This window comes from Phoenix dactylifera, unplaced genomic scaffold, assembly GCF_009389715.1.
Source record: "Phoenix dactylifera cultivar Barhee BC4 unplaced genomic scaffold, palm_55x_up_171113_PBpolish2nd_filt_p 000621F, whole genome shotgun sequence".
Classification (NCBI taxonomy): domain Eukaryota; kingdom Viridiplantae; phylum Streptophyta; class Magnoliopsida; order Arecales; family Arecaceae; genus Phoenix; species Phoenix dactylifera.
Window position 1 is genome coordinate 120,835 of NW_024068016.1, and position 144,179 is coordinate 265,013.

At 43.2% G+C, this 144,179-nt stretch overlaps 3 protein-coding genes and 2 pseudogenes across 3 annotated transcripts; all 5 read left to right on the forward strand.

The window, feature by feature from the left end:
* The first annotated feature begins 49,184 nt into the window (after window positions 1-49,184).
* Window positions 49,185-50,809, forward strand: LOC120106757 (annotated as a pseudogene).
* A 16,657-nt stretch (window positions 50,810-67,466) lies between these two features.
* LOC120106756 (protein NRT1/ PTR FAMILY 3.1-like) lies at window positions 67,467-70,396 on the forward strand. The gene is made up of 3 exons (XM_039119807.1): window positions 67,467-67,622; window positions 68,275-69,046; window positions 69,250-70,396. Exons 1-3 carry the CDS (start codon window positions 67,556-67,558, stop codon window positions 70,151-70,153), a joined length of 1,743 nt encoding a protein of 580 aa, XP_038975735.1. The 5' UTR covers window positions 67,467-67,555; the 3' UTR covers window positions 70,154-70,396.
* A 5,574-nt stretch (window positions 70,397-75,970) lies between these two features.
* On the forward strand, window positions 75,971-105,742 carry LOC120106760 (annotated as a pseudogene).
* A 362-nt stretch (window positions 105,743-106,104) lies between these two features.
* Window positions 106,105-106,919, forward strand: LOC120106758 (acyl-CoA--sterol O-acyltransferase 1-like). Its single transcript, XM_039119808.1, has one exon. It carries the CDS (start codon window positions 106,239-106,241, stop codon window positions 106,917-106,919), a length of 681 nt encoding a protein of 226 aa, XP_038975736.1. The 5' UTR covers window positions 106,105-106,238.
* An 18-nt stretch (window positions 106,920-106,937) lies between these two features.
* On the forward strand, window positions 106,938-107,411 carry LOC120106759 (probable long-chain-alcohol O-fatty-acyltransferase 5). Its single transcript, XM_039119809.1, has one exon. The coding sequence runs from the start codon at window positions 106,938-106,940 to the stop codon at window positions 107,409-107,411; it is 474 nt and encodes a 157-aa protein (XP_038975737.1).
* The last annotated feature ends 36,768 nt before the right edge of the window (window positions 107,412-144,179 follow it).

Genomic DNA, 144,179 nt, shown 5'->3' on the forward strand with positions numbered 1-144,179 from the left:
ATCTTACCTTTTACGATCCAAGATTACCGTATTCACTGATCATGCTGCCCTTCGACACCTTCTTGCAAAGAAGGACACCAAACCCCATCTGATTCGATGGATTCTTTTACTACAAGAATTTAATCTAGAAATTCGTGACAAGAAAGGAACTGCAAATGTCGTAGCAGACCACTTATCTAGGATTCTTCTTGAACCCTCTAAGAATACCTCACCCTTACATGATGCTTTCCCGGATGAACAATTATTTGGGGTACAAGGAATGAAAATGCCATGGTTTGCAAACATAGTAAATTACCTTGCCATAGGACGAATTCCTGATGAGTGGTCAACTCAAGACAAGAACCGATTCTTTTCACAAGTAAAGTTCTATTATTGGGATGATCCCGATCTATTCAAGTATTGTCCCGATCAAGTAATCCGTCGATGTGTCTCCGAATGCGAATTTCAAAGTATTCTTTCATTCTGCCATTCACAAGCTTGTGGGGGACATTTTGGGGTAGAAAAACTGCAGCAAAAGTTTTACAGAGTGAATTTTATTGGCCCACTCTTTTCAAAGATGCCCATAACTTTTGCCAAACTTGTGAACGGTGCCAACGGATGGGTACCATCTCCCGTAGAGATATGATGCCTCTCAATCCTATTTTAATTGTAGAAATATTTGATGTCTGGGGTATTGACTTTATGGGCCCTTTCCCACCATCCTTTGGTTTCGAATATATTCTTGTAGGGGTTGATTATGTTTCAAAATGGGTAGAAGCTGTCGCCACTAAAACTAATGACCACAAGGTTGTGATTAAATTTTTACATGAAAACATTTTTTGTCGTTTTGGCACACTCCGAGCCATCATCAGTGATGGGGGATCTCATTTTTGCAACCGGTCTTTCGAGGCTTTGGCTCGCAAATATAACATCACCCACAAAGTTGCTACCCCATATCATCCCCAAACGAGTGGACAAGTCGAGGTGTCCAATAGGGAGTTAAAACACATCTTAGAGAAAACGGTACGTCTCGATAGGAAAGATTGGTCTCAAAGAATAAATGATGTACTCTGGGCCTATCGTACTGCCTACAAAACTCCTATTGGCATGTCTCCCTACCGATTAGTTTTTGGAAAAGCTTGTCACTTACCGGTAGAACTTGAACATAGAGCTTTTTGGGCTATCAAAAAGTTTAACTTAGATATGGCAGTAGCTGGTCCTCACCGAAAACTCCAACTAAGTGAACTTGAAGAATTGCGCAATGAGGCTTATGAAAATGCTAAAATTTATAAAGCAAGGACTAAGGCTTTTCATGATAAAAATATTAACTGTAAGTCCTTCGAACCTGGTCAAAAGGTTTGGCTGTTCAATTCAAAGTTGCGACTCTTCTCGGGTAAACTTCGCTCTAGGTGGGATGGACCATTCGTAGTGAAAAAGGTTTTTCCTTATGGTGCAGTAGAGATCCAACACCTCAATGGTGGACATATTTTAAAAGTCAATGGTCAAAGGTTAAAACCTTATGTGGACTGTGTTACCGATGGGTAATTGATCGAATCTCTTAATTTGACGAACCCTATTTATCAAAATAATTAAGGCTGCACAATGTCTGGCTGAAGACAATAAACTTAGCGCTTGTTGGGAGGCAATCCAATTCTCTTAGATTTCTTTAAACATTGAGGACAATGTTAGGTTTAGGTTTGGGTGTATTTTTAAGTATTTTTTTTATTTTTGTTTTGTTTGCATCTCTTGCATTCGTTTTCACTTCATAATGTCAGGTTTATCAAAAGAAAAAAAATAAAAAATAAAAATATCTTTAAAAAAAATAAAAAAAATGTGTTCATTTTCATTTTTTATATAAAATAATAATAATAATTTAAAAAAAATTAAAAAAAAGTTTTGTTTTTTTTTAAAAAAAACCTCATTTCTATACATTAATGCGAGAATGCTAAACACACAAGGTATATAAAATCTAAAAAGCCCAATGACTAGTCGGAAGTAATACAAATTTAAGTTCTTTTCATTAAGTCTCTCTTAGGGAGTTGTAAGCTAATACTTCGGAATTTCACTACACACTGGCCGACACTTCTAAGATCTAGGCTCGGCATTATATTGATAGTATAGTAGTAACCTTGGACCCTGATGAATCATACTTATCTAATCCAAAAAAAAAAAATCATCAATAATAATGGATTTAGTCTGGAACATCGAAAAGGGCTACCTATTGTCAAAGGTCAAGTGGGCTTGTGATGAGAACTCCGAGCATAAGTCCGTAGGGGAGTCTTGATGCCCGACACCTTATGCCAACTGGTGTGAGAGTTGTCGACTGATTGCTCGTTACACGGAGAAATCACCACAAGAGTAAAAGTGCACAATATATATAAAAAGAAAAAAAAAACTCTGTATTGACCTTGAAAAAGACAATAGTGTGAAAGCCGTCGTTGTAAAAATTCGAGTAAACTGGAATATTACAGATAAAGCCCGTGAGGTACTAAATGTTGGGGTATGTGGAGACCATTGGTGATGAAGAGAATTGAAGGAGAATCAATTCTGCATAATTCTGTCTGGCGGACTGTCGGAGTCGACTCGAGCTACAGTCGAGTCGACTCGGGAACAGTCGAGTCGACTCGGGAACAGTCGAGTCGACTCGGGAGGAGAAAGGCCAGAAGACCGAGAAAACCATGTTTCTGTCTCGACTGTCAGAGTCGACTCGAGATACAGTCGAGTCGACTCGAAGCATCGTCGAGTCGACTCGAGCTACAGTCGAGTCGACTCTAGATCGTGCCAGTTTTGTCCAGACGTGCCAGAGTCGACTCGAACCACAGCCGAGTCGACTCGGGCTCGCGAAAAATCGTACGGACGATTTTCTTTTGGTGTTTTTTGGTGGCGTTTCGACGGCTATGATCATCTGAAGGTCTTGAGACTATATATAGGACTCATGAGAGCCCTAGGAGTAGAGATATTCAAGGATATTTTTGAGAGAGACTCTTGTTTTTGTGCGGCTAGGATTCTAAAGAAGAAGAGGATTGGGATCCTACTTCTTGTGCAAAGGGAATTCTGTGTGAATCTCTTGTAGAGCGATCGCGTGTGATCGTTCGGGTGTGTGCTATCTCTGTAATCTGTTCATCCTAATTGAGATTTGGAGCGGTGGAGGACGTAGGCTACTTGTAGCTGAACCTCGTTACATCTTTGTGTTTGCTTTGCTATTTTCTTCCTATTTCTTCTTCTTTTGGTTTGATAATCCGCTGCGGTGCTCAAGTGTTTTACCCTATTGATACCACGGGGTAATCTTTTGCCCTTCGTAGCGGAAGCGAAGCGGTGATCCTTGAGTCCGGTGTCGAGGGAGCGAGAGAGTGCTTATCCGTTTGCTTCTCTCTTTGCTTGTCCGACGTTGGTGGTTGTACCGGTGTGAGTGGGTTCCGGTGCGGGTCGCTGCCAACAAGTGGTATCAGAGCTATTGGTATTCTGCAATGGCGAATGAAGGGAAGTTGTGAATTGAGAAGTTCAATGGCATGAACTTCAGATTTTGGAAGATGCAAATAGAGGATTATCTTTACCAGAAGGATCTCTATTTACTTCTTGGAGGTAGAGCGAAGAAACCAGAGAAGATGTCCGATGAAGACTGGGAGGTCCTCGATCGGAAGACGCTCGGCACCATTAGATTGTCACTTGCATCCCAAGTGGCATTCAACATCAAAAACGAGAAGACGACGATGGATTTGATGGCAACATTGTCGCGGATGTACGAGAAACCCTCAGCATCAAACAAGGTATTTCTCATGAAGAGGTTGTTTAATCTTCGTATGAAAAATGGCGGCAGCGTAGCAGAATACTTCAACGAGTTCAACGGACTCACGGCCCAGTTGGAGTCAGTGGAGATTAGTTTTGACGATGAGATTCGGGCATTGCTAATCCTCTCCGGACTGCCTGATAGCTGGGAGGGCCTGGTGATGGCGGTGAGCAACTCTTCGGCGACGGGGAAGTTGATCTTTGATGACGTTGTGGGAGTGCTTCTGAGTGAAGAAGCAAGAAGGAAATCTTCTGGAGCTACGGAGTCGTCTAGAAGTGCACTAAACATCTCTAACCGGGGAAGACAAAAGAAGGACGGTCGATTTCGAAGCGACTCGAAGTCGAGATCCAGCAGGTCTCGAGCACCTCAGAACAAGGGAGCGAAGTGCTGGAACTGCGGAAAGATGGGGCACTTTAGGAGGGACTGCAAATCTCCTAAAGGGAAGCAAGGCGACCACACCGAAGGAGTCAGCAAGGATCTGGCAAATCTTGCTGAAAACGGTGACATGGATGCCCTCGTTCTATCTTTATCTACCGGTGACGAGTCTTGGGTGATAGACTCGGGCGCGTCTTTCCATGCTACATCCCAACGGAAGCTTCTTGGAGGATATGAGAAGGGAGACTTCGGCAAAGTCTACTTAGGGGATGGAGAGCCTTGCACCATACAAGAAAGGAGAAGCGCGGAAGTGAAGTTGATTTCTGGATCTTCACTTGAGCTTGAGGACGTACGGCACGTGCCTCAACTGCAGAGGAATCTGATTTCTGTTGGACAGTTGGCGAGCCAGGGGTACAAGACTATTTTCACAGCTGATCAGTGGAAGATATCCAGGGGTTCGTTGATGGTGGCTAGTGGCAAGAAGGTTGGGACACTTTATATCGCCAACGGCACGGAAAACTCTATTGGAGTTGCTGCAGCAGATGTGGACGCCAAATTATGGCATTGCAGACTTGGGCACATGAGTTATCAGGGACTGGAGGTGATGCACCAGTTGGGAAAGCTGCAGGGTCTCAGGAGTGTTGAGATGGACTTCTGTGAGGATTGTATTCTCGGAAAGCAGAAGCGTGTTTCATTCAACAAAGAAGGTAAACCTCGGAAGCAAGAAAAGCTAGATCTCGTGCACACGGATGTGTGGGGGCCTGCACCGGTTTCTTCCATTGGTGGATCTCAGTACTATGTTACTTTTATTGATGATGCTACCAGGAAGCTTTGGGTGTTCTTCTTGAAGCACAAGTCAGAGGTATTTGGGGTCTTCAGGAGATGGCAGGCAATAGTAGAACTCGAGACAGGAAGGAGGTTAAAATGCCTGAGATCAGACAACGGTGGTGAGTATTGTAGCAGAGAGTTTGAGGACTACTGTGCAGAGGCTGGGATCGTCAGGCAGAGGACAGTTCCAGGGACACCACAACAAAATGGAGTTGCTGAAAGGATGAACAGAACAATTAATGAGCGTGCCAGGAGTATGAGGATACATGCTGGATTGCCACAGCAGTTTTGGGCAGAAGCAGTTAACACTGCTACCTACTTGATCAACAGAGGGCCATCAAAGAAACTTGAATTTGGAATTTCTGAGGAAGCATGGACAGCGAAGAAGATTGATTTGGCGCACTTACGAGTATTCGGTTGTACCAGTTATGTCCATGTTGATTCCAATCAAAGAAGCAAATTAGACGCCAAATCAAAGAAGTGCATTTTCGTTGGATACGGAGGTCAACAGTTTGGGTATCGTTTTTGGGATCCCGAACACAGGAAGATCATTCGTAGTAATGATGTGGTATTTAATGAGAAAATGCAGCAGAGCACTGAATCAGAAACAAAACCTGTTGAGCCGTGTTTTGTGGATCCTGAAGAGGAGTCTACAAATTCTGGTCAGAAGACTCAGTCAGAGCAAGAACCTGAAGTATTGGCACCCTCTCCACAACTAAGAAGGTCCACTCGTAGTACTCATGGGAAGCCTCCTCAAAGGTATGATGGGACTCTTAGTTATTTGCTGCTCACAGATAATGGCGAACCTGAATGCTTCACGGAGGCATTGGAGGTTGATACCAGGAAGGAGAGGGAGTTGGCCATGGATGATGAGATGGAGTCATTGGAGCAGAATCAAACGTGGGATTTGGTGGATCTGCCCAAGGGGAAGAAAGCACTGTCAAACAAATGGGTTTACAGGCTGAAGGAAGAGCAGAATGGGAAGAAACGGTACAAGGCCAGGCTGGTTGTAAAAGGATTTCAGCAGAGAGCAGGTATCGACTTCACGGAGATCTTTTCTCCTGTAGTCAAGATGAGTTCTATTCGGGCGGTGCTGAGCATGGTGGCAGTAGAGAATCTTCACTTAGAGCAGCTTGATGTGAAGACAGCTTTTCTTCACGGAGATCTCGATGAGGAGATATATATGCAGCAGCCGGAGGGATACATTGCAGCTGGCATGGGTGACTTGGTTTGCAAATTAAAGAAAAGCCTCTATGGTTTGAAACAGGCGCCCAGGCAATGGTATCTCAAGTTCGATAGTTACATGCTTGAGATAGGATACAGGAGATGTCAGGAGGATCACTGTTGCTACTTCCGGGACTTCGGTACATCTTATATTATCTTGCTATTATATGTTGATGACATGTTAGTTGCAGGAGCTAGCATGCATGAGATTGCAAAATTGAAGCTGAAGCTGTCAAGAAAATTTGCAATGAAGGATCTAGGAGCAGCGAAACAGATCCTTGGGATGCGGATCAGCAGAGATAGGTCTAAACATATCCTTAGACTATCTCTGGCGGAGTACATCAGCCGAGTACTCAAGAGATTCTGCATGGAGGGTGCCAAACCTGTTGGCACACCACTAGGTGCCCACTTAAAGCTTTCAAAAGAACAAAGTCCGAAGACGCGGGTGGAGGAGCTCAATATGTCAAAAATCCCGTATGCATCGGCGGTGGAGAGCTTGATGTACGCTATGGTCTGTACGAGACCTGACATTGCTCAAGCAGTAGGAGTTGTGAGTCGCTTTATGAGCTACCCAGGCTTGGAGCATTGGCGTGCGGTCAAATGGATACTGAGGTATCTGAGAGGCACGGAGCACATATCAATGTGCTATGGAGGTTCTGAGATCCGGTTACAGGGCTTTGTGGACTCAGACATGGCAGGGGACTTGGACGGCAGGAGGAGCACGACAAGGTACTTGTTCACCCTGGGCAGTGGAGCCGTCAGTTGGATTTCCAGGTTGCAACCAGTTGTTGCATTGTCGACTACGGAGGCGGAGTATGTGGCAGCCACAGAGGCATGCAAGGAACTAATATGGCTTCAGGGCTTGATGAAGGAGCTTGGGAAGGAGCAGAAGGATTGCATGTTATATTCAGATAGTCAAAGTGCAATTCATCTGGCAAAGAATTCAGCTTTCCATTCAAGGACGAAGCATATTGACATATGGTACCACTTTCTGAGGTCATTGCTCGAGCAGGGACTCGTCAAGTTGGAGAAGATTCATACAAGTCAGAATCCTGCAGATATGTTGACGAAGGTCGTCACGGTGGAGAAGCTGAGGAGTTGTTCAGCTTCTGCTGGTCTTCATGCTTGAAGACGTTGAGGAGGCATCGTACCTATCTCACTAGGATGATTCAGTTTCAGTGGGAGCACAGAGGAGAGCCAAGTAACAAGAGGATATACCCAAGGTCTCCAAGTGGGAGATTGTTGGGGTATGTGGAGACCATTGGTGATGAAGAGAATTGAAGGAGAATCAATTCTGCATAATTCTGTCTGGCGGACTGTCGGAGTCGACTCGAGCTACAGTCGAGTCGACTCGGGAACAATCGAGTCGACTCGGAAACAGTCGAGTCGACTCGGAAGGAGAAAGGCCAGAAGACCGAGAAAACCATGTTTTTGTCTCGACTGTCAGAGTCGACTCGAGATACAGTCGAGTCGACTCGAAGCATCATCGAGTCGACTCGAGCTACAGTCGAGTCGACTCTAGATCGTGCCAGTTTTGTCCAGACGTGCCAGAGTCGACTCGAACTACAGCCGAGTCGACTCGGGCTCGCGAAAAATCGTACGGACGATTTTCTTTTGGTGTTTTTTGGTGGCATTTCGACGGCTATGATCATCTGAAGGTCTTGAGACTATATATAGGACTCATGAGAGCCCTAGGAGTAGAGATATTCAAGGATATTTTTGAGAGAGACTCTTGTTTTTGTGCGGCTAGGGTTCTAGAGAAGAAGAGGATTGGGATCCTACTTCTTGTGCAAAGGGAATTCTGTGTGAATCTCTTGTAGAGCGATCGCGTGTGATCGTTCGGGTGTGTGCTATCTCTGTAATCTATTCATCCTAATTGAGATTTGGAGCGGTGGAGGACGTAGGCTACTTGTAGCTGAACCTCGTTACATCTTTGTGTTTGCTTTGCTATTTTCTTCCTATTTCTTCTTCTTTTGGTTTGATAATCCGCTGCGGTGCTCAAGTGTTTTACCCTATTGATACCACGGGGTAATCTTTTGCCCTTCGTAGCGGAAGCGAAGCGGTGATCCTTGAGTCCGGTGTCGAGGGAGCGAGAGAGTGCTTATCCGTTTGCTTCTCTCTTTGCTTGTCCGACGTTGGTGGTTGTACCGGTGTGAGTGGGTTCCGGTGCGGGTCGCTGCCAACACTAAAGTAAATATCCACAACTCTCGAAATCCTACAGATAAAATGATTTTGAATCAGTGAACAGGTCCTTTCGACCAATCCTTGGAAACTACTAGTCTTTGCAATATTTTGTTGATCCGAACCCTTAGCTTGTGTACGGTCCAGATTTCACCAAGCACTCCAGTATAAATAAGTCTTACAACTCCCTGACGGAAACTTAATGACTTCAACTTGAATTGCATCTTGACCTAGGATTTGGGCGGGTTTAGTAAATAAAACCGTGTGTGCTTTGAAATTTTCATCATTCATGTATCTTAAATTAGATTTTAATAAAAAAAGAGAGAGTTTTTGAAATTCTTTACTAGCATGCATTTGGAATTCGATTTTCACTTCATAGATCAATCGATCTAAAAAAAAATAAAAAAAAATGATTTACTGAAGTTTGTGGGTATCTTCACTGAAAATCCTCACGAGACTATAACTCGTCCACTAGGGTAACCTAGGAGTTTATAGCCTTGTTGCATATGGTAAATGCAATCGCGATGCCTGCGAAAGTGAATTGAGTTTTTCTTTTCTAAATTTTATTTTGCTCGAGGACTAGCAAAATATAGGTTTGGGGGTGTGATAAGTGCTTAATAATCTATAATTTAGTTATCTTTCCATAGCACTTATCAATGTTTTTAAACTGATAAATATATATTTTACCATAAAATTAAATAAACATTGAAATGAATTTAAAATATGGTAAGAGGTAAATAATTCTTTTCTCAAGACAGACTCTAAACTTGTCTCTCTCCTAGTTATAATCTTTCATGAAAACATATAAGGAGGAGATTGTGTTGACCCGGTTTGGTAACCTGATAGAATTATAGTCAAGCTAAGGTTATAATTAAATGGGTTTTGGTCCTGATTCGATCGAAAGTTATAATTTATTTTGTATGGGGCAGAGGTTTGATTAACCCTTTTTATTAGGTCACGGTCCTGTTTTTAGTCTTGTCTAGTCGAGTTCGATCTGAAGCAGCTTAGCAAGAATTAAATTTAAATGACAATGGGCTCAAGGACAAGTCAACCATCATGACCCACCTCAAACCCAAAGTCAATTCCCAACCAATTCCTTACTAGCCTTCATATAAAATTTATAAATTGAAAACAAAAAAAAAAGAAGATAATTAATATAATAAAATCAATAAAAATAATTTCGGGGAGAATCACTGGATTCACTGTTCATATGAACAGTGTCCCGTAAAAACACTATTCATATGAACAGTGTAAAATAAATAAATAAAATAAATAAATAGATAATAATAAATCCCACTGTTTATCTTCTTCCTCCCGCTGCCAATCCTTCCCGTGATCCCGCCTCATTCATTTCCTTCCATCAAAACAGCCCGATCTTCCATCAGCCGCGTGCCAAATCCAAGAGGGAGATCAGCCGGGCATCTTCCGCATCCGGCCATGGCGTCGTCTTCATTCCCGGATGCTCCGTCGGCGATCACTCCTCCGCTGCAATCAACGAGCCGCTCCAACCATCGGGAATCAAATGCTCCGCATCAGCCCGTTCCAGCACGAGTTCCACGGGGTGCAGCCAGCGACCGGATCCCCCGCCTCTCCTTCCGATCGTGATGCTTCCAATTCATCATTCGCACAGCACCCGGACACCTGCAACATCTTTCCGTCCGGATTCATCCCTAGCACCAAGCCGTGATCGGCTCCCAACCGCCGGAAACCCAGCTCGGCATTCATCTACAGCTCAGTCCCCAGCTTCTCCGAGATCCAGATACTCCGCATCAGCACCTCCCATCGATCCCGCGGCCATCTCATCTTCTTTCCTCTACCTCCCGTCGATCCAGCGGCCGGCTTCATTTCCGGCCATTACAATCAAACGCTCCACGGATCCCTCCCAAAATCCAGCCACGCCATTGACGCCATTCATCCACTATAAAAGGAGGAGGGCGTTCGGTGGCAAGTGGGGAGCTCGGTTGAGAAGAAAGAAACAGGGGAGAGGCTCTGTTTCGGTGAAGAAGAAGAAGAAGAAAGCCGAGAGAAAGAAATAAAAAAAAAAGAAAAGAGAGAGGGGAGGAAAGAGAAGAGTTTGTGATATTTTGGAAAGAATGAGAGGTGCTCAATTTCATTTGAAGATGGGAGGTCATCCGAAAGCCATGCTCGGCTAAACATCTAATCTAGGGCTGGATGAAGCCCTAGCAATGTATCAGGGCATTGTAGTTCTTATTTTCTTTATTATTTTGGAGCTTGTTTAAATTCTTATCTTCAATGAAATATCTTTTTATGATGTTTAAACTTTGAGCATGCCATTTACTATTCATGTTTGCTAAAGTAGTCTAAGATGATCCATGCCTAGGAAGATGAGGTGTGCTGCATCCTAGATTAGCATACTTAGGTAGACACTTTATGCTATAGCAAAGATGGATTTTCCTAACACTCTTTATGTTTTTATTTTAAAAGGCTTGTAGCCAAAATTGCATGCCTCTCCAAAAGATAAAAATTAAGAACACAATCCTTGATGCAATGCTATGTGGTGGATTCCAAACCCTAGATCTATTTACTTTGATAAAATCCAATCCGTACTCATAGTTTAATTTAGTTAAATCAAGTTAGCAAATTCTTCTTTTTGATTTATTTTTAAAAGAAAAATAACCTATTCTTCAATCCCTGTGGACCGACACCCGTAATCACTATCCTACAGGATACGTGCTATTGCGTGGTTTATTTTCAAAAATGAAAGAACCGATCAGTGAATTGGGTTTTAAAATAATTATTGCAATTAAAAGCTTTGTGTGTAACTAATTATAACTTTTTGTGAGTGGATTAATTAGTTGCTATATGCAGTGGATGAAGAGAAAGTAAGAGACAATGAAGCAATCACAAACACAAGCAATTTATAGTGGTTCGGAGCTAACCCTTGCTCCTACGTCCACTCCCCAAGCCTCACTTGGGAATTCACTATAATCCCTCGGATTATAGCCGGTTGTTTTATAAGTTCACAACCCAACTTGTTGTTTTACGAGATCACAACGAACTCGGTCGGTTTTTCCAGGCTCACCGACTAGAACCACCCGATTGTTTTCCCGGGATCACAATCAAACCCTTACACCGTTGGTTTTAACCTAAGCTCACCAACAAACTTTTACACCCCTTGATTCAATCCCCTGATTGAATCAAGTAAGAAATAAATAGTTTGAAACAAACAGAAAAAGAAAGCTTCTCAAAAGCGTATTTAAAACAATTTAAGCAAGGAAGAGTAAGAAGCCCTCAAACTGATTTTGGAGATGGAGGAAGGGGCTTTTCAAACTCTTTGACTCCTCTTGAATTTGAAGTAGACTTGCTGTCTGGAGGAGAGCCTTGAATGTGAGGAAGAGAGTTGGTGAGTCGACTTCAATGCACTTCTTCCTTCTTTATCGAGTAATCACTCTAGAGAGCTCTTGGTTTGTGAAAATCCCTTTTGCTTTCAATGAAGTCTCTCTTTTTTACTCTATTACTGTTCCCTCAGGCTATTTAAGCCATTCCCAAAGAAAAATAGCCGTTAGACACATATTTCTAGCCGTTCTGCACATTCTGCAACTCCTGACAATGTTTCCGTTGGGATCGGAGTCGACTCGCGCGATCTAGAGTCGACTCGACTGTTGCAGGAGTCGACTCATGCTTTTCTGGAGACGGCTCGGCAACTGTTCTGGATTTGAATTAAAGTGCTGTCTTGACTTGGAGTCGACTCGACTGAACCTGGAGTCGACTCCCCAATGTCTGGAGCTGACCTGGCACTTTTGGAGACGACTCGTTCTAAGGAATCCAAAGATCTTTCTTTCAAGTTTGCTCACTCGAGTCGACTCGAATATTCTGGGAGTCGACTCGGCACTCAGAGCCCGAAATCCCGATCTTCTGTCTGTTGACTTGTGCCGTCTCGGAGTCGACTCGAACTGTCTCAGAGTCAACTCGGCTCTCAGAGATGAAAATAGAGTCTTCTGTCTTTGGGCTTGCGCTGCCTTGGAGTCGACTCGGACTTTGCGGGAGTCGACTCGGCTCTCAGTGTCCGAAATTGGTTCTCTGACTTTTTGCCTTGCTTTTCTCTGGGAGTCGACTCTCGGTTCCTTAGGAGTCAACCTGCCAACCATCGGAGTCGACTCGAGTTTTTCGGGAGTCGACTCGGCTCTCAGAGTCCGAAATAGCTTCTCTGTGTTTCTGTCTGTTACTCCCTCGAGTCGACTCGTACTACGCTGAGTCGACTCGGAAAGCATTGGAGTCGACTCGAATTCTTCAGGAGTCGACTCGTTGACAGGTTCTGAGATGAATCTTTCTGTCCGGCTGTCTGTTCTCAGTCGGAGTCGACTCGTAATGTGCAGGAGTCGACTCGAGTTTGTGCCAGTGCTTCTGATACGCTTGGAGTCGACTCGTAATCTCCCGAAGTCGACTCGAGACTCAGACTTTGGTTCAAATTGAATTCCTTACTTATCCAAAATGTATTGAACCAAAGCTTGAGACACTTAACCATAAATTTACAAGTATTTGACTGAAACACTAGATTAAATTCATTAGTATAACATAAGATATACTCAAATGCTTTGAGCTCATCAAAATCAAATAGGGTTATAATCAATCACTCCACAATCTCCCCCTTTTTGATGATAACAAAACATTGAGTATTTGTAAAGTGAATTGCTCAACCAAAAAGGAGATTTATAGTAAAGTTTTAAAATAAATTCAAGTGTGTAGTCATTTAATTTATCCAAAACTGAAAGGTGTGAAACAGTAAATTCTGAAGTTAAAGCTCCCCCTTTCATTTGGAATTATATAAGCCTTCATGTCATGCAATCAATTGTTTGGCTTATATATATTTAATGAGTTTGCTTTCTTAAAATTTCAGATTCTCCCCTCAACACATGCATTCAACTTTGTTTAGATTCTCTGAATTTTCTTTTAGTGTGTTGAAGATTTTGAACTTAAATTTTTGGTTATAGAGGAAAAATCTGCCAATTTGTTCTTAAGTATGATTCAACTAATCTCCGAATATCCCTTGAATAGATTCTGGAGATTACTCCTTTAGGAGCCCCAACAGAGAGATAATGAGCCTCGAGGTATCGAATCCACTTAGAACAAATTATTTTGTGTTTTAAAGGTTTTCTTTTTATTGATTCCCTTTACATGTCTATTCAATATATTTTCTCCCCCTTTTTGTCATCATAGCAAAAAGGAATAGCACATCATAAAAGCAATTAGAGTTCAAATTTGCACAATTTGGAAGAGAAATGTCTACTCATTGTATTGATGTAAATTTAAGTACAATTGTAGATACATCAAAAGTGTAGAAGTAAGTACATATCAATAAGAACAAGCAAGCTACACTAGGATTTCTTGGATGAGGAGGCTCCTGCGCCCAGTCTAATATGATGCATAACTAAACTGATCCCTTCTGAGATGTTTCCTAGCTGCTTTATGATCTCCGAGGTGGCCCTACTCTGGATCGAGGTAAGCTCAGTCAGATTCTGCTGGAGGGTATCCAACTTGAAGATCAGTACATTGGATAGCCGTTCGGCACCCTGATTCTGGCTGCCTAGCTCCTGTCGGATGTCTTCTCGCAGCTTTCTTGTGTTACTCGTAACATCGCTCATATTCAAAAATTGGGCTTGAATTAGGCTTCTTACATTGTAAATTTCTTCCCTCAGATGAGCCGTCATCTCGGTCACGGCTACCAAAGATGGAACCAGCGCAGTGGAGGGAGCAGTCGCTGGACCTCGGAGCTCCCTCAGTAGGTCATCCCGAAGATCCCTCACGATCTCCTGCCGCAACTCCTGGAGCTGCTCAGGAGATATCCGGACCTCCAGTGGCTGAGTAGGTGGTGCAGTGGAGGGTCCGGCTGAAGTAGATGGTGCTGAAGTGGAGGGATAGGTGGAAAAATCGGAGTCATGATCAGGGCTGGGGGAGTGTCGAGTAGTAGGGTCAGAAGGTGTGGAAGAGGATGGTTTCCGGACCCAGACTCCCTCAACCTTATGGAATCCCATCCTGTGAAGAGTCCCCTCCCCCATGCGATCAGTGTATCGCAGTGAGCGAGAGGGTTCCCCCTCAGGAATGGGGACCTCTAATTCCCTAAAGATCAAGGTATAGAGCATGCCATAGGTATTTATAGATGAGTTTTGAGAAGTTGATTGGAGTATCCTGAAGAATGTAGAACATCAGGGCTAGGTCTCTCTTAGATACAAAATCAAAACGGCATGTTTTGGGGAAGAGGGTCCTAGATATGATACTCAAGAGGAGCCGCATTTCAGCTGATAGCTGATTTGCAGACACCTCTTCTAGGGGGGACTGAGATGGACTCCCTAGTATGGCCGTAAGGGCCTCAGTCCTATCTGTGGGGTGAGAGAGAAACACTCCTACTTGGGAAAGATGGAGGACTTGAGCAATGAAATCCTCCGAAATAAACAAAGGGACACCTGCTACAGTTTTCTGAATCCCACCATTACCCCTAGCTACTGTACCATAAAATTCCCTAACTAACCCTGGGTAAGTAGGGAGATCTAGGGAACAAAATCTTTCTAACCCTTGAGCCCTTAACCTATGCCCTAGGGTAAAGCCTTCCCGGGAGAGGAAGTCAAAGTTGACATATCTCCCAGTGGAGACCGCCTTCCCGGCGCACGGACGCGAGGGAACCGGCCTCGGCGGGGAAGGAACCGGAGGTTGTGGCCTCACGGGATCATTCCGAGCCTTTGACCGTCGCTCGGTGCCGCTCGCGGATTGGGGCCTTTTCCGGCTCGGGACAACAACTTTCCGAGGCATCCTAGACCTAAGGAGGGGGAAAGGACATGAGGAACAGAGGGAAACTCGACGGAAATGTCCTAACAAAGGTCGGAGACGAGGTCGGAGACGACTCTAGATTTTTTGAACAGTGGCGGCGGTGAATAGAAGTGTCGATTGAACGCTTCGATTAGGGTTAAAACATCGGATATCCGACCTCGAGTCGACTCCAGTAAGTCGCGAGTTGACTCGACCTCGAGTCGACTCCAAAATATGCGCGAGTCGACTCCCCCTATGATGCCATCGACCTCGAGTCGACTCCTAACTATGTGCGAGTCGACTCCCCTCATGAGCCGACTCTAAAATGTATCCGAGTCGATTCGAACTCTGGCACGCACCCAAAAATCATGTTATTTTCGTGCCAAAGAAGGGATAATCAAAAAGTTTGTGATCTGATTTGATGATCATAGATGAGAAACTCTATATTTAACACAAGCTAATCATCAAAATTAATGAATTAGAAGAGAATATCACTAGGATGGATCAATCACTCCTAATCCTCTCCTAAGTACACAGAATCGCTCTTCACTTAGGGGTTTTGTGAAGATGTCAACTAGTTGATTATCAGTGCAAACAAATTGAAGTGTCACATCACCATTCAGTACATGATCTCTTATGAAGTGATGTCTTATCTCAATGTGTTTGGTTCTTGAGTGCTGAATTGGATTCTTAGTTAAGTTAATAGCACTTGTATTGTCACAGTTAATGAGAATTTTATCTTGTTTAATTCCATAATCTTCAAGTTGTTATTTGATCCACATGATTTGAGCACAACAACTCCCGGCAGCAACATATTCGGCTTCAGCTATAGATAATGCAACCGAGTTTTGTTTCTTGCTAAACCATGAGATTAAATTTTCTCCTAAGAATTGACATGACCCGCTGGTGCTCTTTCTATCAAGTTTACAACCAGCAAAATCTAAATCTGTATACCCTATTAAGTTTAGGCTAGATTCTTTAGAATACCATAAACCTATATTTTTTGTTCCTATTAGGTATTTAAAGATTCTCTTAACTGCAATTAAATGTGATTCCTTAGGATTAGATTGATATCTAGCACACATGCATACACTGAACATGATATCAGGTCTACTTGCAGTGAGATATAATAAAGATCCTATCATACCTCTATACATCTTTTGATCTGCTGATTTACCTGATTCATCTTGGTCTAGTTTGCATGATGAGCTCATGGGTGTGCTGATTGACTTGTTTCCTTCCATATCAAACTTCTTAAGCATCTCCTTGATGTATTTAGCTTGATTGATGAGGATCCCTTCTTCAGATTGTTTGATTTGGAGCCCGAGAAAATAATTCAGCTCTTCCATCATGCTCATTTCAAATTCACTCTGCATCAAGTCAGCAAATTCTTCGCAGAGGCGATTATTAGTAGCACCGAAAATAATATCATCAACATAAATCTGCACTACTAACATTTCTTTGTTTTTCTTCTTTAAAAAGAGTGTTGTATCTACATTTCCTCTAGAGAACTCATGATCTAGTAGAAATTTGCTAAGTCTTTCATACCATGCTCTAGGTGCTTGTTTCAAACCATAAAGTACTTTGTTTAATTTATACACATGATTGGGGTATTGATGATTTTCAAAATCAGGAGGTTGTTCTATATACACCTCCTCATTAATATGCCCATTCAAAAAGGCACTTTTTACATCCATTTGAAATAATTTGAAATCTTTAGAGCATGCAAATGCTAGTAACAATCTAATTGCCTCAAGTCTAGCTACAGGAGCAAAGGTTTCATCAAAGTCTATACCTTCTTCTTGATTATAGCCCTTTGCTACTAGTCTAGCATTGTTCCTAATTACAATTTCATTTTCATCAAGTTTATTTTTATATATCCATTTGGTACCTATTATTGAATATTCAGAGGGTCGTTCAACTAGGTTCCATACCTTGTTTCTTGTAAATTGGTTTAGTTCTTCTTGCATTGCATTTATCCAATTTACATCCTTTTCAGCTTCTTCTATGTGTTTAGGTTCAAAATGTGAGACAAATGCTAGATGATTATTTAAGTTCCTAAGAGATGCTCTAGTCCTAACAGGTTGAGATGGATCATCTAAAATTAATTCCTTAGGATGCCCATGAGCATACCTCCAAGCCTTAGTCAGCCCATGATCCACAATTGCCTCTCGGCTTGATGATGCATTTTCAATTAGTTTTTGTTCATCTTCTTGTAATGTCATGTCATCAATCTTTTCTTCAAGAATTTCAGCATCATCATCAGGAACAACTCTCTTGCTAGAAGAGATATCACTAGTATCATCAAAAACAACATGTATAGACTCTTCAATAACAAGGGTTCTTTTATTAAAAACTTTATAGGCTTTACTTGTTGTAGAATACCCCAAAAATATACCCTCATCAGATTTAGAATCAAATTTACCTAAGTTATCCTTCCCATTATTATGAATGAAACACCTACATCCAAAAACATGAAAATAGTTTACTTTGGGCTTTCTATTTTTCCAAAGTTCATAAGGTGTTTTCTTTATAATGGGTCTCAATAAAACTCTATTTACTATATGACATGATGTATTAATGGCTTCTCCCCAAAAATACTTAGGAATGTTACTTTCACATAGCATGGTTCTAGCCATTTTCTCTAGGGTTCTATTCTTCCTTTCTACAACTCCATTTTGTTGTGGTGTCCTAGGTGCAGAAAAATTATGAGTTATCCCCTTTTTACTACAAAATTCATCAAATAGATGATTTTCAAATTCCGTTCCATGGTCACTTCTAATAGCTATGACTGAAGCATCTCTAGCATTAGTTACTTCCTTATGAAATTTCTTAAATACTGAAAATGCTTGATCTTTATGAGCTAAAAACATGACCCAAGTATATCTAGAAAAATCATCTACAATAACAAGACCATATTTGTTTCCACCTAGACTTGTGGTTCTAGTTGGTCCAAATAGATCCATGTGTAGTAGTTCTAGAGGTCTAGAGGTAGAGACACAATTTATGGATTTAAAGGAGTTCCTTGATTGTTTGCCATATTGACAAGCTTCCCAGATTTTATTTTTCTCAAATTTTAGTTTTGGCAAACCTATCACGGAATCTCTTTTAACTAGTTTTGATAATGTATCCATACTTGCATGACCTAACTTACGGTGCCATAACCAACTTGCATCATTAACCTTATTATCATTAACAACTAAACAGGGGTTATGTTTGGCAAGATCCTCAAGATCTACTACGTACATATTGCCACGTCTTATTCCTTTAAATACTAAACTGTTGTCAATTGAGTTGGTTATGATGCATAAAGATGGTTTGAACAGAACATCAAAACCTTTATCACATAATTGACTAATGCTAAGTAGGTTATGCTTAAGACCATCAACATATCGAACATTATCAATAAAGGTTGAAGGGGTGATTTGTACTTTACCTATACCAATGATGTGACCTTGGTTATTGTCTCCAAATGTCACAGCACCTCCCTTCTTAGGCTCAAGGGTGAAGAATTGGTCTTTGTCATCCGTCATGTGTCTTGAGCAGCCACTATCCAAGTACCAACAGTTTTTGTCGACCTTGGCTGCAAGACACTCCTACACAAGGAAATCATACAATTTTAGGTATCCAAGTTTTCTTGGGTCCTTCATGGTTAGTAATGTTGGTTCCTTTTGGAATCCAAACCCTTTTAATTTTTTCTTTAGCTTTTCCTTTTCTATGATCACACACATTAGCTTTATGTCCTATTGTTCCACAGCAAAAATAGGTTATTTTCTTAATTTTGCTTTCTCCTGCTTTTACAAAGAAATTACTAAGGAGCTTTTGCTTATTTTTTGGTTTATACCCTAAACCAGCTCTATTGAACACAGCTCGTTGACTATTAAGTATCATTTTCAATTTTTCAGAACTAAATGTAAACTTTTCTACAAAAGGTTTGTACTTTTCAAGTTCTTGTGCCACCTTTTGTTTTTCTGTTTTTAGTGCATTTAATTCTTTTGTGAAATTATCTCTAATAGTTTGTTTATCCTTTTTAAGTTCAGAAATTTTCTTGATTAGTTTTTCGTTATCTTTAATTAAGGTATTAGTTTTTTGAATTAACATTTGCTTGCTTGTTTTAAGTTCTAAATTTTCTTTAGTGATAAAATCCTTATCCTTAACTAATTTATCGTATTTATGGAGGTGAGATTGATTGGTTAGTTTTAGCTCTTTATTCTTAAGACTTATTGTCTTATATTCATCCATCAATTCATTAAACGCATCATATAATTCATCGAAGGTAAAGTCTAAATGTGTTTCAGATATTACCTCATTGTCGTATGCCATAAAACATAGGTTGGCCTTTTCTTCTTGTTCCTCATCCGATGATGATGATGATGTATCGGAGTCCGATAGGGTGGAGACGAGGACTTTCTTTTTCTTGTACTTGCTGGCCTTCTTGAGCAAAGGACAGTCTGCTCTAAAGTGTCCCGGCTTCTTACATTCGTAGCATCCGATTCCCTCATTTTTCCTTTTCTTACCTTTATCCTTGTAATAGGAACTTGAGGGGCCTCTCTTTTGATGAAAGAACTTCTTTCGGTTGATGAATTTTCTAAACTTACGCACGAGAAGAGCCTCATCATCATCTCCCTCATGATCTTCTTCTTCACTACTGCTACTGCAAGATAAATCCTTGTTAGAAGAAGTAGATTTGAGAGCTATTACCTTTTTCTTGTGAGAGGATTCTTCTTCACTGTGTTGTTTCATTGTGAGCTCGTGCGTCATTAGGGATCCAAGAAGCTCCTCAAGTGGAAGCTTGTTCAAGTCCTTGGCTTCTTGGATTGCCGTCACCTTGGCCTCCCATGACCTTGGCAAACAACAAAGAATCTTCCTGACAAGGTCACTGTTAGTATAATTTTTGCCAAGGCTTTTTAGGCCATTGACAATGTCAGTAAATCTAGTAAACATGCAAGTGATAATTTCATTGGAATCCATCTTAAATAATTCATACTTATGAACTAATATATTTATTTTAGATTCTTTTACTTGATTTGTACCCTCGTGGGTCACTTCAAGTCTATCCCAAATCTCTTTTGCAGAATTGCAAGTAGAGACTCTATTGAATTCATTTCGGTCTAAAGCACAATAAAGCACATTCATTGCTTTGGCATTTAGTTGTGCCTTCCTTATATCATTGTCATCCTAATCCTTTTCAAGTTTGGGTATAGTAACACCCTCTACAAAAATTGATGGGATGTATGGTCCATTAAGTATGGTGGTCCACATCTCATAGTCTTGTGCTTGGATAAATATTCTCATCCTAGCCTTCCAATATGAGTAGTCGGATCCATTGAAGAATGGAGGTCTATGGGTGGACTGGCCCTCAATATGAGAAGATCCAAATGGGGTTGTCATTTTGATCTTTTACTCTTTTGGTAAAAGGTTTCGGCTCTGATACCACTTGTTGCCCAGATAGACAACCCAAGAGGAGGGTGAATTGGGTTTTAAAATAATTATTGCAATTAAAAGCTTTGTGTGTAACTAATTATAACTTTTTGTGAGTGGATTAATTAGTTGCTATATGCAGTGGATGAAGAGAAAGTAAGAGACAATGAAGCAATCACAAACACAAGCAATTTATAGTGGTTCGGAGCTAACCCTTGCTCCTATGTCCACTCCCAAGCCTCACTTGGGAATTCACTATAATCCCTCGGATTACAGCCGGTTATTTTACAAGTTCACAACCCAACTTGTTGTTTTACGATATCACAACGAACTCGGTCGGTTTTTCCAGGCTCACCGACTAGAACCATCCGATTGTTTTTTCGGGATCACAATCAAACCCTTACACTGTTGGTTTTAACCTAGGCTCACCAGCAAACCTTTACACCCCTTGATTCAATCCCCTGATTGAATCAAGTAAGAAACAAATGGTTTGAAACAAACAGAAAAAGAAAGCTTCTCAAAAGCGTATTTAAAACAATTTAAGCAAGGAAGAGTAAGAAGCCCTCAAACTGATTTTGGAGATGGAGAAAGGGGTTTTTCAAACTCTTTGACTCCTCTTGAATTTGAAGTAGACTTGCTGTCTGGAGGAGAGCCTTGAATGTGAGGAAGAGAGTTGGTGAGTCGACTTCAATGCACTTTTTCCTTCTTTTTCGAGTAATCACCCTAGAGAGCTCTTGGTTGGTGGAAATCCCTTTTGCTTTCAATGGAGTCTCTCTTTTTTACTCTATTACTCCCTCAGGCTATTTAAGCCATTCCCAAAGAAAAATAGCCGTAAGACACATATTTCTAGCCATTCTGCACATTTTGCAACTCCTGATAATGTTTCCGTTGGGATCGGAGTCGGCTCGCGCGATCTGGAGTCGACTCGACTGTTGCAGGAGTCGACTCATGCTTTTCTGGAGACGGCTCGGCAACTGTTCTGGATTTGAATTAAAGTGCTGTCTTGACTTGGAGTCGACTCGACTGAACCTGGAGTCGACTCCCCAATGTCTGGAGCTGACCTGGCACTTTTGGAGACGACTCGTTCTAAGGAATCCAAAGATCTTTCTTTCAAGTTTGCTCACTTGAGTCGACTCGAATATTCTGGAAGTCGACTCGGCACTCAGAGCCCGAAATCCCGATCTTCTGTCTGTTGACTTGTGCCGTCTCGAAGTCGACTCGAACTGTCTCGGAGTCGACTCGGCTCTCAGAGATGAAAATAGAGTCTTCTGTCTTTGGGCTTGCGCTGCCTTGGAGTCGACTCGGACTTTGCGGGAGTCGACTCGGCTCTCAGTGTCCGAAATTGGCTCTCTGACTTTTTGCCTTGCTTTTCTCTGGGAGTCGACTCTCGCTTTCTTAGAAGTCGACCTGCCAATCATCGGAGTCGACTCGAGTTCTTCGGGAGTCGACTCAGCTCTCAGAGTCCAAAATAACTTCTCTGTATTTCTGTCTGTTACTCCCTGGAGTCGACTCGTACTACGCTGGAGTCGACTCGGCAAGCATTAGAGTCGACTCGAATTCTTCAGGAGCCGACTCGTTGACAGGTTCTGAGATGAATCTTTCTGTCCGGCTGTCTGTTCTCAGTCGGAGTCGACTCGTAATGTGCAGGAGTTGACTCGAGCTTGTGCCAGTGCTTCTGATATGCTTGGAGTCGACTCGTAATCTCCCGGAGTTGACTCGAGACTCAGACTTTGGTTCAAATTAAATTCCTTACTTATCCAAAATGTATTGAACCAAAGCTTGAGACACTTAACCATAAATTTATAAGTATTTGACTGAAACACTAGATTGAATTCATTAGTATAACATAAGATATACTCAAATGCTTTGAGCTCATCAAAATCAAATAGGGTTATAATCAATCACTCCACAGTCTTGAAATGCATTTTCTTATCAGGTTATTTGGTCCACTGATGCTGAAGCTAAGAAGAACGTTGGAGCTCCGAGCTCATATGTGTCCTCTTTATGCAAGCGCGTGAAGCTGGGAGCACGCGAGCGCAAGCCATCGGAGAAAGCGAAGGCCATATCACACCAGCCAAAGACTTATAAAAGGGCTAAAAAAAGGGTCAAAGTTGCCCAAATAGGTGAGGTTTGTATGGGAATTACTATTGATACCGAGGATTCGCCTGCTCGGTCAACCAACATATTCGACCCACCGACAAGTTCATTAATGGAGCTCCAAAAATCTACTCCAACATGGGAGGAAACCTCCCCCCCCCCAGGAGCGGTATAGAAATGTTGTCTCGTCCATATGTTTATTTATCCATATTGAATTTGCTAAGTCTATACAGTTAAGTTTCCTAACCAAAATATATGTCGTCACCATTTATTCAACTTAGCATATAGTGCCATCCACTAAAGTTAACGATCTTGAGAGAGTGGCACTGAAACGTAGCTTTCATGGGAAGGGACAGGTATACTCCCTATTTACTATGAAGAAGCTATTAAATTCTTTTTTGAAGAACATGAGTTTGGGTAAGTTAATTATATTAACTTACCGTTTTTCATAATTATCGCATTGAAAGTTGCTTAAACATTTGAATTATGTAAGAATATAATATGGGAGGACGAAGATTGTTGCCCAGATAGACAACCCAAGAGGGGGGGGGGTGAATTGGGTTTTAAAATAATTTAGATAATTTAAAACGTTATGGATGATTAATTAAAAACTATTGCAAGTTATTTAATTAATTACTATGTGCTGTGAGTAATATGAAATGAGAAGAAGGAGAGACAATCAATCACAAACACAAGTTTTATAGTGGTTCGGAGCTAACCCTTGCTCCTACGTCCACTCTCCAAGTCTCACTTGGGAATTCACTATAATCCCCTTGGATTACAGCCGGTTGTTTTCCAAGCTCACAACCAAACTTGTTGTTTTACGAGCTTACAACGAACTCGGTCGGTTTTCCCAGGCTCACCGACTAGAACCACCCCCGATTGTTTTCCCGGGATCACAATCGAACCCTTACACACGTTGGTTTTAACTCGGCTCACCAACCAACCTCAATCCCCTTGATTCAATCCCCGATTGAACCAAGTAAATACAAGTTGTAAAAAGAAAACAGAAAATGAGCTTCTCAAAAAGCAGATGAAAACAATATGAACAATAAATGAAGTTAAGAAGCCTCAAACGCTTTTAGATTGGAGATGAGGAATGGCTTCTTAAACTTCTGGTCTCCTCTTGAAAGAGTAGTCGACTTGAATGCAGGAGAAGGAGGCTTTAATTGCTGGGAAGATGTAGTTGGTAGCAGTAAATGCAGATCTTCCTCTTTTTCGTTGAAGAGCACGTTGCGGAGCTTGAATGCTTGATTAGTTGGAGTGAAAATAGTTGTTCTCTCCCTTGCTACAGTCCTCTGTGGCTATTTAAGCCAACCCCCACGGAAACTAGCCGTTAGAGTGCTTGTTCTGCCCGTTCTGAACACTCTGCGCAGCCTGACAATATGACCGTTGGTGGGTTGGAGTCGACTCGCGCGATCAGGAGTCGACTCGGCTGTAGCGGGAGTCGACTCAAGCTTTTTCGGAGTCGACTCGGCAACTGTTCCAAATTTGAATTAAAGTTGCCTTCACGACTGGGAGTCGACTCGTCTTGACCTGGAGTCGACTCGTCAACTTCTGGAGCTGACTTGGTAATTTTGGAGTCGGCTCATCCACTGAAGTCCGTGGATCCAATTTTGAATTTTGTCCACTCGAGTCGACTCGACTGTCCTGGGAGTCGACTCGAATCTCAGAGCCCGAACTCCCGATCCTCTGTCTTTTGGCTCGTCCAGTCTTGGAGTCGACTCGAACTTCCTTGGAGTCGACTCGGCTCTCAGTTTCCGAAAGATGGTCTTCTGCCTTTTGACGTGAAACTGTCTTGGAGTTGACTCGAGCTGTCTGGGAGTCGACTCAAATCTCAGAGGCAGTAACTTGGTTTTCTGTCTGTCTTGGGGTCGCGGTGTCTTGGAGTCGACTCGCGTATTGCGGGAGTCGACTCGAATCTCAGAGTCCATAAAATGGTCTCTGACTTTCTTTGTGTACCGCTGAGAGTCGACTCTTGCTTTCTTTGGAGTCGACCTGTCAACCATCGGAGTCGACTCGCGTTCCACTGGAGTCGACTCGAATCTCAGACCCGAAAACTGCTCTCTGACTTTTCTGCCTGTGACTGCTTGGAGTCGACTCTTACTTCCCTGGAGTCGACTTGGTGAACATTGGAGTCGACTCGCGCACTTCAGGAGTCGACTCGTTGACAGGTTCTGAGTTGATCCTTTCTGTTCTTCTGTCTGTTCTCAGTCGGAGTCGACTCGTACTCATCTGGAGTCGACTCGAGCTCGTGCCAGTGAACTTGATACGCTTGGAGTCGACTCGTGATACTCGGGAGTCGACTCGAGTCTCAGACATTAGTTCAAACAGACTCCTTAACTTATCCAACAATTATGAACCAAGTCTTGGGACACTTAGACAGGATTTTCACTGAAACACTCAATTGAATTCATTAGTAATTAAAAGATATACTCAAATGCTTTGAGCTCATCAAAATCAAATGGGGTTTTAATCAATCACTCCACAATCTTCTCCTTTTTGATGATGACAAAACATTGAGTATATGTAAAATGAATTGCTCAATAAATAATGAAATAAAATCCATAAATGAATTCAAATGTCTGGTAATTCAATTTATCCAAGCTTGAAAGGAGTGAAACATTAAACTTCGGAGTTAAAGCTCCCCCTTTCATTTGGAATTATATAAGCCTTCATATTATGCAATCAATTGTTTGGCTTATATGTCATTAATGATTTAGTTTGATTAAAATTCAGATTCTCCCCCTCAACATATGCATTCAACTATGTTTTGATTCTCTGAATTTCCTTTTAATGCTTTGAAGTTTTTGAACTGAATTTTTTGGTTTTTTAGAGGGAAAATCTGTCAATTTGTTCATGAGTAGGATTCAACTAATCTCCGAATATTCCTTGAATAGATTCTGGAGATTACTCCATTAGGAGCCCCAAAAGAGAGATAATGAGCCTCGAGGTACCGAATCCACTTAGAACAAATTTGTGTGTGTTTTTAAGAGTTTATCGTTTTATTGATTTCTTTTACATATTTTATCCATGTCTTTCCCCTTTTACATATTTTATACATATTTCTCCCCCTTTTTGTCATCATATCAAAAAGGAGGTAATCACACACAATCAATGGCACAAATGGCACAACCAATCAAATGGCATAGAAATGAAGATAAGATGTCTACTCATTGTATTGATATGAATGTGAATACATTTGAGCATACAATAAGTAAAGCAAAACAATACAAAACAAAACAAAAAGAACATCTATGGTCTCCTCGAGGATGAAGATCCCCCCCTCGAGGATGTATCTCCCCCTCTCGATGAGGTGGCTCCTCCTCTCGAGGATGTGGCTCCTCCTCTCGAGGATGGTGCTCCTCCTCTCAATCGGCTCTGCTCCATGAGGAGGGTGACTGCATCTGTAACATGTCCGAGCTGCGTGATAATAGACGTAGTGGCTCTGCTATGTGTAGTGGAGAGCTCAGTCACCGACGTCTGAAGCCCAGTCACTGACGTCTGAAGTGCGTCCAGCTTGTCGATGAGTACATTCGACAAGCGCTCGGCCCCCTCGGTGGTGGTGTGCATGTCACGACCTATGTCCTCTCGCATCTGTCGAGTGGTGCTCGTGACCTCACTCATGCTCTGGAACTGGGCCTGGACCAAACTCTGGACATTGTAGATCTCTTCCCGTACATGAGCCGTCATGTCAGTCACGGCTGTCAAGAAAGGGACCAACTGAGAAGATACGGGTGCAGGAGTGGGAGCAGGCACCGCACCTCGGAGCTCCCGAAGCAGCTCATCCCTCACCTCTCTGACTATCTCCTGTCGCAGCTCCCGGAGCTGCTCAGGATCAATCCGGACCGCCATAGAGGGTGGTGCCGAGGAGGAAGGTCCGGCGGAGGTGGTAGGAGCAGGAGGAGTGGATGGAAGGTCTGGATGGTCTGGAAGGTCTGGGTAGTCTGAATCGGGCTCAGGACTGGGTGAAGGTCTGGTAGTCTGAGCGGTGAGGGTAGACTTCCTAACCCATACCCCCTCTCTCTTCCGAAACCCCATCCTGTGTAGGGTCCCCGCACGCGTGCGATCAGTCCATCGCAAAGCGCGAAAGGGCTCCCCCTCAGGAATGGGAACCTCGTACTCCCTAAACAGAAGGGTGAATATCATGCCATATGGGAGGGTGAGCCTAGGTCTATCTAGGGGCTCACACATGTATCGATATATGAGTTTAGGGAAGTTGATTGGGGTGTCATGAAGCATATAGAACATAAGAGCTAGGTCCCTCTCATTTACAAAATCAAATCTCCCTGTCTTAGGGAAGATGGACCTAGACAGTATACTCAAGAGGATCCGCATCTCAATCGGTAGTGAGCTGGCGGATACCTCGTCTACGGGTGACTGGGGTGGATGCCCGAGAACGGCCATAAGGGCCTCAACTCTGTCCTCGGGATGTGTGGGAGCCACCCCTACTAGTGGAAGGTGGAGGATGTGGCCAATAAGATCCTCCGTGACAAACACAGGGACACCGGCTACTGTGCCCTCGATACCCCCATCTCCCCGATGGACGGTACCGTAAAACTCTCTAACGAGCCCTGGATATGTGGGGAGGTCCAATGTAAGGAAGAACTCTAAGCCCTGGACCCTAAGTCTTTCACCTATGGTGAAACCTTCCCGGGAGAGGAAGTCGAAATCGACATACCTCCCGGTGGAGACGACCTTCCCGGCCAATGGCCTCGCGGGAACCGCCCTAGGCGGGGAACGAGCCGGAGGTGGTTGCCTCGCGGGATCGTGCCGCGCCTTGGAGTGCCGCTCAGGACCGGCCTCGGGACGGGACCTCTTCCTAACCACGGTCTTACGTGGCATTTTGACCTAAAATGGAATGAAGAACCTAAAGGACGGAGAAGGGTCGACGGAGGAAGCTTGGGACGGACCGGAGACGACCTAGGAACGGACGAAAACCCTAAGAACCGGTGAAAAATCGACGGAAAAAGGGTTGGAGACGATCGGGGACGACCTAGGAGTCAGCTCTAGGGCTTTTTGAACAGTGGCGGCTTGAGAGAAAAGTGTTTTCGAAACGACAAATCTAGGGTTAAAAAGTCGAATCCCGACTGCGAGTCGACTCCACTGAGTCGCGAGTCGACTCGACCTCGAGTCGACTCCAGAATATGCGCGAGTCGACTCTCCTTATGCGCCTGTAGGCCTCGAGTCGACTCCTGACAATATGCGAGTCGACTCCCCCTCTGCTGCCATCTTTGCGAGTCGACTCCCGCCAATGCGCGAGTCGACTTCCCCTTAGGAGCCGGCTCTGTAACTTACTCGAGTCGTCTCTAACCTTGGCACGCACCTAAAAATCATGCTATAATCGTGCCAAATGAGGAAAAATCACCTAATTAAGATCTGATTTGATGATCATTGAAAAGGAACTCTATTTTAACCACATTGTAATCATCAAAATCAATGAATCTAGTGGAAACTACCACTAGGATGGATCAATCACTCCTAATCTCCTCCTAAGCACACTAAACCTCTCTTCACTTAGGGGTTTTGTAAAAATATCTGCTAATTGATTATCAGTACAAACAAATTGGAGTGTCACATCACCATTCAATACATGATCTCTTATGAAGTGATGTCTTATCTCAATGTGTTTAGTTCTTGAATGTTGAATTGGATTTTTAGTTGGATTTATGGCACTTGTATTATCACAATTAATGGGAATTTTATCTTGTTTAATGCCATAATCTTCTAACTGTTGTTTAATCTATAAGATTTGAGCACAACAACTCCCGGCTGCAACATATTCAGCTTCTGCAGTGGATAATGCAACCGAGTTTTGTTTCTTGCTAAACCATGAGATAAGGTTTTCTCCTAGAAATTGACACGACCCGCTGGTACTTTTTCTATCAAGCTTACATCCAGCGAAGTCTGAATCTGTGTATCCTATTAAGTTTAGGCTAGATTCTTTAGAGTACCATAGCCCTATGTTCTTAGTTCCTATTAAGTATTTAAAAATTCTCTTAACTGCAGCTAGGTGTGTTTCTTTAGGATTAGCCTGATATCTAGCACACATGCACACACTAAACATAATATCAGGTCTACTTGCAGTAAGATACAGTAAAGATCCTATCATACCTCTATAAAGTTTTTGATCTACAGATTTACCTGATTCATCTTGGTCTAATTTGCATGATGAGCTCATGGGGGTGCTGATTGATTTGTTTCCCTCCATATCAAACTTCTTGAGCATCTCCTTGATATATTTAGCTTGATTGATGAAGATGCCTCCTTCAGACTATTTGATTTGAAGCCCGAGGAAGTAGTTCAGCTCTCCCATCATGCTCATCTCAAACTCACTCTGCATCAAATCAGCAAACTCTTCGCAGAGGCGATTGTTAGTAGCACCGAAAATGATATCATCAACATAAATCTGTACTAATAACATATCCTTATTTTGCTTTTTCAGAAATAATGTTGTATCTACATTTCTCCTAGAGAATTCATGTTCTAATAGGAATTTGCTAAGCCTCTCATACTATGCTCTAGGTGCTTGTTTTAAACCATAAAGTGCTTTGTTTAGTTTATATACATGATTGGGATATTGATGATTTTCAAAACCAGGAGGTTGTTCTACATATACCTCCTCATTAATATACCCATTTAAAAAAGCACTTTTTACATCCATTTGATATAGTTTGAAGTCCTTAGAGCATGCATATGCTAATAATAATCTAATAGCCTCAAGTCTAGCTACGGGAGCAAAGGTTTCATCAAAATCTATGCCTTCTTCTTGATTATAACCCTTTGCTACTAGTCTAGCCTTATTCCTTATAACAATTTCATTTTCATCTAGCTTATTTTTATATATCCATTTAGTACCTATAATTGGATATTCAGAAGGTCTCTCTACTAGATTCCACACTTTGTTTCTAGTAAATTGGTTTAGTTCTTCTTGCATTGCATTTATCCAATTTACATCATTTTTGGCTTCTTCTATATGTTTGGGCTCAAAGTGTGAAACAAAAGCTAGATGGTTATTCAAATTCCTAAGGGATGCTCTAGTCCTAACGGGTTGAGATGGATCATCTAGAATTAGTTCCTTAGGATGCCCATGAGCATACCTCCAAGCTTTAGTTAGCCCATGATCCACAATATCCTCTTGGCTTGATGATTCTCCTTCAATCAACTTTTGATTATTATCTTGAAATCCCATCTCATCTATCTTTTCTTCAAGTATTTCAACATCATCATCAAAATTAATCTTCTTACTAGACAAGATGTCACTAGAGTCATCAAAAACAACATGTATAGATTCTTCTATAACTAAGGTTCTTTTATTAAAGACTCTATAGGCTTTACTAGTTGTAGAATAACCTAAGAATATTCCTTCATCCGATTTAGAGTCAAATTTACCTAGATTATCTTTCCCATTATTATGAACAAAATACCTACATCCAAAAACATGAAAGTAATTAACTTTTGGTTTTCTATTTTTCCAAAGTTCATAAGGTGTTTTCTTTATAATGGGTCTTAACAAAACTCTATTTAATATATGGCAAGAAGTATTAATGGCTTCTCCCCAAAAGTACTTAGGGAGGTTACTTTCACATAACATAGTTCTAGCCATTTCTTCTAGTGTTCTATTTTTCCTTTCCACAACTCCATTTTGTTGTGGTGTCCTAGGTGCTGAAAAATTATGGGTTATCCCCTTTTTACTACAAAACTCCTCAAATGACTGATTTTCGAATTCGGTACCATGGTCACTTCTAATAGCTATTACTGAGTTATCTCTAGCATTGGTTACTTCTTTATGGAATTTCTTAAAGACAGAAAATGCTTGATCCTTATGTGCTAGGAACATGACCCATGTGTACCTAGAATAATCATCTACAATGACTAGACCATATTTATTTCCACCTAGGCTTGTTGTTCTAGTTGGACCGAATAGATCCATGTGTAATAATTCTAGAGGTCTAGAAGTAGAGACACATTTTATGGATTTAAATGAGTTCCTAGATTGTTTGCCAAATTGACATGCTTCACATATTTTGTTCTTTTCAAATTTTAATTTTGGCAAACCTATCACGGAGTCTCTTTTAACTAGTTTAGTTATTGTGTCCATGCTTGCATGACCTAACTTACGGTGCCATAACCAACTAGCATCATTTTCTTTAGTTTCATTAACAACTAAACATTGGTTATGTTTTGCAAGATCTTCTAGGTCTACAACATATACATTTCCACGCCTAATCCCTTTAAAAACTAAACTATTATCATTAGGATTTGTTATAATGCATAGTGATGGTTTAAACATAACATCATATCCTTTATCACATAATTGACTAATGCTTAACAAGTTATGCTTGAGACCATCAACATATCTAACATTATCTATAAAAGTAGAGGGGGTGATTTGAACTTTACCAATACCAATGATGTGACCTTGGTTGTTGTCTCCAAAAGTCACAGCACCTCCCTTCTTAGCTTCGAGGGTGAAGAATTGATCTTTATCATCCGTCATGTGCCTTGAGCAGCCACTATCCAAATACCAGCAGTTTTTGTTGACCTTGGCTGCAAGACACTCCTACACAAGCAAATCATGTCATCTTAGGTACCCAAGTTTTCTTGGGTCCTTCATGGTTAGTCAAGTTGGTTCCTTTTGGAACCCATACCCTTTTTATTTTCCTTTTTGTTTTACTTTTCCTATAGTCACATACATTTACCTTATGTCCGATAGTTCCACAACAAAAGCAGGTTATTTTCTTAGTTTTAGTTTCCCCAGCTTTAACAAAGAAGTTACTAAGAAGTTTTTGTTTATTTCTTGGTTTATATCCTAACCCCGCTTTATTAAATACGGCTCGTTGACTATTAAGTATCATGTTTAACTTTTCAGAACTATAGGTAAATTTTTCAACTAAGGGTTTGTATTTGTTAAGTTCTTTAGTTAGTGTTTGATTTTCTGCTTTTAGATCATTAAGTTCTTTTGTGAGATCCTTGTTTAGGATTTGTTTATGGTTTTTGGGTTCTAATGTTTCTTTATTTATCCTTTCATTTTCTTTAGTTAAGGTATTAGTCTTTTGAGTTAAAAGTTTATTGCTTGTCTTAAGTTCCATATTTTCTTTGGTGATTAAGTCCTTATCCTTAACTAATTTATCGTACTTAAGTATGTATGATTGATTAGCTATTTTTAGTTCTTTATTCTTCAGATTTATTGCCTTATATTCTATCATTAATTCATTAAAAGCATCATAAAGCTCATCAAAAGTAAAATCTAAAGGTGATTCGGATGTTACCTCACTTTCATTGGCCATGAAGCAGAGATTGGCCTTTTCCTCTTGTTCCTCATCCGATGAAGAGGATGATGAGTCGGAGTCGGTTAGAGTCGTGACAAGAGCCTTCTTCTTTTTGTACTTACTCCCCTTTTTCAGTAAAGGGCATTCAGCTCTTATGTGACCCGGCTTCTTGCACTCGTAACACCCAATCCCCTCGTTTTCCCTTTCCTTACCTTTGTCCTTGCGGTAGAAATTTGAGGGGCCTCTCCTTTGATGATAGGACTTCTTGTGGTTGATGAATCTCTTGAACTTGCGCACAAGAAGAGCCTCACCATCATCTTCCTCATCCTCTTCTTCGTCACTGCTGCTACTGCAAGATAAGTCCTTGTTAGATGAAGTAGATTTTAGAGCTATTACCTTTTTCTTATGGGAGGACTCTTCCTCGTTGTGTTGCTTCATGGTCAGCTCGTGCGTCATTAGGAATCCAAGAAGCTCCTCTAGTGGTAACTTGTTCAAGTCCTTGGCTTCTTGGATTGCCGTCACTTTAGCTTCCCACGACCTAGGTAGACACCGAAGGATTTTCCTGACAAGATCACTGTTAGTATAGCTCTTGCCAAGGCTTTTTAGGCCATTGACAATGTCTGTAAACCTAGTGAACATGCTAGTGATTGTCTCATTAGAATCCATTCTAAATAGTTCATACTTATGAACCAGTATATTTATTTTGGATTCTTTAACTTGATTTGTGCCCTCATGGGTCACTTCAAGTCTATCCCAAATCTCTTTTGCAGAGTTGCAAGTAGAGATCCTATTGAATTCATTTTTATCTAAGGCACAATAAAACACATTCATAGCTTTAGAGTTTAGTTGTGCCTTCCTCATGTCATGTTCATCCCAATCCGTTTCTAGTTTGGGTACCTTGACACCATCTACATATATGGATGGGATGTATGGCCCATTTACTACAATAGTCCACATCTCATAGTCTTGGGCTTGGATGAATATTCTCATCCTAGCCTTCCAATATGAGTAGTCAGACCCATTAAAGAATGGGGGTCTTTGGGTGGACTGACCCTCAATGTGGGAAGATCCAAATGGGGTTGTCATTTCGATCTTTTACTCTTAGGTGGAAGAGTTTAGGCTCTGATACCACTTGTTGCCCAGATAGACAACCCAAGAGGGGGGGGGGTGAATTGGGTTTTAAAATAATTTAGATAATTTAAAACGTTATGGATGATTAATTAAAAACTATTGCAAGTTATTTAATTAATTACTATGTGCTGTGAGTAATATGAAATGAGAAGAAGGAGAGACAATCAATCACAAACACAAGTTTTATAGTGGTTCGGAGCTAACCCTTGCTCCTACGTCCATTCCCCAAGTCTCACTTGGGAATTCACTATAATCCCCTTGGATTACAGCCGGTTGTTTTCCAAGCTCACAACCAAACTTGTTGTTTTACGAGCTCACAACGAACTCGGTCGGTTTTCCCAGGCTCACCGACTAGAACCACCCCCGATTATTTTTTCGGGATCACAATCGAACCCTTACACACGTTGGTTTTAACTCGGCTCACCAACCAACCTCAATCCCCTTGATTCAATCCCCGATTGAACCAAGTAAATACAAGTTGTAAAAAGAAAACAGAAAATGAGCTTCTCAAAAAGCAGATGAAAACAATATGAACAATAAATGAAGTTAAGAAGCCTCAAACGCTTTTAGATTGGAGATGAGGAATGGCTTCTTAAACTTCTGGTCTCCTCTTGAAAGAGTAGTCGACTTGAATGCAGGAGAAGGAGGCTTTAATTGCTGGGAAGATGTAGTTGGTAGCAGTAAATGCAGATCTTCCTCTTTTTCGTTGAAGAGCACGTTGCGGAGCTTGAATGCTTGATTAGTTGGAGTGAAAATAGTTGTTCTCTCCCTTGCTACAGTCCTCTGTGGCTATTTAAGCCAACCCCCACGGAAACTAGCCGTTAGAGTGCTTTTTCTGCCCGTTCTGAACACTCTGCGCAGCCTGACAATATGACCGTTGGTGGGTTGGAGTCGACTCGCGCGATCAGGAGTCGACTCGGCTGTAGCGGGAGTCGACTCAAGCTTTTCCGGAGTCGACTCGGCAACTGTTCCAAATTTGAATTAAAGTTGCCTTCACGACTGGGAGTCGACTCGTCTTGACCTGGAGTCGACTCGTCAACTTCTGAAGCTGACTTGGCAATTTTGGAGTCGGCTCATCCACTGAAGTCCGTGGATCCAATTTTGAATTTTGTCTACTCGAGTCGACTCGACTGTCCTGGGAGTCGACCCGAATCTCAGAGCCCGAACTCCCGATCCTCTGTCTTTTGGCTCGTCCAGTCTTGGAGTCGACTCGAACTTCCTTGGAGTCGACTCGGCTCTCAGTTTCCGAAAGATGGTCTTCTGCCTTTTGACGTGAAGCTGTCTTGGAGTCGACTCGAGCTGTCTGGGAGTCGACTCGAATCTCAGAGGCAGTAACTTGGTTTTCTGTCTGTCTTGGGGTCGCGGTGTCTTGGAGTCGACTCGCGTATTGCGGGAGTCGACTCGAATCTCAGAGTCCATAAAATGGTCTCTGACTTTCTTTGTGTACCGCTGAGAGTCGACTCTTGCTTTCTTTGGAGTCGACCTGTCAACCATCGGGGTCGACTCGCGTTCCACTGGAGTCGACTCGAATCTCAGACCCGAAAACTGCTCTCTGACTTTTCTGCCTGTGACTGCTTGGAGTCGACTCTTACTTCCCTGGAGTCGACTTGGTGAACATTGGAGTCGACTCGCGCACTTCAGGAGTCGACTCGTTGACAGGTTCTGAGTTGATCCTTTCTGTTCTTCTGTCTGTTCTCAGTCGGAGTCGACTCGTACTCATCTGGAGTCGACTCGAGCTCGTGCCAGTGAACTTGATACGCTTGGAGTCGACTCGTGATACTCGGGAGTCGACTCGAGTCTCAGACATTGGTTCAAACAGACTCCTTAACTTATCCAACAATTATGAACCAAGTCTTGGGACACTTAGACAGGATTTTCACTGAAACACTCAATTGAATTCATTAGTAATTAAAAGATATACTCAAATGCTTTGAGCTCATCAAAATCAAATGGGGTTTTAATCAATCACTCCACAAAGATCGTACCAAACCTGCATGCAGCCCTGATGCCTTAGTGCAGCTCCTGCATGACAAGCCACTACGGAGTGACGTATGCTCCTACAATGAACTACTACTGAAAATTATAATTTGGTACTGACTGCATACTTTTTTTTATTGCGTACAGGTAATCAATGTGTACTTTCGTATTTTGGAGCTTCTGCCTCGTGCGTATACTGAGATTATTGACAATCCGTGTTTATTGCGTACAATCTTCACAGAATTCCAAATCCACAGATTTTAGGTCTTCCAGTTTTTCTTTGGGCATCATCACATTCATCCCTTTCTAACTCATGTGACCGAGTCTTATGTGCCATGTCCTTGCATCAACAGTCAGATTTGCAGCACTGACGGTGGAATTAGTATCAGCTGTTGTTCATCTGATTCCTGTCTAACTAAAAATATGCTAGACAAATCGTTGTTAGAACCGACGAGCAAAAGTTAAATTTAAATTTTACTCTTACCTTTTCTACTCGAAGAATAGCAGTCGTAAGAGGTCGATCCATAGGGAGGCGATTGGAGTTGCTTAAAAATTAAAACGTTCACTCGGATTAAAAACCGATTTTTGAATGCTAGAAGAAAATATTATTTTGAGGATGTTGATGGATTCTCTAGTCTTCCGGAGAATATTTTTTTATTTAAAAATAATAAAAAGACAAGTACTTAGAAATCAAAGAGCATTTATAAATTCATGAAATGTTTAACTATTCAAAAGAAAATTTTGGCATAAATTAAAATGGATGAAAACAAGTGCTAAGAAGATCAAAAGCCTAGAACATAAATTGCATAAAAGAAAATTTAATGTATTGCATCAAAGAAGAATTAAAAGATTGCATTAAAAAAAACGAAAATTAAATTTAACCTAGAACAAGGATTTCATAAAAGAAAATTGATGGATTTCATAAAAAGAAAACTGATTACGAATAAAAATGGCAAATAGAGACCTAATACTCCTTCTATTTTGTAAATAAAATAAAGAAAATAAAACAAAAACAAATCTCTTCTCTCTCTCTCTCTCCCACGGTAGACTTTCACATAAAACACTCTTTTTTTCTTTCTTTCTTCCTTCTTCCCAAGAACAGAGTATGTTCTGTTTCTTGGCTCAACACCCAGCCAACTCTTCCTCTTCCTTGGACCCGCCGGCCACCACCTCCCCTGTTACTTGGCCTCCACCCCCAACCGAGCACACCCCCATTACTTCTCCTCCCCTCTTCTTATAGGCCCTTGGAGATGCGGTGGAGGCTGGATCGGTCGGGCAGATCGCGGAAGGGAGGCGTGAACTTGCTTCTTTGGGCCACGGATGCGGGATCGCCGGAAGGGGCGGGCTTCCTTCTTCGGGCGCTGCTGGGAGCTGAAGAGCAAGGTGGGGACGCGGGCTTCCTTCTTCGGTTGCTGGGAAGGAGGAGGACAAGGATGATGATCTGGGAAGGATGCGGAATCACGGAAGAGCTGGGATCTTCCGTGATCGATGGGAGGAACGCACGGACCGGCTGTGAGTTGGGCGTTGCTGGGATCACGGGCGAGCTGGCACAGACGCTTGGATGCGAAGGAATCCGGGCAGGATGATGGCGGGATCCGAGGTTTGGACGCGATCTGTGAGGTGGCTCCTTGATGGCTGCTGATTTGGGAGGCTCGGGTTTCCTTCACGGACGCGGGATCGCTGCTCTTCCCTTCTTTGGGTGCCGGATTGGAAGCAGGATCAACGGGGAGAAGCCGATATGGAGCTTAGCTGCGTTCGTGTTGATGGCGTGGCGGATTTGGAAAGAGCTGGGGATGCGGTGGATGCTTGAAGATGGCTTGAGATGCGGACGGACCGATGCGGAAGGGAGGCGAATCGTCCGGGATTGCACGCGGAAAAGAAAGGATGCTGGCTGCGTTCAATCGGGCACTTGGATCTCGCTATGGGTCATGTGCCAGTTTCTGCAATGGAATTGAATTTTGGAAGAAGGTCTGGGCCTTTCTTTGCCCTCCTGAGAGGGAGCTGGGAGACACTAAGTTCCGTCCAATTAGTCATATAGATAATAATAAAAAAAAATAGTATGATATGAAATTTGGCTTGTAGACGGATGGACTTAGTTCGTCACGGGTCATCTATTCTGACTGGGGGTCAATTGCAAGTTTTTTTCAAGTCATGGGTCACCTAGCACCTCATAGTTATGATATGGCCAAATTAGATTTTCCCAAAATTCTTTTCCAAAAGCACAGAAAAATTGGATCCGATTCGGACCCGAACCCGACTCGGACCCGACCCGATCTTCAACCGGGTCGGATCTGGGAAGGGATCCTTCTTTAGTCAAATTTGTACTCAATGTGCATTTTATCTCTAATTTATGAAAATCTGTGCCAAACCCAAATATAATATTAATCCAGTGAATTTATCATTATCGGTTAGCAATAATACTAATTTAGGTGACATGTAGGTCGCACTTTTGTGCTTTCATCACACCCCCCAACTAGCTTATTGCTAGTCTCTAACAATTTAGTGCGAAAATGATAAAATAAGAGTGCAAAAGTGTAATTTATTATATAAATATACTAAGATAAATACTTATTTTCGTAGAGCATTACGATTGCACTTAGCACGTGCAACAAGCCTTTAAACCCCTAGGTTACCCTAGTGGACGAGTGTTGTCTCGTGAGGGTTTGCAGTGAAGTTACCCACAAACTTCAATCCCAAAATAAAATTTGGTTTGTGAAATGAAAGTCTTATTTCAAGTACATAACTGATAAGAATTTCAAAAGCACACAAGGTTTTAATTACTAAGTAGCCCAATTTCTAGGTTAGTATGCAATTTAAGTTGAAGTTATTAAGTTTTCCGTTAGGAAGTTGTAAGACTTATTTATACTTGAGTGCTTAGTGAAGTCTAGACCATGCGCCAGCTAAGGTTTCGAATCTCCAAAATATCGCTAGTATTAGTAGTTTCTAAGAATTGGTCGGACAAGACCTATTTGCTGATTCAAAATCATCTTATCTACAGAATTTCGAGAGCTGTGGATGTTTACTTTAATACCTCATGGGCTTTATCTGTAATATTCCAGTTTACTCGAATTTTTACAACGACGGCTTTCACACTATTGTCTTTCTTAAGGTCAATATACATTTTTTTTCTTTTTTTTTACTTTTTTTAATTTTTTTTTTGTTTGCATTAAAGAGAAATGATAATGTATATATTGTGCACTTTTACTCCTGTGATGATTCCTCCATGTAGTGAGCAATTAGTCGACAATTCTCGCACCAGTTGGCATGAGATGTCGGGCATCAAGACTCCCCTACGGACCTATGCTCGGGTTCCTCATCACAAGCCCGCTGACCTTTGACAATAGGTAGCCCTTTTCGATGTACCTGACTAAATCCACCAAATAGTTTTTTTTTTTGGATCAGAAAAAGATGGTTCATCAGGATTCGAGGTTGCTACCATATTCTCAACACAATGTCGAACCTATACCTTAGAAAATGCAGGCCAGATGTGTTGTAAAATTCAAAGCACTAATTAGCTTACAACTCACTAAAAGGAACTTAATAAAAAGAACTCACATTGCACTACTTCCAACTAGTCATTGGGCTCTTAGATTTTATATACCTTGTGTGTTGTTTTTTTTTTAAATTCCAAAAATTTTAACTAAAAAAAAAATTTATTTTTTTTATAAAATTCCAAATGCTTAAAAATACCCCCAAACCTAAATCTAACATTGTCCTCAATGTTAAAGAAAAATTAAAGCAGTAAGAGGACAGAGGAGAAGTTACCTGATATGGGTAGGTAAATTAAAAATTGGGGCAAAATTCCCCAAACCTGCATGTTAGTAATTTATTGAATTTTATTATTATTATTATTATTATTATTATTATTATTTATTAGAAGATATTTACATGTTGGGTTGCCTCCCAAGAGCGCTAAGTTTTATGTATTCAGCCAGACAATTTCGATTTTCTCATAATAGACAGGGTCAGTTAGAAGTATCTCCTCGACTTCTGGACTCAGATACTCAAGGTATGGTTTTAAACGATGTCCATTGACTTGAAAAGACCTACCATCCTTGGTATTGCATATTACCACTGCACCATGCGGGTGCACTTTCTCTACTGTGTATGGGCCAGTCCAGCGAGATTTAAGTTTTTCAGGGAATAGATGTAATCGAGAATCATATAAAAGAACTTTTTGTCCTTGGTGAAACTCTTTACGAGTAATCATTTTATCATGCATGACTTTCATGCGATCCTTGTACTTCTTGACACACTCGTAAGCATCGTTCCTAATTTCTTCAAGCTCGTCGAGCTGAAGCTTTCTATGTTCTCCTGCCTTGTCGAGATCGAAATTTAGGCGTTTGATTGCCCAATACGCCTTGTGTTCTAACTCGACAGGTAAATGGCAAGCCTTGCCATAGACAATCCTATATGGGGATATTCCAATTGGTGTTTTTGTAGGCCGTTCGATATGCCCACAATGCATCTGTTAACCTAAGGGACCAATCCTTTCGAGATGGATTGACAGTTTTTTCAAGGATGGTCTTGATTTCTCTGTTGGAAATCTCAACTTGTCCACTTGTTTGTGGATGATATGGTGTACCGACCTTGTGGGTGATGTTGTACTTCCTCGCAAGGGCTTTAAAAATTCTATTGCAAAAATGTTTCCCCCCATCACTAATGATAGCACGAGGGGTGCCAAAGCGAGCGAAGACAGACTCTTTAAGAAACTTGATTACTACTTTGTGATCATTGGTCTTACATGCGACAGCCTCAATCCACTTGGACACATAGTCAACAGCTAGGAGTATGTACTGGTGCCCAAATGACATGGGAAAAGGACCCATAAAATCAATACCCCAAACATCAAAGATTTCTACAATTAAGATCGGGTTCAGGGGTATCTCATTTTTTCTTGAAATTTTTCCTAGTCTTTGACATCGGTCACATGCTTTACAATACTCATGTGAGTCATGAAATAGTGTAGGCCAATAGAATCCGCACTGCAAAACCTTTGCAGCTATCTTTTTACCACTGAAATGACCACCACAAGCGTGGTCATGACAGAAGGAAAGGACTTTCCTTTGTTCGTATTCAGGGATACACCGTCGGATGATCTGATCAGGGCAATATTTCAATAGGTATGGTTCATCCCAAAAATACCACTTCACACGAGCTAGGAAGCGAAATTGCTCCTGTTTGGTCCAAGAGCTAGGCATTTTCAGTAACGAGGTAGTTGACTATGTCAGCATACCATGGAACATTGGTATGGGTAATCATCATTAGTTGTTCATCCGGAAAAGTTTCGGATACAGGTAATGATTCTGCAGATGACTCAACAATCAGTCTGGATAAGTGGTCAGCTACTACATTTTCAGATCCCTTTTTATCTCGAATTTCGAGATCAAATTTCTGGAGCAATAGGATCCAACGAATGAGCCTTGCCTTAGCATCCTTCTTTGTGAGAAGGTACTTAAGGGCGGCATGATCGGAATAAACAAGAACCTTAGATCCTATCAGGTAGGGACGAAATTTATCTAGGGCAAAAACAACTGCCAACAATTCTTTTTCAGTGGTGGAATAGTTGAGTTGGGCGTCATTCAGAGTTTTGCTCGCATAATGAATAACATGGGGAAGCTTCTCTACTCGCTGACCTAAGACAGCACCTATGGCATAATCGGATGCATCACACATGATTTCAAAAGGACGACTCCAATCAGGACACCTTATGATGGGTGCTGAAGTCAGTTCAGACTTCAGTCTTTCGAAAGCAGTTACACAAGTTGGTGAAAAATTGAAAACAGTATCTTTGGCCAACAAATCACATAAGGGTTTTGATATTTTGCTAAAATTCTTGATAAAGCGGCGGTAAAAACCCGCATGCCCTAAAAATAATCGAATCTCCCTAATAGTCTTAGGAGGTGGCAATTTAGCAATTAATTCTACTTTGGCCTTATCCACCTCAATTTTCCTTTGTGACACAATGTGTCCTAAAACAATTCCTGATTCTACCATGAAATGACACTTCTCCCAGTTAAGAACTAAGTTTTTCTCTTTACAGCGTTCTACAACAAGTGTCAAGTGGTGCAGACATTCATCGAAATTGGATCCAAATACAGAAAAATCATCCATGAAAACTTCTAAAAATTTCTCCACCATGTCGGAGAAAATACTCATCATACACCGTTGGAATGTAGCTGGCGCATTGCATAGCCCAAAAGGCATGCGACAATAGGCAAAAGTGCCATAAGGACAAGTGAATGTGGTTTTCTCTTGATCCTCACGTGCGATAGGGACTTGGTTATATCCAGAATAACCATCGAGGAAACAGTAATGGGAGTGGCCAGCTAGCCGTTCTAGCATTTGATCGATGAAGGGTAGAGGAAAGTGGTCTTTCCTAGTCATGGCATTAAGCTTCCTATAGTCGATGCATACTCGCCATCCCATTTGGACTCGAGTAGGGACTAACTCATTGTGATCATTTTTCACCACAGTGATGCCAGACTTTTTAGGTACGACTTGAACTGGGCTTACCCACTGACTATCCAAAATAGGATATATAATCCCTGCATCTAAAAGCTTGATGACCTCGGCTCGAACTACGTTCTTCATGATTGGATTAAGTCGCCTTTGTGGTTCTCTAGAAATTTTTGCATCTTCTTCTAGATGGATTTTATGTTGGACCACAGAAGGACTAATCCCCTTAATATCAGCTATAGACCAACCGATAGCTTCCTGATTCTTCCGAAGGATATTTAACAGCTTCTCTTCCTGTTCTTTAGTTAGATTCGATGCAATTATAATAGGTAAGGTCTTGTTTTCTCCAAGAAATGCATACTTCAAGTTTTCGGGAAGGTCTTTAAGTTCTAGTTGTGGAGGTTTGACATTGGATGACACTAGCTGAGATTCCGAAATAGGCAATGATTCAAACTTGGTGGCCCATCTGCTAGTATCCATCACTGGAATGGAATCTAACAATGCATTAACCTCTTGACTTGACTCACAATCTTGACCAAAATTAGCCAAACATCTTTCTAATGGGTCAGAATAACTCGATTCTCCAAAAGAACTGCTAATTATATTCTCAATCATGTGAATTTCTTCCAAATCGTCCATCTCAGTTGACTGACTACTACTATGAAAAACATTGAGCTGGACAGTCATGTTCCCAAAGGCTAGAGTCATTATTCCATTTTGGCAACTAATCACAGCATTTGAAGTGGCCAAAAATGGTCTACCTAGGATCACCGGGATGTGACTTTCTGAATTTTTTACTGGTTCAGTTTCAAGGACTACAAAATCCACAGGGTAGTAGAATTCATTAACTTTTACAATCACATCCTCCACAATTCCTTTAGGATACTTCACAGTCCTATCTGCTAATGACAAGGTAATGTTTGTGGGTTTTAATTCCCCCAAACCTAGTTCGGTATAGACAGAATAGGCTAATAGGTTTACACTTGCTCCTAAGTCTAATAGGGCTCTCCGAATAATGGTGTCTCCTATTTTAATTTCAACAGTGGGGCAACCAGGGTCCTTGTATTTTGGGGCAATCTATTGTTGAATAAGAGATGAGGCTTGTGCCGCCATCACAGCTTGCCTAGGAATACTGGTTTTTCTTTTCACCGTGGTTAGGTCTTTTAAGAATTTTGTATAGGAGGGGATCTGTCTGATGGCATCTAGGAAGGGTAAATTTATTTGGACATTTTTAAAGACTTCCATGATTTCATCATACTGAGATTTTTTCTTTGAGTCTTGTAGTCTACTAGGAAAGGGAGCCTTAGGTGTGTAAGTCTCTATTAGTTTCTCCTCTATTCCTTGTGTTCCCTGTTCTTGTGCCTTTTTCTGGGTGGAGTTTAGTTCATTTTTTTCTTCTTTTTCTTACATAGGAAGTTGGACTTTGTTATCCACTTGCTTGCCAGACCGTAAAGTGGTAATTGCCTGGACTTCATGGGTAGGGTTTCCATTAGAATCAATCTGAAACTGGCCTCTCGGCCCTTGATTCTGTTGCCTACTAGGGTTAGGCACTGGGTGACTAGGTAGTTCACCTTTCTTTCTATCCCCTAGAGAGTTTGCTATTTGACTTAGACTAACCTCAAGTTTTGCAATCGCTTGCGCATGGAATTGGTTAGTCTGGGTTTGAGCCATGTTGGTCTGTTGTTGCTGTTGGATGAAGTCTTGTTGCTGCTTCATCATGTTAGCCATCATGGCTTCCAATGATGTAGTTTGCTGAGGATAGGGGCACTATAAGTAGGAATAGGTGGAGCCAATGATTGGTTTATTTGTGATGGACCTATCCTGGAAAAATTTTTCTGAAAACCTGGTGGACCACCTTGATGCTGAATAGGTTCATTTTGCTTGTATGAGAAATTTGGGTGGAACCTATTATCAGGGTGGTAGACTGGGCTGAATGAATTGGGAGTGGGCTTCTTGAAGGCACTATATGAGTTAAGAGCATTTGCTTGTTCAGCCTTAATGTTGGGTAAACTAGGATAACACTCCACTAGATGCTCAGAACTATTATACAAGATACATAAACTATGTGACTCGTGATCCACTTTCATGATGGGATTTAACTCTTTATATGAACTCGAACTAGTGGAAACAGTGAAAGCATCAAACTTTTTGCTTAAGTTGTTCATTCCAGTCACCAGATTGGACATGACATTTTTGAATTCTGGGTCTGCTTTTATTTCATAATTACCTGGTTTTCTAGACCCAAACTCATCTCTATTTACTTCCTCACCATAGCTACTCCAATTTTGGGCGTTCTCGGCTAAGTCAACAAGAAATTCATAGGCTTGATCCGAGGTTTGGTCCATGAACCTACCTTTGTGCATGGACTCGATCATGTTTCTATGTGCCGGAGGTAGTCCTTTATAGAAGAAATGTACTAGATCAGCCTTGTCAAGCCTATGGTGTGGGCACTTGACCAAAAGATCATGGAATCTTTCCCAAAGTTGGGAAAATTCCTCCTCAGAATTTCCTCTAAAAGTTCTGATGGCATCCTTAATTTTTTCAGTTTTTACCATGGGATAGAACTTAGCCATGAACTTCCTAGATAGTTGTTCCCATGATGTGATGGAATTTGAAGCAAGGGAATATAGCCATGCAGCAGCACGATCCTCTAAAGTCATGGAAAACAACCTTAATTTAATACCCTCTTCATCTAAGTTTTGATTTCTAAACGTTTGACAGATTGTCAAAAATTTGTTTAGACGAATATAGGGTTGTTCACTCTCGAACCCATGAAACTTGGGTAACATGTTTATTGTTGCAACCCGAATTTCAAATTGGGCTGCATTATTTATTGGCAATACTATACATGTAGGTGGACTAGCGGATGCAGGAGCGAATAATTCATTCAGGGTTCTAATATGTTCACCCATTGTAGAGATCGACGATTGGTTTACAGTTCGCAGGTTATGATGAAAAGTTCTGTCAATCTCAGGATCAAATGGGGTTAACTTATCCCTTAATGACCTTCTACCATGCATACATTTTCCACAACTTAATTAGACTCAATTTTTTAAACGAAATCCTAAAAAATAAGAAGAAAGGCTAGACCAAGATGACCACAATCAACACCACACAATAATTTGACCCTATTAGTCTTAGAGCTAAGTGAGGTTTAGTAGCTTCTTAAATCTAGTTGCACAGAGACTTATCAGGTTAGAAAAAGTTTCTGAAATTCTCTCTAGATTAGACAGCTCCTAATCTCCCTTTCAGATTAAGCTTGAGCTTACCAGTTAAGTGATCCAGTAAACAGTGACCAGAAAAGTCCCGGGGTGTGCGGTGGTGCCAGAAGGGATACACCGATACCACAATATTCGTAACAGTTCTCACTGTTGTAAAACTTTCCTAGACATCGCCAATTATTAAATCCTTACTGGAGTGGCTTTCAGCCGCTTCTTTCCAAGAGCCTAATTGAGCTCGAAAACCCTAAGGCCAACGTCTAATTTGATTTTAATTTAATTTGGCTTAGGATAAGTATGCAAGGTGGTGATTTTTGGGCTAAGGACAGGTAATGACTTTCCGACCTTATCTTTTTAATGGGTTTTGCCCTTAATTACTTTATGCAAATGCTTAATACTAAATGCAGCAAATAATCAATATTTTTTAAAGTTTATGCAATGTCATTAGGTTGTATTGATTAAATGAGCAAGCAATTTTTTTTTAACTTTTACTTAATTTTTTTAATTTTATGTTGTTTTTTTTTTAATTTTTAATATAGGAATAACTTGAATGTAAACTAAAACTAATCCTTATGCGTCAGTCAATCTCCGAATGCCCGTTGAATAAGCTCTGGAGATTACTCCGTGAGGAGCCCCAATAGAGGTATGATCACCTCGGGGGATTGCACCCTATCAATTACTAGCAAAAAATAATATATATATTTTTTTTAAAAAAAATTTAATTAATTTTTTTAACCCTTTTTTTAATTTAAATTTCAAATTTCGAATCACAGAATTCAAATTTTGAATTTAAATTTTTAAAAAATTTTTGAATTTTGGAAATTTTTTCAATTTTTTTTCAATTATCTTTTTTTTTGAATTTTAATTTTTTTATTTTTTTAAAAAAAACTTTAAATTTCGAATTTCAAATTTCAGAATTTAATAACTACGAAATTATTAACTAGAAATTATCAAAATAAGGAAAATTAATAAAAATAAAAATAAAAACTTACTACCGGAGTACGTTCACTCCGGGCATCCAAAATTTGATTTGATCTTCGTGATCATTCTTGCTTCTCGATTTGCTTTCCCGGCAACGACGCCAAAATTCTGTTCGTCCGATTCCTGTCTAACTAAAAATATGCTAGACAGATCGTTGTTAGAACCGACGAACAAAAGTTAAATTTAAATTTTACTCTTACCTTTTCTACTCGAAGAATAGCGGTCGTAAGAGGTCGATCCACAGGGAGGCGATTGGAGTTGCTTAAAAATTAAAATGTTCACTCGGATTAAAAACCGATTTTTGAATGCTAGAAGAAAAACATTATTTTGAGAATGTTGATGGATTCTCTAGTCTTCCGGAGAATTTTTTTATTTAAAAATAATAAAAAGACAAGTACTTAGAAATCAAAGAGCATTTATAAATTCATGAAATGTTTAACTATTCAAAAGAAAATTTTGGCATAAATTAAAATGGATGAAAACAAGTGCTAAGAAGATCAAAAGCCTAGAACATAAATTGCATAAAAGAAAATTTAATGTATTGCATCAAAGAAGAATTAAAAGATTGCATTAAAAAAAACGGAAATTAAATTTAACCTAGAACAAGGATTTCATAAAAGAAAATTGATGGATTTCATAAAAAGAAAACTGATTACAAATAAAAATGGCAAATAGAGACCTAATACTCCTTCTATTTTGTAAATAAAATAAAGAAAATAAAACAAAAACAAATCTCTTCTCTCTCTCTCTCCCATGGTGGACTTTCACATAAAACACTCTTTTTTTTTTCTTTCTTCCTTCTTCCCAAGAACAGAGTATGCTCTGTTTCTTGGCTCAACACCCAGCCAACTCTTCCTCTTCCTTGGACCCGCCGGCCACCACCCCCCTGTTACTTGGCCTCCACCCCCAACCGAGCACACCCCCATTACTTCTCCTCCCCTCTTCTATAGGCCCTTGGAGATGCGGTGGAGGCTGGATCGGTCGGGCAGATCGCGGAAGGGAGGCGTGAACTTGCTTCTTTGGGCCACGGATGCGGGATCGCCGGAAGGGGCGGGCTTCCTTCTTCGAGCGCTGCTGGGAGCTGAAGAGGAAGGTGGGGACGCGGGCATCCTTCTTTGGTTGCTGGGAAGGAGGAGGACATGGATGATGATCTGGGAAGGATGCGGAATTACGGAAGAGCTGGGATCTTCCATGATCGATGGGAGGAACGCACGGACCGGCTGTGAGTCGGGCGTTGCTGGGATCACGGGCGAGCTGGCACGGACGCTTGGATGCGAAGGAATCCGGGCGGGGATGATGGCGGGATCCGAGGTTTGGACGCGATCTGTGAGGTGGCTCCTTGATGGCTGCTGATTTGGGAGGCTCGGGTTTCCTTCACGGACGCGGGATCGCTGCTCTTCCCTTCTTTGGGTGCCGGATTGGAAGCGGGATCAACGGGGAGAAGCCGATATGGAGCTTGGCTGCGTTCGTGTTGATGGTGTGGCGGATTTGGAAAGAGCTGGGGATGCGGTGGATGCTTGAAGATGGCTTGAGATGCGGACGGACCGACGTGGAAAGGAGGCAAATCGTCTGGGATTGCACGCGGAAAAGAAAGGATGCTGGCTGCGTTCGATCGGGGCACTTGGATCTCGCTATGGGTCATGTGCCAGTTTCTGCAATGGAATTGAATTTTGGAAGAAGGTCTGGGCCTTTCTTTGCCCTCCTGAGAAGGAGCTGGGAGACACTAAGTTCCGTCCAATTAGTCATATAGATAATAATAAAAAAAATAGTATGATATGAAATTTGGCTTGTAGACGGATGGACTTAGTTCGTCACGAGTCATCTATTCTGACTGGAGGTCAATTGCAAGTTTTTTTCAAGTCATGAGTCACCTAGCACCTCATAGTTATGATATGGCCAAATTAGATTTTTCCCAAAATTCTTTCCCAAAAGCACAGAAAAATTGGACCCGATTCGGACCCGAAACCGACTCGGACCCGACCCGATCTTCAACCGGGTCGGATCTGGAAAGGGATCCTTCTTTAGTCAAATTTGTACTCAATGTGCATTTTATCTCTAATTTATAAAAATCTGTGCCAAACCCAAATATAATATTAATCCAGTGAATTTATCATTATCGGTTAGCAATAATACTAATTTAGGTGACATGTAGGTCGCACTTTTGTGCTCTCATCAGCTATCATGTATAGTATTTCCGATGTGGAGCCTCAAGCAATCACCAAGGCTCCCTTAGTGATCTTCAAGCATCATCATTGAAGGTAGTCACAAACCCCAAATCCGACAACTAACTTACCCAAATCAAATTTCGAGCCAGTTTGGGTACATGTCGCACATCTCTTAGAGTTAAAGTCATCCCACTTGATGTCTTTATCTGAGCATCTCCCTTTCCTACAATGTTGCAACTATCGCCATCACCAAGATATACCTTGCTGTGATCATCTGCAACATAGTTTGAGATGATTGCCTTGTTCCCAGTAGCATGGAGCGAGGCACCTGAGTCGACTATCCACGACAGCGGATGAACAACATAAGAAAGTATCAGGGCATCGTCTTCACTTGCAGTTTCGGCTAGATTAGCACTTGCCTTAGTGTCAGAACCACCGTTGTTTTTCGGCATTTTACAGTCTTTCCTCAAGTGACCATTCTGCCCACAATTTCAGCACTTTCCAAGAGGTCTAGACTTGTTTCTAGACTTGGATCGTCCATCCCTATTTCTTTGTCCCTTCTTTGAAGTCCTTTCACATTCTTCAAAAGTCAGCGCGTTCTCAGATAAACTCGCTGATGGATCTAGGGTTTTCCTTCGAGCCTCTTTACTCAGAATAAGAGCCACCACTTCATCAAACATCGCTGTAGTCTTCCCCGAAAATTACTAACTGCTGTGATGAAGCTTTTCCAACTTTCAAGCATCTAACCTAGAAGAGCCCACGCCTTCACCTCATCAGTGAACGTGATCTTCACAGATTCCAATTGGGCACATAGGGTGTTGATTTCACTCAGATGTGAATGAACACTCCCACTATCTCTCATCTTCAAAGTAAACAATCGTCGAATCAAGAATACCTTATTTGCTCCTGTTGGCTCATCATACATTGAGGTCAGTGTGTCCATCAAATCTTTTACAGTCTTCACTTTGGATATATTGGCGAGGATCTCCGATTCCAAGGATAAATGGATAGCGACGAGTGCCTTCTTATCAAGACGCTCCCACTTCTCCGTCGGCATGTCTGTCAGCTTCGCTTCTTCTCCGTCCAGTGGCAGATCCAGATCCTTTGAGAGCAAGTAATCCCCCATCTGCACCTTCCACATACCAAAGTTTTGTCCGTTGAATTTCTCTATCCTCAAACTTCCTTCGTCATCCATTGGAACATAGGAAACATTGCTCTAATACCAGTTGTTGGGGATGAAAAGCACTCACCTTTAGATCATACTATTCCCTTTTCTGGATCTAAACTGCAGAAAGATGAATCAAGAAAAAGAAGACAACAATTTTACATGGTTCACCCCAATAGGGTTACGTCCACGAAGATCACACTCACAGATTTCAGTATATTCAGCAAGGGTTACAATGATCTGTCTTCTCTATTGGAGATTGCACAAGTAGGGCTTACAAGAGAGATCAAACACTTTTAGGGTTTACAAGAGAGATAAGAAAACCACATATAGGGTTCACAAAAGACTCTTATTTATATGTTTCCAATGTATAAGGAAACTTTCCTACGAAACCCTAAGTCAAAAGTCCATCTTGCCATCCATTTCAATCAATTCCGTGATCAGGAGTCGACTCGTCACTGTCAGGGGTCGACTCCTGATAAGTTCGAGTCGACTTGGAAATCCTCGGGTCGACTCAAAAGATCGGCATCGAGAACTGGCATGCTTTGTCTTTCTGAGAGAGTCGACTATTTCAGTCTTAGAGTCGACTTGAGCAGACCTCAAGTCGACTCCCGCAGGGCTTGAGTCGACTCCTACAGGCAACCCGAAAAACACCTCTCTATCTTTCTCTGTGGCACTGAGAGAGTTGGCTCCCTCAGTCTAGGGGTCGACTCCAGAAAATATGGAGTCGACTCAACCAAGCGTGATGTCGACTCCTGCAGCCTTAGAACTTTGCAACTCTCTGTTTTTCACTGTGGCATGTAGTGAGTCGATCTTCTCATCCTTGGGGTCGACTCAAGCTTCACATGAGTCAACTCCTAGATGCTAGGGGTCGACTCCATTCATCTGGCAAAGACTTTTCAAGCAAACTTGAGCCAAAATTCAACTGCAGTCGTTTCGAGTTGCGAGGCACTTTTTCTCAACAGCCTCCTACAGCTACACCTTTGCAATCCAACAGGCACGTTCTATGGACCGCCACCTTACCCCCAAGTTTCAAATCCCCCCGGCCACCATCTCCATCTTCACAGTCATGGCCATGCTCCTCAGCTTAGCATTCTATGACTGAGTCTTCGTCCCGGTGGCTCATCAGGTCACCGGAAAGCCTTCCAGCATCACATACCTTCGGCGCATGGGCATTGGCTTGGCCATCTCCAATTTAGCCAATGTTGCTGCAGCTCTTGTCGAAACCAAGTGGAAGGCAGTCGCGGTGCAGCACCGGCTGCTCGATACGCCGGGGCGCGACCATTCCAATCAGTGTCTTCTGGTTGGTGCCTCAGTATGCGATCCATGGGCTGGCTGACGCCTTCTCGTCAGTGGCACACATGGAGTTTCTCTATGATCAGTCCCCGGAGAGCATGAGAAGCACGGCAGCCACTCTGTTCTGGCTTGCGGGATCCATCGGGAACTACTTGGGGACTTTGCTGGTGACTCTGGTTCATGACTATACTAAGGAAAAGGGGGACAGGCTCCAGGACAACATCAGTAGGGGGAAGTTGGATTACTACTACTGGCTTGTGACTGGAATGCAGGTGATCAACCTTGGGTACTATATCATCTGTGCAAGGTTTTATACCTTTAAGCCATTGGAAGTAGCCCAGCCTGAGAACCCTTCGAAAGTTGTGGACGAGGAAGTTGGTGCCAAAGAAGTGGAGTTCAGCAAAATGGGAACTTGAGAGATTGGAATAATGAAGGAAGTTTACCATTGGTGTAGATATTGTTATCCACTGTAGCTAAGTTTTGCCAACAATAATAGTTAGTAATATTGTTGGAGGATTTAGTACCGTATATTAAGCATATTACATGCATATAGCCTTAGTGGTATGTTGATCACCTCGTGATCATCGTAACCACCACGTATGTAATAATTCTCTCTTAATATATTAACATATAGAGAAGGAGAGCTATTAACAATCCAATGGAAGCTCTGATCTCTCTAAAACTTCATTGATGCTCCTGCATGACGTCGTCACGCATCGTTCCCATCACAAGCACCCATTTTCTCTTCGTTCCTCTTGCATCCACCTCCTACCAGTCCTATCAAACCATTGATAAAGAGTATGTTCTCACAAAGCATGTCAGCTTACGAAATTTTCTCAACAGGTTCTCTCCACAAGTTGGATGTGTATTGTAACACCCGGCCCTTTGTGAATCGGGCTTGGTCCACTTGACCAGCCTGGTATTTAATTTAGGTTGCGGCCTAAGCTTGGCTTGAAGTGGGGCCCATATGATCGAAGTGAAAACCTCCACCTCGGCAAAAGGAGGAGGCGGACTCCCACTCCCCAATCTCCAACAGGGTCTAGGAAAGCTAGCCTCTGCCGCTTATTATATAAAACCCCTGCCACCCCATGTAATGTTGCACTGATCTCTCTCTCTCTCTCTCTCTCTCTCTCTCTCTCTCTCTCCTTCCTTTTTTTTCTTTTTTTTCAAACTTTCACCAGCATATCCGATTTTTGTGTGTCGATCTACCAGTGCATCACCTCCCCTGAAAGGATATCGATGTATGAGCGCATAATCATCATTGATAAAGGTATTGATGTACTGGTGTATAACTATCACTAGTAAGATATCGATGTACCAGTATATAACCCTTACTAATAAGATATCAATACATTGTCATGCTGCGGGTCTAAATTTAATTCCAAACAAAGCTTTTTTTATTCAAAAATATGTTCTATATTCCAAGTTGAAAGCCACACCAAAATCAACACAATCGGTCAAGAATTATATAATATTTTATAAAAAGTATATTTGATAATAAAATATTAGGCATCAAGTTTATAAATTATAAATAATTTGATTTAAATATTTTTAATTTATCGATAAATTTGGAAATGTGAAGCATTACTTATTTTGTAAATAGAATCAAACAACAAATCCAATGATGCCTAAGATCTCTTTTAGAGCATATATTTTTATCAAAAATTCAGCCATGACTAATCCCAAAATTTCCACATGAGATTGAACCTAATAATTTGAGAATATTATCATGGAAATTAAGGCAATGGATTTAGCTAGAAAGAGGTATACAATGGTGTGGGTCAGTTCAATCTGGTAATCTAATCGGTATAATTATAAAGCAGGATTCAAACCAAAGTATACTGTATAACGAGTAGAGGTTTATGACTCTTTTATTGGATTGACCCAACTTGTAGGGGAAGGATCCTCCTGGGTCTATCCAAAAAGAAAAAAAAGAAAAAAAAGTAGAGAGAAAAAAGAAAAGAGAGAGAGAGAGAGAGAGAAAAAATTATATTTTTACACACACACACACGAAGAAAATAAGGATTTTTTTTTTTCTTCTTCCTCCTTTTGTTGGAAAAAAAGAGGAAGGGGCCAGGCCTTCTTTAAGAGGCAGAACAAGGTAAGGGAGACGGTGTGCAGGTCAAGCATCGCGGTGGAACTGCTGCGGGTGATGCTGAAAATGGGTAGAATCATGGAAAATAGGTAGAAAATAGAAGATGATCTGAAACCACGATAATCTGGCAATTCCTTATTACTCATGAAGCCAACGAGAGAGAGAATAAAATATGGAACCCTGTTCGCCTCGCATGCAAAGGGCGCGCTCTACCATTTGATCTACACTCCCCTTAGACAAAACCTCTCTCAACTATTTCTCTTTTTTCAATTCAAGAATTTAGCCCATCCCCGCCCCAACCCTTCGCGGCTGCCGTGGTGCGCGATCCCTCGAACCAGGATTACCTCATCGGCCGTGAAACCGGATGGATTTCCAAGTCGTCGTGCTCCCCGGCGGCGCTTCCAAAAAGCTCGCCGCTTTCGTCTCTAAGGTCCCTCTCCTTCGAATCTCCCCTCCCCCCCCCCCCCCCCCCATTAACCTTGTCCTTCTCTAATGGCAGGAGGTCCCCAAGGTGTTGTTGCTCCCCGTCGCCAACCGCCCCGTCCTCAAGTACGTCCTTGAGCTCCTCGAAGCCAGCAACCTCAAAGACCTCATCGTCGTGCGTCCCTCTCCTCCTCTCCTTTCCATTTTTTCTTGTTCTTTGTTCGCTTTTCACTCCCTAGGAGATCGATTGTATTCTGGAACTGGTGCTTGCATTAAACATGCTGCTTTGTGTACCCTGGAATATCTCTGGATTATGCCTATAAAGAAAATCAGAAGCACAACTATTTCAATTTGATCATCTTTTTATGTGAAAACAATGTTGTGGTAATGAGCAAAGTCTTCTATCACATTTGGCCTCCTAGGAGCAATGCATGGACTGAACAAAGAGAGACCAATTCTTGATCGATGGAAGTGAGTGAATGTGATGCAGAACCGGAATGAACCCAACATTGTTTTAAAATTCTGGTTTGGTTGAGTCTAATTGAGTCCTTGTTAGGTTGATTTCCAATTTAAGCTTGCTTAGGGTCTGAGTTAAGTTGAATTAAGAGTCTGTTTGATTAGAGATTTAGGGTTATTGGTGAAGTATAAAAGATGTAAAGGAGCGGAGGCCGCCTCCTTCTTCTTCATTGTTTTCCCGTGAATTAAAAAAAAAAAAAAAACACCCAAAGCTTTGTTTTGGAAACCAACTTCTCCCTGTTTCCCCTTTGTTTTGGTGGTTGAATCAGCCGCAGGACAACAGGGTTTCTTCTCTCCCACGCTCACCGCACCATTTGGTATCAGAGCGAGGTCAACTAGCTTCGATGGCGAATGACAGTGCCGCGAGCGTCCACCCCGGCGACGGCGATCACGGGGTGCCAGCCCTTTGGGCAACGATCCACGGGTTGGAAGGGGCGTGCGGGATATCCAGCAAACTCTCCAAGCCATGCGGATTGAAAATACCATGGATCTCAACCAGGAGCGCGTGCGGGCTCACGAGGATCTCCCTCACGGTCCACCGGCACCGGCGCGAGATCCCCCTCACCGGCGTTGCCAGCGAGTTCCTCCGGAGTCTTCCGACGAAGAGGAAGATGAAGCGGTCTTTGGAGCATTCGGTGGACCGCGACTGCACCCAGGTGGATACGGCTTCAACGGAGGCGAACGGGACCGAATGGCATTCAACCATCGCTATCCGGATGAAGGAGATGAGGGGCTTGGAGGGCTATAGGTTCAATGGAGTCGACCGCAGACTTCCTTTTGGAGGGGTGGCTATTGACGGCTGGCCCCCTGATGAAGATGCAGTCGTCGACGAAGTCCCCGAGCCACATCCATGGATGAACAGGGCCCATCACTACAAAAAAAACCATCTTTCCCGACTTTTGTCTGCCGACGCTAAGTAGAAGCGTCGGTAATTTTTTTGGAAGTCTTGCTTCCGCCGACGCTTATAAGCGTCGTCGCACCCCGTGGCTTGGGTCGACGCTTTTAAGCGTCGGCGGAAGCAAAAATCCTTTTTTTTTATTTTTTTCCCTCCCAACGACGCTTTCTAAAGCGTCGTCGGAGGCCATTATCCCCCCCTCCCCTCCTCCCTGCAAATTCCTCCCGATCCCTAACCCATCCAGCCGCCCCCCTCCCCTTCTCTCTCCGCCGCTCGCCCCCTCCCCCCTCCTCTCTACAAATCCCCTCCCCTCTCCCGATCCCTCAAACCCCCTCCCGATTCTTGATTAGGTTCTTTCCAAGAAGCGAGAGAGAGAGAGAGAGCGGCCACCCACGCCCCTGATCCCTCTTCTCCGGCGTCGATGGAGTTCGATGGAGCTCATAAGACACAGAGCTCGGCTTCCTTCTTTGTCGACATCTATGTCCTCCCCATGTTCCATCTGATGCCTTTTCTCTGGAAATTCTTCTTCACGATTCTTGATTTGTCCGGTTTCCCATGATATAATTTTCGGTGGCTTCTGGCAAGCGAATGGAAGTGTATAGAAATGCCAAGCGACAAAGACGCTCGACCTTCGGCTAAAGCGAATTCTCTTCTCTTCTGGCAAGCAAATGGAAGTGTATAGAAATGCCCGGATGGGAAGAAGGTTCTGCTGCTTTGGTGCAGCACAATCAAGGAAAAGGAAGAATGGTGGTCATCGCACAACATCGGATTCAGGTACGATTCCAGATCATCCACTACCCATCGCCTCTCTCTCTCTCTCTGTCTCTCTCTCTGTAGGAAGTCGAAGTCGAAGTCGAAGTGGGAGAAGAAGCAGCAGCAGCAGCAGCAACAGGGCTCCGCTGCTGCCTCCGACCAGCCCCCGGCCAACCCGCCGCCCAAAGAGGGCGAATGACCGTGCGATTCCCCGCCGAGGAGCAGGCGAAGGCCGCGGCGGATCGGGCGCAGCAGAGGAGGCGACGGCGGCGGTTTTCTTGGGTATTTTTATATTTTTTTTCTGTAAAAAAACTTATGACGACGCTTTAAAGCGTCGCTAATTGAACTGGTTGAGGAATTTTAGCGACGCTTAAAAGCGTCGCTAAAAATAACTTTAGCGACGCTTTTCAAACGCGTCAGCAATTTTTTTCCACTCCGACATAGCCGACGCTTTGGTGACGCTTTGAAAAGCGTCGGGAAGAAAATTACCGACGCTTATAAGCGTCGGTAAAAGCCTCAAAAAGCGTCGCCAAAGCTCCTTTTTCTTGTAGTGCATGCAAGGGGAAGGAATGCAGAACCTGTGAGAAACAGGCTCCCTTGGGGCGTTCGTGATAGGGGCTCCCCTGATTTCAGATTAAAAGTGGATCTCCCTGCATTTAACGGTAATCTTCATATTGAAGGATTTTTGGATTGGTTGGCTGAGGTAGAAAAATTTATTCGATTATATGGAGATCCCAGATCAGAAGAAGGTGAAGTTGGTCGTATATAAATTGAAGGGAGGAGCATCTGCATGGTGGGATCAACTGCAACATAACCGTCTACGACAAGAAAAGATGCAGATCACCACCTGGCGCAAGATGAAGCAACATCTGCGTGGCCATTTTCTTCCGCCTGACTATGAGCAGGCGCTCTACCATCAGTACCAGAACTGCCGACAGGACCCTCGGACGGTGACCGAATACACTGACGAATTCAACCGCCTCAATGCCCGCAACAACTTGTCAGAAACAGAAAATCAGCAAGTGGCGAGGTACATTGGTGGGTTGAAGCCGGCCATCCGAGATCAGGTGGATTTATATCCGGTATGGAGCCTATCGGAAGCTGCAAGTTTGGCCTTAAAACTTGAGGCGCAAGCGACACGAAAGGCACACCAATTTCAGCCCATGAATAGAGCATTGTCCTCGCGCTCCACACTAGCAAAGCAGAAGACTGTTGAAGGGGAGGCCACTTCGAGTCAACCACCACCAACATCCACGTCGAGAGGAGCCGAAAATTTCAGCAAGCAGCAGGCAGCCCCAAAAGGTAGTGGCAACCCCTACGAGAGACCAATGCCTATAAAATGTTACAGATGTCAAGAGGTTGGGCATCGGTCTAACGAGTATCCGAGGCAACGGCCAATCAATGTAGTCGAAGCTGAGGATGAAGAAGAAATGCCGCATGAGGAGGAGGATCATGAAGAGGGGCAGACCGACGATGAAGACGTCGAGGTGACGGCACCGGATCAAGGAGTTCCGGCCTCCTTCGTAGTTCAGCGAATTTTATTTGCCCCGAGGAATGAAGAGGAATCGCAACGCCACAGCATCTTCAAAACTTGCTGCACTATCCACAAAACTGTGTGCAATGTGATTATTGACAGCGGCAGCAGTGAAAATATTGTTTCTTCCACGTTGGTTCGTGCGATGGGATTGAAGACAAAAAGACACCCGTCTCCTTATAAAATTGGATGGATTAAGAAAGATGCTGAAACAAGAGTAGAAAATGTATGTAGGGTGCCATTGTCCATCGGAAGGTACTACAAGGATGAAGTAGTGTGCGATGTGGTGGATATGGATGTATGTCATGTTCTACTCGGGCGTCCATGTCAGCATGACACAGATGTTACATTCAGGGGCCGAGACAACACATACTTATTCCGATGGCAAAGTAGAAAAATTATGTTGGTGCCTATGAAAGAGAAGCCTACCCCCAAAACTTCTCAAGTGGAGGAGAAGTCTTTCCTTGCTATTTCTGGTGCGCAGTTCATGGCAGAACTCAAGAGGGCTGAAGAGGTTATGGTGTTGGTTGTTAAGGGGTCGGAGATGCCTATCATGCAGCAAGTGCCCGAGGAGTTCAAAGAATTGCTGACAGAGTTCAAAGACATCACCCCCGTAGAATTACCGAATGGACTGCCTCACATGCGAGATATTCAGCACCATATTGATTTGGTGCCTGGTACAAGTCTCCCCAATCTGCCTTATTACCGCATGAGTCTTAAGGAGAGCAAAATTCTGCAGCAACAAGTTGAAGATTTGATCAAGAAGGGGCTGATCCGGGAGAGCATGAGTCCATGCGTGGTGCCTGCACTTTTGACGCCGAAGAAGGATGGGAGTTGGCGCATGTGTGTGGACAGCCGTGCGATCAACAGGATAACAGTAAAGTACCGGTTTTCCATACCCCGTTTGAATGATATGCTCGACATGTTAGAAGGAGCCAAGGTCTTCTCCAAAATTGATCTTCGGAGCGGCTACCATCAGATCCGAATTCGACCCGGTGACGAATGGAAGACGGCTTTCAAGACGAAGGATGGACTTTACGAGTGGATGGTCATGACTTTTAGCCTATCCAACGCACCGAGCACCTTCATGAGAATAATGAACCAAGTACTAAAATTATTTATTGGAAAGTTTGTCGTCGTCTACTTTGATGATATTCTGATCTATAGTCGCAATGAAATTGAGCATAAGGAGCACTTGAGAGCAGTTTTGCTTGCTTTATGGGAGAATCAGTTGTTTGTTAATCTTAAGAAGTGTCATTTTGTTACACAACGCTTGGTGTTCCTGGAATTTGTTGTTGGGGCTGATGGCATACAGGTTGATGAAGAGAAGGTAAAAGCAATACGGGAGTGGCCGATTCCTACAAATGTTAGCCAAGTCCGCAGCTTTCATGGGTTAGCGACATTCTATCGGCGTTTCATTCGGAACTTCAGTACCATCGTCGCTCCCATCACTGAATGCATGAAGAAGGGCCAATTTCAATGGAGGGAGTAGCAACAAGCAAGTTTTGAATTGATAAAAGAAAAGCTAACTTCTGCACCAGTACTAGCATTACCGAGTTTTGAGAAGTTATTTGAAGTGGAGTGTGATGCTTTTGTGGTCGGCATAGGGGCTGTTTTGACCCAAGAAGGACGGCCCGTGGAGTACTTCAGTGAAAAACTTCGTGAGGCACGGCAAAAGTGGACAACCTACAAGCTAGAGTTCTATGCGATCATCCGGGCGTTGAAGCATTGGGAGCATTACCTTATTCAAAAAGAATTTGTTCTGGACAGCAACCATCAAGCCTTGAAGTACATCAATAATCAGAACAATTTGAACCGAATGCATGTTCGATGGGTAAGCTTTTTGCAGAAATTTTCCTTTGTGTTGAAGCATCGGTCTGGGCAACAAAATTGGGTGGCAGATGCTCTGAGTCGCCGTAATGCTTTATTGACTATCATGCAGGCAGAGGTTGTGAGGTTTGAATATTTGAAAGAGTTGTATGCAGAGGATGAGGATTTCAAAGATGTATGGGCAAAGTGTACAAGTCATCAAGCAACTGGAGACTTCAACATTCAGGATGGCTATCTATTTCGGGGCAATTCCTTATGTATTCCTAGATCCTCATTGCGAGAGAAGCTGATTAGAGACCTTCATGGTGGCGGTCTTAGTGGGCATATGGGTCGGGACAAGACCATTGCCAGTCTCACGGAAAGGTATCATTGGCCGCAGCTGAGAAGAGATGTTGGAAAATTTATTCAAAGGTGTTATACTTGCCAAACAGCGAAGGGGCAATCGCAAAACACTGGACTATATATGCCTCTGCCTGTGCCAAATGCTATTTGGGAGGATCTGTCGATGGATTTTGTGTTGGGTCTTCCCCGAACACAAAGAGGTGTAGACTCAGTTTTCGTGGTGGTGGACAGGTTCTTCAAGATGGCGCATTTCATCCCTTGCAAGAAGACATCAGATGCATCCCACATTGCAAGGTTGTTCTTTCGAAAGATTGTTCATTTGCATGGAGTACCACAATCCATAACATTAGATCGGGATTCCAAATTTTTGAGTCACTTCTGGCTTACTCTATGGAGGATGTTTGACACTTCATTAAATTTCAGCAGCACTGCGCATCCTCAGACTGATGGACAGATGGAAGTGGTTAACAGGACACTGGGTAATTTGATCCATTGTATTTGTGGGAGCACCCCGAAACATTGGGATTATGCCTCAGCTCAAGCAGAGTTTGCTTACAACAATGCTGTCCATAGCGGGATCGGAAGATCACCTTTCTCCGTTGTTTATTCAAAGGCACCAAAGCATGTAGTGGATCTGGTGCGCCTACCGAAAACCTTCGGAAAGAGCGTGGCAGCGGAACATTTGGTAGAGGAGGTTCAAACTATACAGTTGGAGGTGAAGAAGCGTCTAGAGGACACAAATGCTAAGTACAAATCAACAGCAGATAGACGTTGAAGGCACAAAGAATTTCAAGAAGGTGACATGGTGATGGTTTTCCTACGCAAAGAAAGGTTTCTCGTGGGAACTTACAGCAAATGGAAGCCAAGAAAGTACGGCCCATACAGAATCTTGAAAAAGATTAATAACAATGCTTACGTTGTGGACCTGCCAAATGCTATGGGAATTTCAAAGACTTTTAATGTCGCTGATATCTATGAATACCATAATCCTGAGGAGCAGTTACATCCAGATGCGAACTCGAGGACGAGTTGAGTTCAAGTGGAGGGGACTGATGCAGAACCGGAATGAACCCAACATTGTTTTAAAATTCTGGTTTGGTTGAGTCTAATTGAGTCCTTGTTAGGTTGATTTCCAATTTAAGCTTGCTTAGGGTCTGAGTTAAGTTGAATTAAGAGTCTGTTTGATTAGGGATTTAGGGTTATTGGTGAAGTATAAAAGATGTAAAGGAGCGGAGGCCAGAATGCGTCTTGAAACTGTGTGTTTTAAGGTGTGAATACCTTGCTTTTGTCAGTAATAAAGCTTCAGTTGAGACTGGCGCATGATGCAACTGTATGGATCGAGATATGATCTTTAAATTCTAAAACAGTCTAAAACTATATCTTGACATGATTTTAAGATATTAATTACTAGTGCTGAATTCATGAAGGCAAGTTTTGACAAGAGAGACCCTACAATGATATATTCCAGCTGACATGTAGGGATCTGCCCTCTCAGAGAATCATAAAAAAGTTGGGCTCTAGACAGAGAGGAAGAAAAACCATGTTTCAAGTAGAGAATTGCATTCATCACTCAGATAAGGTACAAGTCAAAGAGAAAACTGAATCAAATTTAGAAGCTAAAGAAAATATCAATGATTTGGAATGATTGCTGAAAACTACTTATTCAAGAGCAACTCTGCATGGATCATATGTAGTACAGATATTCTTTTTCGAATAGCAGAATATCATCTTTTTATCTACTAATTATGATAAAACCATCTTTGTTCCTTTATGTAGGTGGCTGCAGTTCCTGAGGATGTTGGAATAGCTGGAGCACTACGAGCTGTGACACACCACCTTACCACCAATGATATTCTGGTAATAACCAAGATCCTTCATTGATGCTAAAGGAAAATTATATTATAGATATGGTATGCATTATTGTTAGCTACTTCATTTTCATTGTAGATCCTGTGTAGAGACCTGGTCTCTGATGTACCTCCTGGATCTGTGGCTGCAACTCACAGAAGACGGGTTGAGGTTGATAAAGATATTCGAGGACAAAAGAGCATACTCGATGCAGTAGGTCAGGCTTTCATTCACACGGATAGTCTAGGCTAATTTTGGTTTCATAGAATCATTTAGGAAATTGTACAAACCTTTAGCCCCAGAAGAGAAAAACAATGAAAAAGAGTAAGGGAAAGGTTAAAGAAAGGGAAAAAAAAAGAATTCCAGATAATTTCTTAGACTTGACACGATCTGATTACATAGCCCCCTGTGTCTGTTATATAATGATAAATTGACATAAACTAATTTATAAACTGATCTAATTGCCATGATTTAATGATTAGAAGAGACAAAAAGAGGCTGGTTGCTAGGAGAAGTGGGCTCAGACTCTTCTTTTTCTTTCTTCTTCCTTTTCTTTCTTTCTTCTTTCCCTTTCTGTTCTGTGTCACACTGTCTTTTTTGGCTGCATGAGAGAAACCACAGTCCCTTGTTGCTGTGGAATTATGGAGAAGTTTGTACAGTCCCTGGTGACAAGTGAGGATGGACTCCAGAATTCCACTACTGGTTTGGTCTGACTTGGATGTGAACGGACCAATTATCTTAGAAAAAGAGCTCTACTTTTAAATGGGATTATAACAGAGATACAATCTGAAGTAGCTAGATCATTAGATGAGGCTTGAATTTAGGAATTTTATTAGTTTATATATTTATTTTCAGTTAATTTCATTTTTTTATTTGCTTCCTGTGGAATGAATGTTGAGTATCCATAAATAATTATATAAGTGAGAGATGTTCGGGGCTGCATGCAAGTTTTTAGGAGGGAAATTGGGCACTGGCCTGGTAGGGAGGGAAACATGGGGAAGAGAAAGGAAGGGAATAATAAAAGATAAAAAGGAGAAATAAGAAGGAAAGGAGAGGAGAAAGAGAAGAGGAAAAGAAGAATTAGGAAAGAAAGATAATTACAGGAGAAGCAAGAAGGTGGTTGACCCTATATGGAGCAATGGAGCATTATTTTGCCTTCGAAAATAAAATATTTCTTTTTTTTGGTTTATGTGTTAATTCTACTTATCTTGGCAAAATCTTAAGTTAGATAAATAGAACCATGGTTAGTTCATTAAATGTTCTTCATCTTTCTACACTTTTGGGCTTGTTGAGTCATCCTAGGGCGTTGGTTTGTTTCTTGTGCATGATTTCTGCAGAAGTATGAAATTTATTTTTAAATATTTTTTTAAGATACCTTGTGGATTTAATGCCTGAATAAACTCTGCCTTATTATTTTAGAACTTGGATGGAAATGATTAGAAAACCTAACATAAAATAACTGGAAGGACCCTTAAGACTGAAAATTTACTCCCTAAGACTCAAAAACATCAAAAAATGACACAAATTATTTATGAAAAATAAAATTTAAAAACTAGTTCTCTTCCTAACCTGAAATTACGTCACTTTTTGTTTTTGGGACTCTCTCTTTGAAGCTTTATATCTGACCCATCTTGTTAAGCTAAGCCTTGGTATTGTTGTTGAAAGAATTAACAAACATAATTGTATACATTGATTGCATCAATCATCATGATGACTGTATTTAAGAAAGGGATGAGAAAACTGTTAAAACTGACTTATCATTCTTTCGTTGTTCACATTTCAAATGTATATGAACTCATTTTCCCTTGTGGTTATGAGTGATCCATAATACCATAACAATTACATTGTACGGACCCTTCAATTTAGCCTGAATTATCTGCACCTACTTAAACTGGGATATCGGTATGACACTTGGACATGTCTTTGGAGGAACAAATGCTAATTAGATGCTGAAAAGATTTGATGCTCAGAGACACACCAGCACCTGACGCAGCCACGCAGGAGTCCTAGTCCATGTAACATAGCATTAAGAATACTTTCATTTCTTGTTTAGCTCGCTTTCTTCTACAATGTCACCACCATATTTTTGCACGTGAATGTTGGGATCTCAGCGATCATTGGACCATGATCAACGTGATATTGAAGTTGTTTAATCCCTATTTTAGTTGACATGTTAGTTGCTACTATAAGCCAGCAGGTTGCGACTTGAACCCAAGAAATAAAATGTAAACTTATTAAACATGACAAAATTATCAGTTCTCAAGTTTTGATCATATGTCGCATTCAGAGGTTTTTCTAAGTTCAAGGTCAGCGTTCTTCTGCTAAACCTTGGAGTTGTATTTTTAAGTAGGTTTATCCGTAGAGTGTTGAAGCTTAAGAATAAAAGCAAAGCAAAATGATAGGAGGAAGAACGATGAACTCAAACTATTCTACTGAACTTGGAAATTGATGTTTCAATGATTTAAGGGACGATGCCAATTTTATAATTTGAAGTGGAAAATCTTCTTGATTTTGCTGTTCGTCCAAGTCCAGACACGTCTGAGATTAATATGAAGGCCCATTGGCTCAAAATATAGGTAAAGCAAATGGGGATATGTGAGGTCAGAGTGTTTCCTACTAAAATAATGATGATCAGTGGATCTACAATCTGTTTCTTTATACTCTATATGTTCATGAAACATTAAGTTATCTTTGATTTTTTTGGATCATTAATTTGTCAAACTGCATAATGTGAGAGAAGAATCAGTCACCTCATGATAAAAAAAGCCAAACAGCCACAAACTAACTGTTCAGCACGTTGGAGATTTTGCTTTTTAACTTGGGTACAGAACTTCTTAATTCCTCTATGCTTTCCAAGAGACTATGAAAATCCCATCAGCTGTCAAACTAGTTGGTATTGGTGCATCTATCTGCAGTCGGACAACAAGAATCATGTAGCGAGTGAACAATGCAATGAGTGTCAAGCGTTAAGGTGGAAAAGCTGGATTTTGAACAACTTGATTGTATGTATTTGGACAATAAAAAAAGCTTACGTCATTCACTGATGATTTAGATGAAGCAGATCCGGTCTAAAAGTAGTCTTAGTGCCAGCAAGTGAGCCAAAAACATTAGATTATTGTATACTTCTACAATAGAAAAAGTATGCAATTTTATTACCTACAAGAGTTGAAAAGATGGCTAGTTATCTTAAAGACAAATTATCTCTAAAAAGCATACCTTGAGTGACTAAACATGATGGGGATAAGGATTCACACATATTGCCAATGTCGATCAGGTGTTGGCATAGTATATATCATGCTGTATTATGTCACAGTTTGTATGAAGTGCATGGAAGGACATACAAGTTGGTTATAAATATTTGAAAATGACATGCTCAGATATGCAACTTTGTTCTATTCTTTTTCAAAACAAAGCAATGTGAACTGCATTTTGTTAGTGAATGTGTGTGCTTATGTTAAAGAGAAAATCCTATAGAGAGAGAAAATTCCATAGAGAGAGAAAGTGCCATAGTAAGTGAACATCCCAAAGAGAGAGAAACTGGGGAAGAGAGGGAAAAGAGAGCAGAATTAGAGGGAGGAGGAAGGAGAGAGGAAAGAGAGAGAGAAAGACGAGAGGAGAGAGAAGAAGAGAGGAAACTCTCTTCTTTCTCCTTAGAACAGAGGAAAGTTCATCTCTTCCTTCCTCTTCTCAGATCAGAGGGCAGTGTTGGAGTGTGTGGAGACCCAAGGTGTTTTAGATTGCACGTGGATGCATTTCGGATCAAAATTTTGCATTGAAGAAAGCTTCTATAGATTTCAGCAGCAGTGGGGTAGACTTCAGCAGTTCAAGAGTCGACTCGCATCTGTGTAGAAGTTGACTCGCACTGTGCCGGAGTCGACTCGAGCTTTGTCCAGATTTTGGATGTTTTTATTTCGTCTGAGGGAGATGACTCGCACTGTACAGGAGTCGACTTGCACTGTGCCAGAGTCGACTCGAGCTTTGTCCAGATTTCAGATGTTTTTGTTTCGTCTGAGAAAGCCGACTCTCTCTCTGATAGAGTCAACTCGATATCGGGAAGTCGACTCGAGCACTGCAAGAGTCGACTCCAGTTCGGACAAGAAGTTCGGAAATTCGCTGAAACGGAAGGAAAAGTCAAAGTTTGTCTTTGATTGGGACTTCTCCAAGCCAGAGGATAAGTTCAAGACATTTCAGAAGAAGTCTTCTCAGTTTGATATGCAAAAGGAGTGCTAGATTAAGAAGGACTCTGTTTGGGATCTCAAGGCTATAAATTCGTGGCCAAAGACTCTGGGTGTGGTGAATACGATAGAGAGAAAGACCAAAAAAACGTGAAAGAAGGAGAGGAAGAGTGTTCTCTTGTAAAAGAAAAAAGGTTGTTATTTCTTTGTTCGAGTGATCGGTTTGTGATTGACTCGGGATTATGCTCTCCGTTGTAATTGTTCTACTGCAATAGATTCGAGTACATTTTTGAGGATGTAGGTAAATATTTGCCGAACCTTGGTAATTCTGGTGTGTCTTGTTAATTGTCTTACATAGTAATTTATTTTGTATTATTTTTTGACTCGTAAATCAGTGTAAGATCCTGCAGTTTCGTTAGGTTAGTCCTCCCCAACGAGTGGTCGAAGCCTGCTGGGGATTCCGGGCTCTTCTCCCAACAGGCGGCAGGCCCAGGTGGCCCAACCCCTGAGGACGATGGTGTTGGGCAGCTCTTCGGCCGTGGAACCACCGGCAATGGTGGTCGGCCGGCGAGAAGAAGGGAAGGAAAGTGGATGAAGACCATCAAACAACCCATCAAACTCAGCCTGATCAGGGTCGATCTATTTGACCGACAGTCACACGCTCTCGACAACGGTGAAACTCGGCCGAATCCGGCGGTCGGTGGCGGAGGAACTCGAAAGAGAGTCTCGCCAAAATAGAGCAAACAGGGGATCTTCCTCTTGGTCGATTTTCGGCCGATTACTTGGCCAACGTCCGTGATTCCGGCTCGAGGGAAGAAGGGCAAAGAAAGAGGAAGAAGGATTGGGTGTTACCTCAGCTCCGGCAGCATCCGGTGATCCTGATTTCCGACAAACACAGTCATGGACACCTGCAAACTCAATGGAAAGAAGAACAAGGAGGGAGAAACAATGGAAGTCGCTAGAGAAGGAGGCTTAGGAGGGAGAGGGGAACTCATGAAGCCCCTAAATAGCGATGGACATGATCGGAAGCCGACGCGAAGTCGGATTCCTTTTGATGGTATCGGGAGGAAGAAGACTTCCATCGGGAGTCCTCTCTCTCCCTAGGCGACTTCTTTTTTGTGTGTGTGTGTGTGTGTGTGTTTGGCCCAGATTCAATCGGGCTGGTCAAATGGACCAGGCTCAATTTGTTCAAGGGTCGGGTCTTACATTCTCAAAATAGACCTATTTGCAATATCCCTAAGCATATTTTTCTTCAACATAAGAGTTTCATTCATAATTCAAATACAAATTCATACCTCGAAGAATATTCCAATTAGGTATCATACAATCTTTCATAGCTCAAATCTTAAACAACTTCATATGAATGATCCTAAGTTGCCACCAAAATAATTAACTTCAAGTTAGAAGTAATATCACAGTATACCCCTATATCAAAATGAAAACTTCCAAATTAACTGGTAAACAAATAATTATATCGCATGATAATATTCCATGATCAATCCTCCTACAATAAATTTAGTCAAAATCCAATTAATCATCACTTGAAATATAAATTGCTCTACCAAGAAAATTCCCAAGGTAGTTTATTCACACTTTGGCTACGAACCCAGTTAGCTAGCATTCTAATTTCAACAAGCGTATGAAACAAAATTTCAGATAAAATAACACAAATTTATCAATAACAAAAACAAAGACGCTTGTTTCATTGCCTAATTTCTACCCATCTCTCAAACTTTCCGACAGACCTTAACGATCCCAAAATTTAAGCTCCAATATGATTATTTCAATCACAATCCTTAGGAATCTTAAATCTAAACTCTAAAACTACTAAATTTGTCACACCCCGAGCCCGGAGCGCGATATACGCCGCACACCTGTATGGCGAACCATACAGGGATGCAAGGCAACAGATCAATTCAAAGCAATAAGAATGGATCTAAAGATACCATGGAGTTCCAGTCTAGTATAAGAATGGATCAAATTCGGCATGCTAGTAAAAGAAAAGACACATACATGCACACTTTGATTTGCCGAGTTGAAACAAGCGGACTTAGAGCATTATGGACCCTGTGACGCTGGAGTTCCCAGTCTAGTATAAGAATGGATATCTTTTGGCTTGCTACCAGAAGAAGCACACCAACTTTGATCTGCCAAGTTGAAACCAATTATTTGGAGCATTATGGACCGAGTGACACTTAGAAGTTCCAGTCTAGTATAAGAAATGATACACTTTGGCATGCTGACAAATGAAGCAAAGCTACTTTGATCTGCCAAGTTGAGATGAATTATTTGAACCATGATGGACCTAATGACACTATGAAGATCCAGTCTAGTGCAAGCCAATGATGTATTTTGGCATTCTAACAATAGAAAAGCGCCCACTTTGATATGCCAATCCACTGTCTGAGCCTAACTCACCACAGCGTGGGGTATCTATGGCTCTGCAGTACAATTGCTGCCAAACAAAAACTAAGTGCTTTGGCTTTTCCAGAACACGTACCTACTGCCGAAATAAATTCATTAAAGGGCCATGAATCGCTTAAGACCGTGAACCTTCATCTCGTTCCTTTGTCCATGGCTCCATGGGCCCAAAACAGGCGTACCAGGCTGGACCATAGATAGTGATGTTGGACAAGATTTCATGGTGTCGAAGGAGATGCGTAGACATAGTTTGTATCTAGTCATTTAATGGCAGTGGTGTCTCTCTCTATATATAGATGGCACCACCACTCATATGCTCAAGGTAAGGAGAGTCATACATTGGCCAAGGCCTTAAGCATTGCTACTCTTCTATTTGGGGAGGTTGGACAGTTCTATCTGTGAGCAATGGCTGAGGATGGAAGAGAAAAGGAGAGGAAGCAGGGGGGTCTCAAGACCATGCCATTTATACTAGGTGAACTACATATGATACAAGTAGTTATTCTCAAACTTCACTAGTTGGTAAATTTGTGTTGTTTATTTAGACTTTTCGGTTTCTGGGCTTGTTTCTTTTTTGCTGGAAGGAATTGGATAGAAACTTAATTTGAGCACTAAGTAGGAGTCTAATGCCGTTATTAGTCTCTCATTATGGATCTCCTCTGCTTGACAATAGGCGAGTTCTATGGTATTGCACATCTCGCTCCTTCAAAGTAGTATTTTGGGGATCAAATCTAAAGTTTATGGCCTTTGGAGATTTTGTCTTGCGCTCTAAGTTTATGATGTATAATTTAGGATTAATGGTACGAAAATAATATTTTTTACTCCTTTCTTTCTAACTTCAATTCATGGGAAACTTTATGTAGTCATGCTCTGTTTTCTCTGTTACTCTTAATAGAAGGAATTAGAAACAGATGCGACGTCATGATATCTGGTGTTTACGACTTGGTTTCATCATCCCAGGGAAGTGACTCAACTTTAACAAGTTTTTACATAGTCAAAAAAAGAAAAAACTTTGACAAACTTTATATTATGGTTCCACTAGTAGTATTCAACTATTTTCATGGAGCTTAAAGGACATCAATTTCCTTTCATATTTCTAAGATTGCTCAAATTATACTCCCATGCAGCAAATGAAATCTGCGACAGATTTGCCACCTCGGGATTCAGTGCAAACAAGATCACATACTTAACCCAGCAGCTTCACATGCCTCTGGTTCAGGCCTCAAACACCCTCACCAACTTTGGTGGCACGTCGAGCCTGACCCCTATCGTCGGCGCCCTGATCGCCGACTCCTTCGCCGGCCGCTTCTGGACCATAACTGTGGGCTCCATCATCTATCAGCTTGGAATGATGACCCTCACCATATCAGCCGTCCTCCCGTCGCTCCGCCCGCCACCCTGTTCCCCTCAACAACCATGCCGGCAAGCGTCGTCACTGCAGCTCGCTGTTCTCTATCTCTCACTCCTCTGCACATCCATTGGCTCCGGCGGCATCCGTCCCTGCGTCGTGGCCTTCGGGGCCGACCAGGTCGAACTCCAGGGGGAGGCCGGCCAGAAGTGGAACTTCTTTAACCTTTACTTCTTCAGCATGGGGATGCCTGTACTCTTGGCCTTGACTGTGGTGGTGTACATCCAGGAGAATGTGGGCTGGGGCTGGGGCTTTGGCATTCCCACCGTTGCCATGTGCCTCTCTATAATAGCTTTTGTGATAGGTTATCCTCTCTACATTAAGATGAAGCCTGGGGGGAGCCCATTAACCAGGTTGACCCAAGTCCTGGTCGCTGCCTTCAGAAAGAGGAATGTGGTAAAACCTGAGGACCCTAGTCTCCTCTACGAGGATAAGGAGCTGGATGCTGATATCTCTACCACCGGGAGGCTACTTCACACCAACCAGCTTGTGTAAGCCACTGAACACCGAATTTTATCAAAAAAATTCCAAGACTGGGTTTGTTTTCTCAAAATTATACTTAGAAAGTATCGCATGCATGTGCCCACAAATTCGACAGATTAATATGCTAAAAATTATTTGGTACTTGAAAAATAAGAAAAGATTAGGAGAAGATGATTACTTTCAACTGATTGTGGAAACTGGTTGCATGAAGGTTTTTGGATCGAGCAGCGGTGGTCGTGGAGGGTGACATCGAAGAGTCTGGCCAACCGAGGCTCTGGAGGTTATCGACGGTCCACCGCGTGGAGGAGCTCAAGTCCATCATCCGAATGATCCCCATTTGGTCGGTCGGCATCTTTGTGGTGACTGCAGCCTCCCACAGCTACACCTTTGCAATCCAACAGGCACGTTCCATGGACCGCCACCTTACCCCCAAGTTTCAAATCCCCCCAGCCACCATCTCCATCTTCACAGTCATGGCCATGCTCCTCAGCTTAGCCTTCTATGATCGGGTCTTCGTCCCGGTGGCTCGTCGGATCAATGGAAAGCCTTCCGGCATCACATACCTTCAGCGCATGGGCATTGGCTTGGCCATCTCCAATTTAGCCAATGTTGCTGCAGCTCTTGTCGAAACCAAGCGGAAGGCGGTCGCGGCGGAGCACGGGCTGCTCGATACGCCGGACGCGACCATTCCAATCAGTGTCTTCTGGTTGGTGCCTCAGTATGCGATCCACGGGCTCGCTGACGCCTTCTCGTCAGTGGCACACATGGAGTTTCTCTATGATCAGTCCCCGGAGAGCATGAGAAGCACGGCAGCCGCTCTGTTCTGGCTTGCGGGATCCCTCGGAAACTACCTGGGGACTTTGCTGGTGACTCTGGTTCATGACTATACTAAGGAAAAGGGGGACTGGCTCCAGGACAACATCAACAGGGGGAAGTTGGATTACTACTACTGGCTTGTGACTGGAATGCAGGTGTTCAACCTTGGGTACTATATCATCTGTGCAAGGTTTTATACCTTTAAGCCATTGGAAGTAGCCAAGCCTGAGAACCCTTCGAAAGTTCTGGACGAGGAAGTTGGTGCCAAAGAAGTGGAGTTCAGCAAAATGGGAACTTGAGAGATTGGAATAATGAAGGAAGTTTACCATTGGTGTAGATATTGTTATCCACTGTAGCTAAGTTTTGCCAACAATAATAGTAAGTAATATTGTTGGAGGATTTAGTACCGTATATTAAGCATATTACATGCATATAGCCTTAGTGGTATGTTGATCACCTCGTGATCATCGTAACCACCACGTATGTAATAATTCTCTCTTAATATATTAACATATAGAGAAGGAGAGCTATTAACAATCCAATGGAAGCTCTGATCTTCTTCTTTTCTTTTCTTTTCTTTTCTTTTTTTGGTACATCGGCTCCTCACACCATATGTATATAAGTACCACTATTCATATCAGAAAAAAGATGCTGACTAAACGAATAGGAAACATCCCTCTGGTTCACCCAAAGAACCCCCCCCCCCCCCCCCGAGTGATGCGTCGTATAGGAGGCCATCCAGTCGGCCGCTGTGTTAGGCTTCCGGTAAACATGAGTGGCTCTGAAGGAGCCACAGTCTTTAGCCATCCGTCATATGTCAAGGAGCAAGGACTGCCCATTTGACTCAAAATATCGTACCCAAACCTCCTCGATCACAGAGGCCGAGTTATCCTCCAGATGGATGCACTCCGCACCCCCTGATCTCTTTAAAACTTCATTGATGCTCTTGCATTTTATTCAATCCCACGACGTCGTCATGCATCGTTCCCATCACAAGCACCCATTTGCTCTCCGTTCCTCTTGCATCCACCTCTTAGCTACCAGTCCTATCAAATCGTGTAATTTTCTTGAAAAGATATTAGATCACCGTGGGAAACTTTCAAATGAGTAATGCTTACCCGTCTATCATTCACACAAACCTTTCGATGACTTATCGGCTGCCTTGCTTGAGGAAAAGTGTCATTAAAATGGAGACGAACCGGAATCACGTCCGATCTTGTTTCTTGATTGAGTAGAAAAGGGATATATGAAGTTCGTTCTCTTCCTCTGTGCATCTCCCTTATGGGTAAATCCCAATAATAAAGGGGCAACTTTTGTGTAGTTTGTGATTTGATGTTACTGTTTAGATTTTCTCTTAGAGAAAAAAAAAACATTTTTTTTAATAGATCTCCTCTTGTTCCTCAATCTTCGGAGAATGCGGTGTTGTATTAGAGAAAGTTCTCTATTCCGAACATTTCCTAGAAGTAGACGACATATTTTAAATCTTAATGCAGGCATGGCATATCTCGTTGAATCAGTCTTTTTTGCCACATCGCGTATAATGGGAATCGAACCCAATTCTTCCACGACCCCCCACGAATGGTCCTCCCTTAACTCAATTAACTACGAGAATTCCTGTGGTTGCCTAGTTGTTGTCAGTTCTCATAGGTCCTAGATATACTACTTCGTAAACACTAGCTGAAACCCTGTAATTGACCAACTGCTAGACAGTGCTCAGGTAAAAGATAGTGTCAGAAAGCGAGCAGGAAAGCTCAGAAAGTGTGGCGTTCCGAAGACCTACCTGCTCTGCTCCCCATTGCAGAAACCCGGACCTGCCTCTCCCGTAGTAAAAACTCCCCCTCCAGTGGGACCCGCCCTCAGGCTGGGCCAAAAGCCTCGTCTCCCTCAACTGATTCAAGTGATTCAGTCACTAGGAAAGTAATCACACTGAAAAAGGGAATATCTAAAACTTAGTCAAAATTACAACGCTAAATCGAAAGTCCTTTTTTTATATACAACGCAAAAATATTCCTCCCTTACGAACAATAAAATCCAGTGGATGGTTTGGAAGGCTTCTAGAGTGAAGAAAGTTCTTTACCATCGGAGACACCATTGATGGAGAGTATGTTCTCACAAAGCATGTCTGTTGGGCGTGCTCTTACAAAATTTTCTCAACCTAAGTTTATATGATTTTTTTTTCCTTTTCTTTTGAGACTCCTTGAGCCTAACTTTTCCACAAAAAAAAAGGCCTTTCTTCGAGGAAAATGAATATCATGTCATGCTTTTAATTTTAGTATCTTCTCTTACATTTCTTAACTTTTAAATTATTGGCTAACCAGGACCCTCTACTTGAAGGCGTCCTAGCTCTCATAAGCAACAACATCGGAAGGCTCTGAAATAGTTCTAGCATTTTCATTCACAAGGACTTGCGTAGCCCATGGGCAAGCAAGTCTTGTCTATTGATGCAGCAATCTGGATCAATCTGGACTATCTCTCAACGTTGAATTGGATGAATAGTTCTAGCATTTTCATCCACAAGAACTTGCGTAGCCCATGAGCAAGCAAGTCTTGTCCACTGATGCAGCAATCTGGACTATCTCTCAACATTGAATTGGATGAATAGTTCTATCATTTTCATCCACAAGGACTTGTGTAGCCCATGAGCAAGCAAGTCTTGTCCACCGATGCAGCAATCTAGACTATCTCTCAACGTTGAATTAGATGAATAGTTCTACCATTTTCATCCACAAGGATTTGTGTAGTCCATGAGCAAGCAAGTCTTGTCCACTGATGCAGCAATATGGACTATCTCTCAACATTGAATTGAATGAATAGTTGTAGCATTTTCATCCACAAGGACTCGTGTAGCCCATGAGCAAGCAAGTCTTGTCGACTGATGCAGCAATCTGGACTATCTCTCAACGTTGAATTGGATGTGCGTGGATGAACTACACAAGGGCTTCTACACTTCAATGACATGTAGGTCAATAGCTACACATCATAATTTGTGGCAAATAACCACTGAATTGCTCAAAAAGAAAATCCCCATTCTTCTCCAAATGGAGCGAAAACTGTTGTGGGATGGGGTACCCAGTTTAGTCCCACATCGGCTAATCAGCGGAAAGGTCTGTGCCTTAAATGGGGGGCTCAATAACCTCTCCTTACCGAGGGCCCTTTTGTAGGACAAAACCGTGATGGTAGGGGTAGTACCTCCGCGGACCCCCGCGCCGTTAGGGCTCGGGACTGTCATTGGGCAAAGACCCTGGGCGACCTCCCGGAGACCCGAAAAGGCAATCCCAGAGCGGACAATACCTCAGGAGGGACGCAGATGCTTTCCCTGCTCGGCTGGTGTGTGGGCTGCTGCCGGGGTGAAACCCCGCAACAGTTGGCGCTAAAGGAAGGGTCTCGGCCACGCACAGACCTTCCCGCTGGGGGGGCTGTGTTGTGGGATGGGGTTCCCAGTTTAGTCCCACATCGGCTAATCAGCGGGAAGGTCTGTGCGTGGCCGGGACCCTTCCTTTAGCGCCAACTGTTGCGGGGTTTCACACCGGCAGCAGCCCACACACCAGCCGAGCAGGGAAAGCATCTGCGTCCCTCCCGAGGTATTGTCCGCTCTGGAATTGCCGCTTTGGGTCTCCGGGAGGTCGCCCAGGGTCTTTGCCCAATGACAGTCCCGAGCCCTAACGGCGCGGGGGTCCGCGGAGGTACTACCCCTACCCTCACGGTTTTGTCCTACAAAAGGGCCCTCGGTAAGGAGAGGTTATTGAGCCCCCCATTTAAGGCACAGACCTTTCCGCTGATTAGCCGATGTGGGACTAAACTGGGAACCCCATCCCACAATACAGCCCCCCCAGCGGGAAGGTCTGTGCGTGGCCGGGGCCCTTTCTTTAGCGCCAACTGTTGCGGGGTTTCACCCCGGCAGCAGCCCACACACCAGCCGAGCAGGGAAAGCATCTGCGTCCCTCCCGAGGTATTGTCCGCTCTGGGATTGCCGCTTCGGGTCTCCGGGAGGTCGCCCAGGGTCTTTGCCCAATGACAGTCCCGAGCCCTAACGGCGCGGGGGTCCGCGGAGGTACTACCCCTACCCTCACGGTTTTGTCCTACAAAAGGGCCCTCGGTAAGGAGAGGTTATTGAGCCCCCCATTTAACGCACAGACCTTCCCGCTGGGGGGGCTGTGTTGTGGGATGGGGTTCCCAGTTTAGTCCCACATCGGCTAATCAGCGGAAAGGTCTATGCCTTAAATGGGGGGCTCAATAACCTCTCCTTACCGAGGGCCCTTTTGTAGGACAAAACCGTGAGGGTAGGGGTAGTACCTCCGCGGACCCCCGCGCCGTTAGGGCTCGGGACTGTCATTGGGCAAAGACCCTGGGCGACCTCCCGGAGACCCGAAGCGGCAATCCCAGAGCGGACAATACCTCGGGAGGGACGCAGATGCTTTCCCTGCTTGGCTGGTGTGTGGGCTGCTGCCGGGGTGAAACCCCGCAACAGTTGGCGCTAAAGGAAGGGCCCCGGCCACGCACAGACCTTCCCGCTGGGGGGCTGTGTTGTGGGATGGGGTTCCCAGTTTAGTCCCACATCGGCTAATCAGCGGAAAGGTCTGTGCCTTAAATGGGGGGCTCAATAACCTCTCCTTACCGAGGGCCCTTTTGTAGGACAAAACTGTGAGGGTAGGGGTAGTACCTCCGCGGACCCCCGCGCCGTTAGGGCTCGGGACTGTCATTGGGCAAAGACCCTGGGCGACCTCCCGGAGACCCGAAGCGGCAATCCCAGAGCGGACAATACCTCGGGAGGGGCGCAGATGCTTTCCCTGCTCGGCTGGTGTGTGGGCTGCTGCCGGGGTGAAACCCCGCAACAGTTGGCGCTAGAGGAAGGGCCCCGGCCACGCACAGACCTTCCCGCTGGGGGGGCTGTGTTGTGGGATGGGGTTCCCAGTTTAGTCCCACATCGGCTAATCAGCGGAAAGGTCTATGCCTTAAATGGGGGGGCTCAATAACCTCTCCTTACCGAGGGCCCTTTTGTAGGACAAAACCGTGAGGGTAGGGGTAGTACCTCCGCGGACCCCCGCGCCGTTAGGGCTCGGGACTGTCATTGGGCAAAGACCCTGGGCGACCTCCCGGAGATCCGAAGCGGCAATCCCAGAGCGGACAATACCTCGGGAGGGACGCAGATGCTTTTCCTGCTCGGCTGGTGTGTGGGCTGCTGCCGGGGTGAAACCCCGCGACAAAAACCATCCCTACTTTCGGTCATATGTCTGCTTACAGGAATCACAGCAACCAAATATGATGAATTCACATACAATGGATTCCAAAGGAGTGAGTTGTACGTTGATGGCGCAGTGTGAGATGTGGGAACGAATTATTTGGAGCACTATGGACCTAAAGATACCATGGAGTTCCAGTCTAGTATAAGAATGGATCAAATTCGGCATGCTAGTAAAAGAAACACACATACATGCACACTTCGATTTGCCGAGCTGAAACAAGCGGACTTAGAGCATTATGGACCCAGTGACGCTGGAGTTCCCAGTCCAGTATAAGAATGGATACCTTTTGGCTTGCTACCAGAAGAAGCAGACCAACTTTGATCTGCCAAGTTGAAACCAATTATTTGGAGCATTATGGACCGAGTGACACTTTGAAGTTCCAGTCTAGTATAAGAAATGATACACTTTGGCATGCTGACAAATGAAGCAAACCTACTTTGATCTGCCAAGGAGACGAATTATTTGAACCATGATGGACCTAATGACACTATGAAGATCCAGTCTAGCGCAAGAAAATGATGTATTTTGGCATTCTAACAATAGAAAAGCGCCCACTTTAACATGCCAATCCAGTGTCTGAGCCAAACTCACACCACAGCGTGGGGTATCCATGGCTCTGCAGTACAATTGCTGCCAAACAAAAGCTAAGTGCTTTAGCTTTTCCAGAACACGTACCTACTGCCGAAATAAATTAATTAAAGGGCCATGAATCGCTAAAGACCGTGACCGTTCATCTCGTTCCTTTGTCCATGGCTCCATGGGCCCAAAATACGCGTACCAGGCTGGACCATAATAGTGATGTTGGACAAGAGTTCATGGTGTCGTAGGACATGCGTAGACATACTTTGTCTCTAGTACTTCACCCTTGCAGGGGAGGGGTATCTTCGTTTAATAGTAGTGGAGTCTCTCTATATATAGATGGCACCACCACTCATATGCTCAAGGTAAGGAGAGTCACACATTGGCCAAGGCCTTAAGCATTGTTACTCTTCTACTGGGGGAGGTTGGACAGTTCTATCTGTGAGCAATGGCTGAGGATGGAAGAGAGAAGGAGAGGAAGCAGGGTGGTCTCAAGACCATGCCATTTATACTAGGTGAACTATATATGATACAAGTAGTTATTCTCAAACTTCACTAGTTGGTAAATTTGTGTTGTTTATTTAGACTCTCCGTTTTCTGGGCTCTTGTTTCTTTTTTGCTGCAAGGAATCGGATTGTAACTTGATTTGAGCACTGAGTAGGAGTCTAACATCATCCTCAATCACTGTCTATCATAGTTCCATAAATCATGCTATTTTAAAGATTGAATGCCGTTATTAGTCTCTCTCATTATTGATCTCCTCTGCTTGACAATGGGTGAGTTCTATGGTATTGCACATCTCGCTCCTTCAAATTAGTATTTGGGGCTCAGCTGTAAAGTTTATGGGCTTTGGGGATTTTGTCTTGCGCTCTAAGTTCATGATGTATAATTTAGGATTAATGGTACGAAAATAATATTTTTTACTCCTTTCTTTCTAACTTCAATTCATGGGAAACTTTATGTAGTCATGCTCTGTTTTCTCTGTTCCTCTTAATGGAAGGAATTAGAAACAGATGCGTCGTCATGATATCTGGTGTTTACGACTTGGTTTCATCGTCCCCGGGAAGTGATCTCAACTTTAACAAGTTTTTACATAATCAAGAAAAGAAAAAACTTTGACAAACTTTATATTATAGTTCGTTCGATTAGTAGTATTCAACTATTTTCATGGAGCTTAAAGGACATCAATCTCCTTTCATATTTCTAAGATTGCTCAAATTATACTTCCATGCAGCAAATGAAATCTGCGACAGATTTGCCACCTCGGGATTCAGTGCAAACAAAATCACATACTTAACCCAGCAGCTTCACATGCCTCTGGTTAGGCCTCAAACACCCTCACCAACTTTGGTGGCACGTCAAGCCTGACCCCTATCGTCGGCGCCCTGATCGCCGACTCCTTCGCCGGCCGCTTCTGGACCATAACTGTAGGCTCCATCATCTATCAGCTTGGAATGATGACCCTCACCATATCAGCCGTCCTCCCGTCGCTCCGCCCACCACCCTGTTCCCCTCAACAACCATTCCGGCAAGCGTCGTCATGGCAGCTCGCAGTTCTCTACCTCTCACTGCTCTGCACATCCATTGGCTCTGGCGGCATCCGTCCCTGCGTCGTGGCCTTCGGGGCCGACCAGGTCGAACTCCAGGGGGAGGCCGGCCACAAGTGGAACTTCTTGAACCTTTACTTCTTCAGCATGGGGATGCCTGTACTCTTGGCCTTGACTGTGGTGGTGTATGAAGAGTTTCAGACGATGAAAAGAAAAGAAAAAGATTCGGAACAGGGGAAAATGAAATGAATGAAAGAAAGAGCAAGCAGCTCTCTTGTGTTCTTTCCATTGATAAACTCAACTCATATTTATACATAAAACTGTAGCTGCTTAACTGAATAATAGAAGAGTTAACTAAATAACTGATTAACTGACTTAACTAGATAGAGTTGACTTAACTAGATACAGTTGAGCATCTGAAACTGAATTAACCATATACAGTTGAATGTCTGAATATTAACACTCCCCCTCAAGATAGAGTGTGTAAATTATGAACACCCATCTTGCTAAATAAAGTATGGAATCTAGCAATTCCAAGGCTTTTAGTCAATAAGTCAGCAAGTTGCATAACACCAGGAACATGCAAAGTTCGAACCACTCCGGACTGTATCTTGTCTCGCACGATGTGACAATCAATTTCGATGTGCTTGGTCCTTTCATGAAACACCAGATTAGCAGCAATATGTAAGGCCGCCGTATTATCACAAAATAACAAAGCTGCTCTTGGGTGTGAAACATTGAGATCATGAAGGAGACTAATCAGCCAAGTGAGCTCACAACAAGTGGATGTCATGGACCGATACTCAGCTTCTGCTGAAGACCTTGATACAGTATGTTGTTTCTTGGATTTCCATGATATAAGTGAATTTCCAAGAAAGATGCAAAAGCCTGTGACAGATCGTCGAGTGTCAGAACAAGCTCCCCAATCTGCATCACAAAATGCTTTCAAGTGTAGCTCAGAATTTGAAGGAAAAAACAAGCCTTGCCCTGGTGTTCCCTTTAGATATCTTAAGACATAAAAAGCTGCATCAAGATGTGGTTGCTTGGGAGAGTCTAGAAACTGACTTAAGACTTGTACACAATAAGTCAGATCAGGCCTTGTTATAGTAAGATAAAGTAATCTCCCTACAAGCCTTGTGTAGATTGAAGGATCAGGAATAGGATCCCCTTCATATTTGCTAAGTTTTAAATTTTGTGCCATAGGACATTTTGCAGCTTTTGCACCAAGATATCCTGCATCATTCAATACCTCTAAAGCATATTTTCATTGAGAAATAGAGATTCCTTTGGAGCTTCTAGCCACTTCAAGACCAAGAAAATACTTAAGGACTCCCTAGATCCTTAAGTTTAAATTGCAGATCTAAGTTTTCTTGAACTGATTGATGTAAGATATATCATTACCAGCAATGATTATGTCATCAACATAAACTAATATAGCTGTGTAGGAGCAACCATTCTTTCTTGTGAACAGAGTGTAATCAGCCTTAGATTGAATGAAATCATGAGAAATAATGAAAGAGGACAACTTTTCAAACCATTGTCTTGAAGCCTGCTTCAAACCATAGATGGATTTATTCAAGCGGCATACTAACCTTTCCCTTTTCTCCCCTTGTATCTCATAACCTGGTGGTTGTGTCATATAAACTTCCTCATGTAAATCACCATGTAAAAATGCATTATTTACATCAAGTTGATATAAGAACCAGCTGTTAATGGCTGCAACTGCCAAAAGAGTCTTAATTGTCACTAATTTTGCAACTAGGGAAAAAGTATCATGATAATCTAACCCAGCTTGTTGTGTATACCCCTTAGCAACAAGTCTTGCTTTCTTCCTTTCTTCAGTTCCATCTGATTTAAATTTCTGCTTGTAAACCCACTTACAGTCTACTGCTTGTTTTCCTTTCGACAGCATGGTAATGGTCCATGTGTTATTACCAACAAGGGCTTTGATTTCAGCATTCATGGCAGCACACCAATCAGGTAGTTTGGATGCTTCAGCATAGGTCTTTGGCTCAGTGAAAGATGGGATAGATAAGGCAAAGACTCGGTGAGATGGAGAAAGCTTTGCATAACCCAAAAAGTTTGAAATATCATGGAGTTTACCTTGTTTTGCACAGAAATTTGATTGTTGAATGATTGATTGAGGATTTGAAGCACTTGAAACTAGGTTACAATGATACTCTTGAAGATAAGTAGGAGGATGCCCAGCTCGAGAAGATCTTTTAAGTGGTAAAGTCGGAAAAGATGCTTCAGCAGCTGTATCAACAGAATTCTGTGGCACATCAGAATTCTGTGGCACAGCAGCTGCATCAATGGAACTAGTATTGTTTTGAGAGGAACTAGCATCATGTGAAGTAGTAGATGATGGAAGGAAAAGAGTATCATGATACTGAAATTCAAACTGCTGCGTATCATGATACGGGACTGAATAATTGTTGGAAGTGTGTTGAAAAGGAAAATTGTGTTCATAGAAGACAACATCCCTAGAAATGAGGGTGGATTTAGGCTGAATGTCATAGAGTTTGTAAACCTTCATACCATGAGGGTAACCAATGAAGATACATTGCCTAGCCCTTGGATCAAATTTTGACCTATTTCTTTTCAAAGTAGAAGCATAACATAGTGTTGCCCAAGGTGACAAGCCAAGAGGGGGGGGGGGGGTGAATTGGTTTCTTTTAAATTTAAACTATCTTACTCAAGTCAAATGGATGGTTAGTAAGCTAAAACAAATCACAACACAAACAACACAAAGTATAGTGGTTCGGTGCTCTCCTTAGCACCTACGTCCACTCCCCAAGCGACCCCTTGGGAATTCACTATAATCTCGCGGATTACAGTTGGATTGTTTTCCGGGCTCACAATCCAAAAACCTTTGTTGGTTTTACGGGCTCACCAACGAACCTTTACACTTTTGTTTTCCGAGTTCACCAAAAACCTTTGTTGGTTTTACGGGCTCACCAACGAACCTTTACAATTGGTTTTCCGGGTTCACCAATCAACCTACTCCGTTGGTTTTTCGGGCTCACCAACCAACCTTTACAAGTTGTTTAACAAATAAAGAAAGAAGATTTAAACTCCTAAATGAGCAAATAAAACAATATAAACTACAAAGAAGAGTATAGAAAATATTTATCGCTTTGAAGTGGCTTCTCTCTTCTTTGTCAAGGATGCTTCACTCTACAAGGGAGGATGGAGCTCTTGATGACTCTTTGAATCTGCTCAACCCCTTTCTTTGATTCTTGAATGAAGCACTTGGATGAAGAAGATTAGGGCACTTTTGTTTTCTTGTGTACTCTTTGATATTCCTTTCAAAAGTTGTTCTATCTGATGAATAGTGCCACTTTAAATAGTCTCCTACATCCATTGGACAAGCCCCAATGGTTAGAATTCAAAAACTAGCCGTTACTGACTTTGGGAAGGACAAAAAGTACATCTGCAGAACTAGCTGTTATGTTTCAGCCCGTGTTTGGGTCGGCTCAACCTGTCCTTGGGTCGACCCAACTTTCACTTGGGTCGACTCAAACATTCCTTGGGTCGACCCTCTCAGAAAACACAGAAACCTGAGATTCAGCCTTCCTTCCCTTGGGTCGACCCAACCATTCTTTGGGTCGACTCAAAGTTCACTTGGGTCGACTCAACTTCTTCTTGGGTCGACCCTCTCAGTAATTCCAGAGAACCATTTTCTGTCTTCTTTTCTGTCTTGCCTTTGGGTCGACCCTCTCAGGGTTTGGGTCGACTCAAGCTTGGGTCGACTCAACTACTTCTTGGGTCGACCCTCTCAGTGAATCCAGAGAACCATTATTCTGTCTTGTTTTGAGGATCTTGATGTTTGGGTCGACTCATGCTTTTCTTGGGTCGACCCAACTCACTGTTCATCTGTGCCATTTTTGCAGAAGTGTGCCAAATGATTTCTTGATGTGCCGGGGTCGACCCAATCATCCTTTGGGTCGACTCAATCCACACTTTGCTGCATCTCAAGGTTAGATTCATTCAAATAAACAATGAAATGTATCTATATCAATTTATACAAATATCCTGAGAGTAATAGTCTTATAAATGAAGTATCAATTTAACTTATAACATACTCTAGATAATTGCTTGTTAATCATCAAAATAACACTATCATCCTCAATCTCCCCCTTTTTGATGATTACAAAATAAAGAGTATGAGCCCATTGATAATTGTCTTTAAGATCAGTTTTTGAAAGGGCTTAACTTGCTGAATTTCAGCTTTTCATATATAAGAGTGAAATCTCCCCCTATTTCATTTAAATGTTGCCAATTTGACTTTTTGAATTGCTCCCCCTTTCATTTATAATTCATTAACGATGAAACTTCAAAAATTTGAGATAAAATATGAGTTTCAGGTTATGTATCGGGGTGCGAGAGGTGCGTGCCAAATTCTGAAATTATATGTGCCAAATTCTGAAATTTGATAGAAATTTTTGATTTGATGATTTTTATTGTTACAAATTGCTCCCCCTTAGATGTATAAGCTTTCTTATATGATTTTCAATTTGTTTGCCCAATTATTTCTCTTTTCTTGCATAAGTTCTTATTTCTCTTTCTTTACATAACTTCTTATTTCTTTTTCTTTACTTCTCCTTTCTTTAACTTTCTTTACTTTTGCTCTTATTATTCTTTCTTTACTTACTCTAAAGATATCTTTAGTTCTCCCCTTTTTGTTACTTTATTTACTCTAAACAATATCTTTACTTCTTCCCTAAGATCTTTACTTCTCCTAAAATAAATACTCTTTCTTTACTTCTCCCTCTTTTTGTTATCATCAAAAAGATACATGGGAAAGATGCAATAAATACCAAACTTCAAACTTCATTGATCAAAATGGGAACATTTTCATACATTCATGCCAAAAACAAAAACAGATACAATGTTCCTGAATCAAAGTTTAAAGATACATGATAAAAGCAAAATACATATGAGAACTAGATATCTAGCCTAGGCTCTAAACATAGATGCTAAGATCAGCCTAGGGAGACTCTAACGGCTGGGATCTGGTCCTCATCCTCCTACTGTACGTGGCGAGGGGAGGTCGAGCCTGGTGAGACTGTGTCTGGCGTGGAGCACGACGAGCTGGATGACTCTGTGCCGAAATCTCTGACTCAGCAGCCTGTGGCACAGATGGTCCATGGGTCTCTCTTTCTCTCCGGAGTGCTCCTATCTGCTGCCTCAGATCACTGATCTCAGCAGACATGACGTCCAATCGGGCGTCCAATCGGCTCGTCAGCCCGTCAGTGATAGTCCTCGCTTGAGCTGACATGAGCTCAGTCATCCTGCTCCAGAACTCATCCGTATCTCTCGGAGGAACGGATGATGATGGTCCAGCCTCTGAAGGTGCAGTAGGATGATCCATATGCTCCTCATCCTCATCCTCTGGTGCATCTCCCTCTGGTGCCTCACCCTGAATGCCTGCTCCAGTGTGAATCCACTGCCCGTTCACTTTCTCATATCCCATGCGTATAAGTGTCCGTGCAGTGTATGTGTCAGTATGATGCAGACTCTTGGATGCCTCCTCCTCGAGAGCTAAACCGTGCTGTCGAAAAATCAAGGTGAGTATCATACCATAAGGTAGTGATACCCTGGAGTTGCACATCACCTTCCTCATCTGTCTCAGTATCATGGCAGGAAGATTTAGGGGAATCCCCTGAATCATACACTCCATCACTGCTAGATCTCGCTCTGTGATGAGATCGAATCTCCCGGTCTTTGGAAATAAGATTCTATTTATTATACTGAGCAGTAATCTCATTTCAGCAGTAAGAGAACTAGCTAACCTTCGCGGAAAAGTCGAAGTTCTCATTTTCCATGATCAACTGTAGAGCTCTCATTTTGTTTTCAGGCTTTTCCGGAGTGGCTCCTACGTAGGGTAGATGAAGTAGCTCACTCAAGCTCTCCTCGGAAACTCGAACTCGAACCCCTCGAACTTCCGAAACAAGCCCTCCCATACCAGTTTTGAGGAAGGCATAGAACTCCTGAACCAATCCGGGGTAGATCATCACGTCTAGGGAGCAAAGATACTCCCAACCTTGCCTTTGGATCCATTCCCTCAACCGAAACTCTTCTTGATCAAAGAACTCGAAATGGATCCTTCTCCCCGTTGTAACCGGTCTCCCCGCAAATCTTGCAAGTATCACTGAGGGGGAAGGAGGAGGAGGGGCCTCCGCACGTGCCTCACATCGTGGAGACACGGTAGATGGCTCCGTAGGTTGCCTTTCCTCCCGTTGGATCCGTGTGACTCTTCCGGATCTCTTGGCTACGGCTCTTTTGGGTCCCATTTCTCTAAGATCTCAAGGTAATCTACTGTTTGGAGGAGTTTGGAGGAGTTTGGAGAGTGGGGATTAGAGTATTCAGAAGAGGACAAGGGCAAACAGTGCCCTAACAATGCTCTCGGGTCCCCTTTTAACAGTGGGGTCCCGACGTTGGGTCGACTCAAGATTTTTCTTGGGTCGACTCAACGTTGGGTCGACCCAAGTGCAGAATTTTTTCTTTTCTCTTCCTTTTTGCTTCTAAGAATTTTCCTTGCTTCCAATCCTTATAAACTCTTTATGGGACAATGATACATGAGTAAGGAATCTCTAGATAACAAATTTGACTCATGTTTCATGGGATTTTAGAAATTGGAAGAATGTATCATGAGACTACTAGCTCCCTTTTATATTTCTTCAATAAAAAGGATCACATATGCCTAATTCCCTCCTTAGCATGCAGAATCTATCTTCACTCAATGGTTTCGTAAATATGTCGGCTAATTGTTTTTCAGTGCATATATGCTCAATACATATATTTCCATTTTGCACATGATCCCTAATAAAATGGTACCTTATTTCTATGTGTTTGGCTTTAGAGTGCTGAACTGGATTTTTAGTAAGATTGATGGCACTAGTATTATCACACTTAATAGAAATATTATCTAGTTTAACTCCATAGTCCTCTAGTTGTTGCTTAAGCCATAATACTTGAGCACAACAACTACCAGCAGCTATATATTCAGCTTCAGCTGTGGACAGTGCCACTGAATTCTGCTTTTTGCTAAACCATGATACTAAGTTATTTCCTAAGAATTGACATGTGCCACTTGTGCTCTTCCTATCTAATTTGCATCCGGCAAAATCAGCATCTGAATACGCAAGCAAATCTAGACAGGAGTCCCTTGAGTACCATAGCCCTATATTGGTAGTTCCTCTTAAATATCTAAGGATTCTCTTAACAGCACTTAAATGTGACTCCTTAGGATCCGATTGGTATCTAGCACATATTCCTACACTAAATACGATGTCGGGTCTACTAGCAGTAAGATAGAGCAAGGATCCAATTAGTCTTCTATAGAGCTTGATATCAATACTCTTCCCTTTTTCATCCTTGTCTAGCTTGCTAGTAGGATTCATTGGAGTGCCTACTCCCTTATGATTTTCATTCTCAAACTTCTTTAGTATTTCCTTTGTATACTTAGTTTGATGAATGAAAATGCCTTCTTTAGTTTGTTTGATTTGTAATCCTAGAAAGAAGCTTAGTTCTCCCATCAAACTCATTTCAAATTCTCCATGCATTAAATCAGCAAATTCTTTGCAAAGAGTATCATTTGTGGCACCAAAGATTATGTCATCTACATATATTTGTACCACTAATAAATTTTTGTCCTTTCTTTTGAGAAATAGAGTTTTATCTACATTTTCTCTACTAAAGTCATTATTAAGCAGAAATTTGCTTAATCGATCATACCAAGCCCTAGGTGCTTGCTTTAATCCATATAATGCTTTATGTAGTTTAAAGACATGATTTGGCAATTCATGATTCTCAAAACTTGGAGGTTGTTCTACATATACTTCCTCCTCAATAAAATCATTTAAGAATGCACTCTTCACATCCATTTGATATAATTTGAAATCCATGAAACATGCAAATGCTAGAAGTAATCTAATAGCCTCTAATCTAGCTACAGGAGCAAATGTCTCATCAAAATCTATTCCTTCTTCTTGATTGTATCCCTTAGTTACAAGTCTAGCCTTATTTCTTATAACTAATCCATTTTCATCTAATTTATTTCTAAATATCCATTTTGTTCCAATTACTGAATTATGCTTTGGTCTTTCAGTTAATGTCCATACATTACTTCTTTTGAATTGATTTAATTCTTCTTGCATGGCATTTATCCAGTTAGTATCTTTTTCAGCTTCTTCATAAGTCTTAGGTTCTAATTATGAAATGAAAGCAAGATAATCATTTAAATTCCTAAGAGATGATCGAGTTCTTACCCCTTGAGATGGATCACCAATGATTAAGTCTTTAGGATGTCCATATGCATACCTCCATTCCTTTGGCAAGTTTTGGGATTGTGGTGGCACGCTATCATCTCCCTTATCTTGATTTGGCACGTCATCAATATTCAACTTTTCAAAGTCGATAATTCCTGTATCATCATCAACAATATTTTCTTTCCTAGCAGACTCACTATCAGACTCATCAAATATAATATTGACTGACTCTTCCACTACTAAGGTTCTTTTATTGAATACTCTGTATGCCCTGCTAGATGTGGAGTATCCTAAGAAGATACCTTCATCTGACTTGGCATCAAATTTACTTAGATCCTCCTTGCCATTGTTTAAGATGAAACATCTACATCCAAAAACTTTAAGATATTTAGCAGTTGGTTTCTTATTCTTCCAGAGTTCATAAGGAGTTTTCTTGGTTATAGGTCGTATTAAAACTCGATTTAGAATATGGCAAGCAGTGTTTATAGCTTCAGCCCAAAAGTACTTTGGAAGATTTGACTCACACAACATTGTGCGTGCCATTTCTGCCAATATCCTATTTTTCCTTTCAACAACCCCATTTTGTTGAGGTGTTCTAGGTGCTGAAAATTGATGTGATATTCCATTTTTAGTGCAAAATTCTTCAAAGTGTTGATTTTCAAATTCCGTACCATGATCACTTCGAATTGCTACTAAGGTGAGTTTCTTTTCATTTATGATGTTATTATATAGTTTCAAAAATTCTGAAAATGCTTCATTCTTATGTGCCAAAAATGAAACCCATGTATACCTTGAAAAATCATCAACAATAACTAGTCCATATTTCTTCCCTCCTAGACTTGTAGTTCTAGTAGGTCCAAATAAATCCATGTGTATGAGTTCAAATGGTCTAGTTGTTGATACTACATTCTTCGATTTGAAAGATGATTTAGTTTGTTTTTCCAATGAACATGATCCACATATTTTGTCCTTTTCAAAGATCAATTTTGGCACATCTTTTATTAATTCCTTCTTAACTAGTTTTGATATTAATTTCATACTAGCATGTCCTAATCTTCGATGCCAAAGCCAACTAGTTTCATTTTTCTTTTCTTCATTAGTAATTAAGCATAAACCATTTTTCTTGCCTAACTCATGAAGATCTACTAAGTAAATATTTCTTTGCCTTTGTCCTACAAGTACAATGCTATTATCTTTAGGATTAGTGATTATGCACACAGATGCTTCAAATGTAACTTTAAACCCTTTATCACAAAATTGACTTATACTAAGAAGGTTATGTTTCAAATCCTTAACTAATAAGACATTTTCTATAAAAATAGATGGAGCAAATAAAAATTTTACCCTTTCCAATGATATGCCCTTTACCATTGTCTCCATAGGTTACTACTCCACCTTTCTTTGATTCCAAGGTGACAAATTGATCTACGTCACCGGTCATGTGTCTTGAACAGCCGCTATCTAGATACCATCGTTTTTCCACTTTATCAGCTGTAAGACACACCTGCAATCAAGATCAAGAAGAAACTTTAGGTACCCAAACTAAGTTGGGTCCTTTAGGGTTAGTACTCCATGTTCCTTTTGGAACCCAAACTTTCTTGAATTTAATCTTTTGATTATAACTTGATTTGTTTTGACTGGACTTTCTAAAGTTACATTCATATGCTCTATGTCCTAACTTATTGCAGCAATAACAAGTAATATTTTCACTTTTAGCTTTTACAAAAATGTTCTTTAAGAATTTTTGTTTCCTATTTGTTCTATATCCTAAGCCAGCCTTATCATATACAGCTTTTTGGCTATCAAGAATCATATTTAATTTGGTAGAACTAAGTGTAAATTTATCTACCAAGGATTTATATTTTTCAGCATCTTCTTTTAGCTTGATATTTTCAGCAATTAGATCCTTGGTTTCATTTGTAAGTTTCCTACTCAAAGTTTCACAGGTATGAGACAGTTTTAACTTGTCTTTAATAAGAAATTGATTTTCTTCTTTTAGAACTTTATTTCTATTAATTAGTTTCTTATGTTCTTTCATGAGTTCTAAGAATGCATCATGTAATTCATCAACAGTAAAATCACAGTCAAGTTCAGAATCTACCTCATCGTCATTGGCCATATGACACATTTGGGCCGTCTCTTGATGATCTTCCTCCTCCGAACTTGATTCCTCACTTTCACTCCATTCAGCCATGAAATTCTTCTTTTTCAACTTTCTTGCCATCCACTTCAAATCTGGGCAATCTATCTTATAATGCCCGGGTTTGTTACACTCATAGCAAATGGGAGTTTCTTTTTCCTTTTCTTTGTCCTTACCCTTTTCTTTACTTGAGTTACCTTTAAGGAAGGGTTTCTTTTTATGGAACCTATTCTTACCTCTCATAAATTTTCTGAATTTTCTGCCAAGCACAGCCATCCCTTCTTCATCGATTTCTTCATCATCATCTGAATCTTCTGATTCAGTTAGTTGTTTAGGGGTGGTAGTCTTTAGGGCAATGGGCTTTCTTCTCTTGACCTCATCTTCTGAATTTTGCCTCATTGTCAACTCATGAGTCATGAGTGATCCTAGAAGCTCCTCTAACTGCAGTGTGTTGAGGTCCTTTGCTTCTTGAATAGCGGTTACCTTGGCCTCCCAATTCCTTGGTAGAGACCTGAGAATTTTTCGCACCAAATCAGAGTTAGAGTAAGACTTTCCTAAACTCTTAAGCCCATTTATAATATCAGTAAAACGAGTAAACATATCAGTTATGGACTCAGTAGATTCCATTTTAAACAATTCATACTTGTGTACTAATATGTTTATCTTTGACTCCTTAACTTGATTGGTCCCTTCATGTGTGACCTCAAGTCTGTCCCAAATTTCTTTGGCAATAGTGCAAGTAGATATTCTATTAAATTCATTTACATCTAATGAGCAGTAAAGTACATTTATAGCTTTTGCATTTAACTGTGCTAATCTTCTATCACTTTCATTCCAATCCATTTCTGGTTTGGGTATGATAGTGCCCTCTATGTTAAGTGTGGGTGTGTGAGGTCCTCTAGTGATGATTTGCCATAGTTCATAGTCTGAAGCTTGAATGAATATCCTCATTCTAGCTTTTCAATATGTGTAGTTTGTGCCATTAAATAGAGGTGGTCTATTTGTGGATTGCCCCTCACTCATAGAACATCCCACTTGGGTTGTCATGATCTTTAACTCTTGATTGTGAGATCAATGAGTACTATTAGAGTACCTTGCTCTGATACCACTTATTGCCCAAGGTGACAAGCCAAGAGGGGGGGGGGGGGTGAATTGGTTTCTTTTAAATTTAAACTATCTTACTCAAGTCAAATGGATGGTTAGTAAGCTAAAACAAATCACAACACAAACAACACAAAGTATAGTGGTTCAGTGCTCTCCTTAGCACCTACGTCTACTCCCCAAGCGACCCCTTGGAAATTCACTATAATCTCGCGGATTACAGTTGGATTGTTTTCCGGGCTCACAATCCAAAAATCTTTGTTGGTTTTACGGGCTCACCAACGAACCTTTACACTTTGGTTTTTCGGGTTCACCAAAAACCTTTGTTGGTTTTACGGGCTCACCAACGAACCTTTACAATTGGTTTTCTGGGTTCACCAATCAACCTACTCCGTTGGTTTTCCGGGCTCACCAACCAACCTTTACAAGTTGTTTAACAAATAAAGAAAGAAGATTTAAACTCCTAAATGAGCAAATGAAACAATATAAACTACAAAGAAGAGTATAGAAAATATTTATCGCTTTGAAGTGGCTTCTCTCTTCTTTGTCAAGGATGCTTCACTCTACAAGGAAGGATGGAGCTCTTGATGACTCTTTGAATCTGCTCAACCCCTTTCTTTGATTCTTGAATGAAGCACTTGGATGAAGAAGATTAGGGCACTTTTGTTTTCTTGTGTACTCTTTGATATTTCTTTCAAAAGTTGTTCTATCTGATGAATAGTGCCACTTTAAATAGTCTCCTACATCCATTGGACAAGCCCCAATGGTTAGAATTCAAAAACTAGCCGTTACTGACTTTGGGAAGGACAAAAAGTACATCTGCAGAACTAGCCGTTATGCTTCAGCCCGTGTTTAGGTCGGCCCAACTTTCACTTGGGTCGACCCAACTTTCACTTGGGTCGACTCAAACATTCCTTGGGTCGACCCTCTCAGAAAACACAGAAACCTGAGATTCAGCCTTCCTTCCCTTGGGTCGACCCAACCATTCTTTGGGTCGACTCAAAGTTCACTTGGGTCGATTCAACTTCTTCTTGGGTCGACCCTCTCAGTAATTCCAGAGAACCATTTTCTGTCTTCTTTTCTGTCTTGCCTTTGGGTCGACCCTCTCAGGGTTTGGGTCGACTCAAGCTTGGGTCGACTCAACTACTTCTTGGGTCGACCCTCTCAGTGAATCCAGAGAACCATTGTTCTGTCTTGTTTTGAGGATCTTGATGTTTGGGTCGACTCATGCTTTCCTTGGGTCGACCCAACTCACTGTTCATCTGTGCCATTTTTGCAGAAGTGTGCCAAATGATTTCTTGATGTGCCGGGGTCGACCCAATCATCCTTTGGGTCGACTCAATCCACACTTTGCTGCATCTCAAGGTTAGATTCATTCAAATAAACAATAAAATGTATCTATATCAATTTATACAAATATCCTGAGAGTAATAGTCTTATAAATGAAGTATCAATTTAACTTATAACATACTCTAGATAATTGCTTGTTAATCATCAAAATAACACTATCATCCTCACATAGGCAACCAAAGACTCTTAAGTGAGAGTAGGATGGTTTTGAAGAGAATAACACTTCATAAGGAGATTTGTTAGACAATTTGGGAGTAGGTATCCTATTGATAAGGTACACAGCAGTAAGAACACATTCTCCCCAAAAATTCAAAGGAAGGTTAGCTTGAAATCTTAACGCTCTAGCAACATTAAGGATGTGTTGATGTTTCCTCTCTATCACTCCATTTTGCTGAGGTGTATCAACACAACTAAGCTGATGTAATATCCCTTTTGATGCATAAAATTCTCTCATACCAAACTCTAATCCATTGTCTGATCTGAGTGATTTTATTTTGGTAGAAAATTGGGTTTCAACAAAGGAATAAAAGGTTTGAATAATTTTCTGAGTTTGAGATTTAGAATGCATCAAATAAACCCAAGTTGCTCTACTGTAATCATCTACAATAGTAAGAAAATATATAGAACCATCAATTGAGGGTGTTGAGAAAGGCCCCCAAATGTCACAATGAACCAATTCAAAAATGGAATTAGAGCAATGTTCAGAATTGGGCAAATTCAGCCTATGTTGTTTTGCAAGTGAACAAATACCACAAGGCTTATCTTTGCTTTCTTTGTCAACATGTAATTCAGGTACAAGTTTATTGAGTAAACTAAGCCTAGGAAGAGATGGATGACCTAGTCTACAATGCCAGAAATCAGAAACGGAAACAGAAACAGGGACTGTAGCTGAATGCACAGAAACAGGATGTGTAACAGAATTTGAATGGACAGCAGAATAGGATGAGTAATCAATTGAACCTTTGTTTAATTGAAGATGATAAAGACCATCTTCAAGCTTCCCCACTCCAATCATCATCCAAGTGACCAGGTCCTGTATGAAGCAAGAATTTGCAAGGAAGATTAGGCAACAATGATGAGCATTTACAAGCTTGCTTGCTGAAATTAAGTTGAAAGAGAAGCAGGGTACACAAAGCACATTGGTTAAGGTTAGATGTTCTGAAACTTTGACTGTCCCTATATGTGTCACAGAGACTTGATCACCATTGGGCAACTTAACAGTGGCATTAACCTTTGTTGGAGTTTCAGAAAATTGGAAAATGGAACATACCATATGATCCGTTGCTCCTATATCTATAATCTATGAAAACTGAGCTCGTTTTCGATTAGAAGTGCTCAAAAGACTAATGTGGTTACTTGCAAATGCAGAGGTTGATGGCATTTGAGGATTATTACTTCCTATCCTCAATTTTCCAACTTGATTTGCAGACGGCACAGTTGGTGGCACACTTGCAGCAGAATTGTCTGTATAAGATTGCAACTACGACTTCAGCATGGAAAGAATCCTTTGGCATTGTTCCGAAGTGATTGTGAGATTAGAAAAGTCTTACACAAGATCTGGTGCAGACGTACCAGAGATCTGGTTGACTGTGGGAATTATTCCTTTGCTTTTTGTGAAGTTAAAACCAGGTGGAAAACCATGAAGGCAATAACATTTATCCCTCGTATGTCCTGGTTTACCACAGTGGTTGCATATAGGCCTGTTTTTCTTAAGCATTTGGCCTACATTACTCCATTTTTGAATGGGTCTTGAAGGATAATTGAATGCAGTCGGATTGTGGAAAGATTGATTGCCAAGAGGATTTGAATTAAAGGTAGACTTACTGGTGAAAGCAGGAGCTGTAACTTCAGAGTTTTGAGTTGTAGCAGCCACCTCTCGTTGCCTTTCCTCTTGAAGCACAAGTGCAAACACTTTATTGACTAGTGGTAAAGGATCATGAGCAGGATCTGTCCACGAATGCTTGAGTATGAATCATCCAATCCCATCAAGAACTGCATGACTTGCTCCTCGGATTGATACTCAATTTGCTGAGGTCTGAAGTTCCCTGGCTCTTCCCAAAGCCCCTTCAACCTTGTGAAATATGAGATCACAGAACCATTATTCTGAGAAATGGACGATATGGTTTTCTGTAGCTGATAGATCCTGGGACCATTACTTTGGCTAAACCTTTCCTTTAGATCAATCCAGATTTGTCTAGCAGATTCCATGTAGATCACACTAATGCTCATTCCTTTGGAATGGATTTCAAGATCCAAGTGGAAACTAGCATATTGCATCGCCTCCAAGCAGCATGTTGTGGATGATTTTCTGGGGGCTGAACTATGCTACCGTCGATAAAACCTTCTTTGCTCTTGACACTCAAGGCCATCATCATTGATCGACTCCATGTAGAATAGTTTTCTTCATTCAAGATTAATGAAATGAGTTGCAAACTTGTGTTGTCACTATGATGTAGGAAATAGGGGCTTGTTGGGTCTTCCATCACGTTTTGAATTGGAGAAGAAACAGAATCACCTGTAGCATTCGCAGAACTTGCAGCAACGTTGGTTGGAGACACCATGATGGAAGCGCCTTACTGCTCTGATACCATGAAGAGTTTCAGATGATGAAAAGAAAAGAAGAAGATTCGGAACAGGGGAAAATGAAATGAATCTCTCTTGTGTTCTTTCCATTGATAAACTCAACTCATATTTATACATAAAACTGTAGCTGCTTAACTGAATAACAGAAGAGTTAACTAAATAACTGACTAACTGACTTAACTAGATACAGTTGACTTAACTAGATACAGTTGAGCATCTGAAACTGAATTAACCATATACAGTTGAATGTTTGAATATTAACAGTGTACATCCAAGAGAATGTGGGCTAGGGCTGGGGCTTTGGCATTCCCACCGTTGCCATGTGCCTCTCTATAATAGCTTTTGTGATAGGTTATCCTCTCTACGTTAAGATGAAGCCTGGGGGGAGCCCATTAATCCGGTTGACCCAAGTCCTGGTCGCTGCCTTCAGGAAGAGGAATGTGGTAAAACCTGAGGACCCTAGTCTCCTCTACGAGGATAAGGAGCTGGATGCTGATATCTCTACCACCGGCAGGCTATGTCACACCAACCTGCTTGTGTAAGCCACTGAACACTAAATTTTATCAAAAAAATTCCAGTCTGGGTTTCTTTTCTCAAAATTAAAAATATAAAAACTACACACTACAGCTATGAATATCAAGGGAAGAAAATTAAAAGACATTCAAAGTATTGCATGTGCCCGCAATTCGACAGATTAATATACTAAAAATTATTTGGCTCTTGAAAAATAAGAAAAGATTAGGAGAAGATGATTACTTTCAACTGATTGTGGAGACTGCTTGCATGAAGGTTTTTGGATCGAGCAGCGGTTGTGGTGGAGGGTGACATCGAAGAGTCTGGCCAACTGAGGCTCTGGAGGTTATCGACGGTCCACCGCATGGAGGAGCTCAAATCCATCATTCTAATGATCCCTATTTGGTCGGTCGGCATCTTTGTGGTGACTGCAGCTGGGTCGACTCGAAAGATCGGCACTGAGAACTGGCATGCTTCGTCTTTCTGAGAGAGTCGACTCTTTCAATCTTGGAGTCGACTCGAGCAGACCTCAAGTCAACTCCCGCAGGGCTTGAGTCGACTCCTGTAGGCAACTCGAAAAACACTTCTCTGTCTTTCTCTGTGGCACTGAGGGAGTCGGCTCCCTTAGTCCAGGAGTCGACTCCAGAAAACCTAGAGTCGACTTGAACAAGCGTGAGGTCAACTCCTGCAGCCTCAGAACTTTGCAACTCTCTATTTCTCACTGTGGCATGTAGCGAGTCGATCTTCTCATCCCTGGGGTCGACTTAAGCTTCACATGAGTCGACTCCTAGATGCTAGGGTCGAGTCCACTCATATGGCAAAGACTTTTCAAGCAAACTTGAGCTGAAATTCAACTGCAGTCATTTCGAGTTTCGAGGCACCTTTTCTCAACAATCTTCCACTTGCTGAGAAACAAGCCTGAAGCAACCATAACCCCATGAACAATATGATCTCCAATCATCCTCTATGTGTGTGAACCTTTGTCTTCACTTCTAGCTGTGAAGACCAACAGAAGATGCACATATGTGTAACTTCTCAAGAGTGACCACCTTTGTCAACATATCTGCTGGGTTGTCCATTGTACGTATCTTCTCTAGCCGAAAAAGATCTTCTTTGAGGAGTGACCGAATAAAGCAATATTTGATATCAATGTGTTTGGTCCTTGAGTGAAAAGCAGCATTCTTTGCCAAATATATAGCACTCTAGCTGTCGCTATACAACTTCGCATCGCCTTGCTCCTTGCCAAGCTCTTTTATCAAATCTTGTAACCAAACCATCTCCTTGCTCGCTTCAGTAAGAGCAACATATTTGGCCTCGGTCGTAGACAACGTTATAATCTTTTGCAGCTTCGAAATCCATAAAACTGCAGCACTTCCTAGCGTGAACACATATCCGGTAGTACTCTTTCTGCCATCAATGTCTCCAACCATGTTAGAATCTACAAAACCATATAAGCAAACATCAAGAACCACCATAGCATAGTAGTAAGTCTCTGGTTCCCTTCAGATACCGTAATATCCACTTCACAGCTCTCCAATGCTCCTGGTCTAGATCGCTCATGTATCTGCTCACTACTTTCACTGCATGGGCAATATCCGATCTCGTGCAAACCATGGCATACATAAAGCTTCCGACCGCTGATGAGTAGGGTACATTCTTTATCTCATCTCGATCATCTTGTGTAGTAGGACACTCCTACTTAGATAATTTGAAGTGTGCGCCCAGCGGAGTACTCACAGCTTTAGCCCCGTCCATATAGAATCGCTTCAGCACCTTATCAATGTACTCTGCCTGAGACAACTTGAACATTTTAAGCTTTCTATCCCTGCTGATATGCACCCCAAGGACTTTCTTGGCTTCACCCAAATCCTTCATTGAAAACTTTTGGGACAGTTGTTCCTTCAGTTTCACAATTTCTTCCATGTTGGCACTTGCCACCAACATATCATCTATATACAGAAATAGAATGATATATGAGCTCTTCAATCCCTTGAAGTAGCAGCAATGATCACCGTTACACCTCTGAAAATCATTCTTCAGCATAAACTGATCAAACTTCAAGTACCACTGACGAGGTGCTTGTTTTAACCCGTACAGACTTCTGAAATCGGCACACCCAATCTTTCTTTTCCTTCACACATATCCTTATGGCTGCTTTATGTAGATTTTCTCTTCAAGGTCGCCATGTAAAAATACAGTCTTGATGTCAAGCTGCTCAAGATGTAAGTCTTTAGCTGCCACTATACTCAGCACCATCAGGATAGTAGACATCTTCACAACTGGGGAGAAGATCTCATCAAAATTAATGCCCTCCTTTTGCTGAAAGCCCTTGACAACAAGTCTCGTTTTGAACCTCCCAGAACCATCCGGTTCAAGCTTTAGTCTGTATACCTACTTGTTGTGCAAAGCTCTCTTCCCCTTCGGAAGTGAAACCAAATCCCACGTCCTGTTGGATGATAGAAAATCCATTTTATCATCCATGGCAAGCTTCCACTTGTCATTGGCTTCATTCTGCAAAGCCTCCTTGTAGCTTTTTGGCTCACCACCATACATAAGCAACAAGTATTATAGGGAATCAGCATACCTAGATGGAGTTTTTATGTTTCTTTTACCCTTGTGCAAAGCAATCGGGATATCAGCTAGCGGTTTTTCTTCTTGTTGTACTTCTCCTATCGGCTCAACAACTTCTTCATCGTCTCGAGACATTGTTTCATCATCCAGCTCTGCGTATTTCGACTTTACTGCTTTGGCGCCTTGGCCTATCTGTTGCTGCAGGACCTTGTACAGAACCTCTTCATTGAATACAATATTTCTGCTCCTGATGACTTTCCAACCTGTCGCATCCCAGAACCGGTATCCAAAGTCATCACCACCGTACCCAATGAATATGTACTTCTTTGACTTTGCATCTAGCTTGGTTCTATGTCTGCAGTATCAAAACACGTAAGAGATGCAACCAAAAGCATGCAAGTGAGATAGTTTCACCTCTTTTCCACTCCATGCTTCCTCCGGCAGTCCAAGCTCCAATGCAATTGAAGGTCCTTTGTTGATCAGATACACTACTGTGCTGACCGCTTCTGCCCAAAAACTCTTCGACAACCCCACATGAAGCCTCATGCACCGTGCCCATTCATTGATGGTGCGATTCATGCATTCTGCAATGCGATTTTGCTATGACGTTTCTAAAACCGTCTTCAATCTTCGAATTCCAGCTGAGGCACAATAAGCCTCAAACTCATCACTGCAGTATTCGCCTCTGTTGTCAGACTTGAGACACTTCAATCTCTAATCTGTCTTATTCTTTATTAGAGCCTTCCATCTCTTGAACTTCTTAAATACATCAGATTTGTGCTTCAAGAAGTAGACCCATAGCTTTCAAATAGCGTAATCGATGAACGTGATATAGTACCTTGCTCCTCCATGAGAAGCCACTTGAGTTGGTCTCCACACATCAGTACGTACGAGTTCTAACTTAAAATTTTTTTTAGTACTACCTCCTTTTGAAAAACTGACCTTCTTCTGCTTCGACAATATACAGTCTTCACAGAATTCCAAATCCACAGATTTCAGGTCTTCCAGTTTTTCTTTGGACATCATCACATTCATCCCTTTCTAACTCATGTGACCGAGTCTTATGTGCCATGTCCTTGCATCAACAGTCAGATTTGCAGCAGTGACGGTGGAATTAGTATCAGCTGTCATGTATAGTGTTTCCGACGTGGAGCCTCGAGCAATCACCAAGGCTCCCTTAGTGATCTTCAAGCATCATCATTGAAGGTAGTCACAAACCCCAAATCCGATAACTAACTTACCCAAATCAAATTTCGAGCCAGTTTGGGTACATGTCGCACATCTCTTAGAGTTAAAGTCATCCCACTTGATGTCTTTATCTGAGCATCTCCTTTTCCTACAATGTTGCAACTATCGCCATCACCAAGATACACCTTGCTGTGATCATCTGCAACATAGTTTGAGATGATTGCCTTGTTCCCAGTAGCATGGAGCGAGGCACCTGAGTCGACTATCCACGACAGCGGATGAACAGTACAGGAAAGTATCAGGGCATCGTCTTCACTTGCAGTTTCGGCTAGATTAGCACTTGCCTTAGTGTCAGAACCACCATTGTTTTTCGGCATTTTACAGTCTTTCCTCAAGTGACCATTATGCCCACAATTTCAGCACTTTCCAAGAGGTCTAGACTTGTTTCTAGACTTGGATTGTCCATCCCTATTTCTTTGTCCCTTCTTTGATGTCCTTTCACATTCTTCAAAAGTCAGCGCGTTCCCAGATAAACTCGCTGATGGATCTAGGGTTTTCCTTCGAGCCTCTTTACTCAGAATAAGAGCCACCACTTCATCAAACATCGCTGTAGTCTTCCCCAAAAATTACTAACTGCTGTGATGAAGCTTTTCCAACTTTCAAGCATCTGACCTAGAAGAGCCCACGCCTTCACCTCATCAGTGAACGTGATCTTCACAGATTCCAATTGGGCACATAGGGTGTTGATTTCACTCAGATGTGAATGAACACTCCTACTATCTCTCATCTTCAAAGTAAACAATCGTCGAATCAGGAATACCTTATTTGCTCCTGTTGGCTCATCATACATTGAGGTCAGTGTGTCCATCAAATCTTTTACAGTCTTCACTTTGGATATATTGGCGAGGATCTCCGATGCCAAGGATAAATGGATAGCGACGAGCGCCTTCTTATCAAGACGCTGCCACTTCTCCATCGGCATATCTATCAGCTTCGCTTCTTCTCCGTCCAGTGGCAGATCCAGATCCTTTGAGAGCAAGTAATCCTCCATCTGCACCTTCCACACACCAAAGTTTTGTCCGTTGAATTTCTCTATCCTCAAACTTCCTTCGTCAGCCATTGGAACATAGGAAACATTGCTCTAATACCAGTTGTTGGGGATGAAAAGCACTCACCTTTAGATCATACTATTCCCTTTTCTGGATCTAAACTGCAGAAAGACGAATCAAGAAAAAGAAGACAACAATTTTACATGGTTCACCCCAATACGGGTTACGTCCACGAAGATCACACTCACAGATTTCAGTATATTCAGCAAGGGTTACAACGATCTGTCTTCTCTATTGGAGATTGCACAAGTAGGGCTTACAAGAGAGATCAAACACTTCTAGGGTTTACAAGAGAGATAAGAAAACCACATATAGGGTTCACAAAAGGCTCTTATTTATATGTTTCCAATGTATAAGGAAACTTTCCTACGAAACCCTAAGTCAAAAGTCCATCTTGCCATCCGTTTCAATCAATTCCGTGATCAGGAGTCGACTCATCACTTTCAGGGGTCGACTCCTGATAAGTTCGAGTCGACTTAGAAATCCTCGGGTCGACTCAAAAGATCGGCATCGAGAACTAGCACGCTTTATCTTTCTGAGAGAGTCGACTATTTCAATCTTAGAGTCGACTTGAGCAGACCTCAAGTTGACTCCCGCAGGGCTTGAGTCGACTCCTGCAGGCAACCCGAAAAACACCTCTCTGTCTTTCTCTGTGGCACTGAGAGAGTTGGCTCCCTCAGTCTAGGGGTCGACTCCAGAAAATATGGAGTCGACTCAACAAAGCGTGATGTCGACTCCTGCAGCCTCAGAACTTTGCAACTCTCTGTTTCTCACTGTGGCATGTAGTGAGTCGATCTTCTCATCCTTGGGGTTGACTCAAGCTTCACATGAGTCAACTCCTAGATGCTAGGGGTCGACTCCATTCATCTAGCAAAGACTTTTCAACCAAACTTGAGCCAAAATTCAACTGTAGTCGTTTCGAGTTGCGAGGCACTTTTTCTCAACAGCCTCCTACAGCTACACCTTTGCAATCCAACAAGCACGTTCTATGGACCGCCACCTTACCCCCAAGTTTCAAATCACCCCGGCCACCATCTCCATCTTCACAGTCATGGCCATGCTCCTCAGCTTAGCATTCTATGACCGAGTCTTCGTCCCGGTGGCTCGTCGGGTCACCGGAAAGCCTTCCGGCGTCACATACCTTCAGCGCATGGGCATTGGCTTGGCCATCTCCAATTTAGCCAATGTTGCTGCAGCTCTTGCCGAAACCAAGTGAAAGGCAGTCGCGGTGCAGCACGGGCTGCTCGATACGCCGGACGCGACCATTCCAATCAGTGTCTTCTGGTTGGTGCCTCAGTATGCGATCCATGGGCTGGCTGACGCCTTCTCGTCAGTGGCACACATGGAGTTTCTCTATGATCAGTCCCCGGAGAGCATGAGAAGCACGGCAGCCACTCTGTTCTGGCTTGCGGGATCCATCGGGAACTACTTGGGGACTTTGCTGGTGACTCTGGTTCATGACTATACTAAGGAAAAGGGGGACAGGCTCCAGGACAACATCAGTAGGGGGAAGTTGGATTACTACTACTGGCTTGTGACTGGAATGCAAGTGATCAACCTTGGGTACTATATCATCTGTGCAAGGTGTTGTCAGCGCCCACGCCGGAACCCACTCACACCAGCGCCGCCACCGACGTCGGACAAGCAAGAGAGATACAAACGGATAAGCACTCTCTCGCTCCCTCGACTCCAGACTCAAGGATCACCTCTTCGCTCCGCCTACGAAGGGCAAAAGATTACCCCGTGGTATCAGTAGGGTAAAACACTTGAGCACCGCAACGGATTATCAAAGATCAAAGGAAGAAGAAGGAAGAAAATAGCAAAGCAAACACAAAGATGTAACGAGGTTCGGCTACAAATAGCCTACGTCCTCCATCGCTCCAAATCTCAATAAGGATGAACTGATTACAGAGATAGCACACACCCGAACGATCACAAGCGATCGATCTACAAGAGATTCACACAGAATTCCCTTTGCACAAGAAGTAGGATCCCAATCCTCTTCTTCTCTAGAACCCTAGCCTCACAAACAAGAGTATCTCTCAAATATACGGCCAATCCCTTAACCCTAGGGCTCTCATGAGTCCTATATATAGTCTCAAGACCTTCAGATGATCATAGCCGTCGAAACGCCAACAAAACACCAAAAAGAAACTCATCCGTATGATTTCCCGCGAGCCCGAGTCGACTCGGCTGAAGTCCGAGTCGACTCTGGCACGTCTGAACAACTTCCAGTTTAACTGGCACGATCTCGAGTCGACTCCACTGTATCTCGAGTCGACTCGACGATGCTCCGAGTCGACTCGACTGTAGTTCGAGTCGACTCTGACAGTCCAGACAGAAACATGGTTTTTGCGGCTTTCTCCTCTCGTGTCGACTCGACAGACCTCGAGTCGACTCGACTGTTCCCGAGTCGACTCGACTGTAGCTCGAGTCGACTCCGACAGTCCACCAGACGGAACTATTCAGAATTGATTCTCCTTCAATTCTCTTCATCACTAAAGGTCTCCACATACCCCAACAATCTCCCACTTGGAGACCTTGGGTATATTCTCTTGTTACTTGGTTCTCCTCTGTGCTCCCACTGAAATTGGATCATCCTAGTGAAATCGGTACGATGCCTCCTCAACGTCTTCAAGCATGAAGACCAGCAGAAGCTGAACAGCTCCTCAGCTTCTCCACCGTGACGACCTTCGTCAACATATCTGCAGGATTCTGACTTGTATGAATTTTCTCCAACTTGACGAGTCCCTGCTCGAGCAATGACCTCACGAAGTGGTACCGTATGTCAATATGCTTCGTCCTTGAATGAAAAGCTGAATTCTTCGCCAGATGAATTGCACTTTGACTGTCTGAATATAACATGCAATCCTTCTGTTCCTTCCCAAGCTCCTTCATCAAGCCTTGAAGCCATATTAGTTCCTTGCACGCCTCTGTGGCTGCCACATACTCCGCCTCCGTAGTCGACAATGCAACAACTGGTTGCAACCTGGAAATCCAACTGACGGCTCCACTGCCCAAGGTGAACAAGTACCCTGTCGTGCTTCTCCTGCCGTCCAAGTCCCCTGCCATGTCTGAGTCCACATAGCCCTGTAACCGGATCTCAGAACCTCCATAGCACAATGACATGTGCTCAGTGCCTTTCAGATACCTCAGTATCCATTTGACCGCGCGCCAATGCTCCAAGCCTGGGCAGCTCATGAAGCGACTCACAACTCCCACTGCTTGAGCAATGTCTGGTCTCGTACACACCATAGCGTACATCAAGCTCCCCACTGCCGATGCATACGGGATTTTTGACATATTGAGCTCCTCCACCCGCGTCTTCGGACTTTGCCCTTTTGAGAGCTTAAAATGGGCACCCAGCGGTGTGCCAACAGGTTTGGCACCCTCCATGCAGAATCTCCTGAGTACTCGGCTGATGTACTCCGCCTGAGATAGTCTGAGGATATGTTTAGACCTATCTCTACTGATCCGCATCCCAAGGATCTGTTTTGCTGCTCCTAGATCCTTCATTGCAAATTTTCTTGACAGCTTCAGCTTCAATTTTGCAATCTCATGCATGCTAGCTCCTGCAACTAACATGTCATCAACATACAATAGCAAGATAATGTAAGATGTACCGAAGTCCCGGAAGTAGCAACAGTGATCCTCCTGACATCTCCTGTATCCTATCTCAAGCATGTAACTATCGAACTTGAGATACCATTGTCTGGGTGCCTGTTTCAAACCATAGAGGCTTTTCTTTAGTTTGCAGACTAAGTCACCCGTGCCAGCTGCAATGTATCCCTCCGGCTGCTGCATATATATCTCCTCATCGAGATCTCCGTGGAGAAAGGCCGTCTTCACATCAAGCTGCTCTAAGTGAAGATCCTCTACTGCCACCATGCTCAGCACCGCTCGAATAGTACTCATCTTGACTACAGGAGAAAAGATCTCTGTGAAGTCGATACCTGCTCTCTGCTGAAATCCTTTTACAACCAGCCTGGCCTTGTATCGCTTCTTCCCGCCTTGCTCTTCCTTCAGCCTGTAAATCCATTTGTTTGACAGTGCTTTCTTCCCCTTGGGCAGATCCACCAAATCCCACGTTTGATTCTGCTCCAATGACTTCATCTCATCATCCATGGCCAACTCCCACTCCTTCCTGGTATCAACCTCCAATGCCTCCGTGAAGCATTCAGGTTCGCCATTATCTGTGAGCAGCAAATAACTAAGAGTCCCATCATACCTTTGAGGAGGCTTCCCATGAGTACTACGAGTGGACCTTCTTAGTTGTGGAGGGGGTGCCATTACTTCATGTTCTTGCTCTGACTGAGTCTTCTGACCAGAATTTGTAGACTCCTCTTCAGGATCCACAAAACACGGCTCAACAGGTTTTGTTTCTGATTCAGTGCTCTGCTGCATTTTCTCATTGAATACCACATCATTACTACGAATGATCTTCTTGTGTTCGGGATCCCAAAGCCGGTACCCAAACTGTTGACCTCCGTATCCAACGAAAATACACTTCTTTGATTTGGCGTCTAGTTTGCTTCTTTGACTGGAATCAACATGGACATAACTGGTACAACCGAATACTCGTAAGTGCGCCAAATCAATCTTCTTCGCTGTCCATGCTTCCTCAGGAATCCCAAATTCAAGTTTCTTTGATGGCCCTCTGTTGATCAAGTAGGCAGCAGTGTTAACTGCTTCCGCCCAAAACTGCTGTGGCAATCCAGCATGTATCCTCATACTCCTGGCACGCTCATTAATTGTTCTGTTCATCCTTTCAGCAACTCCATTTTGTTGTGGTGTTCCTGGAACTGTCCTCTGCCTGACGATCCCAGCATCTGCACAGTAGTCCTCAAACTCCCTGCTACAATACTCACCACCGTTGTTCGATCTCAGGCATTTCAACCTCTTTTCTGTCTCGAGTTCTACCATCGCCTGCCATCTCCTGAAGACCCCAAATACCTCTGACTTGTGCTTCAAGAAGAACACCCAAAGCTTCCTGGTAGCATCATCAATAAAAGTAACATAGTACTGAGATCCACCAATGGAAGAAACTGGTGCAGGCCCCCACACGTCCGTGTGCACGAGATCTAGCTTTTCTTGCTTCCGAGGTTTACCTTCTTTGTTGAATGAAACACGCTTCTGCTTTCCGAGAACACAATCCTCACAGAAGTCCATCTCAACACTCCTGAGACCCTGCAGCTTTCCCAACTGGTGCATCACCTCCAGTCCCTGATAACTCATGTGCCCAAGTCTACAATGCCATAACTTGGTGTCCACATCTGCTGCAACAACTCCAATAGAGTTCTCCGTGCCATTGGTGACATAAAGTGTCCCAACCTTCTTGCCACTAGCCACCGTCAACGAACCTCTGGATATCTTCCACTGATCAGCTGTGAAAGTAGCCTTGTACCCCTGGCTCGCCAACTGTCCAACAGAAATCAGATTCCTCTGCAGTTGAGGTACGTGCCGTACGTCCTCAAGCTCAAGTGAAGATCCAGAAACCAACTTCACTTCCGCGCTTCCCCTTCCTTGTATGGTGCAAGGCTCTCCATCCCCTAGGTAGACTTTGCCAAAGTCTCCCTTCTCATATCCTCCAAGAAGCTTCCGTTGGGATGTAGCATGGAAAGACGTGCCCGAGTCTATCACCCAAGACTCGTCACAGGTAGACAAAGATAGAACGAGGGCATCCATATCACCGTCTTCAGCAAGATTTGCCAGATCCTTGCTGACTCCTTCGGTGTGGTCGCCTTGCTTCCCTTTAGGAGATTTGCAATCCCTCCTAAAGTGCCCCGTCTTCCCGCAGTTCCAGCACTTCGCTCCCTTGTTCTGAGGTGCTCGAGACCTGCTGGATCTCGACTTCGAGTCGCTTCGAAATCGACCGTCCTTCTTTTGTCTTCCCCGGTCAGAGGTGTTTAGTGCACTTCCAGACGACTCCGTAGCTCCAGAAGATTTCCTTCTTGCTTCTTCACTCAGAAGCACTCCCACAACGTCATCAAAAATCAACTTCCCCGTTGCCGAAGAGTTGCTCACCGCCATCACCAGGCCCTCCCAGCTATCAGGCAATCCGGAGAGGATTAGCAATGCCCGAATCTCATCGTCAAAACTAATCTCCACTGACTCCAACTGGGCCGTGAGTCCATTGAACTCGTTGAGGTATTCTGCTATGCTGCTGCCATTTTTCATACGAAGATTAAACAACCTCTTCATGAGAAATACCTTGTTTGATGCTGAGGGTTTCTCGTACATCCGCGACAATGTTGCCATCAACTCCATCGTCGTCTTCTCGTTTTTGATGTTGAATGCCACTTGGGATGCAAGTGACAATCTAATGGTGCCGAGCGTCTTCCGATCGAGGACCTCCCAGTCTTCATCGGACATCTTCTCTGGTTTCTTCGCTCTACCTCCAAGAGGTAAATAGAGATCCTTCTGGTAAAGGTAATCCTCTATTTGCATCTTCCAAAATTCGAAGTTCGTTCCATTGAACTTCTCAATTCGCACCTTCCCTTCATCCGCCATCGCAGAAAACCAATAGCTCTGATACCACTTGTTGTCGGCGCCCACGTCGGAACCCACTCACACCAGCGCCGCCACCGACGTCGGACAAGCAAGAGAGATACAAACGGATAAGCACTCTCTCGCTCCCTCGACTCCGGACTCAAGGATCACCTCTTCGCTCCGCCTACGAAGGGCAAAAGATTACCCCGTGGTATCAGTAGGGTAAAACACTTGAGCACCGCAACGGATTATCAAAGATCAAAGGAAGAAGAAGGAAGAAAATAGCAAAGCAAATACAAAGATGTAACGAGGTTCGGCTACAAATAGCCTACGTCCTCCACCGCTCCAAATCTCAATAAGGATGAACTGATTACAGAGATAGCACACACCCGAACGATCACAAGCGATCGATCTACAAGAGATTCACACAGAATTCCCTTTGCACAAGAAGTAGGATCCCAATCCTCTTCTTCTCTAGAACCCTAGCCTCACAAACAAGAGTATCTCTCAAATATACGGCCAATCCCTTAACCCTAGGGCTCTCATGAGTCCTATATATAGTCTCAAGACCTTCAGATGATCATAGCCGTCGAAACGCCAACAAAACACCAAAAAGAAACTCATCCGTATGATTTCCCGCGAGCCCGAGTCGACTCGGCTGAAGTCCGAGTCGACTCTGGCACGTTTGAACAACTTCCAGTTTAACTGGCACGATCTCGAGTCGACTCTACTGTATCTCGAGTCGACTCGACGATGCTCCGAGTCGACTCGACTGTAGTTCGAGTCGACTCTGACAGTCCAGACAGAAACATGGTTTTTGCGGCTTTCTCCTCTCGGGTCGACTCGACAGACCTCGAGTCGACTCGACTGTTCCCGAGTCGACTCGACTGTAGCTCGAGTCGACTCCGACAGTCCACCAGACGGAACTATTCAGAATTGATTCTCCTTCAATTCTCTTCATCACTAAAGGTCTCCACATACCCCAACACAAGGTTTTATACCTTTAAGCCATTGGAAGTAGCCAAGCCTGAGAACCCTTCAAAGTTGTGGACGAGGAAGTTGGTGCCAAAGAAGTGGAGTTCAGCAAAATGGGAACTTGAGAGATTGGAATAATGAAGGAAGTTTACCATTGGTGTAGATATTGTTATCCACTGTAGCTAAGTTTTGCCAACAATAATAGTAAGTAATATTGTTGGAGGATTTAGTACCGTATATTAAGCATATTACATGCATATAGCCTTAGTGGTATGTTGATCACCTCGTGATCATCGTAACCACCACGTATGTACACTACAACAAAAAAGGTTTTTGCCGACTTTGTATTGCCGACGCTAGTTAAAAGCGTCGGCGATTTTTTTTGGGACAGTAACCGCCGACGCTTCTGAGAAGCGTCGGTAAAAAAGCTTCCAGCGACGCTTCTTTTAAGCGTCGGCGTCTGGGTACATTACCGACGCTTATAAGCGTCGGAATATTTAATCACCGACGCTTATAAGCGTCGGCATAAGGGAAGAACATGACGACGCTTATAAGCGTCGTCGGACTTCATTCCTCCAAAACCCGATCGACCCCCTCCCTCTAAAGCCCTAAATCCCCATCTCACGCCGACCGACTCCCTCTCTTCTCAACCCTTTTCACCGATCTCATCCATTCTCCTCCGCCGAGCGCTCTCCGTCGTCGCGATGGGGGGAGTCGCTGTTGATGCGGGCGTTGAGCAAGCGGCGGACGTGGGTCTTCCTCTTCCTCGTCGTCTACTCCCTCCTCCTCTCCTCCTCTTGGAACCTCCTCCTCTCCATCCGCTCCTGGTACAACTCGGCGGCCGCCTCCGCCTCCTCCCGCGCCGCCGCCGGCTGGAAGGCCCTCTATGCCTCCGTGCTCTACGGAGGGGTCTTCGGCCTGCTCTCCATGGGGGCGGCGCTAGCCGTGGCGGTGCCGGCCACGTTGGTCACCTGGATCACGATCTTCGTGCTGCTCGCCTTCTTCCTCGCCTGGCTCGCCCTCTTCAAGCTCCTCCTCCTCGCCTTCGGCCTCGGCCCCCTCTGCCCCTCCCTCCCCCTCCTCCCCTTCCTGTTCACCTCCTCCTTCCCTGTCAAGATCCAAACCAAACCCAAGCCCAAGCCTCCCATCTCTTCATCTTTATCCACCCTTCACCGCCTCATCACTGCCGTCAAGGTTCTCCTCTTGGCCACCATCATCTCCAGCTACCGCTACAGTGATAGAATGCATCCGTACCTCCTCCTCGCCATCTACTGCTGCCACATCTACCTGATCCTAGATCTCGGTCTCGCCTCCATTGCCAAGATCGCCACCGGTCTCCTTGGCCTCGAGCTGGAGCCCCAGTTCAACAACCCCTTAGGCGCCTCCTCCCTTCAAGACTTCTGAGGCCGCCGCTGGAACCTCATGGTCTCTTCCATCCTCCGCCCCTCCGTCTACGACCCCGTCCAAGCCCGCTGGGGGCTCGACGCCGGCATCCTCGCCACCTTCTTCGTCTCCGGCCTCATGCACGAGCTCATGTTCTACTACCTCACCTTGGCACTTCCCACCGGGGAGGTTACCGCGTTCTTCGTCCTCCACGGGCTGCTCACGGTGGCGGAGAGGAAGGCCCGGAAGGCCGGCTGGTGGCGGCCGCACCCCCTCGTGGCGGCGCCGCTTGCACTCGGGTTGATCGTCGGCACCGGGTACTGGCTCTTCTTCCCGCCCCTCCTGAGAGGTGGGGCCGACGCGGTGGGGCTGGCGGAGTTTTCTGCTGTGATGGGAGTTTTCCAAACCCCCTCACTGCCTCCTAGTATCTCCAAGTTTGGGATCTCCGACCATTCGAGCCTATGGCAGAGAAGGTGCTTGATCTTACTCTCTCTTAAACCTCCTTCTCATTAGAGACATTCTTTTCTATGTGATGGTACTCAATTTGTGATGCTTTGTCTCCTTTTCTACATAATAGTACTCATTTTGTGATGCTTTGTCTACTTTTTTTTTTTACTAGTTTTTGTTCTATCATTGCATCTCCAGAGTCTTTCAGAATATTTCGTCTAAATCATTACATTTTTTTTTCATAATCTATAAAATTTGGATTTGTAGCTGTACCTTGTCTATTTTGTGTTAATGCTTCTTGGTGGATAGCTATATTCTTCCTTAATTCCTGGGATTTTCTTCATTTACTTGCTGTTATCACTAGAATCCGAGGATAAAGTATGGGCTTGGATGTCTCTCATCTAATTCTATGTAATTCTCTTTTTCTTGGAGTTAACCTTTTCTTTTGTTGCTTTTTATTGACCGAAATTGGTCTATTGCATTGTTATTGCTTGAAGGTCTTTCCTCTGCTCTTTTGGTGTGCTTTTGAGGTTTAATTATTTTGGGTGGGAAAAATTGTGTTACAAGCTCATGATTAATAGATAACAAGATTGTTCTCTTGTATTTCCCTCCTTCCCATCATTTGTGTTACTCGATCTATTGTTCTACTTCTTTGTTTAGCGGACTGAGCTCTTTTTGCTTATTTTTCACTAAAATTGTGCCTCCCGTTATTATCTTGTTTAAAGCATTACTGAATGTTTTGAACTCTGATTTGATAACTCACTGGTGATATGGAACATTGAATGGAGATTTGTAGGAGATTTTTGGCCCAACACATACTTGTATGTTGACAGGGCTTTACACATATGGTGTCTTTTTATCCTTATGTTTGCACCAATAATGTGGCTTACATGTTCTTCATGTGATCTAAGAACTAGATCAGTTTCATATCATCTCCAACATGGCAATCATGATTGTCATGCAGAACAGCTTTACAAGCTGATTCATTACATTCAATGCTACTGTGCCTTTTCCTTGTCTTCTTTTTTTCAAGAAAATTGCTTCTTAGTACTATGACTTTATCTATAATCATATGTTTACATGTGTTCTCTTATGTTTATTGATCACTTCAATTGGACTCTATCATCTAGGTACCCATCATACTGTCGACCAAATATATGGCCTTCCATTTCTTTGCCTGAGCTTGAACAAGGTACATGGGCATCTCTCCTCTGAATCCATATATGTGAATAATACTGGAGAAGGTTCTTCAGTCTGTTGTGTAAATTGTATATTATCATCTTCATGAGATTCCTAAGAGGAAGTTATATCCATCACTGTGAGAACTTTGAGAATATGGTCCCTTCCAATTCTCATTTGAAATGCTTCTGAAATGTTGAGTGATTCATGTTGGTAGAATTAATTGGGTGATTCTCATAATAAATTTTCCTGTAATTTCTTTCTCTGATTATTTTAACTATTCTTTTATAGATCCAAGATTCTTCACGCTTATTCACTGATTCAAATTCTAGCATCCATCACTCAAGTTCTTGACCCAAAGATTCATCAACACCTAGGTATATTTTCAATTTTTGTGATTATGTATCACCGTCTTTATAATTAAAAATTTAACTTTGTTTATCAGATAATAACCATATTTTCTTTATTTCTTTTTTCTTGTCCTCCAGCTTCTTTTTTTCAGTCAAAGTTTGTTCTGTTATGAATGACTAGAATTGTGCCATTCTAACATTTGTTAAATGCTTGATCATGTAACTTTTAGTAATATCTGTTTGAGTGATAATGGACAGTGATCCAAGTCAATCTCTCCTACTTTTGTTCTTTATATATTTTATTCTAGGTTCCTGGGTTCAACTACGGATTGTGACATTGCCTCCTCAGATAAATTACTACATCTACTTGTACATTTTACATAAGTATCATATTTTTTTTTGAAGAGCTTAATAAATTTTGTATTCTTAACTTCTTAAGGTTTTTTTATTACAGGTTTCTGATACTTCATCTGCGCGTAGAAATGGTGACCCCATTGATCCCTGAAGCTTTTATTTTGGAATTTTATATGTATTTTTTTTATGCTTTTCGAAGTACATTGCAAATGTAAATTGACAGTATGAATGTAATTTGACAATATGAATGTAATTTGACAATATGAATGATTTGATAAATATGTTTGATTGTGCTATGAGTATAATCTCGTTTAGTGTGAATGCCTTTGATTTTGTAAACAGAGTTTTAAAAAAAAAATTAAATTTTTTTAAAAAAAATAATACTCTAACGACGCTTTAAAGCGTCGTTAAAATCACGGTCGTTATCTATTACCGACGCTTTAAAGCGTCGGTAGGTTTGACTTTAAAGCGTCGTTTAGTGTGAATGCCTTTGACTTTAAAGCGTCGGTAGGTTTGCAATTAGCGACGTTTTTATGCGTCGCTAAATTGTACGTTACCGACGCTAAAAAGCGTCGCTAATGACCGACGCTTATGAAAGCGTCGGAAAATGTTTTATCCACTGTAGCATAGGCGACGCTTTACCGACGCTTGGGATAGCGTCAGGATGGTTTTTACCGACGCTTAAAAGCGTCACTAATGGCCAAAAAAAGCGTCGCTAATGCCCAATTTTCTTGTAGTGGTAATAATTCTCTCTTAATATATTAACATATAGAGAAGGAGAGCTATTAACAATCCAATGGAAGCTCTGATCTCTCTAAAACTTCATTGATGCTCCTGCATGACGTCGTCACGCATCGTTCCCATCACAAGCACCCATTTTCTCTTCGTTCCTCTTGCATCCACCTCCTACCAGTCCTATCAAACCATTGATAAAGAGTATGTTCTCACAAAGCATGTCAGCTTACGAAATTTTCTCAACAGGTTCTCTCCACAAGTTGGATGTGTATTGTAACACCCGGCCCTTTGTGAATCGGGCTTGGTCCACTTGACCAGCCTGGTATTTAATTTAGGTTGCGGCCTAAGCTTGGCTTGAAGTGGGGCCCATATGATCGAAGTGAAAACCTCCACCTCGGCAAAAGGAGGAGGCGGACTCCCACTCCCCAATCTCCAACAGGGTCTAGGAAAGCTAGCCTCTGCCGCTTATTATATAAAACCCCTGCCACCCCATGTAATGTTGCACTGATCTCTCTCTCTCTCTCTCCTTCCTTTTTTTTTTCTTTTTTTTTTTCAAACTTTCACCAGCATATCTGATTATTGTGTACCGATCTACCAATTCATCACCTTCCCTGGCAGAATATCGATGTATGAGTGCACAATCATCATTGATAAAGGTATTGATGTACTGGTGTATGACTATCACTAGTAAGATATCGATGTACTCACTAATAAGGTATCAATATATAGTCATGCTGCGGGTCTAAATTTAATTCCAATCAAAGCTCTTTTTTTCAAAAATATGTTCCATATTCCAAGTTGAAAGCCACACCGAAATCAACACACTCGATCAAGAATTATATAATATTTTATAAAAAGTATATTTAATAATAAAATATTAGGCATCAAGTTTATAAATTATAAATAATTTGATTTTAATATTTTTAATTTATCGATAAATTTAGAAATGTGAAGCATTATTTACCTTGTAAATAGAATCAAATGACAAATCCAATGCTTTGTATTTTTATCAAAAATTCAGCCATGACTAATCTCAAAATTTCCACACAAGATTGAACCTAATAATTTGAGAATATTATCATGGAAATTAAGGCAACGGGTCTAGCTAGAATGAGGTCTACAATGGTGTGGGTAAGCTCAATCTGGTAATCTAATCGGTGTAATCATAAAACAGGATTCAAATCAAAGTTTAGTGTATAACGAGTAGAGATTTAGGACCCTTTTATCGGATTGACCCAGCTTGCAGGGGAGGGACCCTCCAGGGTCTATCCAAAAAGAAGAGAAAGGGAAAAAAAATTATATATATATATATAAATATAAAGAAAATAAGAATTTTTTTTTCTTTGCTGATGCTTAGGCGGGCGTCTCACAGTACACGAGTACGGAGACACCCAATAAGTCAGAAAACACTATATCATGAAGAGCCGTGGGAAGCTCTCCCCCGTGCATCCACAAAATGTCGTCTGAGTGACTGGCCACGTAAGAGGCCACCCAATTTGCGGCCTCATTAGCCTTCCTATAAACATACTTGGCCAGAAAGGCGTCCCCATCATAAACAAGGAAACGCAGACCGTGTGCTGATCGAGCATGGCGATGGAACTGCTGCGGGTGATGCTGGAAATGGGTAGAATCATGGAAAATAGGTAGAAAATAGAAGATGATCTGAAACCACAATAATCTGGCAATTTCTTATTATTCATGAAGCCAACGAGAGAGAGAATAAAATACGGGAAATTACTTTCCCATCCTTCGGAAGACTCCTCTGTACCAAAAAATATTTGTTGATTAAATCTAAAACATCCGGTCCAAAGATTTTCCAAACTGTAATTCCTGGTCCCTGAGCCGCTTTTAATTTAAAATAAAATACCAAAAATGCCCCGCCTCTCCTGATCTCCCATCCCCCCGAAGAAGAAGAAGAAGAAGAAGAAGAAGAAAACGGCTGGTGCCGAAGAAGAGGAAGAAGGGTGCCCTCCCGCGTCCGCGGCCGACGGCGGCCCGACCCCCTCCTGCGGCCCCCTCTTGCAGCCGCCACGGCCCGGCTCCCTTCCGGCTCCGCCGGCTCGCGGGAGGAGAAGATAGAAGAAAGAAGAAGAAGAAGGGAAGAAGAGAAGGACAAAAAAGAAAAAAAAGAAAAAGAAAAAAAGGGAAAAAATAAAAATAAAGTTAAATAATCTTGGAACACAGTTAAATAAGTTTGGAACACACTTAATCTAGCCTGCAATACAGTTAAATAAGTTTGGAACACACTTAATCCAGCTTGGAACATAGTTAATCTAGCATGGAATACAGTTAAATAAGCCTGGAACATAGTTAAATAAGTTTGGAACATAGTTAAATAAGCCTGAAATATAGTTAAATAAGTCCGGAACACAGTTAAATAAGTTTGAAACATACTTAATCTAGCCTGGCACACAGTTAAATAAGCTTGGAACATAGTTATTTTGCCTCCGAACATAGTTATTTTGCCTCTGCACACAGTTAAATAAGCTTGAAATACAATTAAATAAGTTTGGAACACACTTAATCTAGCTTGGAACACAGTTAAATAAGTTTGGAACACACTTAATCTAGCCTGGCACAGTTAAATAAGCTTGGAACACAGTTAAATAAGTTTGGAACACACTTAATCCAGTCTGGCACACAGTTAAATAAGCTTGAAACACAGTTAAATACGTTTGGAACACACTTAATCTAGCCTGGCACACAGTTAAATAAGCTTGGAATACAGTTAAATAAGTTTGGAACACACTTAATCTAGCATGACACACAGTTAAATAAGCTTGGAACACAGTTAAATAAGTTTGGAACACACTTAATCTAGCTTGACACATAGTTAAATAAATTTGGAACACAATTAAATAAGTTTGGAACATACTTAATCCAGCCTGGCACACAGGGGTCACTTAAGGGGTCGACTCCCGCAATGTTGGGGTCGACTCGAACTGTCCAGAGGTTGACTTGAATCTGCGTGAGGTCGACACTTAGGTTTGGCTGATTTCGGCTGCTCTCTGTCTTTGCTCTGTGCCACTTAAGGGGTCGACTCGCCTTGCACTAGGGTCGACTCGAACTATCCAGAGATCGACTCGAATCTACGTGAGGTCGACTTGAATCTGCATGAGGTCGACACTTAGGCTTGGCTGATTTCGGCTGCTCTCTGTCTTTGCTCTGTGCCACTTAAGGGGTCGACTCGCCTTGCACTGGGGTCGACTCGAACTGTCCAGAGGTCGACTTGAATCTGCGTGAGGTCGACACTTAGGCTTGGCTGATTTCGGCTGCTCTCTTTCTTTGCTCTGTGCCACTTAAGGGGTCGACTCGCCTTGCACTGGGGTCGACTCGAATTATCCAGAGGTCGACTCGAATCTGCGTGAGGTCAACACTTAGGCTTGGCTGATTTCGGCTGCTCTCTGTCTTTGCTCAATGCCACTTAAGGGGTCGACTCGCCTTGCACTAGGGTCGACTCGAACTGTCTAGAGGTCGACTCGAATCTGCGTGAGGTTGACACTTAGGCTTGGTTGATTTCAGCTGCTCTCTTTCTTTGCTCTGTGCCCCTTAAGGGGTCGACTCGCCTTGCATTAGGGTCGACTCGAACTGTTCAGAGGTCAACTTGTAGAACAAATTTCCTAAGAGCACTTAACTATATGCACAGTTCTACTAACTGTGTTCGCAGATAAAATAACTATGTTCGCAGACAAAATAACTATATTCGTAGGCAAAATAATTGTGTGCAGAGGCAAAACAACTATGTGCAGAGGCAAAATAACTGTGTTCGGAGGTAAATAACTATGTGCAGAGGCAAAATAACTGTGTTCGCAGGCAAAATAACTATATGCAGAGGCAAAATAACTGTGTTCGTAGGCAAAATAACTGTGTTCCAAGCTTATTAATTGTGTGCCAGGCTAGATTAAGTGTGTTCCAAATATATTTAACTATGTTCCAAGCTTATTTAATTATGTGCAGAGGCAAAATAACTATGTTCGGAGGCAAAATAACTGTGTTCCAAGCTTATTTAACTGTGTGCCAGGCTAGATTAAGTGTGTTCCAAACTTATTTAATTGTATTCCAGGCTAGATTAAGTATGTTCCAAACTTATTTAATTGTGTACCAAGCTTATTTAACTGTATGTAGAGGCAAACTAACTGTGTTCGGAGGCAAAATAACTGTGTTCCATGCTTATTTAATTGTGTGCCAGGCTAGATTAAGTATGTTCCAAACTTATTTAACTGTGTTCCAAGCTAGATTAAGTGTGTCCTAAATTTATTTAATTGTGTGCCAAGCTTATTTAACTATGTGCAGAGGCAAAATAACTATGTTCGGAGGCAAAATAACTGTGTTCCAAGCTTATTTAACTGCGTGCCAGGCTAGATAAAGTTTATTCCAAACTTATTTAACTATGTTCCAAGCTTATTAAACTATGTGCTAGGCTAGATTAAGTGTGTTCCAAACTTATTTAACTGTGTTCCAGGCTAGATTAAGTGTGTTCCAAACTTATTTAACTGTGTTCCAGACTTATTTAACTGTGTTCCAAACTTATTTAACTGTGTTCCAGGCTTATTTAACTATGTTTCAGGCTAGATTAACTATGTTCCAGACTGGATTAAGTGTGTTCCAAACTTATTTAACTGTATTCCAGGCTAGATTAAGTGTATTTCAAACTTATTTAACTGTGTTCCATGCTTATTTAACTATGTTCCAAGCTTATTTAACTGTGTTTCAAACTTATTTAACTGTGTTCCAAGCTTATTTAACTATGTGCCAGGCTAAATTATGTATGTTCCAAACTTATTTAAGTATGTTCCTAAATTAAGTATGTTCCAAACTTATTTAACTATGTTCCAGGCTAGATTAAGTGTGTTCCAAACTTATTTAACTGTGTTCCAAGTTTATTTAACTGTGTGCAGAGGCAAAATAACTGTGTTCGGAGGCAAAATAACTGTGTTCCAAGCTTATTTAACTGTGTGCCAGGCTTGATTAAGTGTGTTCCAAACTTATTTAACTGTAGAGAACAACGCGGTAGCTGCGGTAACTTTTCCCGCCTGTAGTGTAGCTCTATCCACCACCATCCTCGGAGACGACCTTCTATCCTTAAATAGGCCAGCATTCCTATCCAACCAAATATGATAATGATGACCCAAAGATTGATTCATAGATTGATTTTGATGATCACAAAACCTTGAAGTATAGATACTAATGTTTATGTTGCAAGGAGAAAGATATTTATTTTGCAAGGAACATAGCAAGTTGGAAGAACACAAGAAGGCCTCCAAAGCTCTCAAGTTGGAAGAAAGCTACAATTTATTGGCCCAAGTTTAAAGTTCAAAGGATTCAAATTGGAGGAGTAAAATCAAAAGAAAAATTCAAAAGAACAGTCTTCGAGTCGACTCCAGTGGAACGCGAGTCGACTCCGATGGTTGGTAGGTCGACTCCAAAGAAAGCAAGAGTCGACTCTCAGCGGAACACAAAGAAAAAGTCAGAGAGCATTTTTGGGACTCTGAGATTCGAGTCGACTCCCGCATTGCACGAGTCGACTCCGAGACTCCGCGACCATCAACAGACAGAAAACCAAGTTACTGCCTCTGAGATTCGAGTCGACTCCCAGACAGCTCGAGTCGACTCCAAGGCAGCGCTACACCAAGATGGCAGAAGGCTGTGTTTCGCAAACTGAGAGCCGAGTCGACTCCAAGGAAGTTCGAGTCGACTCCAAGACTGGACGAGCCAAAAGACAGAGGATCGGAAGTTCGGGCTCTGAGATTCGAGTCGACTCCCAGGACAGTCGAGTCGACTCGAGAGGACAAAATTCAAAATTGGATCCACGGACTTCAGTGGATGAGCCGACTCCGAAATTGCCAAGTCAGCTCCAGAAGTTGGCGAGTCGACTCCAGGTTAAGACGAGTCGACTCCTAGTCGAGGCAAGCACATTAATTCAAATTTGGAACAGTGGCCGAGTCGTCTCCGGTAAAACACGAGCCGACTCCTGCAACAGGCGAGCCGACTCCTGATCGCGCGAGTCGACTCCGATCCCAACGGTAACATTGTCAGGAAATGCAGACTGTGTCCAACGGCTCTTTTTCTTGTCTCTAACGGCTATATTCTTGTTTCCACGCCATCTAAAGCTATAAAAACAAGAAGAGAGCTAGGGGAGAACTCATGGAAGTGGGAGAGATCATCTAGGAAAGAGATCTCAAAGAGATTACAAAGGAAATCTCCCATAAGCACAAAAGGGCCACCCAAAACGAAATAGAGAGAAGAAGAGCATCCAAGTGAATCCGAAAGCTTCCTCTCCATCCGTGTGCTGCCTCGGGGATCCTCTACTTCATGCCAAATCAGAGGAGGATCAAGTAAAGAAGAAGCCGAGCTCCTCCATCTTCAAAACTCGTTTGAGGGCTTCTCTTTACTCTATTTGTTTATATTGTCATATTTGCTTGTTTAAGAAGCTTCGTTTTGTTTTATACTTTGTTTTAATATCTTGTAACTTGATTCAATCAAGGGATTGAATCAAGGGGTTAAGGTTTGTTGGTGAGCCAAAGAAAAACCAACGGTGATAGGTTTGTTGGTGAGCCGAGGGTAAAACCAACGTGTAAGGGTTTGATTGTGAGCCCGGAAAAACAATCGGAGAGGTTCTAGTCGGTGAGCCTGGAAAAACCGACCGAGTTCGTTGTGCGCTCGTAAAACAACAAGTTGGGTTGTGAGCTTGTAAAACAACCGGCTGTAATCGGTAGGATTATAGTGAAATTTCCAAGAGGTCTTGGGGAGTGGATGTAGGTGCTGGGGTGCACCGAACCACTATATGTCCTTGTGTTTGTAATGCCTCTAGTTATTGTCTAACTAACACACTTACTTACTTAGATAAATTGCTTGCTTAATTCTTATCCGCACATCCTTTAGTTGCAAGCATATTTAATCAAGTCGAAGTCTATACATCAAACCCTTGCTAAGTTTAACTTTCACTGTGCATCTATACAACTTAGCATAGTTAATCAAAAAGTTTTAAAAGTAGCATAAAAATTTTAAAAGACCCAATTCACCCCCCCTCTTGGGTTGTATCTACTGGGCAACAAGTGGTATCAGAGCAGGTGCTCTAAGTTTAATCATTGATCTCACGATCAAGAGCCAAAGATCATGACAACTCAAATAGATAGTTTTCTAGGAGAAGGACAATCAATTAATACACCTCCACTATTTAATGGCATAAACTATACACATTGGAAAATACGCATGCGCATCTTTATTCAATCACAAAACTATTACTTATGGAAAATCATAATAAATGATCTTCACATACTCTCTCAAACTTTTAATGAAAAGGACTTAGCACAATTGAATGCTGATGCTATGAACATATTATATTGTGCTATTCAAGAAACAAAGTTTAATGAAATTTCTGCATGCTTATCTGCTAAGGAGATCTGGGATACTTTAGAAAATATTTATGATAAATCTCAGATTAGCTCTCATGTGCTTCAATTACATTCTAACAATGAGACTGCAGAAAACGGTGTTGAATCTCCCACCTCAGTCGAGTCGACTCCAAGTATTTCAGAGTCGACCCTCAAGATAACCGAGTCGACTCCAATAAGGTCCGAGTCGACTCCGAGGAAATCAGCTTCCTAAAGACAAAGAAAAAGAGGAAGCAAGAAGAAAGGAAGAAAGAGATAAAAAGGAAGAAAGCCTTGACCAAGAAAGAGTCAAGCCAGAAAATAAAAGTTAGGAGCAACAATGATGATATTAGCTCCAAGAAACTACAAGAGGTAACGGACTTGTGCTTTATGGCACAGGAAGACAAGGTAAAATCTGAATCTACTTTTACCTCAAATGATTTTCAAGACGAATTCTCTTATGATGAATTATTAAATGCTTTTCACGATTTGTATAGTGAATGTAGAAAATTAGCTGTAAAGAATAAAAATCTTAAGAAACTAAATCTGAAAATTTCAAAAGAAAGAAATTCTAATGATGAAATACAAGAAAAACTAAATTCTGAAAATGAAAGCTTAAGGTCATTTTCAGAAGAATTCATTCAGAAAAATCATAGCTTAATTAGAGAAAATCAAAACTTAAGTAAAGAAATTAATCAATTAAAATCTTTTATTAACAAATTCACCGTAAGCTCAGAACGATTGAAAATGATGTTTGAAAGCCAATATGTTGCTTATGATAAATCAAAACTTGGCTTGACTCCTTTACTTAACAATAAATCTCTAGAGAAAAAGGTTATCAATTCACCATGCAAACCATTAAATAAGATAACTTATCTCAAACATGAAAAGAATGGGCATAACAACTTTTTCCATCATTCTAACACAATTAAATCAAATGGTAAAATTATTACTATTAAACATATCTGGGTTCCAAAAGGAACCATATGTCCTAACTCTCAAGGACCCAAGCAAGCTTGGGTACCCAAAATGAAAATATGAGGATGTAGACATAGATGTGCCAAGATACCCATGGAACAAATAAACTCATACAAGTAGGTGTTCTAGACACACTGAAACTTAAAACATACTTATGAAAAGTAATTTTAAATAAAAAATAATAATAATAATAATAAGGAAATCAGTAATTCTTGCATCTCATCATTATTTGTGCTTTAGTATTTGATATGATTTGCTAGTAGTGATCAATTTTGTGATATAGAAAATACTTTTGGAAATATAATCAAATCTCTTCATTTTTTAGTATACTTTACTCACTATTGGATAAGTTGCTAAATGATTAATCAATTTATTAAGAATAACTCTATGAATTCTCTATATGCTTGATTGAGAGTTATTATCCATGGCATTATTGTTTATTGATCATAGATATGATAATGTGTACTTGGTATGCTTTTGAATATATGCACTATGAATACCAAGAAACCATCCTTGGCATATAAAATCAACTCATGCTAGTATGTACTTAATCTCAAAAGACCTTGCCATAGGCTTACTTAGATTATCTACTTAAAGGTCAAAGTTTTGCTATGCATGCTAACTAAGGAAACAAACAAAAATCATTTCTAAATCTAAAGATGTTGTTTCCATCTCCAAGTTTTTTCAAAAGCTTACATTGGATTTATTCTTGAAAAATAAAACTGAAGTATTTTTCTGTATTTACTAAATCTTGTAAAAGTGGTTCAAATGATAAAGGTTTCCAAACTGTGAAGATAAAGAGTATCATGGCACAGTGTTGAAAACCAAAATCCTGATAAAGGTTATACAGAAAATAATATTAAATCCAATGATTTCAGCACCAAGGACACCATAAGCAAAATAGGATTAATAGAATTCTTGAAGAAATGAAAAAGACAATTATGTATGATAGTCATCTACTTAAATAATTTTTAAAAGACTATCATCACTGCTTGTCATACATATGATTTCTATTTTTGATGAAAATTTTGATCTTCTGAAAAATGGAAAATGAACCATTGCATATCTTTCATATTTTTCAGTCGTACATGTTATTATGAAAATAATGCCAAATCTGATAAAGATACTTCTATCCTTGGATATCATTCATCAAGCAATGCATATAGAACATTCATGAAAAATTCTAGTTGTAGAAGTATCAATTCATTTTATTCTTTATGAGACTAATGATTTATTATCAAAATACTAAAATCAAATTATATGGTTAATCTTTTACATATGCACTTAATGAAGAAAAATTGATGACTACTAAAAGACTAAATCAAGAAAAGAGGAAATAGATCTTGATAAAGATTCTTGCATGATTAGAATTAAAGATCATCATTATCATGTGCTTGCTTCATGAGCTTTATATTCTGTCAAATGAATGTGTAGAATGCACTCCTAGGTACTTATTTTATTAAAGAAGATATATGTTAAATAACCACCATATTTGAAAACACTCATTACAAATATGATAAAGCAATATATAACTTGGAACAAGCATCAAAAGCATGATATTAAAGCTTAAGTAACCTTTTTGATAGAAAGTAATAGTGATAAATCTATGGATCAAAAAGAAGAATTAGTGAATCTTATTTGCTCAAAGTATGCATTGATGACATCATTTTTGGTTCTACTAATGAAGAGTTATATTGCAAGGTGAGTTTGAAATATGATGAATGAATTAACATCTTCTCTCAAACTCCAAATTAAGACAAACAGAAAAGGGGATCTTCATTGACCAACGTTAGTCCACAAGAAAACTCTTATAGAAGATTGGCGTGAAGAAGGTATATCTATGACCCCATCTTGTAGAAATTGTAAAGGATGAGCAAAGTAGATCTATTGTTTTAAAGCTGTAGTGAAGCATGATAGAATAATTATTTTATCATACAGCTAGTAGACCAGATTGTATGCTCATTATGTGACCTTGTGCAAGACTTCAATCTAACTTTAATGAATTATATTTTATTGATAACAAATAAATCAGAATCAGAATCTTGATAGAAACAACTGTTAAGATAAAGTTGATTAAAACTTAGCTAACATGTCTTATTGATAATTATCTTAAGCAAATAGAATCTAAGCTAAATTGATTCTGAAAATAAAAAATTGATTTGACCTTGATAAATCTTTCCATTGCCTCACATGCTTGTCCTTGAACCAGCTTGGTTAATGAAACTATCTCTTTAGTTCAAGTGATATGTGCTTGCTTATATTTAGGCAATCTCTTGAGTAAAGTGACTCAACATGCAACTATTATCATATCTTATATTGAGTCATCTAGTCAAAAAATATGTTGGATGAATGAAGAAACTAATGACTTTCTTTCAAGAAAGAAAAGGAGTTTGTTAATAATGCAGGATCCTTGAGCAAGAAAATGAGAGATCTCAACTTGAAGGATATCTCCATGTAGGATACAATAAACATTCACATGCAAACAAGAGAGAGGACCTTCTTCAGCCAAAAGTTCATACATAAGAAATCTAGTAGGTATTTGACTGAAGAATGCAGAATGAATTGGTAATTCTAGATACTTCTCTCATAAATTAATTGAGCAAAGTCAATAAATTATGGCATGATTAAGGTCTTTAATTATTAATTTTTGATATCATATATATATTGATTGACTTATGCTTTTAGAAATTGTTTCATGGTTTGCCCAAACTATAATATATCTTTGCATATGTCATAACCATGAAATACACAAGTTTATGCTTAAAATTTTGATTTAAAATAACTTGTAAGAAATTATGAATCATTGAGCACAATGAAAATGTTGTTTGCATGATATACATCTATATGATACATAAGATTATTTCTTTATTCTGCTCTTTCATGTAGATTACTTGAGAATAACAAAAAAGAGAGAGATAAAGAAAAGAAAATGGATATTATTCAAGAGATAAAAAATCTAAGCAAAGGCAAGTACTCCAATCTTAAAGAAAAGCAAAACAAGCATAATATATTCGACACATTTGAAAGGGATAAAATCCGTAATTAATTACACTTAAACAGGGAGAGTTTGAAGTAAATATTTTAACATTTCTATATTGCTCATCATAGGGATGGTGCCAATGGGGAGGCTAGTGGTAGTACCCGGCACTATTTGACCCAACTATTCGGTATAGGGCATATTAGGGACGGCACAAGAGGGAGGCTAGTGGTAGTACCTCGTGCCCCTTCCCAACTCCACCGGATAGGGAGCAAATAGAGTATAGAGCATAAGAAAGTAAAAATGAAAGACAAAGTTAATGAAAGTTGTTACGGGGGAACTCAGCCACCATGCCCCACGTGACCGGCACGCACGCCCAAGAAGACTACAGCTGCCCCTTGATCCAGTAACCCGACCCCGAGTCGGATATCTTCGGCCTCGCAGCCCGACCCCGAGTCGGCTGCCTCTTGATCCAGCAGTCCGACCCCGAGTCGGATATCTTCGGCTTCGCAGCCCGACCCCGAGTCGGCTGCCCCTTGATCCAGCAGTCCGACCCCGAGTCGGATATCTTCGGCTTCGCAGCCCGACCCCGAGTCGGCTGCCCCTTGATCCAGCAATCCGACCCCGAGTCGGCAATCCCTCGACAACGACAGGCTGTTCCCCTGAAGCACGCCGCGACCCTCTGCTCCACTACTCCCTGCAACGGTCGTATCCGGCGCTGCTCCACGATCTCCTGTAACAGCCGTACAAAGCGGAGCTCCACTACGCCCTGTCATGGCCGTACCCAGCGCTGCCCCACGACGCCCTGTAACGGCCATGTCAGTGGCAACTCCATCGTGCCACACGATGACCAATCCCCCAGAAGGACCCCCCAGCCTGGTATATATGCGGCTGGGGGGAGAAGGGGGGAGGTAAGCAAGAACTTCCAGAGCATTCTCCTACTTGCTACTATTATCTCTCCTTCTCCTCCAATCTCCTCTGACTTGATCGTCGGAGGGCCCCCACTACCCCAGTGGTGGTGCGAGGCTTGCTTGCAGGTTTTCCGGTGGAAGGTGGAGCGCAATCAACATCAACCAAGGCAACTCAAACGGAACCCCGTTCACACCGCTGTGCCAATCGTTCTCGATTTGGACCACCAGCAACAGTTGGCGCTAGAAGGAGGGCCGAATCTCAGAGCGATCGTAATGGCACGGTGAGGTGGTCGTGGAGCTTCCAATGCCTCCGGTCGCGGGGCCTCTCGCGCCTCCGGCCGGGAGGCCGCTGCGTCTCCAACACATTCTCAGCAACACTCCACCGCTCCACCTCCCATTCAGATGGTCGAAGCCGCTCAGTTCGACCAGTTAGCCCAGCAGGTTCGCACCCTCGCGGAGGCAGTGCAGAACCTGCAGGGTGTGATGTCTCGGGCGCCGTAGCGGGCCGCTGCTCCCTGAGCGCTCACCTGTCCTCCTCAACCCGCGCTCCTTCCTCTCCCATGGGGAGGAGCACCGGCGCGAGGAAGATTCTCGAGCACGGTCCATTCTGCCGGGACCTTCCCATCGGAGCTGCGCGGGGTACGAAAGGCGGGCCCGGGCGCGTTCCCAGACCCCCCAGTCCTCAAGGAACCCGCGCTCCAGTCGGTCCCCCTCTCGGTGCTCCTTGTCTCCTACCCATCGGTCGCGCTCCCTGGACCGGCGGGTGGACGATCTCCACCGACAACTCCAGGTCCTGAAGGGCCACTCTAAAGATCCCTTCGCCGACTTGGAGATCTCCTCCCAGCCGGCGCTTGCCTCGAGGATCCTGCGGACCCCGAATCCGCCGGGGTTTAAAATGCCGGCGATCGAGCCCTATGACGGGGCGGCGGACCCGCGGGATCACGTCGAGAGCTTCAGGACCCTTATGCTCCTCCACGGAGCATCAGATCCTCTCCTCTGCAAGGCCTTCCCGGCGACCCTCCGTGGCCCGGCAAGGGCGTGGTTCGCCGGCTTGGAGGCTAACTCAATCCAGTCCTTCGACCAGTTTACTCGCCTCTTCATCACCCATTTCGCCGTCAGTAGCCGGCGGCGACTGGTCTCCGACTCCCTCTTTGATGTCCGGCAAAACGAGGGAGAAAGCTTACGGGATTATCTTACCCGCTTCAACAAGGCTACGCTGGAAGTCCGGAACCTGAGCCAGGAGGTGGCTCTTTCAGCCCTGAAGCATGGCTTCCGAAAGGGCAGACTCACCTTCTCCCTGGACAAACGCCTGCCGCGGAGCTTCCCGGAGCTGTTGTCCCGGGCGAACCAGTATGCGGACGCCGAGGAGGCGGCCGCCCACCGGAGCAAGGAGGCCGCCGAGATCCCTCCAAAGCTCGGGAAGAAAAGGCGAAAAGAGGCACGCCGGAGGAGGAGCCCGACGCCTCAACGTCGGCGCAGAAGCCTGTCGCCGGCGAGGAACCACGGCGCCCTACGCCCTCGTTCTCCGCCCCGACGTTTCAACCGGTACACTCCTCTCCTGACTCCCCGGGCCCAGATCCTCATGGAAATCAAGGGGCGGGAGGACCTCCCGGTCCCGAGACAGATGAAGAAGATTCCTGGGAGGAGGCCCTCTCGGGCGTACTGTGAGTACCACAGGGACCACGGCCACGACACCGAAGACTGCTTCCAGCTTCGGGACGAGATCGAGGCTCTCATCCGCCGAGGGCGTCTCGGTCGATATGTGAACGACCGACGTCCCCCCGCAGACCCGCGTCCGGCCGACCCGGCCCCTCAGGAGCCTCGGGAGCAGAATCGACCCGTCGCGGGCGTGATCCACACTATCACTGGGGGCTGCCCCCGGCCCGAGAGGAACGCAGGGGGCTCGACTGAAGCGTCAGGGGCAGCCGTCGCAAAGAGGCAGAGGGTCGGTAATGTAATCACTTTTTGTGATGAAGATGTAAAGGGGGTTCAGACCCCCCACGATGACGCCATGGTGATCTCCCTCACTATGGCAAACTATGATGTAAGGCGTGTTCTTGTGGATAGTGGAAGCTCAGCTGATATTTTGTTTTACGAGGCCTTCCAAAAGATGAGCTTGTCCAGACAATTGTTGCACAAAACATCCACCCCCCTCATAGGATTCACTGGTGATGCTATCTCGGCCGAAGGTGTCGTTGAGCTGCCTGTGACTGTGGGCGTTGCACCCGCAGAAGCCACGGTGCGGCTCGGGTTCTTGGTCGTCCGTGTTTCCTCGGCCTACAACGCTATCCTCGGACGACCCGGACTGAACGCCCTTCGCGCGGTGGTCTCTACGTACCACTTGCTCATGCGGTTCCCCACGGCGGCCGGGATTGGAGAGGTCCGAGGTGACCAACCGACCGCAAGGCAATGTTTCCTAGCAATTCTCAAAGGGAAGAAGCCCGTAGAAGCCTTAAGCGTCGAGTCCCTCGACGCCAGAGACGAGGTGGCCTTGCGGCACGGGGAGCCGGCCGAGGGTGTGATCGAAGTTCCCCTCGAGGAAGGTCGCCCGGACAGGACGATCCGGGTCGGCGCCAATCTCGACCTGGGAGCTCGGGCCCGGTTGGTGGAATTCCTCCAAGCCAATGTCGATGTGTTTGCCTGGTCGGCGGCCGATGTACCTGGGATCGACCCGGAGGTCATTTCTCACGCCCTCAACGTCGACCCGACCCACCGACCGGTAAAATAGAAGAAGAGACACTGTGCCCCGGATCGGATCCGAGTGGTCGACCAGGAGGTAGACAAGCTCTTGGAGGCAGGATTCATAAGGGAGGTCAGCTACCCCGAATGGCTGGCGAATGTCGTACTTGTCTGGAAGGCGAGCGGAAAGTGGAGGATGTGCGTCGACTACACCGACCTGAACAAGGCGTGTCCCAAGGATAGCTTTCCGCTTCCGCGGATAGACCAACTGGTCGACGCGACTTCCGGGTATCAGCTGCTGTCTTTCATGGACGCCTTCTCCGGCTACAACCAGATAATGATGGCTCCACAGGACGAGGAGAAAACTGCCTTTATAACAGACCGGGGGCTGTACTGTTACAAGGTAATGCCCTTCGGTCTGAAGAATGCTGGCGCCACTTACCAGCGCCTCGTCAACAAAATCTTCAAAGAGCAAATCGGCCGGAACATGGAGGTGTACGTGGACGATATGCTGGTGAAGAGCCGCCGTGCAGACCAGCACATCGCGGATCTGGAGGAGACTTTCGCCACCTTGCGGAAGTTTCGCATGAAGCTGAACCCAGCGAAGTGCGCCTTTGGCGCTTCGGCCGGGAGGTTCCTCGGTTTCATTGTCAACCAGCGGGGGATCGAAGCCAACCCGGACAAAATCAAGGCCATCCAAGATATGTCCCCTCCGACCAAAGTGAAGGGGGTTCAGGAGCTCGCTGGGAGGGTCGCCGCGCTCGGACGATTTGTGGCAAAATCGGCCGAACGCTGCCAACCTTTCTTCAAGGTGTTGAAACGCCCAAAAGACTTCCTCTGGACGGCCGAATGTCAAGCAGCATTCGACCAGCTCAAGGAATACTTGGCGTCTCCTCCCCTGCTGTCCAAGCCGCAAGAAGGGGAGATGCTCTACCTCTATCTGGCGGTCTCCCCAACCGCAGTCAGTGCGGTACTGGTTCGGGAAGAGGCAAAGCTCCAGAAGCCTGTGTACTACATCAGCCGGGTCCTACGGGATGCCGAGACGCGGTATACGAAGGCTGAAAAGATCGCCTTCGCGCTGCTGACCGCGACCAGGAGGCTTCGCCCCTATTTCCAGGCCCATTCTGTCACCCTCTTGACCGATCAACCGCTGCGGCAGATCCTCAGCAATCCTGAGAATGCGGGACGGCTGGTGAAGTGGGCAGTAGAACTTGGTGAGTTCGACATCCGCTACCAGCCCCGACCCGCCATCAAGGCCCAGGTGCTCGCGGATTTCCTCGCTGAGTGCACGGTGCAGGAGGCGGAACCTAGGTCGCCGGAAACACCCAGCCTCGACCTCCCGACTTGGACGCTTCACATCGATGGGTCGTCGAACCCCGAAGGTGGAGGGGCCGGGCTGGTCCTTACCAGTCCTGATGGAGTGATAGCCGAGTATGCCTTGAGGTTCGGATTTCCAGTGACCAACAACGAGGCGGAGTACGAGGCCCTAGTCACGGGACTCAAACTCACCAAGGAGCTCGGCATCCGGCGCCTGAAGGTCTTCACCGACTCCCAGCTGGTGGTCGGGCAGGTCCGTGGGGAGTTCGAGGCCCGGAACCCGACCATGCAGAATTACGTCCGGAAGGTGCAAGCACTCATTCCCGACCTCGGCAGTGTCGACATCCAGCAGGTCCCAAGAAGTGAAAATGCCAGGGCCGACAGGTTGTCCCGCTTAGTGGGCGCAGACGCGCACAACTTGTCGAGGGCGATCTACCTGGAGACCCTGGATGCCCCGAGCATCGGCGAGGCTGGAGCGGTAATGGCGATTGATCCGGAGCCGTCTTGGATGGACCCGCTTGTCGCCTACCTCGCCGAAGGGATCCTCCCTGAAGACGAAGATCAAGCTCGGCGACTTGTTATGAAGTCCGCCCACTACGTACTCTATGAAGGGAGGCTGTATCGGACCTCGTTCACCGCCCCCCTCTTAAAGTGCCTCCGCCCCTCGGAAGCGGCCTACGTCCTCGGCGAAGTCCACGAAGGCGTTTGCGGATCACACTTGGGGGCTAGGTCCTTGGCGCACAAGATCATGAGGCAAGGCTATTATTGGCCTACCTTGTTAGAGGACTCAAAGGATCATGTACGGAAATGCGACGCCTGCCAGCGCCACGCCAACGTCCAGAGAGTCCCTTCTGTCCCCTTGGCACCAATCACCGCACCCTGGCCCTTCGCCCAGTGGGGAATGGATATCCTCGGACCATTCCCCGTCGCTTCAGCTCAGCAAAAATTTTTGATTGTTGCAATCGACTACTTCACCAAGTGGGTGGAGGCAGAGCCGCTGGCCACTATCACGGAGGCGCAAGTCCGGAAGTTTGTGAAGAAGAACATCATTGTCCGATTTGGGGTACCTCGGGTCCTCATCTCGGATAATGGTCGACAGTTCGACAACAAGCATTTCCGTGACTTCTGCGAGGAGTTCGGGATCGAGCATCGGTTCACATCTGTGTCGCATCCCCAAACCAACGGCGAGGCCGAGGTCACAAATCGGACAATCCTCCAAGGAATCAAAGCGCGAATCGGTCGGACGGGGCAAGCTTGGGTCGAAGAACTCGAGAATGTCCTTTGGGCGTATCGGACCACGCATCGGACCCCTACCGGGGAGACGCCTTTCAGCCTAACCTATGGCACGGAAGCCGTTGTCCCCGTGGAGCTCGGACTCCCCTCACCTCGGGTGGCCGCGCACCGACCCGAGGCCAATTCGGAGCAACTCCGAGGGAACCTAGATCTCTTGGAAGAAGCGAGGGAAATGGCGCAGGTTCGGATGGCGATGTATCAGCGGAGGGTGGCCCGATATTACAACTCCAAGGTCCGACCGAAGCTTTTCAGAATCGGAGATCTGGTGCTAAGGCGAGCTAAAGCATCTCAACCTGCGGAAGGTGGGAAGCTAGCGCCAAATTGGGAAGGCCCGTATAGGGTTCGCTGGGTAAACCGACCTGGCTCCTACCAGTTGGAGGCCCTAGATGGTCGAGAAATTCCAAGGAGCTGGAATTCCGCTAACCTGCGGATGTATTACCAGTAGAACGACAATGCCAGAAAGACAGTTCAAAAATGTATAACACTTTTCATTTCAATAATTTCTGGTTACAATGGCGTGCTCGTGTGATTACAAGGAATTCCCAGAGGGGAATTAAGGTGTAAAGAAAGTAAAGAAGAGGTGGAGACTCCGAGGAGCTGAAGATCTGGGATCCCAAAACCTCCATCCGAAGCGGCTGCAATCCCGCCGGAAGTGGGTGCTTCCAACCGGAGGCGCCATCGGCGTCTCACGAAAAAGACGAAGAGCCGGCGCGGATGAAGAAGAAGTGGACGAAGGAGAAGTCCACACTGCTCCTACCCAGAGGCGCCATCCACGCCTCACGAAAAAGACGAGGAGCCGCCGCAGAAGAAGCTCCCGCTGCCTCCAGGGGAACGCCACCTCCAAGGGATATTCCGGTCCTCCCCAGTGTTAGGGGAGAGAAGGAATACAAGGGAGAAGAGCATATGGAGGCGCGGTCCCGGATCAAGCGTCTGGTGCGGAGCTCAATCGGGAGGCCGAACTTCAAGGAGGGGAGACGTGATCCCGGATGAAACGCCTAGAGCGGAGTTCCGCCGGGGAGAACCTCCTTGTTGATCCCAGATGAAACGGCTAGTTGGCGGAAGTCGCGAAGGGCGCGCCTCCCGTTCCTTCGATAGGGGTCTCTCAACCATGCGCCGGAGAGGAGGCCCACGATCCATGGCAATCTGAACAGCTCCGGCTTGGCAGGCTCCATCGCACCTGCACCTATATTTATAGCCAAACTGCGGCCCCCCGGTCGTTCCGATGCGGGTGGCTCCAATAAATGCGGGCGCATTGAATCCGGAGCCGATCCGGCTCTCGAGGCGTATCTTCTCGCGATTTCCTAAGCGTCATTCTCCTTAATCGCATTCTTTGTGCAGGACACTCCGAGTGGCCTGTACCCCTAGGTCCACGTATCTCCGCTCGCGCCCAGGCCGCATCCGCCTCGAAGAACGCGCGTATCGCGGCCGCTTAACTGACACACCTCGCAAGCAGCAACTGGCGATCCAATTTTTCAGGTAACCCCTCAATTAGCATTTAATGCCCATCTGGTGTTCCCCAGGCAACGCTTGGAGAGGAGGAGAAACACGATCGCAGCTGGCCACGGAGAAATCCCGTCGGGCGGCAAGCGACAGGCGCACGACCAGCGAGCGGAATTTCCCGAGGCTCGGCCCTCGGATGCCAGGCTAACCCGATGATCATCCCGGGAGCAGACTAGCCTGAAGCCCCGACCGGTCGCCTCGGCTTGCGCCAGCCTTGGCCGACCAACGAGCGGAATTTTCCGAGGCTCGGCCCTCGGATGCCAGGCTAACCCGATGATCATCCCGGGAGCAGACTAGCCTGAAGCCCCGACCGGTCGCCTCGGCTTGCGCCAGCCTTGGCCGACCAACGAGCGGAATTTCCCGAGGCTCGGCCCTCGGATGCCAGGCTAACCCGATGATCATCCCGGGAGCAGACTAGCCTGAAGCCCCGACCGGTCGCCTCGGCTTGCGCCAGCCTTGGCCGACCAACGAGCGGAATTTCCCGAGGCTCGGCCCTCGGATGCCAGGCTAACCCGATGATCATCCCGGGAGCAGACTAGCCTGAAGCCCCGACCGGTCGCCTCGGCTTGCGCCAGCCTTGGCCGACCAACGAGCGGAATTTCCTGAGGCCTGACAACCCTCGGATGCCAGGCTAACCCGATGATCATCCCGGGAGCAGACTAGCCTGAAGCCCCGACCGGTCGCCTCGGCTTGCGCCAGCCTTGGCCGACCAACGAGCGGAATTTTCTGAGGCTCGGCCCTCGGATGCCAGGCTAACCCGATGATCATCCCGGGAGCAGACTAGCCTGAAGCCCCGACCGGTCGCCTCGGCTTGCGCCAGCCTTGGCCGACCAACGAGCGGAATTTCCCGAGGCTCGGCCCTCGGATGCCAGGCTAACCCGATGATCATCCCGGGAGCAGACTAGCCTGAAGCCCGACCGGTCGCCTCGGCTTGCGCCAGCCTTGGCCGACCAACGAGCGGAATTTCTCGAGGCTCGGCCCTCGGATGCCAGGCTAACCCGATGATCATCCCGGGAGCAGACTAGCCTGAAGCCCCGACCGGTCGCCTCGGCTTGCGCCAGCCTTGGCCGACCAACGAGCGGAATTTCCTGAGGCCTAACCCTCGGATGCCTGGCGTAGCGCCGGAAGAAGTTCCTGAGGCCTAACCCTCGGATGCCTGGCCTAGCGCCGGAAGAAGTTCCTGAGGCCTAACCCTCGGATGCCTGGCTTAGCGCCGGAAGAAGTTCCTGAGGCCTAACCCTCGGATGCCTGGCTTAGCGCCGGAAGAAGTTCCTGAGGCCTAACCCTCGGATGCCTGGCCTAGCGCCGGAAGAAGTTCCTGAGGCCTAACCCTCGGATGCCTGGCCTAGCGCCGGAAGAAGTTCCTGAGGCCTAACCCTCGGATGCCTGGCTTAGCGCCGGAAGAAGTTCCTGAGGCCTAACCCTCGGATGCCTGGCTTAGCGCCGGAAGAAGTTCCTGAGGCCTAACCCTCGGATGCCTGGCTTAGCGCCGGAAGAAGTTCCTGAGGCCTAACCCTCGGATGTCTGGCCTAGCGCCGGAAGAAGTTCCTGAGGCCTAACCCTCGGATGCCTGGCTTAGCGCCGGAAGAAGTTCCTGAGGCCTAACCCTCGGATGCCTGGCCTAGCGCCGGAAGAAGTTCCTGAGGCCTAACCCTCGGATGCCTGGCGTAGCGCCGGAAGAATTCCCTGAGGCCTAACCCTCGGATGCCTGGCCTAGCGCAAGAAGAATTTTCTGAGGCCTAACCCTCGGATGCCTGGCTTAGCGCCGGAAGAAGTTCCTGAGACCTAACCCTCGGATGCCTGGCTTAGCGCCGGAAGAATTCCCTGAGGCCTAACCCTCAGATACCTGGCCTAGCGCCAGAAGAATTTCAAGAGTCGGGAGTCAGCGAAACGCTACCAAGAGTTAAAAAGAAGAAGGACGAAAGTGAAATGAAGAAACTCTATTTGCATTAACTTTCATTGTTTCAGGGCCGAGACCCATACAACTTGGCAAAACGCCAACACACAAAGAAAAGTACAGAGGGTCAGCTTGGAGGAACCCCCGGGTCGGGAACGCCCGGCACGTCCGCAAGGGGTAGGGAGACGGTTGGAGAATCAGCAGGCAGTGGCGCCGAAGGGGAGTCGAGAAGGGAGATCCCACTCAGGTCAATTTCGGGGTACTTAGCCGACACCCTTGCCAGGCCTTCCTCGAAGCCTAAGACAAAGGAGTCGGACCCCGCGTCCGATATGTCACGGACGAACTCGTCAGACTGACGATAGGCCTGTACCGCCTCCGACATATCACGAGTGAACTCGGCGGACTGACGATAAGCCTGTACCGCCTGACGCCCGATCTCCGCACTCTTCTCGGCCAGCGCCGCCTCTGCCCGCTCCATAATCTGAGCTTTCGCCTCCAAGACCTTCGCCACAATCCGGTCATCCGCCTCGGAGGAGACCCTCAGCAGATCAGCCTGAGCCTCCTTGTGCTTCGCCTCGGCAGCAATGCGAGCAGCCTCAGCCTCCTCCAGGCGCGAATGAAGCTCCTGGTCGCTCGCGCGGGACTTCTCCAAGGCCGACTCCAATTCACCCAGCTTGGCTTCAAGAGACCGGGCTCGGTTGCGGGCGTTGTCGGCTGACCGCTGGGCCTTCTCCCACCTCTCCCGGTAGTCGGCAGCCTTCCGGGACTGCTTCTCGGCCCGCTCCTCCGCCTTCTTGATCTCGCCCTCGAGACCCGAGGCGACCTTGAGTTGCTCCTGAGCCTCCAACAGTTGCTTCTCGAGGGTGACGAAGCCGAGTGCCCGCTCTTCGGCCACCTGGAGCCTCATCTCGAGGTCCCTGGTCGTCCTCCCCGCCGCAGCCTGACCTCCCTCCTCTACTGCCTTCAGTTGGCTCTCGGCCCTCCCCAGAAGCCTCGCCTGTTCCTCGTAGCACTCCTCCAGGCGGATCATGTACTGCGCGAGCTAAGAGATAGGAAAAACGAGGGCGTCAGGCGGGGATCAACAGAGCCTATAAATGATGAAAGCGATCAAAAGAACACTCACCGACATGAGACAGACGCAGCTGGCAGCCCCAACGTCGGGGACCCTCATCTCCCGGACCTGCCTGCGGTCCTTCTCCAGCAGCACCGTCTCGATGAGGCTTCGGGCGCCGGCGAAAGTGAAGGCCGACCCCGACTTCTCCCCGGAGTCGGACGGTGGTTCTGCAGCCTTACCCTTACCCATCGCTTGGGGAAGAGTCATGCTGACCATGCTCGGGGCGGGGACCGCCCCTGGAATTGACAGGGTCCCGCTCGGCCGGGGCCTCGGCGCGTCCCTCCTCGTATCATCCGGAGCCGACCGAGTCGAAGGCTGGGCTGGGGACCGATCACGTCCAACCCGTCCATCCCGGGCGCGCCCGGGTGATGCCTCCGGAGAAACGGTAGTCTCGGCATCGGAGGGCTGATACAGCGTCAACTGCCGGTCCGCGCTCACGGCGTCCCCCTGATCGGCGGGTCCGGACCCGTCTGTCGGCGTCGGAGTCGCCTGCCGGCGGGACTTCTTCGCCGGTGGGGCCCCGCTCGGAGGAGCTCGTTTCTTCCTCCGGACTGCTTCCAGCAGGGACGTCCTACCAACAGCCGTTGCCTTGTCCGACCGCATGACGTCGTCGATCTCTGCAAAAAGGACGAGGTGGTCGGAGGTTGAGAAACTGAAGGAAAGAACGAGACGAAAGAGGAGAAAAGAGCTAAAAAAGAAATGGTGGCGGGCTCACGGTCAGCGGGGACCGAGCTCAGACCGACGTTCACCAAGGTATCCTCGGAAATAAGGCGAGCCACCGGGGGGAGCCGGCCCTCGGCAACCAACTCCTTCAAGACGGCGACGCCATCGGATTCCTCCCTCGACAACCTCGATAGGCCAATCGGGGACTTCATCGGCGTCTCCCAGGTTGCCCTGATTCCCCAAGAGGGATCTGCGTCAACGAAAAAGAAGCGCCCCTTCCAGCCATGAATGGAGGTAGGAGCCTCCTTGACGAGGCCGCACCCTCGCCGCGCCGCAAAGCACCACCACCCTTTATCCTGGGGGTGGCCACTCAGGCCGTAGCATTCCCAAAAGACATTCAGGGTGGCGGGAACCTCGTGCATGCGGCAGAGAACCTGAAAGGCCGTCAGGGCGCGCCATGAGTTCGGCACCAGTTGCGTCGGCGCCACTCTTAAACCCCGAAGCACCTGAACGACTAAGTCCGAGGGGGGAAAGCGGAACCCGACCTGAAGAATGCCCTCATTGATGGCAACCTTCCCTGGAGGAGGATGGGACATCCTCTCCTCAGGCCCCGGGAGCGTAACATTGCAGGCCTCGGGAAGGTGGTATCGAGCCACGAACCTATCTAGGTCTTCGACGACCAGCTCCGACTTAATGCGGTCTGCTCTCACTTCGCCCATCCCTAATGGCCAGTGAATCTACGGTCAGGACAGGGTCAAGAAGGGGGAAAGGACCGGAACGACTGGAGTACACTAATACAAAAGGAGAAAGTATGGAGAGCCCTAAATTGAAGAATGGGGCAACTCACCGGAAGAGAAGGAAGAACGGCTCCGAGAGCGTCAAAGGAGGAGCAAGCGAACAGTCCGACGGCAATGACGGCAGCGCAAAGGAGAAACTCGAAGATGTCTGTAAAGAGAAAGGCGGACGGAGGAGGACCCCCGGTTAAATAGGCGGAAAGGTGGGTGACGCCTCGGTGACGCCAGAGGACGCCTGGCTGCCGAAGGGTCGCTCGCGCCCCAAAGGCGAATCGACGCCATTAAGGAAGGATGTCCGCCGAAATCCTCAGACTGCCAGGTCAGCAACAACCGCCATACGCCATAAAGAAGGCGGGGAGCTCGAAGCGCGCGCGCCTCTCCGAGGGATGGCGGCAATCTCGAAGCATCACTTCCTTCACCCGTTCCCCTTCTGGTTCCAGGCTCAGAAGTGGGGGGCTACTGTTACGGGGGAACTCAGCCACCATGCCCCACGTGACCGGCACGCGCGCCCAAGAAGACTACAGCTGCCCCTTAATCCAGTAACCCGACCCCGAGTCGGATATCTTCGGCCTCGCAGCCCGACCCCGAGTCGGCTGCCCCTTGATCCAGCAGTCCGACCCCGAGTCGGATATCTTCGGCTTCGCAGCCCGACCCCGAGTCGGCTGCCCCTTGATCCAGCAGTCCGACCTCGAGTCGGATATCTTCGGCTTCGCAGCCCGACCCCGAGTCGGCTGCCCCTTGATCCAGCAATCCGACCCCGAGTCGGCAATCCCTCGACAACGACAGGCTGTTCCCCTGAAGCACGCCGCGACCCTCTGCTCCACTACTCCCTGCAACGGTCGTATCCGGCGCTGCTCCACGATCTCCTGTAACAGCCGTACAAAGCGGAGCTCCACTACGCCCTGTCATGGCCGTACCCAGCGCTGCCCCACGACGCCCTGTAACGGCCATGTCAGTGGCAACTCCATCGTGCCACACGATGACCAACCCCCCAGAAGGACCCCCCAGCCTGGTATATATGCGGCTGGGGGGAGAAGGGGGGAGGTAAGCAAGAACTTCCAGAGCATTCTCCTACTTGCTACTATTATCTCTCCTTCTCCTCCAATCTCCTCTGACTTGATCGTCGGAGGGCCCCCACTACCCCAGTGGTGGTGCGAGGCTTGCTTGCAGGTTTCCCGGTGGAAGGTGGAGCGCAATCAACATCAACCAAGGCAACTCAAACGGAACCCCGTTCACACCGCTGTGCCAATCGTTCTCGGTTTGGACCACCAGCAACAAAAGTATATAAGAAGAATCAAGTCATTTGTTTTAAAATCACTTGAAAACACAATTTAAGGATGAAATCAATGCAAGATTATATTTAAATAGGGGGAGTTTATTTGAAAAGAATTGATTTTGATTCTTGACATGCTTGTTCTTATTATTTTGCATGACTTAACACATAATATATTTTGCATGTGGCATGATGTTTTGAATTATGAGTTCTCAATATTTTGTAATGCCCCATGCTTGGATAAGTTGATTGAAATAGGCCTTAACTTGGAATATGTCTTAACATTGCTCACAAATCTTTGCTTCACCCTTGCCTCAAACTAACTTGTGTTCCAATGCTTGAATGTTTAAAATACTACATAAAGTTTTTTTTTAGTAATATTAAAAAGAAATTTCAGTTTTATCATTCACGATTAACTTTGAAAGTTAAATAGATTTACAAAAAGAAGAAGAGAAGGATATTTCTATTTAGGCAAAATGAATTGATCTTGATCTATCTTTCTACTTGCCTAACTTTGATACATTATGTCCTAATACTTGTTAAAATATATTTTATTTTGTATCGAAACTCAATATTAAATACAAAGATTCTGAAAGTGCTTTAATGTTATTGAAATATGTATTTTTTTCAATCTTAGTGATTTAAGATGAGCTACAATGTAGAAGATACATATCTCAAATTATAATTTTGAGAGCCTTCTTGGAAATTCTTATGAAAATTCAGAATCTGATTTTGTGTAAAAGCTTAAACTTAACTTAAAAATGCTTATATCATTACATCTTTGTAACCTTAGTTATATGCTTCAATGATCGTGTCATTTAGGAGAATAACTCAATATGATTTCTAAATGAAAACTTTAACACAAGAAAAACAGAATTAATTTTGACGCCTTGGTTGATTGTCTCGATACGCATCCGAAACATATCTTTTCTTATCGTTAAAATATACTAATATTGGTCTAAATGATGTGTCTTTCAATGATCTTAATTGCAAACAAATATTTTTAAACATATAATTTTATTTTGATATTAAATAGATTTATTGTGCTTCATGTATACATTGCTAAAAAAAAAAAACTATGATTAAGAAATTGAGTTCTATAAATATATATACTTCAATGATCATGTTTATCTCTCCTACATAATTAAAGACTTCCATCAAATTCGTGAATGATCTTTAGTCTAGAAACATTTCAACTCACTCAAATGATTCTTAAAAGAAAGAAAATGTAAATGCTTTTGAAAGAATTTGAGCTTCAAATGAATCATTTTTGATTAATAATTCTATACATTTTCTCTAAGATTAGGAGAAAGCATAACTTGTTCTTAAAGGATTAGGAAGAGTGATTACTATAAATTTTGAATAATTCTAGATCACTCTCGATATCAAAAGAAAAGAATGATTAAAGAGGAATGCATCTTTTGAGGGGGAGCTTTAGATATTCAGTATCTTATCCTAAAGATACTTTAATTTGATGCATACCTTGAATTTTATGGATTGATTTTGATGAACCTCCTTATATTGCAAGACATGCTTTAATTACCTTGAGATGAGTTCTATAAAGGTTGTCTTATCTCAAACCTTGAATCTTATGAAAATAAGCTGAAACTTATAGAAAATATATTTTTGAGATTGACAATTTTATTGAACATTATCTTCAAATTCTAAACTCTTAAATGGAATGATCAATTGAGGGGGAGAAAGAAAATTTCAGAAGGAGAGGTCTTATGGAACTTAATCGCATAAATCTATAACTAAAGGAGAGAGGAAGAATACTAAATGAAAAGTGATCCTAATGCTCTCCAATATTTATCATCTGAAATTTAAATCTGAAAATTTTTACGATACACCTTGAGGCTTGTTATTTGGTTAGTATATCCTATGCATCAATCATGAACCAAATTACAATTCAAATAGTTGATCTTAAGAGCCTCTAACTTAATGAAAAAGGGGGAGAATAATGTGTTGAATTTTCTTGAGTATCTCATAGAAAATCTATTTTGGAATTCACTAATGAGTCCTAATTGGCTTGCTCTTTAGAACTTCAATCTTGTGCCAATTCATATCTTTATTTTATGTATCAAATTATGCTTATTTTCTAAAGGAATAAAAGAAAGTCTTTAAAAGAGCTCAAAGATGTATCAAAAATTGCATAAACTCATATTTTGGTATTTGTGCCCCAATGCTCTTATTATCATATAAGAACTTTGAAGTCATTAAGAATTAATGATCCAACATGATGATATGTTTTTCCAAATATATAAGTTTTGATCTTTTACTCTAAAAATTAATTAAATTGCTCTCATGTTGATAAAATACTTAATAGATTGGGCAAAAGGTCTTAAATGAACAAGCTTTCATACTTAGTGAAGAGAGGTTAGATTTCCACTCATATTTTTCCTTGAATATCATTTGTGGTACTTCTTGAATTAACCTAAGGAAGATTCCACCTACACTTGATTAGAAAACTATCTGTGGTATCAAATTAAAAAAAAAACCTCTTGAATTCACACTCGATGTGTTCTGCTCTGATCTTTGTACTTAATGTTTCACTATCTTTTTGATGTTGTCAAAAAGGGGGAGAAATATCTAAGTATATGCTATATACTCAGAATGCTTTATTACTTTGAATTGAATACAAATCAGCTTAAAATTTAAATATGTTGATTGTGTTAAGCTGATTAAATCTAAAGCATTATCATGAAGTATGTTTTTAAATATATATGTTTTCCACTTCATGCAACTTAGCTATGTATTACTTCTAGAAATCAATATCTTTTATATTGCATATACTCCAAGTTTTGTCATCATCAAAAAGGGGGAGATTGATGACCCAAAGATTGATTCATAGATTGATTTTGATGATCACAAAACCTTGAAGTATAGATACTAATGTTTATGTTGCAAGGAGAAAGATATTTATTTTGCAAGGAACATAGCAAGTTGGAAGAACACAAGAAGGCCTCCAAAGCTCTCAAGTTGGAAGAAAGCTACAATTTATTGGCCCAAGTTTAAAGTTCAAAGGATTCAAATTGGAGGAGTAAAATCAAAAGAAAAATTCAAAAGAACAGTCTTCGAGTCGACTCCAGTGGAACGCGAGTCGACTCCGATGGTTGGTAGGTCGACTCCAAAGAAAGCAAGAGTCGACTCTCAGCGGAACACAAAGAAAAAGTCAGAGAGCATTTTTGGGACTCTGAGATTCGAGTCGACTCCCGCATTGCACGAGTCGACTCCGAGACTCCGCGACCATCAACAGACAGAAAACCAAGTTACTGCCTCTGAGATTCGAGTCGACTCCCAGACAGCTCGAGTCGACTCCAAGGCAGCGCTACACCAAGATGGCAGAAGGCTGTGTTTCGCAAACTGAGAGCCGAGTCGACTCCAAGGAAGTTCGAGTCGACTCCAAGACTGGACGAGCCAAAAGACAGAGGATCGGGAGTTCGGGCTCTGAGATTCGAGTCGACTCCCAGGACAGTCGAGTCGACTCGAGAGGACAAAATTCAAAATTGGATCCACGGACTTCAGTGAATGAGCCGACTCCGAAATTGCCAAGTCAGCTCCAGAAGTTGACGAGTCGACTCCCAGTCGAGGCAAGCACATTAATTCAAATTTGGAACAGTGGCCGAGTCGTCTCCGGTAAAACACGAGCCGACTCCTGCAACAGGCGAGCCGACTCCTGATCGCGCGAGTCGACTCCGATCCCAACGGTAACATTGTCAGGAAATGCAGACTGTGTCCAACGGCTCTTTTTCTTGTCTCTAACGGCTATATTCTTGTTTCCACGCCATCTAAAGCTATAAAAACAAGAAGAGAGCTAGGGGAGAACTCATGGAAGTGGGAGAGATCATCTAGGAAAGAGATCTCAAAGAGATTACAAAGGAAATCTCCCATAAGCACAAAAGGGCCACCCAAAACGAAATAGAGAGAAGAAGAGCATCCAAGTGAATCCGAAAGCTTCCTCTCCATCCGTGTGCTGCCTCGGGGATCCTCTACTTCATGCCAAATCAGAGGAGGATCAAGTAAAGAAGAAGCCGAGCTCCTCCATCTTCAAAACTCGTTTGAGGGCTTCTCTTTACTCTATTTGTTTATATTGTCATATTTGCTTGTTTAAGAAGCTTTGTTTTGTTTTATACTTTGTTTTAATATCTTGTAACTTGATTCAATCAAGGGATTGAATCAAGGGGTTAAGGTTTGTTGGTGAGCCAAAGAAAAACCAACGGTGATAGGTTTGTTGGTGAGCCGAGGGTAAAACCAACGTGTAAGGGTTTGATTGTGAGCCCGGGAAAACAATCGGGGAGGTTCTAGTCGGTGAGCCTGGGAAAACCGACCGAGTTCGTTGTGCGCTCGTAAAACAACAAGTTGGGTTGTGAGCTTGTAAAACAACCGGCTGTAATCGGTAGGATTATAGTGAAATTCCCAAGAGGTCTTGGGGAGTGGATGTAGGTGCTGGGGTGCACCGAACCACTATATGTCCTTTGTGTTTGTAATGCCTCTAGTTATTGTCTAACTAACACACTTACTTACTTAGATAAATTGCTTGCTTAATTCTTATCCGCACATCCTTTAGTTGCAAGCATATTTAATCAAGTCGAAGTCTATACATCAAACCCTTGCTAAGTTTAACTTTCACTGTGCATCTATACAACTTAGCATAGTTAATCAAAAAGTTTTAAAAGTAGCATAAAAGTTTTAAAAGACCCAATTCACCCCCCCTCTTGGGTTGTATCTACTGGGCAACAGATAAGCCAAGTATGCTCTAAAGATCCCGTTTTCCCAGAATCTGGGACTCCACATAAAAACTCTCAACAAATGGATCAGGTCCTATACCGACTCCACCGACTGGGGAAAGGGTGCCGATGATCTACTCTATATCTTCCTCGCCCTAGGGCACTGTAAAAGAACATAATCAATGGTTTTCTCAATCTCCGCACATACCTCATAGCACTAGGTAACCCGTACTCCTCGCCGAGCTAGCAAACTCCAGGTCGGTAGGCAGCTCCTTCCCAACCCCCGTTCACACCATAGAACCCGCCTCCCCTCCTCAAGCCCATTCACACCACAGAACCCATCCGCTCCTTCCTTCCCAATCTCGTTCACACCACATCAGCTTCATTGTCGTGTATGCGTTCACCTTCTTCTTTGCCAACTTTGATCCCAACAACACCACCTTTATTGTGCCTATAGAAATTTTCTCGGCCAGACCTGCACTCGACGAGGTCGAGTTTTTCCCACCTAGGAGGAATTAATGGGGACATCAGAGCCCTTTATTCTGATGATCGCGCCTTCAGAGCCACTCGCTCACGTTCGCACCAGAGATTGGCATCATTGTGGCTGGGAGATGCTCTTAAGCCACCAGATTGAGTCAGACCCTAAAATGGGTCCATTCGAGTCTGCGTCATGTTTCTTTTATTGCCTTATTAGTTGCTTTTGTTTGAGTCGATTTGGTTGTGTTTCTGCTATTTTGGAGTCGATTTGGTTGTTGAGTCAAGTGATTGGATCAATTGATCAATGTAAGACCTAATTATAAGGTCCAATTTTGGGTGTGATTAATTGGTTTCATGGTCTAATGTTAGTAAGATTTAATTTGATATGTAGTCAATTAATTGACTTAGTCAATTAATTGAACGGTCCAAGTTTGGTTAGTTGTTAATTGTTTGACTTGGTCAATTCATGATGTAAAGCCTATATAAGGGCCACCCCGCTCATGAATTAGTAATGGAATGATTGAATAAAAAAAAATCCTAACCTCCTTTCTATTTCTTCTTCTTCTTCCTCCTCCTCCTCTTTTCTTCTTCTTGCGTCTCTATAACCTTTTCTTCCTCCTTCCCTTCTTCCTCTTTCCCTCTCTTCTCCCAGTAGTGGTCCGCCATCAATCTCCTCCATCAATGTGAGGATGTACATGGCGTTGTGCACCTGATCGAAAGCATCAACCGACTTATGGAAGAATATCTTCGTATCACAATATGTCAACAAGTTGATAAGGCTCCACCTAGTAGGACTAGTTCGACCATCATACATCATCGTCAGTCCATGTGTAGGTCATTTGCTCTCGTACGAAGCAAGCCACTTCTCTAGCTTCTTATTATAGTCAAAAAGTTCATCGTAGATGTTCTTCCATTCTAAAAGATTTATATCGGGATCGGCAACTTGCATGGAGAAAATGACAAATCTATAGTACGTATTATCTACCACATTTGTTGGGATATGGCTGAAGTAGAACTAGAATCCCATAACTTGCTGCATATTCTTGTTTAGCATTGTGTCAACCCTATGCTAATTTGAATCCTTATTAGGTAGGCATGTGGATGTAAATCATGGATGGTGGCTCTTGGTGGAATCTCCCTAAAGAACTTCTTTCTGCTACCAAAAGTCTTCCGTATAGATGCAATATGACCACTACCTCTGCTGATAGATTCTCTAACTGAGAAGGTCCTCCTGAACTCTAGATCTGCCCTGCTACTCACAGAACTGGAGCCCGATTCGTAATATGAGGGCACAAATCAAGCCTTATGCTTTGCCACTTAGTCATGCAGCCACTAATCATCCAGGCTCGCTTGAATGGTAGCTTGAATTTGTGCCTCATTATCATCTGGAGTGAAAGCCTTCTCTGATTTATCTACTGCATAGTACTAATTTTACATTATTTATTTATTTATTTATTTAATCATTTTTATATTAAAAATATATATTTATATACCATAAGTTCATAAAAATATGTTTTTTATTTCAAAAAATACTTCTAGAATATGTACCATGTACTATAATTTTTCATAATTTTTGGTATTAATTATATATTTTTAATTATTTTTAAATTAAAAAAAATAAAATTTTAAATATAACTATTTTAAAAAATTAATTTGAGCTCAGATCCATGTAGAACTTTACAATGGATGCTACATATATTTTTCTAGGCCCATGGGCATGCACCAAAAATTTCTTATTTCTCAATTTTTTCAAATTTAGGCCCAAGACACTTTGCACATGATCGTATCAAAAGTTAAATAAATGGACACCAAATTTAGCTGAAGAGTAGCTTGCACGCTCCTAAATACATTTCTGATATTATATTTTTCTTAAAATTTTATTTTATTTTTTAATCTAAAAATATATTTTTAAATTTTAAAAATTATATATAATCTAAAAATTAAAATTTTTTATGTCATCGTGTAGATCATCTATAAATCTACAACATATCATAAAATCAAGCCAAAATCAAAAATTTTGGCATGATCTTCTCTTATTTTGTAAATTTCAAGATACTTTTTGGCATTTAAAAAAAGAGAGAAAATGAGTTAGGGAAGAGGAAGTATACCTTCTTTAGGGTTGGATCTTCCTTCAATCATGTTGAGTCAACATATTTTTTGCCGTGGGGAAAGGGAAGTATTCGGATAGGTTGGGAAGGCCTAAGAAACTTCTCGGGCCTTCCCAGTCAGCCTTTTACAACAAAAGGAAGAGGGAGGGGAGGGGGGCCGGTTCAGAACTGGTCCGGTTCGCACTTATTCCACACGGAACTGTCCGATTCGTACCAAGTCCAGGCAGTTTGTGACCGATTCCGGCTGGTTCCTATCGGTTCGGAACTGGTTCTAACTAGTTTGGAGCTAGTTCTAAAAAAAAGAGATGAACCGACTCAGTCTCCTACTAGGGCTGGTGGGTACAGGCTGAACCTGACGGTTCAGCGGACCTTGTTGCAAATAGTCATTGTTTAGTTCTCGTTTAGTTCCACTCCAGCCAGATCTAGGCAAACTTACAGCCCTCGATTCTAATATGATGTAGATAATGATAATAGAGGCTTTGTTACTTGGGATATTGGCATTATTGAAAACTTGCCTTGAATAGGAAAGTAGCTAAACACTGATTTTCTGCATTGCACTATGCTGATTGTGCATGTTGGCATTGTGGCTTGCGCTGCAACAAATGGTCATTTGGCATTCCTCCGTTTCCAACATGGGAGGATTATGTAACTTGTAAATTGCGTGAACTGTCACATAACCTACCTGCAAATGAGTCCAATTGAGACATTATTAGGGAGTCGAATTACCGATACATAAAAACATAATTGACAGAAGACCCAGAGGACAGAATCATTTGTAGGAATAATTCATTCTCCATGATTGTCTTAATGCTGTAATTATGTTGTAAACTGTACTAGAATTACTAAAAATCTGCTATAGTACAATACAATGGTCGCTAACCCATCAATCACACTAATATGATGTAGATAATGCTTGTTCCTTGTAGAAAACTGAATTGATACAGATCACCTTTTTTCGTTCTGATCAGTGTGTCAACCTTGTTACAGAATGTTCTCCTGCTTCGTATATTGTCTTATTGCTTATTATATTCAATCTTTCCTATTATCAGGTTGGAGCAGGTTATTTTGTTACATCTGGCACTGAGCACGAGTCTGTCTTTGGCAAGAAACTAGACTTAACTTGTCTTTGTAAGTTTTCTACCTAAATAGCTTGTTTTCTTTTTCCTAGGGGCTCATGTATCAAAATGTTTTGAGGTGCAAAAAAATAGAGAAAAGAATATCAACTATTAGATATGTGGTGCGGACATTAGTACCGGACCGTTTGTTACGTTGGGCCACGGTCGTCGCAGAGGACGGTCCAGCCACTTTCATTGTAGCTGGATTGATTTATTTACTTGTTTTATATTATGTTGATTGAACTTATTTGCATACTGTCATTTCAGGACTTTTATAAAATTATTTTTTTTTAGAGTTTTTTTTGTTATTTTATGATCCTATATATATATATATATATATATATATATATATATATATATATATATATATATATATATATATATATATATATATATATATATATATATATATATATATATATATGATCCATGCACTTATTTAGGATTATTGAATGATTAAATAAAAATAGCTTCTTTTTTTCTAAAATTCTAATATGAAGCCAAGGCTAAACCTGATTCTTCATCCTCTCGCTTTTCTTCTCTTTTTCTCTTCTTTTTTTCTTCTTTCTTCTCTCTTTCTATCTCTGCATCAATATGCCCACCTGAAGCAACTTAAAAATATTTTTTCAACCTTTTTTTGTTTTGTCTGAACATCTCAAGTCCTAGATTATATGCATCATTCAAATCCCTGGTGTAGAATACTTCCTTTCTTTTATAAATATTCAACATTGAGGAATGCGTAGAATTCGCCAATGTGAACAACAATCAACACACAGATGGCAACAGATGGTGTATGTTCTCTGGCCAAATTCATTGTAAGTAATGGCTTTGTGACAATATGTCGTCAAGCCCTAGGTACCTTTTCTGACAATTGCCATTCTGTATGAATTGATTTAGTCTTCTCAGTTTGAAAAGACCTGTACTTGAGTGTATCATTGGTGTGAACCCATCACTTTGTGGTCATATGCGAAGGAATTTTTAACTGCCTCATTTTGTTCAATACCTGCTCCATATTTTACG

Bases quoted from the DNA above. Each gene is read 5' to 3' on its own strand.
- LOC120106759 (XM_039119809.1), top strand. From the start codon at position 106,938: ATGGTCTCTTCCATCCTCCGCCCCTCCGTCTACGACCCCGTCCAAGCC.
- LOC120106758 (XM_039119808.1), top strand. From the start codon at position 106,239: ATGCGGGCGTTGAGCAAGCGGCGGACGTGGGTCTTCCTCTTCCTCGTC.
- LOC120106756 (XM_039119807.1), top strand. From the start codon at position 67,556: ATGGCTGAGGATGGAAGAGAAAAGGAGAGGAAGCAGGGGGGTCTCAAG. The intron at 67,623-68,274 runs GTGAACTACATA...ACTCCCATGCAG, and splicing joins GACCATGCCATTTATACTAG to CAAATGAAATCTGCGACAGA. The intron at 69,047-69,249 runs GTAAGCCACTGA...GGTTGCATGAAG, and splicing joins CTTCACACCAACCAGCTTGT to GTTTTTGGATCGAGCAGCGG.